This window comes from Neolamprologus brichardi, chromosome 5, assembly GCF_056152115.1.
Source record: "Neolamprologus brichardi isolate AB-2024 chromosome 5, ASM5615211v1, whole genome shotgun sequence".
Lineage (NCBI taxonomy): Eukaryota > Metazoa > Chordata > Actinopteri > Cichliformes > Cichlidae > Neolamprologus > Neolamprologus brichardi.
The window spans coordinates 11,718,192-11,850,507 of NC_142108.1; the positions used below are offsets into that span (position 1 = coordinate 11,718,192).

The following is a 132,316-nucleotide window of genomic DNA, read 5'->3' on the forward strand; positions in this document are numbered from 1 at the left end:
TTCATCACTACTAAGCACATTTTGTTATTGCTTTGAGGCAATAATTTCACAGTTCATTTGAATAGTTTTTGTCAGTCACAACTCTCACCTAGCTTAATAGCATTGCATTTGGGGCGATCGTGGCTCAAGAGTTGGGAGTTCGCCTTGTAATCGTAAGGTTGCCGGTTCGAGCCCCGGCTCGGACAGTCTCGGTCGTTGTGTCCTTGGGCAAGACACTTCACCCTACCGTCTACTGGTGTTGGCCAGAAGGGCCGATGGCGCGATATGGCAGCCTCGCTTCTGTCAGTCTGCCCCAGGGCAGCTGTGGCTACAACTGTGGCTTGCCTCCACCAGTGTGTGAATGTGAGAGTGAATGGGTGGATGACTGGACGTGTGAAGCGCTTTGGGGTCCCTAGGTGGGACTAGTAAAAGCGCTATACAAATACAGACCATTTACCATTAGTGTACTATACAGTGGTCTGTGCTTTGTCCTGAGTTCCTTGTCCTTTTCTTGATGCTTATAGTGTCATGAGTAATTTGTAACAGGAGGAGAGCAGCAGGAGCAAAAGGGAAGATTTATGAAACAGTGCAGGCCTGCAATGAGACACTGGCTCAGATTGTAGTTTTTCTCGATCGCTGTGGTGCTATTCTCACAGCAGAAAAGTCATTCTCGCTACTGTTATTGCAGTTTTCAAATCAGTAACACATTTCCGATTCTTGACATTCTTATGCACACTGCTACTGGTTCTACGCATACTTTACTATCGAAACAGTTTGTACTTTTGTCAGTTACAGCTGTAGATCACTAACTTTCCTGAATACAGTCCAGCATTGGGTTAGCATTTTCAATCAAATTACTTTGAGATTTTTCAAATATGTATGTACGAGCAAATACAGTAACACATTGTCAGAGGTTTACTTGAAACAGGTATAAGGTCAAGAAGGTCAGATGTGTTGTGCTTTCAGGGATGCTCTTCTGCATAGTTTGTTTGTAACAAGTGGTTGATTGAGTTACTGTCGCCCTTAAATCAGCTTTGAGGCTCTCTCGTCATTCTCCTCTAACCTCAACAAGGTATTTTCACCCAGATAACTGATGCTCACAGGATATTTTCTGTAAACCCTGGAGACCCAGCAGACCAGCACTTTCTGAAACACTACCAACAACAACCAACACACTTTCACTCACCTTTCTTCTTGATGCTCAGTTTCAACGTCATCAGGCTGTCTTGGCCATGTCTACTTGCCTAAAATACTTTGAATTACTGATCTGTGGTTGGCTGATTAGAGAGTTGCATTACAACAGGGCAGGCAAACAGGTGTACCTGTACACTTTATACTCAACATTAGGGCTACATTTTTACTATACTCTTTTCAAAGTCAGCAAGGTTTTGATAAAAGTTGGAAAAAGTTGGACTGGTAATCTGGCACACCGGCCATACAAGTGTTACGCTCTGAAGAGGGGATAAATCAATAAAGATGCTCAGACACTGCTTCTGACAATGCTTCTCTTTCAACAGTTTTCTGCAGCTTTATTGCGAATCATTTAGAAATACAAACATACAAAAGTATGAAACATCTTAACAACACAGCACATTCTCTGCTAGTTCTAAGATAACGTCTCAAGACAGTTTCCTTTCCTTTCCTCTTACTTAAAGGTGAGCCAGTGTCTTGTCTTTAGTACACATATGCTGGTCTTTACTGTGTTAGTCAGGTTGAGTTTATAAATTCTATCATGAAATCCATCACCTGATTTCACCCAGTTCAGCGTGCTTTTCATTTAGAAAATACAAGACAGAAGGTAGAAAGACACACAAGAAAGCTGCAAATGAAGATAGCTGCAGAAAAGGGCTGGCAGAGCATCTCAGAGGCATTTCAGAGGCTTCTGAATTTTACTGAAAGAAGATTTTAGCAAAATAAACAGTCATCATACCAGCACGGAGACACAAAAGAAGAAAAGACACATAAAGGTAAAAACTAATTTTCTGTTAGTTAATTCAGTTTAATTCAAATCATTTCCATTTCATTCGTATAGTGTCAAATCACTGTCACCTCACTGCACTTTATAGACAAGTGTTATTTACAGCATTCTTCCATCTTTCCTGTCTTATGCTGCTCTAAAAGCTAAAAGCCACTTAAATATATGAAACTAACCATGTTTTTGATACTGTAATTAAAATAGTTAACTTCATCAGGGCAAGAGCACTGAATTACAGACACTTAATTTTTTCCACTTTTGGAGGAGCATGAGCCTGGACATGGTGACATAGGCTACCACGTGGCTGTGAGGTGGCCATTTGTTTTCATGATGAACATTCTGTACCAGAAATATTTCAGTGTGAGAATTTGTTTTCAAACTCTATAAAAACTTCATCTGTCCTTTGAGTATTAGTCACTCTTCTGTTGGGCACATGACTAAAATCCTTAGTCTTCTGCATCAGGCACTCCTGCAGACATTCCCTCTTTTCTATTTTTCCAGGGCTGGACTGGTAATCTGCTATCCTAGGCATTTTCCTAGTATGCCAACGCATTTTTGGGCTGTACAAGCACCAACAGCAGCCCATTCATTCATTTTTATTACTGACACTTAGGAATGGGACTTGAGAACCGGTTCTTCTTTGTGCTGGTTTTCATCTGTGATTTGTGTTGTCGGTTTTGTTCATACCTAAATATTAAGAGAAAGTCGTGTGTGTCCTTATTGGGATAGAGATCTTGTTTTGGCATCTGGGGCTGTAGCCTCAGGTTTATGTTAATTAGTGAGACAGTGTGTTTCAAATCAATTTACAGAGTAACATGAAACTGTGCAATTAAGTAACATACTGCATTACTTTTAAGAAAATGGTTCTTTGTAATATGTGCAATGATTACTTTTTTCAGTACTGACCCCAAAACTGAGCACAACTAAGAGGGGAAATACCTCTAAGGTGCATAAACATTTGACCATGCAGCATGTAATTAATTTGCATGAATGTAATGTGGTGGTGAAGCCAATTGAATCACTAAGTGATATTGATAATCGGAATTGCTAAATTCTTATCAGTTCCCATCCCTACTGATACTAAATTCCTTAGTCAGATCTCTTAACACGACTGGCCCTTCCCCTCCCTTTGCTGTGCGCTCACGCAGTTTGTAGAAAAAGTTTAGTGTGGAAGTACTTGTGAAGGTGGAGCTGAAAAGCTGAGGGAAAACATTAAAAAGAAACTAATAATAGATACAGCGAAATATGTAAAATTAACTATGTTAGCTGTCAGTGCTGCTACAGTGGCTGTGCTGCTCAGTGCTGCTACTGCTGAACAGTAGTACTAGCAACAACTAGTAACAGCTAGTAACCAGGCCTCACAGTCACAGGAAGCTGCTGCTGCTGCTGCTGCTGCAGCAGCACCAGCTGTGGAGAAGTGAGGAAGAGACAAGGAAGATGTGATAAGTAAATAGATGGAGGGACATATTTAGGAAGGAAGAGAATCTGAAGCAAAGTGAATAGCTACTTTGACCATGAGCCACTGCTAATAGCTCAAGTGTAGCTTTTAATTATTGTCACATGGTGCAGTGCAACTAAGAAATAACCCTACAAACAACTGTACCAAGCAACCCGATTAAGACCTGCTTCAATATCTATATTTAAACCAAATGAAATGAAATATAAACATAATATGTGTATGCATCAGAGATATTTATGGTGGGATTATGGTGGGCCTCAAAAATGCAAGGGATGATTTTTTTTTTTGTCACAGTCCAGTTAAGTGATACTTGTGCGTAAGCGCTTGGCAAAGAAAAGCAGGGAAAAGAGCCATCACTGCTGCTGATTGCATGAGAGGAGTTGAGTTTATTTACACAGGCAATCATTTGACACTTTTGGCTGATTGCACAAGAGTTGAGATTTGATTGACTGTGATTAGCTAATATAATTATTCAGCAAGAGAGAAAATGGGTTTTCATTCCAAACTGACCCTCTTTAGTACCTCAGTATTATCACAGAAATTTGATATGAGCAAATAAAATGCAATTTATCAGCTAGACCCGCCTCAGACTCCTGGCGTTGCATCACTCAACATCTTCCTGCTTCGTGCAATAACTGCTTCCTCTTTGCACTTTGACGAGATGTGACATCTCACTGCAGATCACAGAGTGGGCTGCAAACTTGATTGGCTCCAGAAGGGCTGCTTGATGCTCAAGTCACTCTCAGTATTCACGGCTGCTGATTCACATGACTGATATGCAAACAAGGATGTTAGAACTTTGATAAATATCACAAAACTGAGTGAATACTCCTGTCTGTCTGAAAAGTTATGAAAGTGCCTTTGATAGCATCTTGTTTCAGTTCCAGATGATTTGCCGGACTGCTGCTAGAACTTTCTGTGATTGCTTCGTTCCACTAATTGTTGCAGAAAAAGACTGCATGCACCCAAAAACATATAGACAGAAGTTTGGATAAGGTCCATTGATAATAATGACTTGATTTCAATATATGAAAGTTCAGTATAGCACTTCAATGTTTCAACACCAAAAAAGCTGTTGTTTATTTGATTAGATTTACATTCATATTTCACACTCTTGCAGTCAGACTAATGACCGACAATCACATGGAGAGGACTCCACCAGGTGTTGTGAATCTGTTACTACAATATAAAATAGCATGACTGCATTATTATTAAGAGACGAGTAACACATTGTGACAGCCTGTTTAAAAGTTCTTGATTGTACATGCTGCTTCTTTGTTTTTATATGCCTATAAAGTGCATTATTGTAACTAAAAAAATGACACATTTCACTGATTGTGGTGTAGTAGAAAGGCACAGCATACTCCATTCTTTCTCCAGATAAGCCATGACATTGATGCTAAACTAAGAGACACAGGTCAGTGTCCCTAAGTGTATGTATTGTGTAATAAATATAAAATAGTCAAACCTAACTACAACTTAGTATATATTGTTTTTGGGCAGTGGATTTCTCCAAATTAGCCATCTTTGCAGGGACAGAAATTTGTTATTGATATACTGCAAACTAATCTGTGCTGCTAATATACACTGTAAAGCTGACAGCTAACAGTTCTTGATCTTACTCTGACTCAACAACTAGCAAAGGTTTGTCATTCTAAGAAACTTCCCCAGCTTTTCCAAAACTGTATAAAATGTCTAAATTACCTCAATAATTCTTTAGAGGGAAGGGATAACACACACGCACACACACACACACACACACACACACAGAGAGAGAGAGAGAGAGAAAGAGAGAGAGACACACACAGAAAAACACAATCTATCTGTTTACCAGGAGCCTGTTCACTGGATCATGACTACAACGAAAAACTCCATTACTCTGATGTACTTCCAGTTTAATTTTGTTGTGAAGGATCTGCAAAGATCTGTTACAAGCCAATAGTTTATGCACTGCTTTTGAGCAGAGAGGTGTTATTTAGAAATGTTTTTCAATGTTTACTTCGAAGGCCAAGGAACTTGAATGCTAAAGATGTGACAATGAATTTGAATTAATTTTCTGAAGCAGCTGAAACTCAGTAGGAGTTTAATTACATTCAAGACTTGATTTCGCGGTACTGAGTAGCACACATTTAATCAGCATTCTTAAATACAGCCATGGCACAAATAACCTTCATTTGTCCAAAGTCTGAGGCGCTTTCATAGTTTAGTAGTTATACATTTGCCTCCCATATGAAGGGGCTGTGCTCAAATCCTGGGTAGTATTATTTAGAATTTACATTTTATTATTAACTTCACTGGAACACTGCAATTCGTCAAACAAGAAAATTCAAGCTGCCAGACGTTCTGTCTAAATGTGCAAACATTAGTGTCTTGTACCTTTGGATGCTTGATGTGACTGGCTATGAAAATAATCTCTCTTAGAATACTTTGGCAACATATATGAGACAACAGCAACAAATACTCAATTGCTAGTTTATTAAAAAATAACATTTAATACATATTGATACAACACTGTACAGTATAATGTGTGCGCAGGGGAACAAAGATGTCCCAGAGAAGACTGTGAGTTGGGCTGCTGGTAAGTTGAGAAGATGTGCTGGAGTTTCGTTTTTTTTTTTTTTCTTTTTCATGCTGCATTCATCACATGTAGAGGGACAAATGATGCGAGACAAGGCCTCCTTAGCGACTGAGCTCTGACACACTCTGGGAAGACCACTCTTTCGTTAGGGTTCATCTTTTTGCACGATATGTGGATACAAGTTTCTTTTTTTGTATTTACTTCAGCTACAAGCAGAGACAAAATTCAATTTATCATAACTGTTTAATGCTTCTCAACTGCCCCCAGTTATGAATGCAGCATTAATCCTGAGAGGAGAAACTGATGGATCTGCTGTGAAGGGATCAATCACTGTGAAGAGGAAGGACTTTAATCCATGAAAAACCAATCATAACTCTTGAGTGGAGGGAGGCCACTCCAAAAACATTTAAATGATCACTACTGTGAATCAAAAATCCCTGAAAAACCACACAGTTTCTGCTAATACTGCCTGGCCCTGTCATAGTGTCAATTCCTGCATCATCCAGGACTAATGCAATAGTGCATGTCGTTAAAACAAACCAAAAAAGACATCACAAAATTCCTAAATGTAAAATGGGTCAGAAACAGCGGATTTTATACAGAATCTCACAAAATAGTGGTGCACTCTTCTGACAGATGTATCCTCCTTTTAATCAACATCATGAAACAAGAGTAACTTTCAGACATGCGCACAGTATCCTAATGCACTTTTTCTGTAGAAGTCAAACCTCACTAAAGTCAGACCTCATAATGTGCCACTTTGTGCACAAGTCTAAAATACATCCAGTCACATTACTGGATAGATAAAAACACAAGAATACCAAAGTGCATGCCTCTTGTGCTCTTTGACAAGTGTTCAGCTCAGCAGACATTCCTTTATGATGCCTTTTAGCTGCGTAATACAGAACAGGTAAGGACCTGTCTGAGCCTGTGTGAGAGGGTCAGGGGACGCTTCTTTCAGCAGCACCTTCATTGCAACACACAGAGAGACTCTTCTCCTGACAACAATGACAGAGAGAAATAACCCTAAAGTGTGCACATTGTTTGCACACACAGGAAAAACTGTGTTTGGACGACTCTCCATCTCTGCAGTGGAAGCAGTAAGTTATGTGAGCACAAAAGTTTGTGTTAAAATGACATGTGCCGTAAGTTTAACAGGCTGATAAGGCAAGCATGTCTGAACAGGGCTCATGTAAGATAGCAGCATGTAAGTATTTAATGTAACAGCACCTAATTTTTTTAAAAAAAAAAGAAAGTTAAGTTAGACAATAAGAAAATTGTTGGAGATAAATGTTAGATCAGACTCTTCCTTTTATATCAGCCACATCTCCAGTTTACAGGGCTTTTTGGCAACACTAAAATCTTTCTTTTAAAAAAATGCTACATTTAAAAATAAAAGTATTTTTTTTAAAACGGCAGTGTTTTAGCCATGTAATACACAGGTTTTATTTACCAAACCATCACTATTAGCTCTGTTTGTTAGCTAATAAAATTAAGATGATTTTATGCATACATTGCTCTTTAGTTTAAGTCATAAAGTGAGAGATTTTAAAACTAATGTGTGACTTGGAAGTGACCGGCTGCTCATAAGCTGTGACTGTGATTCTTGCAGATCTTGATGTGTCTCAGCTTCAAGATGTGGGTGGAAGACTTCTTCATGCTATTTATTTGACTAAAGAAAGGCTAGATATTACAGAAAGTCTAGCTAATAACGCAAATGGTGTCAAATATTTAACACTCAGTGACAAGTACAAAAAATGTGTTAAACAAACTAAACTGGCTAATATAAATTCTACTGATGGACTGAGGATTATTCCTAAGTTCTCCAGGATTTGCAGAATTCTTCGATCCTGAAATATTGGAAGAAACAACCCATCGTCCTAATGGCAGCAATTTGAGCTTTTTATAGAAAAGTTTCTTCAAGATTCACACAACAGATTGTATAGCAACACAGTTGCATCATTGCCCTGAGAAATATGTTCCCTCACGGCTATGGGTCTGAAGATGCCTTTTGATTTTGTCAGAGCGGCTGAAGCACTTGCCACACACAGGACAACTGTATGGCTTTTCTCCCGTGTGGATCCTCATGTGCACCTTCAAGTGAGCCATCTGTGTGAAGCCCTTTCCGCAAATCTGACAGCGGAACGGTTTTTCTCCCGTGTGGCTACGCTGGTGTTCTTGAAGTCTGCCTGAGGAGCTGCAGCATTTTCCGCATACTCCACAGCGGTAAGGTTTTTCCCGAGTGTGCACTTGTACATGCACGTGTAAGTGGCCAATGTGACTAAACGCCTCACCGCAAACTTTGCAACAGAAAGAAGACATGTGGCCTTGTAGGGGGGATTTCTGATGGGGACAGTCTACGGCGCTGGCTCCCTGGTTCCGCATGTGAGAAGCCTGTCCTCTGTTCGCTCCGTTTCCAGCACCCTTAGCACCAACCATCTGTCCGCCATTCTCCACCCCAATAATGTCAATGTTGTTCTCGTTTGAGCAGTTTGGATTGACCGGTGCAAGAGGCTGGGCGCCGTTGTTGGACGAAGTCGAGCCTCTGTGGCCAGCTCCGCTCTCTGCCTTCACATGCCTCGGGGGACCTCGAGATCCAGGATCCCTTTCCCTGTTTTCCACACCCTGATTCTGCGGGACGTTGGATGTGTGTGGGCCATCCTGGGGATATTCATTTCCAACACGAGGAGGAGAGAACATATTCTCCGGTGTGCTGCAAGAACCATGTCCCCGAAGTTGATCATCCGCTTGGTTGGCCCGCATATCTCTTTTGTCCTTGATCTGAATAGGAATGCGTTCTTCGTGCCCCATGCTGGGACTCCACTCGCGTCGCGGATGCTCACCATCCTCCTCGTCCAACAACGCCATGGACGGACGATCTGAAAAGACAATGGAAGGAAGCTGGTCAGACGAAACCACAACTTATTTCAATGCATTTTCCCCTGAAAACTAAAGCAAACCAGGCCTTTGTGGTGATTGCCCAACCCCACACCTACTTTTGAAACCTGAATTACAAAAGAGTGTGCCTGTAAATTACTTTGGGTCAACCTCTTTTGTTTTAAATTATTCTATATAGATAAAGTTAGGCCACATTTAGCCACTTCAATCTTAACTGCACGGATCCGGTGAAAGTCCCACTTTCTGTCAGTGCAAAAAATTGAAAAAAATATTCCCTGAGATATCTTCATATAAAAAAGGTGAAATTTCAACCTTATGTCTGTTTCTCTTCAACATAAAGTAATGCTGCTGTAGTAAATGAAAGAAATCTCTCAGCATGACTCTTAAATTGTAAGAGATGCATATGTAATATTACAGAAAGGTTTCAAGTAGCTTGTTGCCCCAACTATATTATAAAACAGAAGTTTAATTGTTAATTTATTTTTTTTTTTAATTGGTTGGTTGGTTAATTGGTTTGGGAAGTTTTATTGTAGACAAAGCTATAAAACCTTCAAAAACAGATGCAGGAAAAAGTCAGACATTTATGCTGTCCTTCACATTTTCCAAAGCCATTCATTAGGCCAAACTGGAGTCTTTGCCTGGTCCATTCTGGCACCCCAGGCCTTATGTTTAACACCCCTGACTTTAAAGTGATGTATTAAAAGAAATTACAGAGGATTTAACAGGAATTTGGTACTTTAGATTAATGTGTCACGCAAACAACAGTATCTATATTTTTAATAATTAAATGGCATCTCTGCCAGCACTTTGGAACCCGAGTGAATTATGGGTGTTTGTGAATGAGGGGTTTAAGACCGGGGTAAACAAACACTGCTGACACATCACTTGTGTGGTGGTTTGTTTGTTTTTCCTTCTCCAGCATGTCTGACTGTCAGATAATGTATGCGTCTGCAAAACAAATTCGTCAGTATACACACAAGGATCCAGATACAGCTCAGTGCTAGCCCGGGTATAGGCACTAGGCTAGTAGACTAGCAGGCTGGCTAACGAACAAAGGTTGCTATCGCGCTAGCCCCTACACAACAACAGCACCAGCAGCTAACATCAACTAGCTTGTCAGCGACCAAACTGGACTTGCTTGGAAGCGGGTCGAAATTATTCTGCTGCTGCTGCTCTTCATCATTGACGTTTCTGTTTCAGTTCCTCTGCCTACCAGTCCCCGCTTCCCCGCATACACTCGGCTAATAGTGCAGAAGAAGAAGCCACTGCACCGTTAGCTTAGAGGGGAGCTAACCTGGCCATATTTCAATCCCAGCGTCTCGCAGCCTGCGTCTCAGATGGTCGTTCTCCCGCTCCCTGATCGCTATCTCCTCCTGGTACTCCAAAATCGTGTCCTCGACAGATTTGTAAATCTCCTGCGCAGCAAGCATGAGACGCTCAGTCAAAAAGACGTTTAAAAATTGCAGTTTGGTCATTTTTGTTTTGGGCTGCACGGAGCTCCTGCCACCATCTAAAACGGACCAAAAAAAAAAAAAGATGCTCGACCCCGTCACGTGACCCCCAACTACTTTCTTCTGTCTTCTTACCCCCAGGGATGTTATTCTAATGATTTTTGTTTTTCGCTATTTTTCCTGTGCTTTGACCAGCAGTTTTGGGGTTGTTTCTCTCATTGTTGTTTCAGTCTTATTGTGCAGAATGTTTTCAATTTATTTTATTTGTTTCAAATTCATTGGGGTTTTTTTTTTATGTAATTCCAACACGTATCAGTTTCTGGTGATTTAAAATTTGCACTCAGGAGCCAGCAAGAATGAGAACACACAAAAATAAGGAATACAAATAATGCTGTGTTATTTATTTATTTATACAAAATGTCACGTGTACATAAGATTTGTTGCAAGAGTTGTTGAAGCTAGGGTGATCAGTGAGCATTTGAGATTGTTGATGGAGAAGCACAGAGTAAGTCATAAGGAGCTGCACTGTGCCTTTGTGGATGTAAAGAGAGAATATGATAGGGTGCCAAGAGAGGAACTGTGACACTGCAGGAGAAAGTTAGGAGTGGCAGAGAAGTATGTGAGGGTGGTGCAGGAAATGTATGAGGACACAGCGGTGAGATGTGGGGTAGGAGTGAAAGATGGGTTCAAGGTGGAGGTGGGATTGGGTCTGAGCACCTTTTTGTTTGCAGTGGTGATGGACAGGTTGACAGATGAGGTCAGACAGGAGTGTCTGTGGACTGTGATGTTTGCAGATAACACTGTCTATCTATCTGGAGGTATGCTCTGGAGAGAAAAGGAATGAGCAAGACAGGGTAGAAATGTGTGAAAGAGAAGGATGATGGGTATAGGGAAGCTGATAAGAGCAAAGGTAGTGAAAGTGGGTGAGTTTGGATACCTGGAGTCAACCATCCAAAACTTTGGACAGTGCACAAGAGAGGTGAAGAAGAAAATTTAAGCAGGGTGGAGTAACTGGAGACAAATGTCAGGAGAGATTTGTGACAGAAGCATAACAGCAGGAGTGAAAAGGAAGGTTTATAAGATGCTAGTTAGACCTGGTATGATATACGGCTGGAATACGGTGTCACTGACCAAAAGAGAGGAGGCCGATGTGTAGTTGGCAGAACTGAAGATGTTAGGATTTTCTTTGGGAGTGACCTGGATGAATGAGATTAGAAATAAGTACAACAGAGGGAAATCTGAGGTTGAACGCTTAGGAGACAACGTTAGAGAACAAGAATCCTGAAAACTCAGTGACTGGATTAAACACACACACACACACGCACACACACACACACACACACACACACACCTTCATACACCAAGCTGCTTTTTGCACAATGCTCAGTCTTTTGAACAACCCACTGTCATTGTTGCACTTTTCTATTGCACTGTTGTGTCTGCACTGTCTTGTGTCTGTATTGTTCTGTTCTGTCTGGTGTTTCACTGTGTTTAGTTTGGGGGGATTTTTGTTATTTTTGCACAATCACACTTTATGTAGTCCTGTGTTGATTGTCTGTTATATGTTATATGTAGCACCATGGTCTTGGAGGAACATTGTCTCACTACACCGCTGCACGTGGTTGAAATGACAGTAAGCCACTTGACTTGACTTGAAGACTGAGATATTTGAGTACGTGTAGAGGGGGGAAGGTGGATACACTGGACACAAGATGTTGAATATGCAGCTGCCACAGAGGAGGAAAAAAGGAAGCCCACAGAGGAGATTCATGGACGTAGTGAAGAAGGACACGGTTGGAGCTACAGAGGATGAGGCTGAGGCAGATGATCCGCAGTGGCGACCCCTAAAGGAAGCAGCCGAAAGAAGAACACGATTGTAACTAAATCCTCCTGACCAGCAGGTGGCGAAATTCCAACCACACGCTGAAAGAACCGGAAGTGACATGACATCAAACTTCTCCGTCTCCCACGTGTGAGAGCATTTCAGTCACATTGGTAGGTCTGCGGCACCATCATGAAACGACCAAGTAAGTAAATAACGCTGTTATAGTAATACTTAATTATAAATAAAGTAGAATAATTATACAGAGCTTTACTGGTCTGTTAATCACGCGGTTAACGAGCTAGCGGCTGTCATCGGTGGCCGGTAAACCTGTTCAGTCTGCTTTAGCTCGGCTTCCAGCTAACAACCACTAACTGTTTTATTCTTTTCTGTCGTCTTCAGAGTTAAAGAAGGCAAGCAAGCGGCTCTCATGTGCCAAACGTTATAAAATACAGAAGAAGGTAAGCGCCTTAACTTTGACACTAACTTCTAGCAGGACGTTTGAGTAAATTTTTCCTACAGGAGGCCCATGTGGATCAGACTCTACTTTAAAAAAAAACAACGGATTTTTGTGTCCCCATGTAACTGAGTTACCCAGTCTTGTCGTGTATTTAGGTCCGGGAGCACAACAGAAAGCTAAGGAAAGAGGCAAAGAAGAAAGGAGTGAGCAAACGAGTGAAGAAGGATATCGGAGTGCCCAACAGTGCTCCTTTCAAAGAGGAGATCCTCAGAGAGGCAGAACAGAGGAGGCTACAGGTTAGCAGTCAAATGGCTTTTCTTGCGCACATCATCACGGGAGCATGTTGAAGGTTAATGCACAGTCCTGATCTAACTATGAAAAAGTCTGTGCTTTGATCATCATGACATTCATGTGCAGTATGTCTCGTGTTGGTAAAGTGTAAGAGTCTTTCAATGAATCTGTCTCATAGATTGAGGAAGAAAAAGAAAAGAGGAAGCAAGCTAAAAAGGAGCAGCGAGCTGAGAAGAGGAAAAAGGAGAAGGAGGCTGCGAGTAAAGAAGCAGAACCCACGGCGAAGAAGGCTCGCAAGGTAAAAAGGCCATCGCTAAGATCTTATGTGTATTCAACTTTTAAGCTCTTCTCTGCTGACCTTGTCTTGTTTAAATAGGACGACAGTGGAACTCAGTCAGAGAAAAAGCCTGCCCCAGACAGGAGCTCAAAACACTTCCTTTGTGCTGAATTAAGCAAGGTAAAGCTACCTGCTCCCAGGTGTGGTCTTACCATGGAGAATAATAGCTCTTAACACTCAAAGGATCTCCTCTGTTTCAGGTAATCGATGCATCCGATGTAGTAATAGAAGTCCTCGACGCTCGTGATCCACTGGGGTGCAGGTGTCCACAGCTCGAAGAGGCTGTGCTGCAGAGAGGAGGAACCAAGAAATTACTTTTGGTTTTAAACAAAATAGGTAAATTGACTTGGGATCCTGCCCCATGTTTCACGTACAGTTTAAACCCTGACGAGTTTGCGTGAATTTCATTGGATTAAACTGGTTTTTGGCTTTGTTTGTTGCAGACCTGGTGCCAAAAGAGACCGTGGAAAGGTGGATCCAGTGTTTGCAGCAGGAGTTTCCTGTTGTGGCATTTAAAGCATCGACACAGCTGCGGGATGGAGTTGTGGTAGGTGGTGCATTTTACTCTCCACACTTTAAAAACATAATCTGAAGACTTTGCCATTCAGATTTTGCCACAGCAGCCGGTAGTTCCGTAAGTTTGATTTATTTAGTTAGTTATTTTTATGCTGGATGCGTGGCACAACCCCAAGTAGATTTGTGTCTCCGCCTGTGATTGAAAGAGTCAATTCAACTGTGAGATTTTGCAAAAATGATTTTCTTGCCATCACCCAACATCAGAACTAAAAAGCGAAAGGGAGACTGATCACATCTCATGTTTGGTCAAATACTGAACTGGTGACAGCTCCAACTTTCTGCTTTGAGGCAGGCAGAAGAGGTGACGTTCTCCTCATCCACCGTCTGTTTAGATCACAGATGCAGTTTATTCATTTTCACAAGTTGTCTGTCATAGCGGGCTGAAATAATGAGCGTGTTTTAAAACTGTTATTCAACAGTGGCTAGTGTGAGTTCTGTGGTTACTAAGAAATGTTAGAAATTAGTTTTTTTTTTTTAATGATGTGGAGGACTGAGAAGGTTGGACAGCTTCTTCTGTGCTGTTATAACTGGTTATAGCCTCCAAGAGTAGTAAACAAACCACATGATTAATTCAGCCTGTTCTACGCAGAGCTGAGATGTGTTTGTGGATCATTTTCTCTATGCATGCAGACACGAGGTATTCATTTTTACAAAAGAGCAATCCTCAGCCACTTTAACTGTTCATGATATCTCTGTTTCGCTCTTCATCAGAAAGCCAAAAAGCGCAGGATAGTGGCCTCTAATGAAGTGCTGGACAGATCCAGAGGAGCAGCCTGCTTTGGAAACTGTTGTCTTGCAGAGCTGCTCATAAGCTACGCTGATAAAACGCAGATTGAAGGTTCACTCCGAGTCGGCGTAGTCGGTAAGTTTTTCTTTTTCTTTTTTTCGCCATCAATGTCCTTGATGGATGCTGCATTCACTGTCTGTTGTTCAGGGTACTGAATCTTTTGCACACTTCCTTTTACCTTTAGGTTTTCCTAATGTTGGGAAGAGCAGCATCATCAACAGTATAAAGGGGTCCCTAGCATGCAATGTTGGCATCAAGAGAGGCACCACCAAGTAAGTGGCAATTTTTAAAAATCCAGTCTCTAAGTAGGACTCTTCTATATCACTGCTTGCAATTGTTCTGTTTAGTTTGCTTTAAAAGTTGTAATTTGAGTGAATATTGGTGGTGAATACATTTCTCTGACCCTCTCACTTGTTTTGCATCATCATTTTTTTTTTCCTCTCTACAATTCACCAGAATGATGCAAGAGGTGCACATCGCAAAGAATGTGAAGCTAATAGACAGCCCAGGAGTTGTGGCATCGCCATCCAACCCTCCGGCCTCGATGGCTCTGAGGAGCCTGCAGGTGGAGGAAGGCGGTGAGAGTGTGCTGGAGGCTGTCAGGAATCTGCTTAAGCAGTGTGATAAGACCCAGGTACGAAGAGTTTCTCTCACAGGAAGTGTTAACCATTACAAATTCGGCCGCTGCTGTAAATTACACTGTTTTAATAAATTAAGGTTATTTGTTCTGATTGTTCCAGATCATGCTTCAGTATAACATCCCAGACTTCAGAAATTCTCTGGAGTTTCTGACCCTTTTCGCCAAAAAGCGTGGTTATTTGCAGAAGGGCGGCGTTCCCAACACAGAGCAGGCGGCCACCACGTTTCTTGCAGATTGGACAGGGTGAGTGTGCACACTTTTATACTGTCTTGGGACGGTGTGCTGCTGCAGTGCATGACTGGAAATGAGGACAAAATGCAGTTCTGGAGTTCATCATGAAGACTTCTAATCCAACTCTGATCCAGATACTGTGCTGTACTGAGCTGTTAATATGCTGCTTGGCAAACTGCTTAGTGCTTTTGAATTAAAAAAAAATCCTGCTTCTCTGGCTTGATGTCTCCTCAGAGCCAAACTGAGCTACCACTGTAAGGCACCAGAAAACCACAGCCTTCCTGCCTACCTGTCTGATGCCGTGGTCACTGAGATGCAGAATGGCTGGAATCTAAACAAAATAAAAACGGGAAACAAGGAAACTCTGAAAGGTATTAATGTGAAATTTTGTGAAGGTTTTTTTTGGGGGGGTGGGGTGGGGGGTGGGGGTGTCATTGTGTAACGTAAGGCAAACACAGTACACTATTACAGAGGTAAACGGTTCCCGGCCACTTTATTAGATACACCTGGTTAGTTACTGGGTTAGATCCCCTGTTGCCTTCAGAAGTGCCTTAATTACTTGTGGCATAGATTCAGTGAAGTGCTGGAAATATTCCTCTGGTTTTGGTCGATACTGAAATCCCAAAAGATTTCAGAAGAAGCAGGTTTCAGATGATTTTTGAGCCTTGTGACATGGTGCGTTATACTGCTGGAAAAGGATGGACATTGTCAGCAACATTAAACATGATAAATAATAAGCAAATGATGCTCAAATGGTTTTAAGAGGTCCAAAATGTGAAATGGACCAATCCATCTGACACAACTATCATGCACATTTAGAGTCATAAAATCACCTTTCTTTCCCATCTGATGCTTGTTTTGAAATTCAGGGATTGGTTGATAGAAGTCTAGAAATAAAAGTTGAGTGCAGGAAGTAGTTAAGGTTAATATTAATGTTCTATTCGTGTGAGGTGTAAAGATTTGCAGTTTGGCCTTTTGAGGCCTCAAGTGGGCTTTTCAGCTCAGCACTTGTGAATGTATTACAGTGTATTCATTTTGAAAACATTTCCTTTTGCAGCTGTTAGATTTCCAAACCAGGCCAGCAGTATAGGCTTCACCTCTAAAGGGCCGACTTCAGGTTTGCTGAGTGTCGCCGACATCCCTGAAGGAAAGCCTGGAGCTGCAGCCACAGAAGAAGAAGCAGAGCAGAACGAAGAAAGCAGCGAGGTAATTACTGATGGGAAACCTGTCAGACAATAGAGCTGCTTAAAATGTTAATGATGGTCCACTCTTCTGGAAATGAGGACAAAAATGCAAGTCTTGAATTGTTCATGAAGACTTCTAATCCAACTCTGATCCTGATGACTGGAACCCTTTTTTTTCTCTTAATAAAACACTCTGTGTATTTTTGAGCTTGTTGAGTTTAAATAACTGAAACATCCGCTCTTCTTACAGACTGAAACCACGGAGGACTCGAATAAAATGGAGAAAGCTGAGAAAGCACAGAAAAAGACAATCAAAAGTAAATGTTTTGAAAAAGATTGCTTTCATTTCTTACTAGAATATGGTCCCATCAAGGCAGCTGCTTAACATCTCCTGCTTTCTCGTTGCAGAAAAAAAAGGAAACGTGCGTTTTCAGTCTGTCCCCATTGACATCAGCCTCTCAACAGCTATCACAGACGACGCCTATGACTTCAACACTGATTTTAAATGATTTAACCTTCACGGTGAGCGGGTGCCTGCAGCCTGGTGGACATTCAGACTTTGGATTCATCAGAATGCATGAAAATGATGATATACAGTCACTTGGGTGCCTTCACTTGTCCTGCTAATGGACTGATTTCAGAGTACAGCTGGGTTGAACCCAGCGTACTGTGGGATTAATCCGAAAGTTTTCAACTGATAAATCAGTCGGTTTGTTTTTCTTGGAATAACCACTGACCAAGAGATGGACTTTATTGCATAGCATGCATCTGTATATATCTGATTCTTTACAAGATCTTTGTAATATCTTGTATTGCAGTGTAAATAGACATCGTACTACCAAGGCAATAAACCTGAAAAGAAACAATCTGTTGCTTCCTGCTGTGTGGGTTTTTTTTTTTTTTTTTTTAGATCAACACATTTCAATATGAAAAACCTCTTTAATTCAGTTTTATTTATATATATCTCTACAGAGCCTACAGTAATACCAGAGAAAACCTGAACAGACAACACCCTATGAGCAAACATTTGGTGACGAAAGAAACTTTTCTAAACTCCCTTTTAACAGGATGAACCCTCCTCCAGAACCAGGTTCAGGGAGGGACATCCATCTGCCACAACCCACTGGGAAACATTTTAGCCTAATTTTAAAGGTATTAACTACAGTGTCTTTGTTTTGTTATTGTCCATCCCTATTAGGAAAATGAGAGCCAGCACATGTAGAGGTGACCAAAGATACCAGTATCTTCACTGTACACAACATAAAAGCAATGGTATGATTACAAAAGACTGGACTTTCCAAATATTTATCAACTTTCTGCAGATCCCTCAGACATATGTTTGAAAAGTGTAGCAATTTCTGATTCATAAATGGTGACTGCTATTTTTGGGAAATCAAATCAAATTCTGGATTTAAGCTTGATATTTGGCACACTGTCACAAAAGGTACCAAATTCTGAAGAAGATGCAATTGTAAAACATTTAGCAGATAGTGGACAAATAAAAAGAATCACAAGAGTTTAATAAACATGTAACCTTTATTTGATATACAAAAAAAGACATTTACACCAGTAAGGGGACTTTAAACAGGTAGTAGGAAAATGCTGATAATGAAGCACTAAAGTAGGAGATGTTTGTGCAAAGCTGTTCTGTTCCTGCAGAGGTGCAGTGAGCTTAGTGGTTTGTGTAAAAAAACAAAACAACACCAATGGTTTTTTTTTTGTTAAATATGAAAGTGGGACAGGTAGTGTTTATTATGGTAAAGTAACATGCACCATTAGTTTGACTGCAGTTAACCTGTAGAGGTTAAATTAATAATTAAATATAATCAAATTAGTTTTCCACAGGAAGTACTGCACTGAGGTACCGACATGAGGAATTTGCATGGCTAATGATTATAATTCAAACTAAGCTGATCAGAGAGAAGCAGGAATGAGCTGTGGCTGTGACTCACTCTAACGACAGCTCAGATAACTGAGTCATTTAATATCCACATTAAGTAAATAAATCCTTATTTAGCTGCTAAACACACCTACTTAAAAGCCATTTACTTTGACAAGGATGGTTTATGTTCTACCAGAAGGTCTTGGCAGACTAGCTCTGTGGCTTACAGCTGAGTGGGAGTAAAACAGTATTTTAAATGGTCTACTTTTAGTTTAACAAAATATTTCTAAAAAAATGCAATTCGAAGCTATCAACAATATACTCTGGATATAGAAAAAAAATGTCTGTTCATTGGAAGATGAGAATAGGCAGGTCCACATTCAGAGGACGATGGAACTCAAACACATGACATTTGCATAGTTCCTGAGATATGAAGGAGTTTTCCTGCTGCTACGAACCCGATCTGAAGGTTCAAGGAGCCCATTTTTCAGTCTAGCTGTCCCCCGTGTGTCTTCGCACAGGGTGAAATTTTCCTGTGGGGTCGGGAATGAACCACTTGTCCCACACATCAGTAAAGGAGGATCCTCGCCCCCAGGGCTTATAGTGTCCGTTCCAATGCAGGAGTTTGGCAGCTTTCACAAACTGGGAAGAATAGCGGCTTCCAGCACCTGTTACGCCTGAAAAATGAACAGAATTGTTTCTTTTATTTAGCATATTTAACACTGAAAGCACAAAATATAATCCATTATTGTATGAAGAGAAACATTTTTTCTCCAAAACAGGACCATCCTGTATGATCATCAAACATGTGATCTGAATACTTTTATCCTTCACAGAGTTTTTGCACAATTAAAAGTCACTTAATGACATCAAAAGGTTGCTGTAGGACTAGTCTGACACTGACAATTTGCCTCTTTGCAGAGACATTTGACCACACTGGCATGTATTAGTTAAAAGTGAAGACAAGGCTAGGAGGTGGCTGTTTTAAGTCAGTTACAGCAAAATACTCAGACTAATGAACAGCCTGCCATATATCTATCTGGATTGTTTTGGTGTGATTTCCACCATTTTAAATATATCAGATGTAGAAATCTCTGCTTTTTTCTTGAACATAATGGAAGTGTCTTATTATGTGGTGGTCAACATGGAAAAACAAAACTAAATTCGTGCTTTCTTCTGAAGAGCGAAACAGTTGATGGGTGAAGTCAGATAAAAGAGTAAAAGAATAGTTCTTACATTTAAGTCATTACGGCACCCTAAGCTCCACAAGGTGCCATTTAGATCCATTATATTCTAAAGAAGGCAGAGAAATCTACAACTTGGCACCATGAAAAAAATTACCTATTTAAATGATTTACCCCCAAGTAATTTACATAGTATTCATCTGGCCTTGCAGACCACATAAATAATTAGATTCTGAGGCTAAATGTGTCTTTAAAAGCTTGTCAAGCAGCCTGTGTCTTGTGGATGTATCTGATATCTCCACGTTGGACTTGTTCTTGAATCAGCAGCATTAACGTTGGTCAAAGTTCAACGCTGCAAGTGAACAAGAACACTGTTGTGATGTCATAGTTTTATGACATGGAAAAAATAAACCTGCTGATGTTCACTCAGGAAAAAAAATTTTTTAAAAAAGGTTTGGAGTTAGATTTGAGGGTTAGAACGTGAACGTGGTTAAGGTTAGGGTAACGAGCTATAGTTATGGTTATGGCGTTAAGGTTTTGTTTGTGGTGTTTCCACTTCACAAACTATGACATCAAAACAATGTGATTGTTGGAAAATCCATTTTTGGTTTGTTCATTTTTAAAATTAGAAATCAACCAGAACTTACCAAGGTGTCTCACGTGCCACATGGGGTCAATGCTAGAGTGGCGTTTGTAAAAAACAATGAGGAGTGGAGGAGTGGTAACGCTTTCTGCGAGGGTTTTAGCGTATAGATCCTCCCTGAGAAAAGGAAAACATCACGGCTTTAAAACAAACAAAGAGATTCACTGGATTAAATTTCGAGGTACATGTACAATGACAATAAAGGCCTATTCTATTCTAAATTCATGTTTTGTAACTAACAGTAGGATTTTTTTCCTTTGTTTAAAGTCCCTTCATTATTGCGCCAGTCTGAGTCACTTACTGTGTGTTGAGCTCCATCCAGTGCTCCAGCTGCTGGCTGATGTTTTGGTTCTTCCATTCAGTCAGGTTGGCAATGAAGACCCCGGGATTGAAAGAGCAAGTGGTGGCTCTCATCCCCAGCTTCTTAATAGCTTCTTTCTTGAAATCCAAGAAGCCAATGTAATTATTCTGTTAACAGAGATTTGTCATCTAATTAAGCATCACAGTGTATGATATTCTTAACTTTTTGTTTTACTCTGAAAAGCTCTTGTGGGTCATGCCCACCTGATTTCCCGCACCACGAACAATGCCTTTGGCAGATGCCGAGTCACAGTCATCAGAGAAGGCTGCGGCATGTCCCGGTTTGAGGTTGGTTTCATAGAGCTCCTGAATGTCACCTGAGAGACAACAAAAAAGAATTTACTGATCTTAACAAAAAAAAAAAAAAAAAAAAAGGGCCTCATTTCATAACCAAATCTCTTCATTTCTGGAGACTTCTCACCTTGTACGATGACATCATCATCCAAATAGATAGCTTTCTCTGCTTCGGGAATGTAAGCAGGAAGATAAAACCTGGCAAAAGTCAGCTGAAAAAAATACAGTTAAAACAAGTTTTAGCTAGTGGGGAAGGCATGCAAACAACATGTGTATGCCTGCAGTTGTCTTACTGGTTTTGCAGCCTCCGGGGTATGAGGATCCTTAGATATCTTCCCATTAAGTAACTCAGGCTTAAAAATTACTATCTTATATTTGACACTGTTTAGTCTAGTGTTACTCAGCCATGCTCTGTAAAATAAAGAAAAGGACAGGTCAAATATGACCAAGTTCACAAACTCCCGCCTTTCCGCACCTAACGAGAGAGACGTGCTGAAATATCTTACTTTAAGTGAGTGACGGTTTCATTCAAGGTCACAATGGTGAAGACAACATTGGCTTTGCTGTTCCTGTACACACTGTTCATGGCAGCAACAACAGCACCAAGTCTGTCCTCAGCAGCGGTGATGAGAACAGGAATCTCCTCACCCGTCCTTGCCGAATTCAAGTCTGGAGACAGTTCAGACTCAAAGGGAAGAATCACCCCTTCATCTGCACATAAAGGCACATTTAAAAATGCATTACACCAACTTTTTGTATGGCTTTACTTAAATTCACCTAACTGCTCCACGCAAGAGTGTGTGCCCCACACTACAGTGAAGACTCGAACACAGAGATAATGACCATACCTGGCTTTTCTGTGTGCAAAAAGTCACTGAGATTGAGGAGATTTCGCTGGACTATGATGAGGAAGGCAACAGCCAGCAGCACAAGAATGATCACGTTAACTGAAAGACACAGTAAGTATATAGTCCTCTCATTATTATTATTATTACTCTGCAAATTTTCTATTTCTGCTTTTCACACACTCTGCAGAACTAGTTACAGCCAAGGTGCAAATGATTCAAACTGACCTACCTCTCCTCAATCCCATAGTAATGATCTCATCCGTCCCTCCAGCACGTGAAAGGAAAAGAAAACAAACCAAATAATAAAAAGGTTAAAACATAAACATCAGAGGTGGCTTGAGCGCAGGATCATCTGGCAGTTAATGAGGACTGCTGCTGTACCGCTGCGTGGCAGAAACCTCATAAACACGAGAAACCACCCGCAAACTAGCGGACATTAGCGTCGGCTTTTAGTACGTTCAAACAAACAAACAAACAAAAGTCTTGCAATTTTTGCCGAGTTTTAAGAAGAATTCACTTTGAAGCCAAACTGCCAACTCAACATCAACAAATTCACCCCATCCACACGCCCTCGCGTAGTAAGAGGTGTCTCTGATGTGCCTGACTGAAAAACTACATCTTGTCGCGTTTTACTAACACAAACGTGTCATAAGCTACGATATATATATATATATATATATATATATATATATATATATATAAAACGAGTAAAATAATGGAGCCACATATTTTGACTGGCACTTGTGTGGCCAATCATATATTCCCACAAACACTAAACTCAAATTTGACTGTACCACGTACGGCTTCGTCCAATCCGTATGCGTTGTAGATCTTTGCGCTTGCGCGGTTTCCTCCGCTATAATTGGGTCCTTTTCGTTTACAGACGTATCCTTTTGAAACCGGAAATTCAGTTCCTTCGATTTGTTCTCGCTATTTCTTTCAAGCTTATGGTAGCTTATTTCATTTGGAAACATGCTGCCTATATTCAAGTCTATCCCCACGCATATGGTAAGCGGTAATTGGGTTATTTGATCAGAAACTGCACGGTCAGGCTCGCACGGACTTTCGTGCATGCTGTGCTATTGAGCTAAAGTTAACCTGTCTAACGGTAGCTGGCCGATGTGTCTGTGGCTACTCAGGTAACAGCTGTTATATGATTTATCCCCTAAACCTAAAATCGTGAAGAAGATCATTCTTCCTAATTAAGAAGATTTAAAAGATAGATTTACCATAGGACTCAGCAGCTATTAGTTGGTTATTGATATTGCAAATGCATTGTCTTACCTAAAGAAGCTTGATGTGTGTGCTCGGACCCATAAGACAAATTCATTACTACACTGCAACCTTCAGTCAGGAATTGAAGGGTCTTGGTGTTATATTCATCTGCACACTTTACACTGAAAAAAGCTGTTTTAATGACGGCATTGGTACTTGTTTCTGTTATTGCTTGTGTTGTGTTGTGTGTGTGTGTGTGTGTGTGTGTGTGGGGGGGGGGTTAAGTAGCATAGGAGGGCTTAAGCAATCATGGTGTACATCCTTTTCACGTATAATAATAAGACATTCATTGACACACACCCCTCCCTCCCCAAACAACTGTTTTCCAGGATTATAAAGGTCAGAAGCTGGCAGAACAGATTTTCCAGGGAATAATACTCATCTCAGCGGTAAGGAACCAAAATTTCACACATTTTTTTTTTTTTTTTTTTTAATTTTACTTGAAGTTAAATTTTAAGATATTTGTGTAATTGTTGCAGGGGATTGGATTTGTGTACGGTCTGATCATTGAACAGTTCGGGTGGACAGTGTACATTGTCTTGGCTGGTTTTGCTGTCTCCTGTGTGGTAAGTTTGCCATGATAGATACATTGTGCACCTATGATGTTTCTGTCCTTGCTCTCCTTTCAGCCTGAGAGGAAAACATGGCAGAATTAGACACATTGTTGTTTTCGCTTGTTTTTTCACACCTGTCCAGCCCTTTAACAACATCCATCATAACTTAATTTTGGGTTTGTTCTTTGCTTTAGTTGACCTTGCCTCCATGGCCTATGTACAGAAAGAATCCTCTGTCCTGGCAGCCGGCTTTACCAGAGAGCACTGCAGAGCCCAGCCAAAAACCTCAGGAAAGCACCAAAAAGAAGAAACACAAATAACTCGCAGGCACCCCGTATCTGCCTGTTAATACATCTTTTTATATTGGATGTTGTACTGAAGTCTTGCAATTCACATTTGAACCATTTAGTAAGAAACCTTTGTTACAGTGTTACCCAGCAATGAAACTTGTGTTTCACATAATAAACACCTGATACAGTCCATGTTTTTTTAAATTATGTTTATGTTTGGGAATGCTGAGAATGCACATGCAGTCATGTTTTATTGTGGTTTTCAACATAAAACAAGTATAAACAAGAAATACATTAAGGATTTATTAGAAATTGTTCACATGTTAATATCTACATCTAATTTACATTATTTTGGCTATAATATAAAATACAATTGAGCAGTAGGGGGAAGATTTAGTGTCCTCAACAGATGAAACCATTCTAGAAATTCTGGCTTGCATTATAAATAAGGTGATATTCCTCTACAGCAAATGGAAAGACAGAGCGTGCTTAAACATGACAGAAATATTTGCATAGGAATCTGGAAAATCCTTAGATGCTTTCACATTTTGTGTTTATACTGAAATTAAGTTTAAAAAAAAGAGAAAGAAATTAACTTAATTTACATGTGATTTACACAATAAGATTATATCTGTATGACAGTCCCATGACAAAACCTGCAGTCAGAAGTGAGATCTTACATGTTGTCCGGAAAAAAATATAACAGTCCCAAACAATCATGTTGGTAGTGGCAGGAAAAAAATGCCTTTGAGCAGTTTTCAATTGAGTCCATGTTTGAACATGAATGCTGGTGTATTTCTTGCAAAGACCATCTTGATGTGCGTCATCATTTAAGATTTGTGGCTCCACCTTAATTCGGGTTTTCCACACAGACGATTGTGAAAAACATGTAAGCTTTCATATATAGTGCTTTTTAAATCTTAAAGGCCATATCCTCAAAGAATTTCAGCTGCCTCACCATCACAGCATAGGCTTGGTACTTCTCATCTCCCATCAGGTTGCGAAGGCACAGCTAAAAAAAAAAAAAAGGAAGACAAGTGGGGTCAGTTTACTGTGAACTGGCATGTTTATCTGTGCATGATCATGAGTGGTGTTTTAATGGCAAATTTTTTAGCCTCAGATATTCTGAATGTACGAGGCCATGAAAAAGTATTCACCTCCTTCCTGATTTCTTAGTTTTTTCCATATTTGCCATACTTTCATGTTTAGCAACATCAAATTCCAATATCTGACAAAGATAATCCAAGTAAATGCAAAATATGGTTTTTGGATTATATTTTCATGTAGGAAAAAAGCTACCCAAACCTACTTGGCCTTGTGTGAAAAACCTAAAACTAATAACTAATTGTGCCACCCTTGACAGCAAGAACTGCTATCAAGTGAAAACTGACAATAAGTCTTTCACAAAACTGGAAGAATTTTGACCCACTCTTCTTTGCAGAATTATTTTAATTCAGCGACAGTGGAGGGTTTAAGGTCATGCCACAGGATCTCAAACAGATTTAAGTCCAGACTTTGACTAGGCCACTCCAAAATTTTCATTTGGGTTTTTTTGAGCTATATAGACCTGCTGGTATACTTGAGCTTCAGGGCACAAATGGATCACCACCCATTCTCCTTCAGGATTTTCTGGTAGAAAGCAGAATTAAAAATTATTAAATGTGAGATGAGCCTTTGTGGTCTTTTTATTCAGCAGTGGTTTTCTCTTTGGAGCTCTCCCATAAGCTTTGACGTGAACTGAGAGAAGTGAGGCCTGCACTTGTTTAGATGTTGTTCTTGATTTATTTAAAACCAAGAAGATTGGTATAATAATGTTTTTCTCCTCTCCACTACTATAGGGTTTATTAAACCTGGACTTATCCATGTAATTTTATCTTGATATTGGATGTGTTTTACCCACTTCTCTTTTAGCGTCATCCTCCTCCTCCATCACTTCCAGCACTTTGTCCAACAGCTTGACCCCCAGGCCCTTCACCACATCTGTTCTCAGACGTTCTATGGCTCTTCTTATTTTGGCCGGACCAGATGGGGAGCCTTCTGAAGTGACATACATATTTAACACAATGGAGTTTCATAAAGACTGACATATTGCAAAGGGTTTGAACAAAGCATCTAACCTATTTGACCGAGTGACAAGTTCTCCGCTTCCTCTCGAGCCTTCCCATGAAGCAACAGGGTATCCCTGTACTTCCTGTTCAGTTTAAACTCTGGCAGTGCGGTAGAGCCAAATCTGCCTCTGTCCCCCTCGCTTACACCATCTCCAACATCCATTCTCAAAGTCTGAGTCATCATATTAACTAAGTCGTGCATGTCGCTGGATTCAGTCTTTCTGCAGAGAGACCACAAAACATGGATTATAAACACACGTTTAAGAAAATTTAGGTTTTGGTTCAGTTTTATAATTCAGCTAAGTTGCACTCAATTCTACTGCCGTATGCTCTTACCTTTCCCTGCAGTCTCCTTCTGAACGCTCTGTGGAACTTGTGGATGAGCTGCATTCATCTTCATCTGATTTTTGCTCCAGCAGCTTATCCTGCTGATACAACACAGATCTGTGTTTCAGACTCAGTACTTAAGGATCAGATTAGCCTCACAATAGGCAGAATTTGCAGTGGGTCACCCTCAGTCAGGCCAGTGCCACAGTCAGTATGTAATGTAGCTTACAAATGAACAGTAAAGTCAATGCACTGTCACAGTGGGTGGCATGTCTGTACCTTACTATTGGACTCTGCAAAAGAGGCAGACACAGATCGAGTAAATGGGGCACTGTCGTGCTCAGCCTTGGTGGACGTGACATCATAAGATGCCCTACGTACAGCACTAACACCTGGGGAAGACAGAAAACTAATCAGAGACAGAAATGTAGAAACAAATATTAATTTCTGTAAATCCTTTTGTTTGTTTTGCAACAAAATGCTCCACTTTGAGTTTCGAGTATCGTACATGGTTGTCTGGCACTCTCTTGGGATTGCCTCAGTCTTCTTCTCTCTCTTGCAGAGAGAGGACGATCCTAAAAATAAAATTTGATAGAACAATATTGCATAAACTGTCAAACATGACAAGAATTAAAACAGAAATAACCTTTCTGCCCCCACAGACAGCGAGTATGTAATTGGATCTATTTGTTTGTCTGTCTGTCTATCTGTTGGTTAGCAGACTAGCATTCACAGTTCGAGGTGATTTCATTTTGGTGAAAATCAGTAAAAACTGTTACCCAAAATTTATTATAGATCATCTTCAAACTTTACAACAACATTCTAGGCCTTGGGATCAGCTAGATAGATCAGCTAAACATTTGACCTTGACTTTCATTGTAAACACACGTAAAGTAAAGATTGACCTTGAAGAAACCTTTCAAGAAATTATACTGAATAATGTAACATATGAAATGGAGCTGAACAAAATATTTTCTATTTTTTCCAATACGACGCCCTACATCGTCAAATGATGCCATAACAGGCTGACGTCATCATATTGTAATAAGAAAATAATAAAATATCAAAGTTTGAGTATAGACTTGGCCTTGCTCCTGTTTTGACACTGTTCTCTTTACTCTTGCTGACATTTGTTTCTAAGATGTAGAAGATTAAAAAATGCAGATATAGATAATCTGTTATCTTTCTCAAAAACGTTATGTCTTAGGCAAAGCAAATGTTCAGAAATTAAAAGCTGTGGTTTTAGGGGAATGCCCTCACCTGTGGTGCTGGTAAAAGTCCATCATTATGGGAGCTAACTGATTCTGAGGTCACAGTCACATCAGCTTTCTTGGTCTCAGAGTTCCTCCTGCTCCTCTTTTTCCCCTCCACTGCTACAGTATCAACAGGAAGCTGAGGTAAAGGTCTAAGAGCGGCCACCTTGGACTGAAAGGACAAAACAAGATGCAACAACTGCTTTAATTAGCCCAACTCACTCCTTTGTTACTGTCATGCATGCTGGCTGGCTAGCACTGCGATAGAAAGTGGTTAGGAACAGATCTTAACCAAAACAAATGCTAAATGAAATTTCCTCACTGGAGAGTCAGTGAAAGGTCAGTGAAAGAAGATCAGCAGCACATTCTTTTTTGTCTTGCCCTTCCTTTAAAATATCATTAGAACGATAATGATTTCAGCAACATCACTCCTGTATCAGTCTTTACCTTGTCCTGGTCCTCATGTTTCTGTCTTGTGTGCTTTCCTCTGTGCTGCTGTGATATAGATGGTTCTGATGATAGGTACAGAGGAGTTAGACATGTAGCAGCTCGATCTGGCTTACTGGCTTGTAAGGGAGATTCTTCCTTAACGGGTTCCTGAAAAAACACAAATACAATTGCATAAACACGAGGCAACGTGTACTATACTATATCTGCATTATTTAGCACTCACCAGTGGTGGAGGGAGTGGCTCTAACAGCTTTTCAGTAGATTCTAGGCTTTCCTACAGAGATACAATTGAACAAATAAAACAAACACTGAACACTTCAGATGAAAACATCAAAAGAAGGTACTTTAGGACACTTACTTGGATGTCTGAGGTAGGTAGGTGTGCTGGAGCATGCTTGAAAAGAGTCACAGTGTTGTTCTTATTGTCTGCATCTGCTTCTAGAACCTCGTTTTCTAGATTTGGGTCCCGTGGATCAGCTTTTTTAAGTAACTCCATGGTGTCATCCTTATCGTCCATATCTGAAATCTTTTTCTCCCCCGAGATAGATAACTTGTCCGCAGGGTTTGATTTGGCCTGCCGCTGAAAGTCAGACAAGTCACTGGCCACCCTCCCTTCGTCTTCTCTCGTGCTGCAAACACGTGATACAGACTTCAGAGGGGGCTTTAGTGGCGAAGGAGCGGGAGAGGGATCTGGTTTCCCTCTCACCTTGCTCTCTTTGCTCACATTATGCGTGAGAGGTTCATTAGCTGCCCAGTGATGTGACACGACAGGCTGGGGCTTCTGCACCTGTCTCTGTATCAGGTCATTGTCCTGCTGCACTGGGATATCAATATCAATGTTGCTAACAGTAAGCAGGGATGCTCTGAGAGCATCAGGTGAAGAGGGTTTGAATGGCGGAGGCGTCTGGATGGGAGTGCTGTCTACCACACCGTTCCGGCCTTTAAAGTGTTGTGATTTGTCGTCTTTCTGAGTTTAACAACAAAAAAAAAACAATCACAGAGGGTTCCTTGTTTATATGAACATCTTTAACTTAATCACAAAAAGTTTAATAGGAGTGTTCTTTCTTTGTTGCAGCTATATCCAAGTAGAAAACAAATACTTTCCACAAAGGGGTGCGTTTTTTTAATGAGCGCAGATGAGATGAAAATAAGAAAACTCAAAAGAAAGGATTGACTGAGTATCATTACCATTACACACTGATATGTGTAGGCTTCCATCAGTCTACCACTGTGTAAATAAAAATAATATAAGTCATAGGATTCATTTTATTACGGTAAATCAGTGTTAGTATTCATCCTTAACTTACCCGCTTTACCCTGGCACGAGGGTCAGGTTGTGGACTGGGAGCCAGCCTCTCAGGCTTTGGCTGACATGACATCACAGGTGACACACTGCTGGTCCTACAATCACTACTGCCACCAACAGGTCTTTTTCGTGACTTGGCAGTTTTTCTGGGGAAGTGAAAATCAAGACACATAATAAGCCTTTAAGAACAAACAGATCACTGCACAAAGAGAGGGGCAGAAATGATCAGGTTATAAAAACATACAAAGAAAATTTCAAAACACCATTTTTGATTTTTTTCATTAAAATGACTTAGAGGGAACTTACTCTTTTGTTGCCTCAAGGAACATGGCAATTTGTCGTTTTATGTAGGGCTGCCGGAGAATGAGTTTGACATCGGGCCTGTCTTCAGGTCTCTTAGACAGCATGCTTTTGATTAAATCTCCAAGCTGGGGCTCATACTTACTGGGCATCTGTGGAAGCTGTTTAGAAACCCAGAAGACAATTATCACCGTTCAGAATTAACCACATGTGACAAGTGTTAATTATTAAAAAACAAATCCAAATGGTTGAAGACACCTATCAGTCACACAGAAACCACAGTCTGGGCTTGTGAACAAGTGAGCTTAAGTGACAGTCACAAAATTACCCAAACGTTTTAGGCTCATTAAACTACATTGTGGTATAGATATTATTTTAATATAATATATTAAAATGGATTTATTCAGTAAGGAGTTTGCATGTTCTCCTCCATGTCTGTGTGGGTTCTCTTCAGATATTCCAGCTTCCTCCTGGAGTCCAAAGACATGCATGGGCTAGGTTAACAAGTGATTGTAAATTGACCATAGGTGTGAATGTGAGTGTAAACAGTTGTATGCCTCACTGTGTTAGCCCTGTGGCAGACTGGCGGGTGTTCCAGATCGTAACCCAGACAAAGATAGATGGATAGATACTGTAACTTACAATACTTTACCTAAAGAAAATACGAATAAAAAATTAATAATAATTTTTTTAAAAACATAAATATGTTAAAATATAAAGCTCACCTTTCCCTCTACAATACGATACACCAGTGAGTTCATGTCCTTGGCATTGAAGGCGTGTTTCAGTGTAGACATCTCATATACACAGCAGCCCAGGGCCCAGACATCTGACTAGAGACAGAAAAATCATAAAAAGATGTATGCATCATTATCATACAAAGTCTATGGGAGCATCATTCATGAGAGCGGACTTCATGACTTTGTACCTGGCATAATGTGACCTTTAAATTAAGTACTCAAAGCATAAGTACTTGTTAATATTACTACTTGCAGTTTCTTTCATTTATAAGCTGGATACCTCAGCTACATAACATTTTGCCCTAATATGGGCCAGTATTAGTGGATACATTCCTTGGTTATACTGCACAGTGTGCTAACATGTAATGAGCCAATAAAACACTACATGAGGGAAGCTAAAGTTACACATACAGTTTGGTGCCATAACCTATTTGGCAGAGCGCTAGCACTGTTTCACTTCTGTGGGAAAGAAACCTTTTAGTTCATTTCTTATGTGATCATCCTGGCACACTGTCCCTGTGCACTGTGCCAAAGCTTTCCTTCTGCGTTGAAACAGAAAACTTTTAATAGCTACGTAACATAGACATAGATTTATAGCTACATAAGTCTATGTCTTTGTCCTGCTTAGAGAACAACCCCTCTATGCACCAATAGCCTGGGAACAACAATCAAGGCAATCCTATTTATGCATGTGCTAATGTGCCCTTTAATGAAGCCCTGAGAGTTGCTGCCTCCTAGCTGATGTGTTTGACTCCATATACTACACATTTGTGTTTAATAAGTCATCCCAGTCCTTTACCCTGCTTATATAACTTCAAAGACAAGGAGTCATTTTAAACAGATATTTAAAATACCTTGTGGTTATAAGGTTTATTAGAGAAGAGTTCAGGACTCATGTAGTATGGGGTTCCTATGAGTGTGCTGGCCATATCATTCTGGTTCTCCAGTACTCGGGCAATGCCAAGGTCCCCCACTTTAATGATGTTGGTTTTCGTCAGGAAGATATTCTGCGTTTTAAGGTCCCGATGAAGAATGTTCCTCTCATGTAGGTACTGATATACAAAATAAGAGAAATAAGAGATTGATTGTCACTTCATGTGAATAAATGATGGAAAAAATGCATAAACTGATGCAGAACTCACCTGCAATGCCATGGCTATCTGGACAAACCACTCCACCACCTGCCTCTCGGGTAACAGCTCTCCTTTTTGTTGTTTAAGCCTGTGATAGAGGTCTCCACCTTCACAGAAACCCATCACAATGTACAGCTGGCAGTCATCTCCTTCCCAGGACTCCTTGTAAGTCACAATGTTGGGATGGCGCAGTTGAGACAGCAGCTGCGCCTCCTGCTCCGCAGCACGTCGTTCACGTTTGGAGGAGGTGGTCAAATTCAATCTCTTTATAACATACTACAAGAAACACAAACATGTGTGCTGAAAAACAAAAACTATGCAACTTTGAATAGATTTTACAAGTCTATGCCTTTGTTCTGTTTGGAGAGCAACTCCTCTATAGACTAGCAGCCTGGGATCACCTTTAATGAAGTACACTGGTCAATAGTTGTAATGAAAAAATACATTAAAAAACAAAATCTAAACTATACGAATGCATACAAGTTTATTAAAAGATGCATTGAAAATTTGTATTAAAAATGTTTACATTTGACTGTCTCTGATTCACCTAAGAAATGTATGGTCCTCTGGCTGGAGATATATAATGATTACTATAAAATTTTAGCTTCATTTATTAACTACTTTTCTATATATTTTTAAAAGGCCAGCCCACAATGGTAACGGGTAGCTCTGTCATCTCACTGCTAGAAGGTGCCATACTGCTGCTTGCCCTATGACATCTTGAATAATGCCCAGCTCCCACTGTGACATATGTGAAAAATAAATAGGATGGATAGATCAGCCACTTTCAGACCTTGTTCCTCACATTGAAATCTGAGGAAATGTTTGAATATGAATATCTCGGAAACTATTAAAGACATGCCTGAAAATTTCACTGGTATTTCATAACGGGTCTGTAATTACGGAAAAATTTATAAAAAAAAATGTATTGGCTAGTTAAAATATGAAAAAAAGAAATAAAAAGAAGATTCAAATAGTCCTGTAAACTTATTTACATACATATTTGAACACACAATAAAATAACTTTCTGAATGAGATATGGTTCTATTCCAAAATAATGCTGAGAGAATTAATTTTAACATGAAATTCTTGGTCTCAAAACGGCAGAAAATGCTAATTGCATCCATCTGTCACGCTGGATCGAGCAAATATGACAAGTTGTACCACAAACAAAACGAATATCAGAAAATAGTTTAATCCAAATAAAACAAAGTTCTGGAGTTACACATGGTACTCTAATTGTAACTGGCAAAGCATATCTCACAGAAATCATTACAAATATTCACGTACATACAAACTTTGGCCCACAAAAATCGTGTTGCAGGAGGGCCACGATGATTTCATATATGCTTCATCGTGAAAGAAAATAAATTGTGCAATGAAAAGCTGAGTTATAGGAGCAAAGAGTTCTGATTTATAAGTCAGTTATAAATGGACTACTTCACGTCTGTGAGACGCAATAATAGAGTACAGAAATATTATCATCACAGTGGTCAAGAAGCTTAAGCTGTTGTTTTAATGCCAAAGTTAGCAGAAACACTGGTTTTCAGTGGGTATAAAACCTTAACTCAGTCCGTGAGACTTTACAGGACTTATGCTAACTTTGTGCTAGCAGTACTTAGCAGGGTTTTAGGGTCTCTACGAAAACGTTTAGCATGTGGTTGAAAGGCGTGCTTATTTTAACATATCTGGGGTGTGTTTCCACTTACAACCGCTCTCTGTTTCTCACCTGTTTACGGTCTGTTTTGTGTTTCACCAAGTTCACCTCCCCATAGCTCCCTTTCCCAACGACCCTGATGAAAGTGTAATTATTCATCATTCCTCAAAACGCTTCATTACGAGGCCCGAAACGCCAAAGGTTTACAGGACCCGCTCCCGTCAAGCGTAACGGCTCTATTCAGTCCCACATCCTGCTGTGAATGCGACGCAAACAAATCTGCTGGGAGAAAAAACTTCCCCCTAGGTCAGCGCCAGCGACGAGATTTTGGAAACGCAGGAAATCAGCCGTGCTGGACAGTTTTTTCGTCACTAGGCAACTGGTCGCTCACTGCCGATGATGAGGTGAGAGGGGGGAAAGCAGCGCTCCGTTTGTGACACAGCGCCACCTAGTGCCTGGAGTCGCAACAAGAAGCAGCTTCACCGCAGAGACGCTTTGTATGCCTTTCAGGGGACAGTGGCACAACTGTTCATCTAAAGCACCTTAATTCACACTTCTACCCGTTACGAGAAGAATACAAAGCGTAAAAGCCACCGAGGACGTGTGACCTGTTTAATTACAAATGTAGATGTTTAAAAACTGAAATAAAAAATGAATGAATAAATAAAACGAATAAATACATAAAAATACAAATAAAATGAATAACGAAACAAAATACTATTTTTTTTAACAAAACTGGCATCAAATTAGAAGTCAAATAACATTTCTAAGATCTAAAAATAAATATTTATTATTTGTTTCTTGTTTCTTTGCATAATAGCAAAACGTTGTATGTTTAAAAAAAAAACGTATTGGGAGACGTTAGGGTTTTCCCTTGATGACGCCACTGGTAGCACACTGGACCACTGCATTGGATGTAACCTTTCTTTATTAAAATTACGAGTTATACATGTACTATTTCTGTTATAGCATGGAAATTATGAACCCTTTATAACAAGTCATATAATATTCTATTTTAATGTTTAAATCCCACATCCAACAATATAGGTCTAAGCTTTGTATCAGCGGAGAGAAAACTACATTTAAATGCAAATTTACACCTGACATCTGCAATGAGTGAGAACTTCAAGACACTTCAGATAATTTAAAACCAGTGGCTCTTTGTCAGGATGCAAGCTTAGATGGTGCTGAAGAGCAATTTAACAGCGTTTTACGATTCCATTGTCAAACATAAATGGATGGACTACTCACAAGGGTACACTCACAGGGTACAATGATTTAAAAAAGGTTCAAATAAACTGATACACAACATCCTGTGTGTTAGCACACGTGTTTCAGTTCCAAGAAGACCACTTTAAGCTTGCGATGATCTTGACCTGTTTGAGGTTATGTAATCCACTAGATGGAGCACTACACCTGTACAAGCTGACACTGCACAATTTCAGCTTAGAGGTGTCTGCACAGGACAGAGTGTATGCACATGGTACTGAAAAAAAATTGTATGGGTTTATTTATTTTTGGCTTCAGTTTTAAAAATTAGGTTTGTCACTGATTTTATTGTTTCATGAAACAACAGGCAGAAGAGTTGGAAGCAAATTATTACATTTTTTTTTTAACTTTTTTAAAGTTTTTACTTACTGTAAGCAACATGCCCAGTAAACTGGAGTAGAATACTTGACTAAATGTAAGTAACATTCCTACTAGTCCTATATGTGGTGCCATCCGATGGTGTTAGGGATTTTATGATTAACATCACTCTAGTTCAGTGGCTTTGATGGGGGTGGGGTATATTATATTTTAGGCGGGGTAGTGACACCCCATACCCCCTTTGAAACACGCTCCTGCTCATGTCTAGCACGACTCAAGACAGACAAAAAGTAAAAAAAAAAAAAAAGAGAAAAAAAAAAGCAATCCTTGTTTGATCAAACATAACGATTATTTTATTGCAACACTGTCGCACTTCTATGTGACAGCAGGCCAATAAAACCGGCTACACCGCTCAGCGTGTGCATGTCACAAGCATTTATCTAAATTTATTAGAGCTTATAATGCCTAACTAGCCTACACCTGGAAGTCTGTTAACCACAATACCTTGGCTGTTAACGTCATAAAAACCATGACACATCGTGTTTATTACAGCCACTGTCGAAACAGCACGTCGATACAGGTGTTCTCGCCCCCAAGCATTTTATTACAGGTGTGGGAGTCACGAGTGAGGGGAGGGAAAGAGGGAGGAGATAGCTACCGTCGGTGCGATAGAGCCGTTCACCTATGCGCCACACTACTAGAGCGGTGATTGGTCCGCTTCACTGTGTCCGTCCTTGCCCTGAGGTGACGTCAGGAGGAACCCTGCTGGTGGAGGTTGGCGCGTGCAGATTCAGCGCGAGCGCTCAGAGTAGGAGAGACAGCAGGCGGGCTCCAGGCAGAGACACTGGACCTTCGTGACAGCACATTTTCAGGTAGGAGGGAGACACTGCGTTAACTTTCATTTTGACTCCCACCCTCTCCGACAAAGAGCAGATAGGCGCTTGAGCGCGGTTTCTCGTCAGGGTTTGGACAGCTGCTCTCCCCCACTGAGCTCTCTGTGAGGTAAGCTGTCGTTAACGGGCACTTTGGCTGCATTTACCTCGCCTGTAAGGACTTTTCCGTTGAAGGAATGTGTTTATAACAGCTGAAGTGAGATTTAACGACTTTTAAAAATAACTCGTTTTCAGCGTTTTAGGCTGCTGAAGCATAAACAGCAGCCGGGGTCACGTTATATCCTCCCATTCACTCCGAGAGGACCTCGGTGTAACTAAAGCTGCTGTTTCGAAGATCAGATGCTGACATGGAATATACTAGAGACTGAAGTGATCGCTTTTTATCCTCTTCTTCTTTCACTGAAACCATATACAGGTAGATATCTATCTAAATGGCTCAAGTTTAACTTATGGTATGTCTACAAAAAGCGTTAGGCCAGAAGGATCCCTGTTATTAATCTGTAAATCAGAAATACTGTAATGATTTCATCAGTAAAAACACATCACACTGTACGTCTTCCCCGGGAAGTCCTTAAAGCAGTTTGAGTGTAACCCCATCTGTCTCTGTCGTTTATTTGCTTTCTGTTTCTCTGTGGCTTTCTTTGCACACCGTCTCTCACTTTCTTAACACTTCACACACCTCCTCACCTCTTCTACTAAGAAGTCCTCTTATCATTGATAAGCTGGCCTTAAGAGGAGATTTGGTGTGCGTCACTGACACCAGATGACCAATCAACACTGCTGTTAGAAAAATCTCAATGTGTTTGCCATGCAAGCAGATGGGTGCAGGTCGGTTGATTGATATGCAGGTATGGATGGGCTCCATGGCGTTCAGTTGACAGCTGCTTTCAGACTCTGGGAAACACAAACTGGCTCTTCTTTCTTCTTTTTCACTGTCTGTGTTTATGCTTCTAAATATGTTCCACTTGGCACCCTGTGAAAAAGAGCTTGCCCACATCTGCGGAGGTCTTTATCAAGTGTTTGACCTAATGAAACTTCTTGTTGTTGTATGAAATATGTGAATGGAGTTTGTTAGTTTGTTTTGACAGCAGCTGCTTTATCCCCCTGTGTCTTTCGTCCTTGTCAGTGTGCGCAACATTCTCAGAAACAAAAACACTAGTTTTCCAAAGAGATAATAAAGATATCAAGATAAATAACCAAACATGTTGGGGGTAAGATTATGAAATTTGATTCAAAAACACAGCCAGACTGATCTGAAGGTTTTAAAATCACTGAAAGATCATCTCTTTGCACTAGTGTAGTGGGCTTTCAGTGAACTCTGTCTGCATTCCTTGGACATGTCTTTGACCAGACTTTTTGTTCATACTTGGCAGCATATTTTCCCCTCAGTTTGCCATAGATGGTGTGGAGAAGTATGGAATAATAGTGATTAAGCTGAGCCAAAATCAGTTTTTATTCTTTAAAAAAAACAGAAGAATAATAAACAGAACCAATTTGGAGTTTATCAGCATCGTTATAGAGACACAAGCCAAATAAGTTATTTGCAGAGCTCTGTCTCCTTAAATGTTAATTTAACTTTTTCTACTTCCTCTTTTTTTCAGTCTTTTGCATTCATTTTGTGGTGTGTTCATGTGTGTCTTTGTGTGTCTGTGAGTGTGAGAGACGGTTTAGCAGGGCCGAACAGAGGTTTTTCGCACGTGCCATTTTGTCACATTTAACTGTCGTCGTGTGTGTGTGTTTGTGTGTGTGTTTCTTCTGTCTACTGCGCATCACAGGAATGGGAAACCAGTGAGTACAGCGACTCTCTCTAATTCTTCAACAGGGGGTGAATGCTGCATGTCACCTACTTCTCAGGGAATGTGACTATGATATTGTGCATTTTTCCAACCTCCAGCTTCTTCAGTCCTGTTGCTTATTTACTCAGCTGAGCAGCTTATCGTGTCCCACTGGCCAAAGTCATGCCATCCGTGGACGTTGAAGGGCTTTTTTTTTATTATCTGCTTTATGCTCATACAATACCATGCATGTATCTTTCCTCTACTCTCCCACATATTTAAGCTTTGGCCTTTTCTGCCCTTGCGTGTGTGAAACATGAACCTTAATCTGCTGTTTATAGCATTTGCCTGTTTTTTTTTTTAATTAAAAAAAAACAACAGACACCCTTGCTCATGTCTGACTGGATTAAACTCCAGTGGCTTGAAATGTGTTGTTTTGATATAAAAGTGCTGTGAAGGAGGTTTAGGTGCATGTTGGCATTTGCTGCGTAATGCTACCTTTAGAAAATGCAACCACTGGCAACAAAAGGTTGACGCATATATGGATTAAAAATGACTTTGATGTTCAATGTCACTTCTTCTCAGTGCATGAATTAACATGAATTTCCATATGAGCAAGGTGAGATGCTACAAACAAGCAGCATGCGAGAGATGTTTTCACTCTTCCTCTGGCTTCATGTTCTCAAAACAGTCTTTTGCTCTTATGCAGTTAGGGGGATTAAAAAATGCAAAGCCTTTCAGAACTGTGAAGAGTTTTATTTTCAGTGGTTTAATTCATTGTTTAGTCTCTTAATGGAAGTCATGTTTTACTGTAGCTTTTTATTATGCAATCCAACCATTTTGTATACAGAAAACGAACATCTTTACAATCAAGGGGTCATAACTGTGTAGTTGCATAGTTCTCATAAAATATATCTTTTATATATATTTAAATAAATAAATATTTCTTATATAATATTATACTGTTAAATGCCAGACTTTCAAAAAGCACGTGTACAAACGATCCATGTGAACCAAAAGCTCAGACTTCAGATTGCTCTTGGGTCTGTATGTTGTAAATAAAAGAGAGTTATCATCTCAACAGCTCAGACCTTCTGTTTGCAACAGGTAGTCAATCAGAAGAGTTTTGGCTTAAAGGTAGTGGAGCAATAACTTAGTGTTTTGGAATGCGGACAAACTGAGGGGCTGCACCAAATTCTACAATGCGATAGACAAGGATTATTTTGAATAGTGAATCATGCAAAGCTTCTGTGGTTGGGGCCAAGAAACAACTATGATGGTAGAAATGATTGCAACATATCAACTTTAAGTAATTGTTTTGGCAGTGCAGGTTCAAGGTCCTGACTTGAAGTTACTCCAGGTTATTTTTTAAGGAAAACATTAAAGTAAAAATTGCTAAATGAATCCACAGTTTCCACAGAAAGAGACAGGTGGTGAGCATATACATGGGAATTCAGTTAGTCTGCTCTTTTATTATTTGTTGATTCTTCACAGTAGTTACAGGACTACAGGCTGTGCAACATCAGATTTATCAGTAAAGTATTTACACATGGTTAACTGCACTTCCTTATACAACTATCCTCACTTTGCATGCTGGTTTTCATGTTTAATTTAGAGACACTTCCTTTTTACTTCATCTTCTCTAAATAGCACACCAAATGATGTGGTGTAGAATGACTCATATGTATTTAAATGTTAACGGTAAGCTTTGTTCCGACAGGCTCATTTGGTTGGTTTGTTCCTTAGATTATATCGGAAGTTGAACATGAACACATACAAAAATTAGCACTGAGAATTACTCTGTAGATTAAAATTAAACAGTTCTTCCTGTGCATATATGTGCACTTTATGTCTGAGCAGGCTATTTTTATATATTCAAGCTAAACGTAACACACCGCAGCCAGCCGTCAAAGTAACCAGAATGATTTCCAGCTTAGCTGCCACCTGCCATTAGACACTAAAGCAATTTAGACGCTCAGATACCATAGCAGCGCCTTTGGGTTTCCATGGCGACATGTATGAAGCCAACTTCTGGCATTAGTGAAGGTAACACGACTGCCGCTGCGCCTGTCTGTGCGCGTCTGTATGTGTGTGATCATGTGAAAACCCCTGGACACACGTGGGAAAAAAAAAAATCTTTGAATTCATGCTACTGTGCGTGTACACCAATCAGTGCCTGCAGCTAGAAGAGGCCATGACCATTTGTTCTGAGATAACTGCAGTGTTAAGCCTCGCCTTGTTTATATGGCTACAGTGCCTCTCGGCATTAAAATGAGCTGATTCTGAACTAATTGGAAGATGATTAACTGCGCTGTTATATTGCCTTTAGCAGAACAACACTGGCCCAGTCCAGAACAATATGTTATATCATCCCATATAGACAGACTGTGAAGTTGCCAGGCAGGCAGCAGGAACAGAGGAGGAGTGAGGCATGCTGATATGAACAGGGCTATTTTAGTCTTCGAGATCTTGAGGCACTTTCTAGGTTTAGATTATGATAGCTGTGACAGCAGGGTCCTCTGTGATCCCTCCCACTCTTCAAAGTGTGGTGAGGACAAACATCTGAAAGTTAACTTCTGGTGTGAAAAATGAAGTGAGAAGAAAACAGGAAGACACAAACATTGTTTCAATGAGAGCTGCATTTTATAACTTTTTAATGGTAGAAGGGTATTTATGGAGGGCTTAATACCTTGGCCGGGTATATGAGTGTGAGTCTAATTTTGTTTGACTTTATTTGAGTTCACCTAACTTGCCTGATGCTCAACTTTAAATAGATAAACACACGTTTCATAACCATAAACATCTGAGTTTCAGTTCTTCATAACAATGTGCTTCTTCAGAGGGGCTCATCTTAAAGTTGGACTTGTCAACACAGCTTTGCAGCTCTGTGAAAAAAACATTGCGTGAGGATGACAAATTTATATGTTATCTGGATCCATAATACAACCAGAGTTGTATGCAGCTCTGATACAACTGCAGTGGTAAGAAGTTAAGCATTTGAAGTTATGTACTTAGGACATACAGCAGCAACTGAACTGCTTCAGGTCACTCTTTGGTTTACTTATTAACCTGGCTGATACAGACTTGGCTTTTGGCCCTGTCTGCAATGAATTCCTCTTTTGCTGATTATAAATTTTATTGCACATGACTGCGCTGACGTAACTTCACAACATCTCTATGTAGTTGGAAGTGAACTTTATTGTTTGCCATTTTGAAGCTTTATAGTGCTACATATACTACATGTTAGAATACAACCACTTAAAAGGAATCACCAGCACACAAGCAACTGTGACCAGATATTTACCAGTGTTTTTGTGTAAATGACCAAATCTCTCCTGGCCCTGTGCTTAGAGTCCTATGCCATACAATGCTGAATGTGTAAAAACGCAACAGAAACATGCAGCTGTTGCTGTAACAAAGTGTTGCAATGGTTTGCCTGTAGTTGCAACAGATCCACTGGTAATTTAGAAAATCACTCAGTGTGGTTAGTTTTTGAAAGGCGCTGTAGAAAGTTCTGTCATCTCATTTGTATGAGACACAAACACACCATACAGTGGAGGACATTGAGGTGATGGTATACCTGCTGCTTGGTCTATGACTTTTTGTCATACTCGGTGTCAAAGAAGAGGGCCAGAGAAGGTGGCGGGCGTTGTGTGTAGCCATTTCCCTCGTTGCCAGGATAAAAAAATGGCAGGTATGATTCTTGTGAAGGAGTCGGTCTCATAACTCATCCAGTACCGTCACTCCTTGACCAATCAGTGGCATGGAGTCTGTTGACATCACAACTTGACTTGGCTCGTTTGGAAACCTGGTCTAGTAGGTACTAAAAAGTACTTGGTATAAGGTACTATCACCTAATGGAAAAACCTAAAAACCAAGTTGAGATGAGTCATGTGGATTCTAGTGGAAAAGTGGCTTAACAGACACCCACCTGGCTTATACACACCCTAATAAATCAGCTAAACAACTAATATATTCCCAACAGTGAAATAATGCTCACATAGTAATGTGACCTACATTTGGATATGAAATGTTTAATCCAACTGATAAGGGTAAAAATAGATTTGCAATAAAAAGCATAAGAGATGTGAGCCCTGAACTATCAGTGAAGTATTTATGGCAGTTAAATGCCGATATTTATGAATATTTTCTCCTTATCCCCCTTTTTCCTCACTAGCATTGTTTCTGAGCGTCACAACAAGAAGATGCCGCTGGATGAGGACTGTCATGCCTGGAAAAAGAAGACCACGGACATAAAGGAGAAGTATGACTTCAAAGACGTCCTGGGCACGTAAGTGTGTCTTTGCCACAGTGTTGAAATCCTTCGTGCTGTTGGTTTGCGAGATGTCTTTGTTGCACTCTAGAAGACATTGCAGAACCATGAAGTGCAAAAATGGTGTGCTCTTTAATGCCTGTCTATTCACTTGTCTCACATGGACAAACTCCAGAAATATATACTTGACACTAGATTTCATTTTTTAAAAACCATTATACATGTAATTACCTAGTAAGTGTTGCTGCTTGAAGAATGTATAAACCATAGTTGGTAAAGGGCACTCAGCCGTGAATGTATTGAATAGGCAAATGATGCACCCATACGCGGTGTTATGCAACCATCCGCCTAAAAGGGCTGCCTTTTGCAAGCCAACTTCATGCTGGGTGCTCTTGTGAATGTCAGGTTTTTAGTTTTGTGAAAATAAGTGTTCCACCTTTTGTTTCACCTGCCTTTTTCTCTTTGAAGTATTATATCTACTCAGACATGGACTTATTTTCAGAAGAATCATCTGATCAAAGTCCGTGAATTTAGCTAATGACCTCACAATTACTTGTTGTGTGTGACACTGATTTTTACTTGTATTTGTTTTTTTACCCAGCATCTAGTCTCCCACAGTTTGTCTTCACTTGTCAGGGTCAGTGGCTACATTTATCTGCTGCGTATATAGTCTATATGGTTATCAGCAGCTGAATAAATAAATGGATGTATGACAAACCATGTAACAGATGTTATTGTTCTCTCAGACTGATTTAAAAAAAAATGGGTCATCAAATATGCTTTGGAGGTTTTCAGTATACCTTGGCAATCTGCCCAAGTAAAGTCTATGTATGAGGAACACTGCCGTGTCACCGGTATCCTGTTGATCTACCTCTCTGGCACAGTGTCAACAAACCTGCCACAAAGCATTACAATGAGATGCTGATCAGCTGCTGCTTGTGTGCAAATGAATACAATGTTAGACCTCTTAAAGAAGTGTATTTCTTAGTCAGTACACAAGATAAACACACAGCCTCGTAAATTTAAACCTGTTTAATGTAGTGTCGACAAAAGGCCAAAATGATACTCCTGAGAAGGATCAGCATTAATACTGAAGTAATCTATTGATCTACTTCAATTATTCTTATTCTTATATTATAAGATTGTTAAGCCAAAGGACCTCTCAACAAATTATCACTATTTTATATTGCTGAACAGCCAAATGAGGAACACTTCATTCTCTATTCCCCTGTAATATACTGTTTAACTGGGAAACATGTTTTACGTAACAGTGATTCTGTGATTCTGTAAATGTGTGGCTCACTGTTTAAGAAATCAAGCATAAAGTCAAACTGCATAGCTGAGTGTCTTTGTTTATTCCAGCACATATGTCATTATATGAGACTAGTGACACATAAAAATATGTGACTTGGATTCTCACTTCTTAGTCTGTCACTGTGTTTTTACGTCTGTGTCGCTGGTGAGTGTGAAACACTACGAAGGAGGATTGGCTACTCTGAAAACTATTTAAGCTGTTTTTCATCAAACCACCAGTAGTCTTTGCCTACATTCAGTATTATCCGTACTTGCAGACAAGATTGCTATATCGCTGAAATATTTTTGGATGTAGTGTCCTACGTTCAGCTGGCTGCAGATTTGTGCTTGTCTCCTTATTAATGATCTGTTTGCTGTGTAATCTCTCAAAGTGTGTGCGTGCGTGTGTGCCTGTGTTATATGACTTAATATGTCTTAGTGTGATTCACTCGTGAATGTGACCTAGTTTGGTTTTTTTGTTCCCATAGAACAGAATGTTAAATTGATTTATACTTTCTTGCTTTTGTTATTTCATGGGACAACAAATGTGAAAGTGGCTTCTTTCATGAATAAATCATAGCATGAAATGTTTAAATCCTGCAAAACATAGCATATAAATCACAAACATTAAGTTTAGGATTTATTCACATGGGTGTGATTGTGATTATCACTTTATCTCAAATGGTTATGCTTGATTTTTGAATGGCAACCCCGCTGTTTGTCATTTATAGAAACTTGAATCATTCCTGACGTATCTTAAGCGCAGGTACACTATATGTGCTAGTGTGCAGGAATCCCACTGTTGTAGCTGCACACAGTACGCTAGTCAAATCTTGATGTGATTTGGCTTTTATAATAATACAATTTATCCTGACATCAAGACATCAAGTAAGTAAGTAAGTAAGTAAGTAAAATTTATTTATATACCGCTTTTCACAGATAAAAATCACAAAGTGCTTTACAACACAGGAAATGGAAATATAAAAAAATATATAACAGTAAATAAAACAATGTAAAACTATAAAAACAGCATACGAAGAAATTAATCAAATGCTTTTCTAAACAAAAATGTCTTTAGCTGTTTCTTAAAAGAATCAATGGAGTCCGTGCAGCGAAGAGACAGTGGGAGAGAATTCCACAACCGTGGTGCCACTGCCTGAAAGGCCTGATCACCACGAGTTTTAAAATGAGTGCGCGGTACCACCAGCAGTCTCTCATCTAATGACCTTAAAGCCCGAGAAGATGTATGTGGTTTCAGCAGGTCAGATAAATATTGAGGAGATTGACCATGTAGGGCCCTAAAGGTTAGAACTAAAATTTTAAAATGAAACCTAAAATTTACAGGCAACCAGTGAAGGGAGGCCAAGACTGGAGTGATATGCGATCTTCTCTTGGTGCCTGTTAAGAGACGTGCTGCAGCATTCTGCACAGTCTGAAGACGATTTAAGGCTGATTTGTTAAAACAAGTAAAAAGGCCAAGACTGTTTCTGCCTTCCAGAGGTCATGCTGGGGTTGAGATCGTCCTCCTGTCCAAATAGTCCCACTGTCTTTCCCACTATGAAATGTTTTCCCAAAATTACTGTAGCAATTTGGATCCCATTTTCCCCCTTTAAGCCTATACTGTTTTGTGCATGCATAGATACTTGTAACATTTAATCCCTAGAATAACTCCTGGTTATAAGCTCGTTAAGCATGGATGCCGAGTGTCATAAGACAGGATGTTTGTCCAAGGTGTCTTGCTTAAAGCGCGTTTTCCATACACCCACATCCTTGTTAGTTTTGGATTAAGTTCTGTGAACTTAGATGAAACCTAATACAAGGTGAAAGCTAGCTGGTTTTGTGAGTTTATAAAACCTCCCCTTGCTCCTTTTGTGTCACGAGTTGACATAAGTAGAAACATATTCAAAACCTAATCATAATATGAAGAATACATATATATATATATATATATATATAACCAGCTGAGCCTGGTTGACAGCCACATACATGAAAATCCTTTCAACCCTCTCATTGTCATCCCTCCAGTTCTCTACCTGCCCCCGGTTTGGGGCTGAGCTTGTTTATGGAGAGATCACCGGCTCAATGCATCACTCAGCTGTTTGCCACATTCATTTGCCTTTGCTGGATTGTTGTCTTGGTAACAACAAGAGACACTTTCCATAATGGACTCAAACAGTCACTATGGAAACAAAGTTTTTGATTCGCTATTAATAATCCACCACCGGGTTCATGTGTGAGCTTTGTGAATCGGATTAAAAAATTTTTTTTAATGGAAACACAGAAAATTTGACGCACTTCTATACCTTTCTCTACACACGTTTTGTGTTTGTTTGTTTTTTTTAGAACCTTCCTTGCTCATATTTTGACCATGATGGGGGCGGTCACTGATGTAAAACCATTAGTATTAGTCTTAAACATTAGTCATCAATTTACCTGTCCTGAATTTGCAAAAACATTCAATAAATGCAAAATAATCTGATGACTTGTTATTTATATATGTCACATTTATTTCCTTCAGGGGTCCTCAGTGACACAGTTATCCCGGCACTTTAGGATGCTTGGTCTGTTGCAGTATCAGTGCAGATACCTTGGCTTTAGGCTCATGCCAATACTGAATACTGATACAGCTCCAGTGTACATTAACAAGCTTTGTTTCTCACTGTGAGGTAAAGACTGGAAATCATTCTTTTATCTTTCAAACAGCGTCAGGCTCAAATTAAACTTTTTTTCAAACTTTACAAAGCAAATGTAACAGGTACATACAATGGTATAAATGTACTGAACTGCTTTTTATGATCAAAATAATACCAAACAATGGTACACACAAACAAATTGTACTTTTGAGGTTGATCAAAGTTTTTGTGCTTGCATTTTGCTGTCCTAAACGCTCTTGCTAGTGTCTCTCTTCTCTTTCTCTGCTTTCCATTTTACCCCTGTGTACCTCTCTGTACACACATGGAGTGTAGCTGGACAGAGAGACAGGTATAGATGAGTGTAATGAAGCTGATGGCTTACTAATGCTACTGCAAGTGCTATAAAATCTTCCTAACAAGTGTAAAATCTAATATAGCAACATCCAAAATGGTAACAGAGAAAGAGAGAGCAAAGCTGAAATGGAAAGCACACTTCTTTTATTGTGGCCAACTCACTTGACCATTGTTTGTTGGAAATCACTTAGTCAGTTACAAACTATAAAAAAAAAAAAAACAGAACTTGTGGCGTAGCATAGGGCTGGGCTATATCATACCGTTCACGGTAATACCGGTATAATGTTGGGCAACGATAAGAAAATGAAATATCGCGATAGAATATGGGTAAAACGCGCATGCGCAGTGCCTTTGTTTTCATACGCACATGGCGGAAAAAGCATGGCGGCGACGGAGAATTAGAAGGACGAAAGCGGATCGTTGAATGAAACAGATGAACCAGATTTGGTTTGTAAAAATGCTGCAACTTCAGTGGTGTGGAACAGGTTTAGCTTTCGTCCGTCAGATACACAACAAAGCAATATTTGTGGTAGCGCATGCTAGCGAGCCGTCGTGTTTTTTGGAAAATACGGCACACTAAAATCATCCTTTGATTTTTCTGAAAATCGACAGTGCCCATTATAATCCCGTGTGCCTTATGTATGAATTCTGGTTGTGTTTACTGACCTCAAAATTATTTTATGTGGTACACGGCGCTCGAAAATCTGTCAAATGTTTCAGTACGACTTTGCTAAGCTACGAACCCACACTGCTTAATTGATTGTCGGAGCATTACGGCTATCGTAGGCAGGAGCCTCGCGGAGTGATACATACTGTGCTTCAACATAATATTAACGTATTGTGTGTGTGTATAACCTCTTTTTAAGTTTTGTGGATATTATACATGGTTATGCTGAGGATATGTCGGCCAATTTCCACTGGAAATGCCTTTTGGTTAAACTGTCAGCAAGGAATTTGCATTTGCACTGTTAATTTTTTATATTATATAACTTTAATGCACTTAAAAAAAACACAGCTGCTTGTGAAAAGTGAAAATACATTGATGTATTTTTTTTTCACTAATAAAGTTGTGGAGTTGTAAAGTATTTTGTCTAGTGTCAGTTATATTGTCAGTTATATCGTTATCGCAAATTTTCAAATGTATATCGTGATAAATATTTTTGGTCATATCGCCCTGCTCTAGCGTAGCATGTGTGAAATACTCCGTGTCACTTCCCTGACCCATGTCTACTGGTGCACTTTTTTCTGATGAGTAACCTATTAAATATAGAAATCAATTAAATAAAGCGCTGTGCAAAACTCTTAAGTCACCCTTCTTAAAAATATATTGTTTAATATTTTGCTTGGAAAATAGGTGCAGTAATTTAAGGAAATGTGTATCAACATGCATGGAAATATGGTATATATAAGGTAAAACAGAGGTTATATAATTCTAATGAACTTGAAAATCAGTATTTGGCACGATCACCTCTACTCTTCAATACAGACTGACCTCTCTTAACCAAGCTTTCTGGTAATTTCTTTAAGCACTCTTCAGGAATAGTCCTTCAGGAATAGTCCTTCCATGTATGCTTTTACTACACTGGCAGTGTGTTTGAGAAATGGAAATGGCTGTTGTCAGTCAGATGGTATCCTGATGATACTGCATCTTGTCTCAAAATCTGGTGTTCCTTTTCTGAATTTATAATAATTTCACCAATTTTGACAAGATCTCCAACACCGCTGACTGAAATGCAGCCCCAAACCATGACAGAAGCTCAACTATGTTTTACAGATGGCTGTAGACTCTCCTGACCTCCTTTGTACATACTAACAATTAGAACTAAAACTTTTCACATTTGGATTCATCATTCCATCAGACCCTTTGGTCTAGTTAGTCTAGTTATTGTACAATTTGGCATACCTCAACATTTTCTTCCCGTTTTGCTATCTGTTTTGCTATCCTTAAAAAAAATGGCCTTTTGACAGCCACGTCCTTGCTAAGTTATCCGTTTTATGAAAACAACACTGGTTCATCTTTCGAGTTAGGAGCCTTTTTATATTATATGATTCATAGGTCAGTGTTAAGTGGCTTTGAAAATGGTCAGGTACAAGAATTGGACTGAAAATGAGTGAAAAAGCAGCCAGTCTCCAAAAAGAAACTTTTGCAAGCTATTGCCAAGACCACTTTCAAAATTACAAGAAAGTCTAGCTCCTTGGAAATAAAATAAAGAAATTAGGGGTAACTCAACCCTAGTGCACAGTACTCTAGGTCAGCCCCATAGTGTTGTGTTGTTACAAATGCCCCATCCAGCTGTCTGATCAGTATCTGATATAAGTGTTGTATCAGTGCATCAGTCCTATGAACCACATAACAGCTGCTTGCATTGGTTTGTACTGCTAATCCCCAGCTGCAGGCACATGTTTCAGTAATCAAAGCAGATGGGGATTAATAAAAAACAAGCAATGGTACTGCAATCAACTTAAATCCTCCCTTAAGTTAATACCCCCAACCTCTCTCTCTTTCTATTTGTCCTACCCAACTCAAAACTTGAATCTGGGCTGTCAGAAAGCCAACCTCATTTTTGGCTCCACATCTCTATCACCTGCTCTCTGTTTCCTGGTTTCAAACTGTGTTCAGTGTGGGATGGGGGATCCCAGTGTATCCTGCTGCCCTTTGATTTTCAGCTGAAATGAAAGCGTTCATTATGCAGGGTTGAGGACACACAGCTGAGCATAAGAGCACGCCACAGATCCTCTTCAGGGCTTCTGTTAATCACATATTGTGTATTACAGTTACGTTTCTAGTTAAAGATCTGGTAATATTAAAAGTAGCATTTGTCACAGTTACCTTGAATTCAATAAGGGTAGGTGTGCAAGACTTTGTGTGTATGCAGTCATGCATACATATTCAGATGTTTTTGACTGAGAAGTTTGAATTTCCTTGTCTCTCCTGGTACTTTCCTAACCTTTTATTTCAAATATTGACTTTCGCTGCTCTCTCTACAATATGTTGGTAAGCATTTGTCATGAGTCATGTCGCCCCGGGTGTACTGCTCATTGTCACAGGCCCTGTATTTGGAAAATAGGAAATATCTTATATATTGTATAATGTATTATTATAGAGCCTTTTCAACTTAATATAGAAAATATGAGTGAATCTGCTTTTAAGTGTCAGTAGTTATTTATTTGAAACTGTTTCTATGTTTCAAAGACTAGATGACCTATTACGTCATTTGAATCCCAGTGTCCTCCATTATTTCACTTTTTTCCCTTCTTTCTGTTGTTAAGATGTTGATCTTTTCGCTGTAGTGCCTGTAAACATCTCTTTGCAAGAAATGTTCCCACACTTAGCCACAGGCTTTGAGATTTCTTTACTGATGATAAACTGCACAAATGAACCATGCTGACTTTTTTGACATTTAAATGGCTGCACATGTTCTCATGCCGCGAGCAGTTAGGCGGAATTCTTGGTATTTTTAGCCTAGAATACATTGCAAAACACAGAGGAGATAAAGCAACAAGAGACTGGCTATAGGAGGAAGTGGACAGAAAAAGCAGGGGTGCATGGTGTAATCATCTAAAATCGTTAGGGCTGATGGATTGGCCCCTGCCTATCTTCGTCAGTCATGTTCTATGGTGACCCAGTGGCCCTCGTTGTTTGTAGGATCTGCTATTGGCTGCAATTGATTTGGTAAGAGTTGTGTTTTTGTACATGCGGGGGTGATGGAGAGGCACAGGGAGTAAAAGGATTCATCCCGACAACACTTGTTTTTCTTTTCTGCCCCGTTGTGTATGTTTATAGGCACATGCAGTATAATTATAATAATCAATAAAGCCTCTCTATTTCTGTTATCTCTTGTTGACCTTCAGGTCCCCCCATTTGACTTGGCAACTCTGAGAATGAAAGAGGATCCATTCATCACTTCTCTTCTCTTTTTACCAAGCAAAGAGCACAGATATTTTTATGTGTTAGACTCCAGAGTGAGCTTATATTGTTTAGTGTCTGTTAGATGGATGAGATACTAATCTTTTTAACTTCATCAGTGTGTATTTCTTTGATATGAAACTGTGTTGTTGATGAATCCAGCATTTCACTGAGAAACAAGATTTTTGTTGATTTGTTGTACAGAATCAACAGTTAGTGCTGGGACACAATCTGTTAGTGAAAAGAGGAACCGTTTGCTCCACTTGTTACCTCATACTCATGCCTCTGGGCTAAATTACATGGGTTTTAACACTGATTTGCCTCTCTGTCTAAGGGCTCTCTGCTCCTGAGTGGAAGGGTTCAATAACTCAGCACTAAATGTTCATTTGTCTGAGTGTGTTTATTTGGGCTCTTTTACGCACAGTTTCATTTGTGAATGACGATGGTTTGCATGACCAGAGATGAGGCTTTGACCATGCTGTAGCATTAAATGTTCTTACAGTAAATCATATTATTGTTTAGAGCAGGAAAGTCAAACTCATTTTACACCATGGGCCACATTCAGCCCACTTTGAGCTTAAGTGGGCTGATTCAGCCAAACTCCCCTTTCTGTCAGTGTAAAGATGTTTAACTACGCATTTAATCCCATTTATTATCAGAAAAAGAAGTGCAGTTTCAACAGTACAGCTCAGTTTTTCTATAAGGATAAAAATGCTGCTGTAGTAAATGACAAAAATCTGTCAGAACTCATAAATAAATGTATAAAACTACAGAAAAAATTTCTGTTAGCTTACTGCCAGTAGGAAAAGCTGTTTAAAACAAGCAAACAAAAATAAAAAAACGCATTGGAGTCTTTACTAGGTCAGTTATGGCCCCTGGGCCTTATGTTTGACAACTCTGATTTAGAGAGACCATGGTCTCTCTAATACACGTACTAACCTCTCTTATAGTATATAAATCTTATAGTAATTAAGGGACATGCCTTTGTCCGGATCTTGCACTCACCCGTTCAAAGTTTCATTGTCATTGAAATGACTGTTTTGATGACAGTCAGTTGCCATCTTCAAAGTGACTTTGGCCCAGCAAGGCAGTGATAAACGGCAACGAGGTAGAGTCAGACTGTGGTGGCCAGTTTGCAGCTGAATGGGATCAGATTACAGATGTGCATTGTGTTTGTGATTAAACTGCAAAAATCACAAATCAGTTGTGGTATGTTGCAAACCTGTTGCTACCTGCATACACAGGAATTCACATTAATTACTTAGAGTGCAGCCAGAACCTCAGAGATTTGAAATTAAAATTCAGAAATCCCTCCACAGTTAATGATACCGTGTCTTTGTAGTGCAGTGGTTCACACATGTGCCTAACATGGTCCCCGGTTTAAGACTGGGAGGAGACACAAATCCCTTGGGGGGATATGCAAATATGAAGAGCCATCTAGTGTGGCGGCACGTTGTAAATAAGGAAACAGCTGAAAGAAGTTTCTTCAGATGGTGACGTAGTGGCTGTAGGGGGCAGTTTAACTGCAAAATGTCAACTTTGCACAATCAATTGAGTCAGAATCGAGTCTCTTATTGGAAAGCGTGGAGTCAAATCAACTTGCAGCGTAGACAAGTTGCACTCATTGGTTCTTACTGAGTCAGGTTGCTTGCACCTGATTGGCGATCTGTATTTCTAAATTAGATGGCAGTTAGTTGAATTCTTTGCCAATTTGTCAGAGAGGGATTGAAGTGAGTCCAAGATGTACTGAAGTTGTTTGGAGGTTGCATCTCATTAGGTAACCCGTGCAGTCACTTTGCAAATGAAAGTGATTGCCCAGAAATTGAGTGTGTATTACATCCTCAACCACAGTTAGTTGCCACAAATATTGTGTTTACATAGTATTTCCATAATCTTGTAAAGTAATACAGTTCCTATACATAATTACTATATTTATATCGTCTGAATTTGGATGATGCTGCTGAATTCATATTGCTGCAATTCATTACTTCGTTGCTGTGTTATGCAATATTTTCAAGTAATAAGTGAGCAATCACCCCACACATCCCTATGCCAACATATTTATAGTCTAAAGTGTAGTGTGGAGGTTCAGACACACATGGAGTTTGAAGGAAAATAAGCACAGACTCACTTTTACTACAGCATTTGCGTGTGAAGTTGAATCAAACAAATTCAAAATGATGATTAACAAAGCCGTTCAGACAAAAGAAACAGCCACCTTTATGGAGCAGATGAATCTCACAGCATGAGAGCTGCCCCACTTCATCTATTTTTCATCTCTCTGTGCTTCTTTTTTTCTGTCTCTGTCCTAACTCTCCCATCTCTTCATTTACCACCATATTCATCCCATCATATTCCCGTAATAGTGCTTATTATAACGTCAGTTTTTAATCTTCACATAAACCCCAAAAGTATAAATTTTTCTGTAATGTTATCACCTCATAGCTAGCCTAAAAAGAAGACTGGTTTTCTTTATTTTTTTTAATTGAGTCTGAGCTTCAGAATAGATGATATTAAAAGGAAGAAGGTGGATGGGGCTTTGCTCCAGTACTGTAAAGCGTAGCATAAGACAATACATTACTGTGTCCTTGTAATAGTGTCTCTGGCTTATTCTGTCTTTTCGCTGCTCTTTCAGTTTCAAATTCCAAAAATAGTAATCAAGTGGGACTGATTTTTGCATTCTAAATATGCATTCATTAAGACACTCTAGCAGCCATAGCACAGATCAGTGGAGTTTAACCATTACTTGGAACAATGACAGTTTAGAACTATTTCCAACTCCAGCACAATCCTCAAAATCCATCCCTGCTTATGGCACCTTCAGCCCTTCAGCCCTGCCCTGACCTAATTCGAACAGAAGTCTGCAACTCAGCATGGCATAGCCTGCAGTTCCTGAATACACACACACACACGCACACACACACACACACACACACACACACACACACACACACACACACACACACACACACACACACACACACACACACACACACACACACACACACACACATACATATATGCCCACTGTCTGGCCCACTTAGGCAACTCCATCTGCTCACAGCAATATATCCCTCTAACAGCTTTTAGTACACTCGCAGGCTTGTCGTGTACATCTTCCCACAGTCCTTCTCCATTGTTATAATCCTTTATTGTCCGTATTTCTCACATTTCAAGCTGTCCACATATCAGCAAACTGGCTTGAAAAGACATTCCATGCGCTTATTATCTCCAGTCCAAGAAATCCTTAGGGATGCGTGTTCTTTGCTGTCTAACTTAATTATACTCCGCTATATGATTTGATTGGGGGATTTTGTTTTCATGTATGTGCTTCAAAGCAATTCCTGCCAGTAAGTGGAGTTTAAACAGTGGAAAGTTGGGTCTAATTTTATCTTAAATGGATACTAAAGCTCTGTTAGTAACAGAACTTAAGCCTCTAGATAGCAGTGAGCTATGTAAACATCCACCAAGAGTAACCATTTATGTCTATTTGTCCTTTTTCCGGCCAATTTATGGCAAATATTCATTCCCTTTTGTTTTTATTTTTGATCTCTTTCAACACGCAACTACTCTCTCTGTGTGTGTGTGTGGTTTTTTTGGGGTTTTTTTGCTGGGTATATTTTTTTACATTATTTAAGAGCTTCTTGTTACTTTGTCTTTTGTTGATGCCTGTCCAATGGCGTACTGCAAAGAGGTGCATGCTGGAAATTTAATTTGTCTACCAAAGAGAGTCAGAATCCATAAATAATCAAGCTATAAAACAAAATCAATGAGTGAAGACTTTAAAGGCCTTTAAACACAGGACACGTAAAATATTTAGTAATCAGACCACTATATTAAGCAACAAGAGTCCTTGTAGCTTAACATGCACATTGGTAGTGAATATACAATGATATGGAAATATTAACTTAATACTGTTTTACCTCAGATAAACAGCTAAATCACCTCTCTGAAATGATTTCTCTGGCTCCTCAGTTGTGGTCCCAACTATGCCAACAGGAGCTCAAACTGCCCCATTGACTTCCTGAAATATGTACGAAAGCATTCATGATACAGCTTCAGCTTCTGGAGCAAACCATAAAATTCTCCTTGCTGCTGCCTTTTCATGAGAATTGGATGAATCCTGAATCTCTGAAACAGCAGGACCAGCTTATCAATGCAAAATACCAACTTGATTTTTTTTACACTGCACTTTTTGAGGGTAAATCTTCCCTAAATGTATGTATATACTTAGCATTTCCATGTCAATTTTTTTTTAGAAATTTCTTGTTGCTTTTTTGCAACTTGCTCTGCATGCGATACCTTAAGTTATAGTTGAACATAATCTTTACTAGCAGGTAGATGTATATATGAGCATTCAGTATGTCAGGGCAAGGTTCAAGGTAATGGAAGCTTTTGGGGGATTGTTGTATGGCTCTCCCAAATACCTTTTTATGGGCTCTGGAGAACGGCAAAAATTCAAAGTTGGATTTTACAAAATTCAAAATACTGTGTGTGTGTGTGTGTGTGTGTGTGTGTGTGTGTGTGTGTGTGTTTATCATTTGTTTTGTCTTTTTCCATGGACACAGTGAACAGCTTCTGGCTTTCCCAAAAAATCCTTTAAGGACAACAAGATTTGTGAAGTCAAGCTACCTCATGAGGTGCATTTTTAGAGAGCTACCTGCTGTGGTGACCCCCCTTGTGGATAAGGTAGCCTCTAAAAGTAGCTTTTTCTTTTAAAATGGATACAACATTGAATGGTCAGCCAGTCTAAGTTTAACATTGATTTATTATTGGAGTAAGAAATATGCTCATATTTCTTAGTGCCAGTTAAAATCCAGGCAGCAGTGTTCTGAATTAACTGGAGTTGGTAAGGTGACCTCTTACTGCACTGGCCATAGTTCAGACTTGAAACCTTCAGTTATTTTGTGATGACAGTTTAAGAGTGTTTAATTTTGTTATTTATTGAGGAAATAGCAGATAACAAAACCAAGAATTTCTATCCTCAGAAACAACGTTAGCTGCAGAGGCTACGTCATGAGATGATTGGTCCAGATAGACTGTGTATCGTCAGAGTGGCTTAATTATTCTCAGTGAAGGACAGATTTTTTTCTGCTGAAAATTTTTTATGCTACAATGCTACATGCCAGCACTTGCGTACTTGTAGATTTAAAGCTGTATTAATTTACAAATAGTATTCCATATAAAAAGTCAGAAAATATCTTTTGTTGATAGTTCCTTGGTGTCTCATGAACAGATCAGATGGCTAAAAGTAAATTGTTAGTGTTTCCAATATTTAGATTTACAGTTACAGGAATATTTGGATAGTAACCTAGAGAGGACAGAGGAATCATGGGATTGCTGTCTGTCTGCTATCACCATTCAGAGACTGACAACAGTACAGACTTCAGGAGTAATGTTTGTCTTTTGGTGAATTGATGAGTTCACTCTAGCCAGTAGCTCCCCATGTTGCTCATAGCTCTAGATGTAGCAGTTTGGTTATGTAATATTACTTCACTGAACTGTAGTGTGGATTGTACTGAGGTATTACACTAAAAAACATAGTTTAGCCATGGTGCTGGTCTTTGGTGCACTTTGTCAATATCAGTAGGTCATATTTTAAACCATCCATGCATTCGCTTCCGCTTATCCTTTTCAGTGTCGCGGGTGCCTATCCCAGCTGTCATAGGCGAGAGGCGGGGTACACCCTGGACAGGCCGCCAGTCTGTCGCAGGGCTAACACATAGAGACAGACAACCATTCGCACTCACATTCACACCTATGGGGAATTTGGATTAATCAATTAACCTATCCCCACAAGCTGGACGTGGGAGGAAGCCGGAGTGCCCGGAGGGACACACGCAGACACGGGGAGAACATGCAAACTCCACAGAGAAAGACCCCGGCCTGATGGTGGAATTGAACTCAGGAATTGAACTCTTCTTGCTTTGTGGCAACAGTGCTGACCACCATGCCACCGTGTTGCCTTATTTTATTTAATGGTTTTTAAATGGTTTATTTAAATCATTTAAAAGTAAATAAATCTCTTTTTCATTTTACTTTTCACATTTGTGATACAGTATGTGTATACATCCTCACTCGGTATGCAATCACAGCAAGTCTTAGCCCCATAGGAAGGTTTAATGCTGCAGATGTGTAAACTAGGAGAACAGAATGCAAACATACTCATCGCAGCTCCACACCAATACAATGCTCTGCTAGTTTGTGTTCAATGCAGAGGGGTAATGGTGGGCTTTCAACGACAGAAAAGGTTTGGAGGATAATCTGGAAGCTTCTGAGGTTTATTTGATCTTCACTTACTGATTTTCACTTCCTTTTTTACTTGCTAGGCACACTACTGTGTTAGGTATAGTATAATATTGGAATATAGTATAGAAAAAACTTTCAGTTTGAGTTAAAATATGTCAAAAGTTAACCCATCGTATTGGATGGGTTAACCACTGCCTTTATGTGATTTGATGCCAGGGCTCTAATATGTGATGAGTTGGAAGTGAGAGATGTATTTTGATATTGTCATAACCTGCTGCATCAAGGCACCAGTGACAAAGGAGGCATGGTGTATAATTTTGAGATATTAGCCATGTGTAAATGGTCGTTTTGATCAGGTGATTCAAAACAATAGGCTGTAAACACAACATAGGCAACATTATTTACTCATGAGGTAGATGTGGTTAATGTAGGCTAAATTCTGGCAGTTTTTGTGTGATGTTGCTGACAGACGGACAAGTATTTTTCACTGTCTCAGATTTGTGTCTTTGCCTTGGTGGAGCAAAAAAAAAAAAAGGTAATTCAAGAATTTAAATGGGTCTCCCTTTAGGGTTAGATGACCACATTTTACTGATGTGTTGTGTCCGTGTGCTGTGTTGTTATATGTAAATCGAGAGTGATTGTGGTTAGATTGTGCTGTTCTTCATGTTTGGGAGGCCCACAGAGCAAAGATGGTCTTTTTATGTTTCAGGTCCAGTTTCACAGTTGGGTATCTCTCAGCTCTGGTTGGGCCAGATGGTCCTTCCCTATGTCTCTCTGACCTTTCCACAGTTACAGTTTTGTCATCTGTTTACATACCTTCTTGACCAACTTCTCAGCAGGACAGATGGCAGAATTGCTGTGAGTTTGAGAAATAAGAAATGTCCTTTTTCCATGGCAGATAGTCAGAGAAGATTAGTATTCTCAAAACGTCACTGCCACATAAGAAATACTTCCTTGTTGATTTTCTTTTTTTTAATGTTTGCTTTGCAGAGTTCATTTTAATTGGCATATGTGCTGTACATATCTGCATTATCACTGACACTTACTTTATACAGTACAACAGTAACAAAATAAAAAAGGTGTTGTGTTCAAAATAGAATAAACAGAGGGGTCTGCTGACATTTGACCGTTTACGATGAATAAAATTAATAATAATTAAAAAAAAACAACACAGCATCTTATTCAAATGTTTGGGTGGGGTGTAAAACCAACAGTGACGGAGTTTATGCAAATATTTAAACTGTGTGAGGCCTAAATGTGTATACGTCTTTTCTATATTTGACTATATGCAGTATATATATATTGAAACCACTGTGTAAAGTATTTACACAGTGTTTTTCTGAGAAATGCCCTACTGTTTGTATAATGGCAAGCTAGTCCTCATTAAGGGCTTAGCAGTTAATAGCTGTCCAGTCGTACCATGTCTGCATGCTTGTGTGTGCGTGAGGGGACTGAGTGTTTCCTGTTTCGGGACACAGTTCCCATGGTGCCGATTAGAACGTCCTGTTTGGAACGGGAACAGCTCTGTAAACACGTTTGTTTACCTTATAATTCAACTGAAACCTTGGTTAGGATTAACCTTCAGCAAACTCACCCGACACAGCCATCCTTTCTATATTCTTCATGTTTTTTTAGGCTGCACGGTGCCAGTTGCGGACACATCAAATAATACTCAGATAATTTACTGTAAAACAGTTGTATAACAACAGTACTTGAGGGTTGCTGCTACATTTGTTTGGCATCTCCTGTGTGGTGACAAGCATAGAAGGCAGTTGGCTGAACTTGTGTCTGCTTCTTCTGTTTTTATTAAACAGTGGCCGTCAAGGCTGCTGCTCAGTAAAAGTGTCACTTTAAAGGACCAACGCAGTGAAGGACTGTTTCCTGATATTCAGAAAATAGGGAAGTAATTTTGGGAACTACATAAAAACAATGACCAGTCTTATTTTGTGATGGGAAGTCAAGAACGTAAAAGGGTTTTTTTTTCTTGGGGGGGGGTGTTTATGGCAAAATGTGGTTAAATATAAATATCAAGTTATTTTAAACAATTCAAGTCAGGCAAATATACATCAGGATTATTTTACATGGCAAAATGGTTATACAGTTTTTATCTTGCGAAACAAATAAAATCCCCCCTTGAATATCTGTAGTCAAAGACCGTTTCTGTGAACCACTGTTTGACACTTCCCAAGAGCCCTTTTGGTTTGTCAGTGGAAGTATGGAGAATGTCAGCTAAATTCTCCAGATGCTGCAGAGGAATTTGCAGCAGTGACAACCTCCTCCACAGAGCTGGATTTCTGCCAAAGCTAAAGGCATTCCTGAACAAGTTTTAGTTTCTTGTTGACACATGACCACAAAGCCTCACTCACAGTTAGTCTTATCAAGATCTGGGTTCAGGGTTCTTTGAGTTTTTGTAGTTAACACCACCAGAGACCTGCATGAGGGTCACTGCATAAAGTTTGTGGAAGGACCCGTTGTAAAACATATATATCTAAGCTCAACTACTGTTCATTTGTTGTCTTTACGAATTTTGCTTCATAACTAAAAAAAGGTAATTGTAAGCCCTCCGTCTGCATATTCAATTTCTTTAAATGTAAGCAGGAAGCAAGCAGTTTCTCTGTAGTTATTTTGTAATGAAGCCATTGCCAGTGTTATTCAGCGTGCACCACTGCCTGTCATGTCCAACTTGAAATATCACAATGTCATGCATGGCAGCGTGTATTTCAATAGTAGTAGCAAAGTGGGAACCCAATTTTTGAGTTTGTTACACTGATCATTATTTCACTACAAAAGTAATTTCCTAAAGCAAAAAACACAAACAACTCTTATAAATACTGCAAGAAATGCAAACAGGAACACAAACGCTGAGCCAAAATAGGACTGCAGGCGACATCTATCACTGCTCAGTGCTCTCGACCTTTGCCAACACAGTGTCCCTTTATGGAAAATCCTGATATAACTCAGGACCCATAAATTACATTAGGCAAAATCAGCCTTCTTTCAAAAATTTATTTATTTTATTTAAAATTAAAATTTGAATTATGAATGTACATGTGTTTCGCAGGATTCTTTTTTTCTAGGATTACTTTACAGAGAATAGAGAGTTGCTTGTTTTTCAGGTGTCGCTGGTATGAAAACAAGTCTTCATGTTTGGCAGTAATAATGAATCTGTAAATCTCTAGACTGAATGCATGTCCTTCATTTCTGTCTACACAAACAACTGCCTGGAACCAGAGCGATAACAACCGATTTCACTTTTGATCTGAGTTTTTCCGTACCATTGGTTTTAAGAAAACAGGGACATGTTTGAACATGGTATTGGCAGCTAATACTGAAATGATCATAGATTTTTTTTTTTAAGAAAACAAAAAACAAACATTGTTCACTGTCAGTGTCTGTTGTAGTGTGAATTACTGCTTCATCGCAAGACATCATTGTGAGTTATTTCAAGCTATGTAAACTTTCCTGTAAAACTACACATCATTTACTAGAATTCAGATTTTCTTCAGGTGAGATATAAAAAAATCAGATTTTTATGTTTGTTGTGTAATGGCTTGCCTGACACTCCTACCTGAAGAATATTGGATAAAATCATTATTTTTGTTGTTCTAAACATTTTCACTCTTATTATAATGGTTTACTTGCTGTTTAGCGCTGTGTTGTGTTCAAATGGACTTTATAAATAAACTGACTGAGAGTGATGACCTCGTGCAATAAGACTTTTGGAAGAACCACCATTGCAAAAATGACCTATAATAGACCCATTCCTGTAATATATCTATATATCTATATTATTGCTAATATATATTTTTGTAATATATCTATATTATGGCTAAAGCAGTTTCTGGATGGATGCAAACTGCATTTCGTTGCCTGCACTTGTGACATGTGCAATAACAATAAAGTTGAATTCTATTCTATTCTAAAAATTCATAAAAACCAGTGAAAATGATCCAGTGAATTCAAGCATGAGAGTATCAAAAGCTTTGAAATTAATAAATTTGCCTGTGTTACACATTACTGTAAGAAATGTATTCACTTCAAAATGCTCAGATTCATCCAACACTTAGTAGAAAACCAAATATATACCCGACACTACCCACTTCATCATCCCAACAGTCTATCCTATGTGTTGTAAACACAGCATAAGGTCATGGGTATGGGATGCACAGATATTAAGCTTTAGGGCTAATTACCAGGATTATTATGTGCCATAGTGGTCTTTCCATCTGTTTTTTCCCCTAAAAAGGCTCTGTAATTTAGGTGTATGGAAAAATATGAAAAATTAAAAATCAGGAAGACCCTAGTTTTTTCATGGAAGCCCTTCTTTTTATTTATTGTGGTATGTGAAGTACAGCTTAATATATGGTAGATTGATTAGTAGGCTAAACAAATCAGTAATCAGAAGACCTTCTGCTGCAGGGAGAGTGTTATGTCATTTTAATGTTACCAATGTTTTTTCCTTTAGTTTTGCTTATTTATTTATTTTATTTTATTAAAATCATCACAGTTTGAAACAGTAAGTTACATTACACATGAAGAAACCAAAATGTTGCATTGAAGCTACCGTGACCTTGTCTCTGTTGTATTGCGGTGTCAAAGCCTATCATTGTGGCTCAGGAGTTATAGCTATTGAACAGCACTAGAGCTGAGTCAGAACTCTTCGGGCTGTGGTCAAAATGTTCGAGGTCCACCTCCACTCTGAAATGGGTCATGGGAAAGTGCTATTATTCTTTTGCTACTCTGACTTCAGATGCTTTACTTGTTTTGATTTTCCTCAATAGAGAAACCAAGAGAATAAAAAAGAAAAAAGTGTAAAAGGCTGTCAGATTTGTCATTGCAGTACTTCAGCTAGTCAGAGCCTGGGTTCTTTACGTAAATAATGGTAAAAGGCAAAATTCAATTCAAATTCAATTCAAAATGTATTTGTATAGCACATTTAAAAACAACGGAGTTGACCAAAGTGCTTCACAATCGGTTAAAACAAGAGAAAACAATAGAGAAACAAATATAGACAGGGGTGCACATAAGTGGTCCGCAGGTGCACATTCGCTGTCAAAATAAAAGACGCGCACCAGATAAGAAGTTGCGTACATAGGATTTTCTGGAGGAGGACAGACATTTGTTTAGAACTCTTAAAGATGTCGAAGAATCAAGCTCCTTTAAGCAATTACTTTGGTGTTCCTCCACCTCCAAAGAAATGTCCGAAGGAGTCCTAACTGCAAAAGAAGCGCGTATTCTCGGAAAAGTGGTTGCAGGAGGTGAGCTGGCTTCAAACAAATGATGAACGCACAGAGATGTGGTGCAGAATATACCGTGAAAATCCCACTCTAGCGGACAAAAACAGTGCCTTTTATATGTACGCAAACGTGCGTTGCAACTTCTTATCTGGTGCGCGTCTTTTATTTTGACAGCGAATGCGCACCTGCGGACCACTTATGTGCACCCCTGAATATAGATAAATTAGAAACAAATACAGATAAATAAGAAGACAGTGAATTTTATAACATAACAGTAAGTTTTATGAAGCCTGCAATACATCCAAAAGGGGGGAAATGAGTTCTGAGGCTATTTTTTCCCCATTTACTGTTCATATGGACTTTCACATACACCATTATTCAATCTGTGACAATGTAAACTGTAGCATACAACTGATATACAGCATTACATGAGTCAGACTTAAAATCTTTTGGCCAATATCAACATTTGTCACTGAGATAAACCTCGATATTTAATACTGGTGCTTCCAACTCATCCCACCAGGTTGTAGTCTTTCCAAAACTTGACTCAGCACGCCAAAGACTTCGGGGGGCGGCTGATATTAAAAATAAACACAATCTGGCATCAGCAGGCTAAAATTTATATTAGCTTTTAGATGCTGGTAGCCAAGAATTACAAAAGTTAGACCAGTTTAACATCAGAGCTGGAATTTCTTATTTTCTGTAGAGTGTCAGCGACGCATGTGAAGAGCTGAAGCCCCTGGGATAAATAAACTCAGGTCTAACAGACTTGTGTGTTTGTGTTTCAGGGGGGCTTTCTCTGAGGTGGTCTTGGCTGAGGAGAAGAGGACTCAGAAATTGGTGGCTGTCAAGTGTATCCCCAAGAAGGCCTTAGAGGGCAAGGAAAACAGCATTGAGAATGAGATAGCAGTACTGCACAAGTAAGTGGACTTCTGTGTTTTGGTGAGTTGGCATTAATAGGCCCTATATGTCTTCATTTAAAGAAGACATATTTTGAATGGATTTGCTTGAAAACACGAGAGAGATCAGAAATTATTTATACATAGAAGATTAAATTGTTATTGTAAAAATCTGTATTTTGAATCACTGCACATTACGTTAGGAAGTGTCTGTGTTTGTGACGATGAGAGCAAATAACAAAAGATGTGGGTAAGAAGGTAGGCTGTGGCATTTAAATGTGCCAAAGTTTGGCAAAAAAAAACAAAATTAAAAAGAAATCACCCACTCCATTACACCACCACACACCTGAACCGCTGATCCAAGGTGGGAAGGATCCGTGTGAGCCTGTGTGAATTATAGCCTCAGTTTCCTCTTCTTAGCTGACACGATTAGCTTCTGTAGCCTGTTAAAGAGTCGTTTTACACCTAATTACTCTAAAAATAGTTTTTATTTCTACTGATTTGGAGTTTCTCAGGTAGAAACAAGGATTGGGGTTCATATGAGGTGTTCAAGTTAATTATTGTATATGATGCAACTATTAATGTAATTGACATTATCTTTTGAGATCATGCTATGTTTCATGCCATCACACAAAATGAAGATTGACAATGATTTAAACCCTTGATTTTCAGCTTCTCCTGGCAGCAAACACATATTGAGTCATTTGCCCAAGTGGTTTTCTTTCTACCTGAGAAACAGGCATAATGTTGAATATATTAAAGCAAGTGGCAGTTTCACTCTTTGCAGTTGTGAAGTTTTTCAAATGTACCTTTCTTTAGATGCAGGGAATTACAGGCCACAGTGAAAATGGCTGATCTACTTTGGGTCCCTAGTTATTTTTAGCGCTCTTGTTGCCTGGGTTACAGGAGACGAGGTGACGTGAGGACGGAGGAATGAGCATGTTGGGGTTTAGTTAACAGTCCAATTTTGACAAATGAGGTAAACTGAAGTAAACTTGGATTGCAGATCAGGCCTTGCTCTTTGTGAAGTTTGCATAGACTCGTAAAGTGGTTTCATGAATCATTGTAACACCTCATCCAAGTACACAGGTTGGGAACGGGGTCTGAATACGGGGGGAATATTTAAACTGTTTATAAAATATACGTTTCATGAAGCTGTACTAATATGTAGCATCTGGACAGATGCATGCCGTTGTAATACTTGCAGAAGTTTGGCACACTTGCTAAAATGAGCAAGACCTTTACTAAAAACACTTCTGGATGGCAGCATCCAGAAAATGAATATCTGAATCAGGAAATTCACTCCCAACTCCACCTTTTTTTTCCTTTTCCCCCAAATTCAGGCATGCATTTTTTATTTTTATTTTTTGATATACGTGATCATGTAACGCTTGAGGGGCTTTACAGGGGCTTCATAAAATGTTTCTTAAGAAAAGAGGCATATTTGCTGTCCAGTTTTTTAATTCTTAAATCACCCAACTCCACAGTTTTTGTCCAGTCACCCTACTGAAACTAAAGTGAAAAATAAAAATCGGGCCTCGAATACACCATTTCATATTATTTAGGATTAGTGGGCCCTTTACAGATGTTACCTGTGACATTTGCACTAGGGTGGGATGCTCCATACTAAAACTTCAATGCTGTGTTGAGCTTATGAAGTGCAGATCTTCTGAAACACAGTGCAGTTCAAAACACCCACATAATGTGATCACACCTAATTCAAGTTTTGGTGCGTTCGCCCTCAGTTGATTGTTAGTATCAACTGAGGGCGATACCACACCAGGTGTCACCGCAAACCTCCAGAAAGTTTGAAAGTCAGCAGCAGCTGGACCGAGACCAGGAGCAGGAGTGGCAGCAGTAACCACAGCTCAGGACTCAGCAGAGATTGTAGATTGACAGCTGGGTTAGTGAAACTCATGGCACCCACAGTGCAACTGCTGATGGCACTGTAGAGGTCACTGATGATGGCATGAATAAGGTGTTGTTTATCCACACCTTTAGAGCTTGGCAAAAAATACCCGTGTATACCCACAGTAGGTGTGAAAAGATTTTTGCCACGTCTAGGGAGGTTACAAAGTTACAAAAAAGTTACAAAAAAAGAAGCCAACTCATCCGCAAAACAGCTGAAAAACTAATATTTGTGAATAAACATATTTACATAGACGTTGTTAATTTTTCATTGGCATAATTAGCTACATTCGTTCCACTGTAAATGAAACATCTTCTATAAAGATTACTGAGGCCTACACTCTTCACCAGGGGTGGCGGGACCCCAGCCCTCAAGGGCCGGTGTCCTGCAGGATTTAAATGTGTCCTTGATCCAACACAGCTGATTCTAATAGCTAAATTACCTCCTCGACATGTCTTGAAGTTCTCCGGAGGCCTGGTGAAGAACTAATCATTTGATTCAGGTGTGTTGACCCAGGGTGATATCTAAAACCTGCTGGACACCGGCCCTTGAGGCCTGGAGTTCCCCACCTCTACATCTACACCCTACCTACAAAGTAGGTGACATTGAAATTGTTGTCACAATAAACAAACATTTTATAAATTGGTTTGTTTACATTTCACTGAATTTCAAAACAACGGAAACAACCACATTTACATAAACTTAAAAGGGAGGAAATAGTATTTGCTTACAGTCACAGCTTTGTCGTTTAAGGTTCTTACAGGTTTTTCTCGTTTTGTTGTATGGGCATTTCTTCAAAACATGTTTAACATAATTACACAATAATAACACATAATTATTGATAGAGTGGTAGAAGTGTGCAACACTTTTCTCTATGGTAATTTAGAGAAGAAGAGCATTGTCAACCTGTGACAATAGCAAAACTGGCCAGTAGGTGTCACTGTAGGGATGAGTGTCTCGAAACAGTTGACACAATTGCTTTGAATGTTTGCACAAAGCCTCGCTTTACCCATTGTTAATGTGCACTTTGCTTGGAGAAGTCAGAGTATCCGTGACTTTGATTGCAAAGACCACAGGAAGATTTTCTACTATGCTGTAGTCCATAAGCTCAGGCCCACAATATGTGGCAGTGTTTCTTGATCCTGTTTATGAAAAAATTAGGTTTATTTCAAGTTTATTTGTTTCCAAAGTTTGTGTGGAAGTGTGAACCTTTTTCAGGTTCACTTTTTTTTTTCTAGGTTTTCCGTTTTATGTATAATAATGTTATTCATTAAGTTTAATCATAATGAGGTTTTTTTTTTTTTTTTTTGGCTTGAACCACTTTTGCTATCTTTTGTTGCTCCCTCCTAATTTTTTTTTTTTTAAAGTGTTGCTGGCAAAAAATTAAATGAGCTTTTTTTTAAAAAACTGTTTGATATATTTCTGCATTATTTTCAACTAAATATAGGGTTTAAATCATTTTTAAATTATTGCATTCAGTTTTTATTTTTCAAAGTGTACTTATGTCCCTATTGCCAGTCTTGGCAGCCGGGGGTCAGTCCGCCAGGGCCTCCGCTCCTGGCCGCCACCCGGCACACAATGCACCCGACCCCTATGGCGCCTCCTGCGGGTGGTGGGCCTGCGGGAGGATGGGCCCATGTCTCCTCTTCGGGCTGTGCCCGGCCGGGCCCCATGGACTAAGGCCCGGCCACCAGACGCTCGCCCTCGGGCACCCTCCCCGGGCCTGGCTCCAGGGTGGGGCCCCGGTAACCCTATCCCGGGCAGGGTAAACTGTTCCCTCGGTGTTTTTTTCATAAGGGTCTTCTGAATCGCTCTTTGTCTGGTCCCTCACCCAGGACCAATTTGCCATGGGAGACCCTACCAGGGGGCAAAAGCCCCCAGACAACATAGCCCCTGGGATCCCTGGGACACACAAACCCCTCCACCACGATAAGGTTGCGATTCACGGAGGAGGACCGGTGCAGACGCTGCACCGGTCCGTCGTGGTGAAGAGGGAGCTGAGTGTAAAAGCGAAGCTCTCAATTTACCGGTCGATCTACGTCCCTACCCTCACCTATGGCCACGAGCTGTGGGTAGTGACCGAAAGGACGAGATCGCGGATACAAGCGGCGGAAATGAACTTCCTCCGAAGGGTGGCTGGCCTCTCCCTTAGAGATAGGGTGAGAAGTTCGGCCATCCGGGAGGGGCTCAGAGTAGAGCCGCTGCTGCTCCACATCGAACGGAGCCAGCTGAGGTGGTTTGGGCATCTGACAAGGATGCCCCCTGGGCGCCTCCTGGGTGAGGTGTTCCAGGCATGTCCCACCGGGAGGAGGCCCCGAGGCAGACCCAGGACACGCTGGAGAGATTATATCTCTCGGCTGGCCTGGGAACGCCTTGGTGTTCCCCCAGACGAGCTGGAGGAGGTGGCTGGGGAGAGGGAGGTCTGGGCCTCTTTGCTTAGGCTGCTGCCCCCGCGACCCGGCCCCGGATAAAGCGGATGAAGATGGATGGATGGATGGATGGTGTACTTATGTTTTTAGAAACAGTGCTGTAGGTTATAAAATCACCTAAATAAAATTACCACTGTTTAACTAAAGCAGGCAAACAAGAATACAAAACTGATTATATACATAACCAGTGAAAAGCAAGTCTCACCATTGTGTTACACCCATAAGAGACTCTTTCTCTCCACATTTTACTCTCTGCCTTAATAAATACTTTAAAAACACAGTGAAACAACACTGAAACAGAGTAAACCTGCTGTTTGTTTATGACCGAGGGACACAGCTGTCGCATTAAATTGTTTTTTAAATAGTCAGCTGCCACGTTATGTGGCCAATCGGTGTCTGCCTTCACTCCCTGTGAGGCCAGACCCAAACCCGTCATCCTCTATGGCTTTTGTTATTTCTCCCACTGTAAATTTATTGGTGTGTATTTAATGCTTGACACGTCTTACTATGAACTGTATAAAAGAGGTCAGTGTATTGAATATATGATCACCAAGCTAGTGTAGAAATACGTCTTTCTTGTTTCGCTTTTCTATTTTGTCTTGCTAATAAATGTTACACGGGCTGTTCGTCTTTCCCCCGTTCTATCTAGACCAAACATTTACTGAAGCACAGACATTTGCAAATACAGTGACTAATTGTACTCTTCGAGTCACTTGTAGCTGTGCCAGTCGGAGGAATTTCTGTGAAGTCGTCCTCTTACTTCTGGAAATCTGGAAAGGGTTGCAGCAAAGCCTGAATATCATACCATAAGCATGTCTTTGGTTCCATCTCATTTAACACTGGACTGGACAGATAAGAAGACTACACATGTTTGTGTCAGACCACAAGCTTGTATCTGACACCTTTACTACAAAGTGAATTCACGAGATGAGGCATGCAGTGGGTGATGTGACTGCATATTCTGCTCAGTGTCACACAGGGAACTTTGTTGCCAGTAGAGTAGCTGCTTCCAACGCAGAAAAGTTGTGGAAGATTTTAAAGGGATTATACAGTTCTGAAAATTAGAAGTTATTTAAAATGTTTTATTTGCATGCACATGAACTGAAGTAACTGCATTCAAATTCTCAGCTATAACTTAACTCTAAAGCAGCGTGTAAGGCAAAAACACGATGGGTAACAGATTAACAGTTCTGTTTTGGTGGGTTGTTTCTTTTCATTTGACTAATTGAATCTCTTCTGATCTGAAAAAACATGTTTACAGTTTCTCTGGAAACACTTTAAAATTTTTATAAGAGTTTTATAAGAACCATTCTTTCGTTTGTGGTTGGCCCACTCAGTGCTCTGGAAGAATACAATAAAATACAAAAGGTGTGAACAGAAAAATTTTTTTTTTTAACTTTAAAGTCTAAGACAGCAAAATCCAAGGTGGGTTAAATAAATCAATAAACGATCAGCAGCATTTAAAAATCATTAGAATTTCCTGTTTTCTTACTTTCACTCAAGTGTCAATTTTGCTTCTTGCTCACTGCAAAGTTGGCAGCTCTGTTCTCTAATTTGCTGACTTTCTGTGATCCAAGCTGACAGGGGTCAGCAGAGGACCGAACCTTAAATAGACACTTCAGCTTTCTGACAGTCACAATGACCCGTGTCCACCCGTAGGTTCATCGTCCACACGAGCACAGAATGTGTCCTACATGTTGCAGACCTTATGTAATCGTGTGTGTGAAACTGTATGTGAGTCTCCACATGTCCGTTTCTTGCTCCACACAGAGCTAAGCTGCTGAATGAAGGTGGATAAGACTCATTGCTGTAATCCAGCGTGAGCACAGGATGACACATACATAGTTACCTTGGGTACATCTCAGACACATGGCTTTGTGTTGTCTTTGTCTTCCTGCCTTCAACTCGGTAACCTTCAAACACACACCTTAGACCAGGCACTGAGGTAACAAACACTCAGAGTGCATGATGAGGGAAAGGAAAAATCAGAAAAGAATTAAAGCTGAAGTAAAAGGTTGCACTATGGGGCAATATTTTTATGAGTTGGTTCCTGTACCAGGACAAAAACCTCTTCTTGAGATACAGTACTGTGAAAAAAGATTGAGGAAACCAATCCACGACTGATAGTGATCCACTGTGTGTTTTTCTTTCCAGGTATGCTTTTACTGCATTGTCAGTGTGTTTGGGACCATTGTAAGGTTGAACAATGAAGTCGTTACCAATCAGATGGTCTCCAGATGATATTGCATGTTCAGTCAAAATCTCCAAACCATGAGAGAACCTCCACTGTATTTTGAACATGGCTTTTGATGCTCTCTCTTGTACCTCTTTTCTGACATCCATAAATACTGACAACAGTTTCAAGAAAATGTTTCACATTTGGATTCTTCACACTATCAGACTTTTGCATTTTCATTTAAGTTCTTGTGTAATCTAGCGTATGTCAGCCTTTGCTACTTGATTCTCTTCCCCCCAAAAATGTCTTCTTAACAGCCACCCTTCCACTGAGACCATTTCTGATGAGGCTTCAGTGAACAGTAGATGGAAAGACCAGCTAAATCTCTCAGGTCGTGGGTCAGGTCTTTGTTTTTTCCTTTTTTCTTGAGGACAAGACTGTCAGACACTATTGGTCTATTTTAGATTGTTGGTGTCTTTTTTGTTTTTCTTTTTATGCCTGCCATTTCTTCTTGTGTCCTTCACTTCTTACATTTTTCTTGATATTTTTTTAAGGCCACACTGCCTATCTAACAGTGTTATGTATGTATTTTATTTTTAGATTAAGTTGTCTCTAAGTAATTTTAGAACCTGGTAGGGACATACAGTAGACATTTTTTTAAAAATGTTATCACTTAAACCTCAGGATAGAAAGAGCGTGCATTTTCTTTTGTACATGACTGTAGATGGATGTGTTAGTAAATCACGTTTAAAAAACTGGCAGAAAGTTTGGTTACAGTTATTTATTGACAGTAGCATTTGTATGAGACACCTATTGCAGGTGTGCTAACATCACACGTTGGTTAGACAGAGGTACAAGAGTAATCTTAATCTGATGAGTCCATCTTGCATCTGTATCTGCAGACATGGGACAGCAGAACAGTGGAAGCTCTGTTTAAACTGCTAAAATGCAATTAGTGTCCCACAAAAAACATGACAGAAAATTATTATTTTGCTCTCTGCAAACAGCTGTTATCGATAAAGAGTGGATAAAGATCACATGTAAAACCAGTTTTTTGCAAGTACTGCTTGAAGAACAGAATTAACAACTGAACTTCTCGCCATTTTTTTCCTTTTTTTCCTCTCTTCACAGGATCAAACACGCCAACATTGTGTCTCTGGAAGACATATTTGAGAGTAAATCACACCTCTACCTTGTCATGCAACTGTGAGTATTCACATATGTGTGGGACTTTGTGATTTGTCTTTGCATGCCTACTTGTGTTCTCTCCCACACACGGCTTGTCACATGCCATGAATTGCACCCTGCAACACATTCACACAGGCATGCTTACACACACACACACACACACACACACACACACACACACACACACACACACACGAAAATTCTGTAGTACTCTACTCGTGAGCAACATTGGGGAGTTTGCCCTCATACTAGTTGCCAGTCAGTGTCCCACCCACCTCAACTAGTGAAATGTCAGAGTGAGAGAGGAAAAACAAAGGCAAGATGAGGATTAGAAAAATTATTATTAATTTATTAATGACTGTAAAATTAGGGAAATGAAAAACAGCAGCAAAGAGGGAAGATGCACATTTGTCAGGGGAGGGAGTTTGAATTCCCTCATAATATTTTTGTGACCTTGAAATCCAGACGTTTGAACTCATTCGTGGTTGTTCACTCTTTCATGTTGTGCTGCATCACTATCCTGTTCAGTTTTATTTTACCTCTGCCAACTGGTGTCAAACAGAGGCTGCACATATATGTGAAAATGTACGCAGGAATAGGAATGTATCATGGAGGGAATTGAATATGTGGGTAAAGTGAAACGGGGACACTGGCTGAATGAGTTCAGCAACCCAGCTTTCCATGCATGGCTTGTCCAAACATCCATATCATCTTCTCTTTTCTTGCTTTAGCTCGTTGTAAGATGTTAAATTTCCTGTGCAGGTATTCATAATGTACTCGAAATTCCTATGATAGAGTCACGTTGCCATCTAGTGGCAAAATATGAAGCAGACATTGTCAGACTGACTGACTGTTTATAATTTTAGACTGAAAGCATTTTTTCCCATGTGGTTGGTAAGAAAGTAACTTTATCTGAAGTAGTGGTTTATAACTAACTATAAAAGATTTTTATTTGCTGGAGTTAGCAGGGATTATCTTTTTATATCTCGCATCTACACTTTAAAATTTCCATGCTTCCCTTCTATTTTTAGTCCCCCTCTCACTGTTCTTTTCTTCTTTCTTATCCACATTGAAAATACAGAGTGTCTGGTGGGGAACTCTTTGATCGTATCATAGAGAAGGGCTTCTACACAGAGAAAGATGCCAGTAAGCTCATTCAGCAGATCCTGGATGCTGTCAAATACCTCCACGACATGGGCATTGTGCACCGTGACCTCAAGGTGAACCAGGGATCAGAACTATGTTTGAAAAGATTGACTTTGTGTGGCAAATGGTAGTGAATTTGAGTTTATTCTTGTAAGTTGTTGTCTCTCTTTTTTTGGTTTTTCACTACAACATATGGTTTCATTTTAATCAATTTTTTTGTGCTATGGGGGTTTATCTTCTGTGTTTTGATACCTAATGGTGCTGTGTATTTTAAACTGAACCTTTGAGGATCTTTAGCATTAAAAAAACATGCGCACGCACGCACACACACACACACACACACACACACACACACACACACACACACACACACACACACACATTCCTTTAAAGGAATTTGCAAAAACGTTCTTCCCCCCAGACTAAATACATGTCTGTTATCCCCCCTTACTGTATGGCTTTGCTGATCATTAACAAAAGTAGAATTTAGTGTCGCTTATCTTTTCCAGTCTATACAAACATTCAATCTTTAGTAAAGAATTAGTTATTAATTGTGTGTCCAGTGATGTTGGATTTCAGTTTGCAAGACTTTTTATGGGTTTTTTATGATGCATTTTATTTACGCTCTGTTCTGTTGTCCCTCCATCCAAAGCCAGAGAATCTGCTGTATTACAGCATGGATGAAGACTCCAAAATCATGATCAGTGACTTTGGTCTGTCAAAAATTGAGGGCTCTGGCAGTGTGATGTCAACAGCCTGTGGAACTCCTGGATATGTCGGTAAAGGAGTCAAATACTAGAAATCTGTTTATAAAAAAACAACTTTAGGCATGTACACCACCTTTTTCTCAGATCTCAGCTTTAAAACAGTTTAATGGCTCAGAGATGGTGTACTGTGTATGAAAAAGTGAGACACAAAGCATGCTAAACATGTATCAGACACTATGAAGGCTAAGTCTTGTTATATTGTGCCTTAATAGCTATGACCTTGTGTTTCCTCAGCCCCTGAAGTTTTGGCTCAGAAGCCCTACAGTAAAGCAGTGGACTGCTGGTCTATTGGTGTCATAGCATATATTCTGTGAGTAGACGTTTTACATGTATCTTTATACAAGATGAATCACATCTGCAGAGATACAATATTTTAACAGTCAGGTTTTGATAAGGATTAATCAGAATGCAGCATGTTTTGGATTCAGCATCAGCAGTGTTAATTTTAACATTCAACTAACAAGCAAAGGATTCATGGTTGGATCCCAGGAATAGACACTAATCCCTTGGTGGTTGCATCAGAAAGGGCACCCAGCATTAAAATCAGCCAAATCAAAACAAGCAGAGCTACTAAATAAAGGAGTGATTAAGGCTTTAGCATCATAGAAAAGCCAAAGCGTGTCTATAAAAAGGAAGTGTCAGCCTGTGCTGTCTCTGTGTTTCAGGTTGTGTGGTTATCCTCCATTCTATGACGAGAATGATGCCAAACTGTTTGAACAGATCCTGAAAGCAGAATATGAGTTTGATTCTCCGTACTGGGACGATATCTCTGATTCAGGTACAGTACAGACATGAGACCTCTCACAAAGAGCTTTTTGGAACTGATACCTTTCAGGCTGATCACACTGGAAACTGTGATTAAAGAAGGAACACACCCTTTTAACAAAGTTTCCCAAATCACCAGAGGATCATGTTCTGGGTGTGTATTGTGGAAACCATCAAATTAATTCATTCTTTTTCTTTGAGGTCAGAAACATCCTCCTCTTTAAATCAAATCTGATAGTTCTTTCTGGATTACACAGAAAGAGATGAGCCACTAGAAATTTAGTAGAAATTTACATCCTTTTTCTTATATTGTTACAGTCTCAGCCAGTGCTTGTCTGCATTTGTTATTTGGGATTGTACTCCAGAGTGCTCACATGTCCTGGAGAAACTTCAAAAACTTTATTTGATACAGTTTCTAGTCATTAAATCACACCTGGAAATTACATTAGATATTGCATTCCACAAGTGACAGGAAGAACATGGTAATTATTTTGTGTCTGCACACGTACCTGCTGATTTAAATGTTTTACTACAAGTATCTTTGCCAGATTCATAAAATATTACCTTGTGAATGAGTGGCATTCATCCAATAGTGAATATTGTGAACGGCGGTTTTGCACACCGATGTTGAATACTTCTTTCTGCAAAACACAGACCCTCACAGTGAGCAGAAAAATCTCCCACCTACCTGACACTCCATTTGACACAGAGTGCCAGACGGAGACTTGATCTTTTTGTTCCTTCCAAGCCTAAAGTTTACCCTGCAGGCATTTAACTCGCAAGATCAGGCAACGATCAAATGTAAAAAAAAGAAAAAAGAATTCCTAGTTTTGACTCTTGGCGTCAAGTTAAAAACACTGAAGTATTATTGCATTGATAAGCTTAATCCAGTTTTAGACTGATAGTACAGTATGGTTATTAATCATTCATTAAACATCAGTTTTATGCAGTTGATAATGTTTAAAAATTTTTTTTTTTTACCTTTTCAGCTAAAGATTTTATAGTACATCTGATGGAGAAAGATCCCAGCATACGTTACACTTGTGAGCAGGCTCTGCAGCACCCTTGGTATGGCTCCTTGTACACATAATTTTTCCAAAGAAGAATAATGTTATTTTGTTAGTTCAAATCTTCAATAATTCCACTTAAATGTTGTAAATATTGTAAGTGTTTGGACTGCATGTCGGTTAACTAGGTGTGACCATATCTGCAGAACAATTCCTATCCGTATTCCTATCCGTTATGCACACAAATAAAACACACTCGCACTGAAAGCCATTTCCTCTGTCAGGATTGCTGGGGATACTGCGCTGGACAAGAACATTCACGAGTCTGTCAGTGCGCAGATTAAGAAGAATTTTGCTAAGAGCAAGTGGAAGGTAAGTCAGACTCCCAGTTCTACTTAGATGTTGCATTGTTCTTTTCATTTTTAGCATTAAAGGAGAGGACAGAGATTAAAACTGGTCTGGTTTGCTATATTTTAACTTAACTGTACCGGGCAATTAGAAAATGTAATTAGGGTTAGGGATTTCAGCTACAATGACTTGATCCTCGGAGGGTTGAATTGCCATCCAGATCCTAATTTGTCCAAAATTGGCAAGTAGATTCTCCTCCTTTCTTGAAGTTTCATTATTGTTTTTCCTCTGCAGCAAGCGTTCAATGCCACAGCAGTGGTTCGTCACATGAGACGTCTCCAGCTCGGCACGGGACAAGAAGGAGCCAACCCAGCTCATCTGCTGATGCCGGGGGAAGATGCAGGTGGCTCCTCTTTGGCTGTGTGTAACATACTTCACCGTTTTTAATGTCAGGTAGATTCATTACTCATATTGTCTGCTTTATCTCTCCCAGAGGCTTGCTGTGAGGGAGGGTGCTCCCAGAACGTCGACAGCGGAGTAGATGCTCTGTCCAACTGTCCAACATACCGCTGCCACCCGACCAGCAGGGTGTGATCCATACTTGCTCCACCTACTTATCTAATTGATCCCAAGTCACTTTCCAATTTAAACTCCCTCAGTGGCACCAGAGGCGCTGTCTCCCCACTTATCTGGTTGCTGGACTACTGAGTCATTCCAACCTCTCGTCTGCAGGGGGAGCAAGTCAGCCCAGCCTGAAGAGGAAAGTCATAAACCCGGTTGAAAGTGGAGGAGGTGGAAGAATTGATGATAACGATGATGATGCACCACAGCGGGTGATTTTTGGGATGAGTTTAAAAGGAGGAGAGGATACCAAGGAAGTGGGGGAAGGCAAACTTTTCCATCATCGTTCCTGGGGGGGATTGTTTTTGCAGAAGCAGAACAGAGCTTGTTGGACACTGTTTTTAATTGTTGAGGTTTTTGTTTTTTGAATTCAGTTCGTCTCATTGTTTGTTTTTATTGTTTTGTATATTTGTGTGTTCCTTCCTACTGTTAGACTTTGAAGTACAAATCCAGAAACAATATCTGCATGATCAGGAGAGAATTTCCCAATGCATGCTTTCCTATTTCTAAAAACATACACTGTTTCAGTAATGCAGCATCGCAGTACGAAACAAATGACGCAGTGCCAGAACGACTGAGCATTTCTGGCATTTTTTTTGCAGCATTTGAAACAAAAACTGAGTCAAATCTTGTAATATTACAGAGCTGCATTCTGTGTCTTTAAGTCATGCTTTTAGACAATCAGCAACAGAATAGTTTATGCAATGAAAACTCCATTTATTTACTATGTAGCCTTTCTCGTGGTGATACAGTGTTTCCATGCAGTGGTTAGGCTCTCTGAGAGGGAAAAGCTTCTCCATTTATCTTTTGTTCACATTTGTTTTTCAACCTTCAACCTCTTTAACCGCGTGCACACAGGGATTTCTCTTTGTCTAAGGTGCCTTTAGGATATACACTATGATGGGTCTATTGGTGAGAGTTGTTGCAACAGAACCTCTTTCTGGAACTTCATATTTTGTACATGTTATACTTTGAGCTTTAAGATGTAGTTTCACGGTTAATTACTGTAATTTTTGACTGAATGCCTGAAGACAAAATGTAAGCTAATGATATTTTTCATTAATTGTTAATGAAAATAACATTAAACTCCTTACAATACGACAAGGTAAATCAACAACAAGGGACAGCTTTGACACTGGTGTTTACAAAGACCCACTTTACACCCTTCAGTGCATCTTATGTAAGAATAAAAAGTAAATATTTCACATTTATTACATTCAGTTCCCTTTAAAAACCTACATGGACAAACAGAGTTTTATTGGTCCTTTTACTGGCTTTTATAATGAATCTTAGTATGTAAATGCTGGAGAATCTATAAATGTTCTCCAGCATTTAGTGTGTTCATATTGGTTGCTGCAGATGTTAAGGTGTTTTGTGTGCATTTAATTGGATATTCTGTACTTTTGCTCTGGGACCTGTTACAGTGGGTCCTGTCCTGAGCTCAGCGCTGTCAAAAGCAGTAAAAGCGATGATCTCTGCCCTCACTGCTCTCTGTCATTGACTTTCAGCTGATCATTCTTGCTCATGTAATTTAGTGCTGGTTACATATGTTTGCATGATGTGGTTTGAAAATTGTGACTGTTTCTTAAATTGTACAGCCACCATGAGATGAATGCAGATAAAAGGAAGATGTTTCTTTTTATTTGATAATTGTTTAATCCAAATCCTGTCATGCAAATGAGTAAAGAGCAAAGAAAAAAAATAGTACTAACATTTCAACAGGTTCAAACGAGTTTAGTGTGCTACTTCATAAAATTATTTTTGAAATTTTCTGCATATATTTGGGTAAGCATTGTACTGTATTTAGATGGTAAAAAAGGCAAATTTTTTTTCCAGGAATTTGTTGTTGTTTTTTTTGCGTGAGTTGTTTGTATGTCATGAAGCAGAGGAAAGCACACAGACGTGCAGACAGACTAATTTTGGAGCAGTCAATATTAAAACTGATCCCGTGCTAATGAAAACAGCACTAATTTGAGTCGTTGTTGGCCGTGTCTCCTTTAGACAGCTACAACACAATAAATAATAAAAGAAATGGATTTAAAATGTTCCTTCAAATCCTCCATGTAAATATTCTTTTCTCTTAGCTGCTCCTTTTAGGGGACACCACAGCAGATCATGTTGCTCTATCTCACCCCGTCACTTGCATAACCCTTTGCATGTCCTTCTCCATTAGATTAAAAACTTAATACCCATAGAAAACATATTGCAGGAAAAAAAAATCTAGTGATGACGAATAAGAAGATGGTTTGTTGTATTTAACATGCAAAAAAATACTAACAGAAGTCCTTGAAAGTTCTAATTTGATTCTCTGCTGAGGCAAGAAATTGAAATGTGCGAGGAAATTAAAGATTTTTACATCCGAGGGTAATAAAACACATGATGGGGAAATATAACCACATCAGATTATCTGCTCAGTCAGCCGTGTTTGTAGGAAAACTGCCGGAATGATATCGGGAACATGTAGGGAAAGGATGTGCTAATGACCTCACAGTTGGTTTCATACGTTGCTACTGCTCTTGACAAATTTAATTTATATATTTTACACTGCGCCAGTCTAAAGGAGCGAGACAGTCTTTCTCCTCTAACAGCTTGTAGAGAATGACCAGTGTGTGGTGACAGTTTGTTCTGAGTGTTTGTACCATAATTATGTTGCCTTTTAATAAATGCTGTTTTGGGCTGCACCTACTGTATACACAGATGCAATGCATCATGGGTTGTTGAAAAGTGACTATTGCTTAGTGTGAAAGCCAGTGATTTGTAAGGGAAGCATACATTAAAATTCTTGTCTATGCATTATGGAAATGAGTTTGTTTGTCTGGGGGAAAAAATACATGTTGAATGCTACATTTATGCTTAATATGTAGAGTTAAAAGTGTGCTGGGAAGTGGAATTTTTCTGGAATAAAATGATTTCATCTAAGGTTAAATGACAACCTCAGCACATGTTTTATATCATTAGTTATGACTAATGCACTGACTTAAGATTTAATGCATTTACATATTCGATTTAAAAGGAGTTAGCTCGATTAAACACAAAACCTTAAAATCGACAAATTGAATTTTTTCATTAGTCTGATTTTTAGCTTATTTTTTTAATTCAGCAGGATTGTTGGTTGTTACTTTGTGTAAGTTTACTACTAAATAACCAGTTATATGTTTCAGTTACAGTACACAGCTGGGGAGGATGTGAAAGTAATTTTAACTTCATTAGGCTAAAGGCAAACTCCTGCTAGTGTTAATTACCACAACAGGTTTTTGTCTTGTTGTGAATGCACAGCACTGTGCAAAAGTCTTGAGCCCCTAATAATTTCTTTATTTTATGCTAGCAATATAATAGGAATGTGTGCAGTGATTTACTGAAAGGTTCACACATACATGGGAGTACAGTATATAGGACAAAAACAGTTTGAAAGTCAATATTTGCTGTGACCACCTTTACTCTGAAACACATTCTGAGCACCCTTAAGTCAACTTTCTTTAAGTAGTCTTCAGAAATAGTTATCCGGGCTTCCTGAAGGGCATTCAAAGCTCTTCTTCAGATGTTGGTTGCATTTTCTTCCCACGCTGCTTCAATTGTCATGCTGAAAAATGAACCCACTGCCAGTCAGATGCTTTCCAGATGGTATTATATGATGGATCAAAATCTGATGTTGCTTTTCTTCATTGATAATTCCATCAGTTTTGACAAGATCTCCAACACTACTGGCTGTCAAACCGTGAAAGAACCTCCATCTTGTTACACATTATGTTATCACTTCATTAGAGAATTTGAAGAGTCACAGTGGTGTGGTGGTTAGCACTGTTGCCTCAGGAAGGTGCCATCTGGCTGGGGCCTTTTCTGTGTGGAGTTTACATATTTGTCCTGTGCACATGTGGGTCTCCCCCCAATCCAAATGATGGATGGCACTCCATAAGACCTGTTGCCACTAATTTTCAGTCCAGTTCTTGTGTAATCTGGCATACCGCAGCCTTTTTTCCCCGTTTCCTTTCCTTAAGAATGGCTTCTTGGCAGCCACCCTTCCACTGAGACCATTTTCTGATGACGCGTCAATGAACAGTAGTTGGCTCAACTGAAAGGACCATATGCGTCTCTCAGGTCCTGTGTCTGGTCTTTTCTTATTTCTTAAAGATGTGACTTTTTAAATTTCCCAGACACAGTATAAATGCACAAACAGTAAGCCCTCATTCTGCCCTTTGATATTTTTCTTTTCTAAGTCTTAGAGTTGTTTCAAAATCTGTCTTGTTCTTTGTCTTGAACGGCAAATCTGCAAAACAATAACACTACAATGGAAGTGCTACTTTACATTTCAGTGGTGAAATTCAGCAACAGTTGATCTCATGAAACAGTTCTGTGACTTGAGAGGTTCCTCATGAATGTTAATTTAACAGTCTGCTACTTGAAGCCTCTCTCATCCTCTCCAAGGAATGCTGGGTAACTGCGGCTTGCGGATTGGCCGCCAGAGCGATGCACTGGGGGGAGAGCGGAGAGTGAGAAAGAATCTGGTGGTCGACCTCATTCAGGAGACAGTAGACGAGTAAAAATTATGTGGTCAAACCATGAACACGGGAATGATTAAAAAATAATGGGAGATAAATTTCACTGATCACAAGGTAGAAAGTGCTGAAAGAAGCAGTTTATTTATTTTTAGATGTGGAAGACTGAGGGAAAGTGAAACCTGACACGACAAACTTGTAAAACTAAGGCGAGGATGCGCATCTTCATACTGGGGTTCAATTCCCATTAAAACAGAAAAACCAAAGCATCAGCATCCTGGTGAGGATTGTGCATAGTCCACATCCTCCTCACAGCACATGCCGTTGCCCATGCTTGTAAGGAATGTGAAACGCAGACTTGATGCAGTTAAGAGCCAAAAGAGAGCAACACTGCTATGACAGACTTGGTCTCATCATTTTCACGTTGATTTATCTGCTGATGTTGAAAGCTGCAAAGATTTATGTGTCGCGAACAGGGCCCAAATCAGACCTTAAAAAAACGCTCCACCCAAACAGTGTCACAGCACTGTGAAGACGTGGTGCTCTAAGGTAAATAACTATGTCAGCATGCTCGAAATTTCTAAATAAGCCATTAGCATGTTGCCGTTGAGAGGTGGATATATAACCTTGTTAGCACAAATACAAAGTATACAACTCAGGCAAAAGGTGATCCATTCTGTAGCCAAACCAATCATTCAAGGTGACTTACCGCCACTGGCATTAAGTTACCCTCCAATAACTATGAAGATAACTGATAAGATACTGTAGGTCACTGGAAATGAAAGACGAGCTACAACTCTGTGAGTTTATGCCTTCTGGGGGAAAGCGGTTCTCAGATCAAATGCCTCTTTATTAAGCTTAATTACTCAAGGTTTTACCTTCCTGCGTTGACTAAAGGTTTGAAATTAAATGTGTTGTGTGCAAAGGGAAAAAAAAGCACCCGCACACAGGCCTCACGTCTGTCAGCAGGAACCTATTGTGCTAATATCTGTCAATGCTCTCAGATTTGTACGACCGTTACATCCATGCTGTCCATCAACACATGTGATGTCACAAGTATGACAAGTTTTTACTGGTTTGAACTGTTCGCTCTTTTCCCACCCTTTTCCCTGAAAAGAAAACCATTCGAATAAATACTTGTCACATTAATTCCTGAGGCCATTCGGGAAAACTAAACGAGAGGATTGAAAACTGCGATAAATAAAGAGGAAAGTAGGTGCATGGATTCAAAAGGGTGCTGAAAACTTTCCTCTGTGGTTTTTAATCCATATTGACATGATAGCATCACATAGTTGCACACCCTAAAGGTGCTATATTAGGTTTACATCGGGTGCATGTGGTGGACTCATTGTCATGTTCAAGAAACCAGTTTGAGATTATCTTTTTTACATTGTATGTTATCCTGCTGGAAGCAAACATCAGAATTCTGTTAATGTCCATCACTATGTGACCACAAGTGATGGACATTGTCAGCAGCAATAGTAAGGAAGGCTGAGGCTTTTAGATGCAGTTGGTACTGACGGGCTCAAAGTGAATATGGTGTGGTCTTCTGCTGCTGTAACCCATCTGCTTCAAGGTTCAAAGTGTGGTGTGTTCAGAGATGCTTTTCTGCATAACTTGGTTGTTATTTGAGTTACTTTTGCCTTCCTATCAGCTCAAAGCAGTATTTTTAATCAAAACTGCTGCTCACTCGATATTTCCACTTTTTCCAGATCATCCTCAGTCAAAAACGGAAAAGGTTTTGTGGGAAAATTCCAGTACATCAGACTTGCCTGCCTGACAGTAACAACCACACCACAGTCAAAGTCACTTAAATCACCTTTCTTCACAGTTCTAACGCTCGGTTTGAACTTCAACAAGATGTCATGTCTACAAGCCTGAATGCATTTAGTTTCTGCTGAATATGTAAGTGCTGAATATCTGCCTGCAATAGCATTTGCGCATGCATAATAGCAAATACCAATTATTCTGCTCTATTTTAATTCATACTTTCCCAAACTATTTTTGAGTCTCTGTTCCAAAATATATTTCTTTGGTTCTTTTTGGACCCACTACTGAAGTCTCAGAAAAAATCTGGGAAAATTTAGGCTGAAAATGACAAAGTGAAAACGTAATTGCCTTCGTGGAGGTCACAATTATTTAAGTGATATTCCATTCCCAGTCAAATATGCTGGTGATTTTTATTTGAAACACTTGTATGATCTCACCAAGCCCAACAAGCAGTTTAAAGCAGCATGCTGAAGGAATAATGAGAAAATATTTGCAAAGTTTTACAGAATCTCAAAATTATTTTTAGAGATTCTGCACGCACTCACACACACACACTCACACACACACACACTCACACACACACTCACACATTAGGAAGACCAACAAATGCAGTGAGCAAGCAGTGGCTTGACAAACAAATAGCTGTGTGGATGGCTTTAGATACCAAATAAACACAGAAACAAACACACACACACACACATTCACTTTCCGCCCTTTTCAGTTAATCGCTGACATGTTTTATTCACTCTCAGTTGTGCATTTGTCTTGGATGCAGCTTCAGATAACCCCCAGTGTCCTTAGCCAAATATTTTCTTTGGAAAAACAGACAAATAACATTAACGTGCACAGATTTTCCAGTTGCATGTCTCTTCAGTTCTGCCTTGCATTGTTTTAGTTGTAAAACCAAGTTGTTTGAATTTGAACAATCCCTGAGGTGCTGGAGCACGGTGGAAGGCTCGAGACTAAACTATGCAGTGAGCTCACCCTCCTCTTCATGCCCTGGAGATGAGTGACATATAGTTTGTGAACAATTCACTCACTGTGGATGAGTCATTTTAGCAGAAATGAGTGGGAATGGATGAAAAGGGCTTTCTTAGGAGTCTCATATTTAATAGTAGTAGCCAATAAAGCTGAATTCCAAGACAATATTGATGTGCGACGTGTGACGACTTCTCTGAAAAACATTGGCTGTATCCTGAGACCTTCTTGAAGCACTTACACGGTGAACTGTAGGCCCTGAAGCCGAAGAACCACAGTTTATGAAAAGCTGCAGCCCCTCAAGTCCTGCATGACTCTGCAAACCACAGTTGGTAATAATAAACAGGATGGAAAGAAGGATGAAAAACGAGAGATGGAGAGCATCTGGCAGAAAGAGAAGAGCCACTAATTTTCCACTTTTGGGAAAATTCAGTCTGCAATTAGGGTCCAATATCGCCAGAAACTTGACATCCATGTTACTTACATTAGCAATGCGGGCCCAGACTCTGGCCATGAGGCGACGGTAGACGAAAAGGAAAGCCTTTGTCAGGAGGAAAACACAAGCAGTGCAGGAGAGATGAGGTATAAAATCATTAGAGAGGTTTTTTCTACAGGTTTTGCACATCTATAAAGGACGTTGACAGAGTTTGTGGAGACAGTGGATCAACATGGACATCAGACGGGATCCGGAGAGGAATTCTGAGTTGCCTGAGGTCACAGTGGGTGTTAACTCTGTGAAATCAGTGTCTGTGTGAATAAAATTTTCAGATAACCCACTTTTACTCATTCATTCAGGTCATTAGCACAAAATTGTGCTTACGTTAAAGAGCAGCCAGTGAAAAGCCTGCAGAAATGAGAGCAGACTGAGAGCTCCGTTGGTTTTAAACACACTGCGGTCCGTGTTCACTACGCGTTCTTTCTCAAGAAAACCGGCTTGAGCAGACACAAAGGACATTCTCAGCCCATTACACAAAACCATGCACACGTGCAAAATTTAAATAAATAATTTACTGCTATATTGAGATTATTGTGTTGAAATCTGGGGCAACGCAAGACCTCTCTACAAAAATATGCACAATTCAAAAAAGAGCAATAAGGATAATACATAATGTTTGGTATCATGAACACAAAAATACCTTTTTGAAAAAATCTGTCATAAAATTCATGGATTTGGTCCAATTTAAGTTAAAATTTATTTTGTCTGCTGATTCACATTATGTGTATATACATGTGCTGTTGTATAGAATAAGAATATCATTGTGTAGGTGATATAACAGAGTATTTATCTCGGGGCAGCACTGGATAAGCCACTGCTTCTTTCCTGCTACCTCTCGAACACCTTCTCTTTGTGTTGTACAGACCATTTTTATTTGTGTTTTCCATTTTCTGTTTGTTTTATTGAAATTGTAATTGTTCTAAAAGAAAGAAAGAAAAAGAAAATGACTGCTTGTGCATTCACAGACTGCAGGTCTGAAAAGCTTTTTCACAGCGACCAGTTTAAGTTCTGGTGATATGTTCAGGCTTATTTTACAGGATAAGTGTGTGCAGAAGGTGCAAGCAGTGCTGTTGATTGCACTAATATTAAATCTGCTCTGACACGCTTAATGACTCGTGCCAATATTTTTTTTAAATTGCTTTAAAAAAATAGCATTCACAGCTGTGTTTTGTTTGTGCCGTGTATAAACTGGGTTCGGATAAACATTATAACTGGGATTTAGAAATTAAGTCAAGATAGGAAAGATAGAAAGTCTAGGCTTGAGTTACCAAGTATGGGAAAAAGAAAAGAAAGGCTCTTGAAATGTTTGCTCTCTCTTAAACACAATGGAAATCATGACCTGGTTGCTCAAAATCCACAAACCTTCTTCTGCAGAGTGACACGCTTGGTGGGTATAGTTCGGTGGCAGGGAAAAAAGCTCCTTCTATGGCAAATACAACCTCAAAAAGGAAAAAGATATATATAATTACATGGTGCAGGTCAAAGGTAAACATTTGTCACTGTGGGGTAAGCTGTCCCTTTAAGCTCTGCAAAAAATCTGATCCACTGATTTCTAAAGCTGTAACATCCAGCCTACAATTACTCATTCCTGCAATCAAGTGGAAGGATCCATCACTCTTGCATAGAAAAAACAAAACAAAGCAAGAAAACAGTCGACCCACATCACAATACTGAATCAGCTTCAAATCCTCAACAATCGCTCACAAAAAAAAAACACGAAAAAAAAAACTGTAAACATCCGGAGTGGAAAATATGGCAACGTTAAAGCAAACTCCCCCAACTATTAGATAGAAAAACAGAATAGCATTACTAACAACAAACACATGAACTTGAATTCCTCCTGTTTGCCTTATGGACCCAGTCAGCCCCCCAGACAAAGAAAGGAATCAGTACATACAAGTGCACCCAGAAAGAAAGGAGGTAAAAGTGGTAAGAGGAGAAGAAGCTAAGTGAGGGAAAAAACAGTTATCAGTGAAGGTTAAAGCAGCAGCTTACCTTCAGCCAACTGGTAGAGGAAAAAGAAAGAAAGAAATACAAAGAGTTGGAAAAGAAAATACCTTCAAAGAAGATAAACTGTTTGTGCCCCTGAAGCGATTTCCGAAATAAAGATGTGTGGTTTAGTCAGTAAATGCAAACATGAGAAATTATTTCCCCGAGTGAGCAAAATCCACATACTCAAATGTGAGGCAGAGCCCATTCATGTGCCATAACTGGGCCAAGGAATTTAATCTGGTGTTATGGCCATTATTGTAGGCTTAAAGTGAAAAAAATAATGAGCTCACTATTTTTAGATTGCCAAGACATTTGTGCTGCAAATTGCCCTCAACCTCGCCTGTATATCAAGATTGATCTTAAAGCTCACAGCTAAAGCTAAAAGCATAGTATTGTGATTTAAGCTCGTCTCTAGGTGCAGACAAATGCATCAGTCATTTTTATTGAAACAGACGTGGACACATGGACAGACAGCAATGAAAAATCGCCCCCCTCTTTGCCGAAAGTACAGCTGGTTAAGTGTAAGGAGATGTTGAGGAAATGTTTGTAGATGTTATTGTGGTGGCAATGAAAGACTGAGAGACAGAGCTGTGTCTCAGTGTTTAGCCTTTCTAACAGTATTATCATAGATTTGGATCAGTCAGTTAGACCACTGTAGTCCTTAACCTCTTGTGGCAGGATGAATGTTATCCTTTGGTTCAACCCACTTTCAGCCTGGCGCATTAGGGGGCGCTAGTATAAATAGTGGCCATGTGAGCCTACCTGGATCGCTTACCTGTGATCTCCTCTTTGGTCACCTGACTTCCCCTTGGTGTTGCAGAGATCATTCTGAAGCCTCCATCGCGGCTGGTCATAGCTGTGGAAGCCTCCTGAGCCCCTGCTCGTGTTTCATGACGCGGGGTTACTCGGAAGTGTGGGCCTTGGTTTTACGCAACGCCACACTAACTGAAGTGCTGCTGCTTTGCTTTGCTTGGCTTTTACCGTCTGTTCCCGTTGTGAAGTTTCTTTTCCTGCTGCTGTCCGCTTTTTAACGTGGACGTCGGCGTAGACAGCGGCCATATGCACGCCGGTTATGGGAGTCAGCTGGCGTACATATTGATGAGCGTATGATTAATTTATAGTCGGGCAGACGGCTAGTTGTTTTCTGTTTTGATTTGTAGTTTGGATTTTTGTTACACCACTGGTGGGAGGCCCTTTTTATAGCTGCAGATCACCAGTGTGGTCCTGCAGTAGGGTTATCCCCCAGCGCTACATTAATTTTGTTATCTATTACAATTTTCTTTGTTTCTTTGTTTCTTTTATTCAGATGCGGAGTGCCGACGTGGAGGAGACCAGGGTGCCTTGGTGGTGGGATCCCTTGAGTGTACACACCTGCCTTGTTTAGTTTATTAGTGTGAGTGTGTGATTTTTGTGTTGCACTTGTGTCTTGGTGTGTTTTCTTTTGTTTGAGTTTGTGCGTGGCATCCCTGCCCCTCCACTGGTAAGCCTCAGCGCTGAATATATTTTGTAAGCATATTTTGTACGTGGATTTTTATGATTGTGTTTTTATACGGTGTTTTAGATAATTGTTAATAAATTGTCAATTTGTTTTAACATTGAACCTCGTCTCTGTACTGAGTATAACAAACCTAACTGCCTTCGTGGTGATTAGTGTTACTGATTATTCTCTGGGTGAAATTCCCAGAGTGGCGTTGTCTTTTAAAATTGTGAAGAGTATTTACTTTATTCTCACCTCGTGCTGCCACACTCTTAAGCCCCAACGCCCCCTGATACGGGGGCAAAAAGCAGGAGATCAGGTAGGCTTGGGGCTTAAGAGGTTAAAAAGAGTACAGACATTCATACTACAGAGAGGATGGCTATTACCTAAAAAATTGATATAACCACCATAATATCACCTGTTGGTTTGTGGATGCCTCAATTATTTTAATCTATGTCAAATATTTATTTATTTATTTTTGTTTTTTGGAAGCAGAAGTAATATGCTAATGCTTGTTAACTTGGTTAATTCACAGTCACAGAGGCCTAGAGACCAGTCGTCGACTCCCTGGCAACCTCCAGTCTTCTAGGAAAAATATATATTCCACAGCCAGTTGGTGAGTGGTTGCTGCCTGTCGCCTGGTGCAACAAAGAGGGTACTGTACCAGAAAAACCTGATTGAAATTGTTTTGGTTGCTAGCAGATTGATGCTGCCATCCACAGTTTGCATGAAAAATGCCAACATGTCTGCAAGCACTTGTCACGTACTCTCTGAGCTGTAGAGAAACTTGTGAAAGCTCAATGCAAACTGGAAGCAAAGAACGTTTGCCTCCCTAGAGAATGTTTGCAGACGACTCAGCATCCTCTGTGCAAACTACAGGTGACTGGTGATCAAGGCTTTTGCAAGGAGGTATTTATTGCAACCAGTTTTAACAGCTGCCAGTAATCTCTGACAACAACTTTCCAACTAGTTGGGTCAGTAACCAAAGGTTCCCAGATAGCCACAAATCAAGCTTCACGCCTGTGTCTAAAGGGTCTAAGCAGGAAGCATCCATATACTCTATTAGACTAGAAACATAGCACTTACAGCCATTTATGTTGGCTTCCGCCTGTCATTCAAGGTGGGTATACCTAGAGATAGATATATAGATAGAGATATAGAGATAGAGATATAGAGATAGAGATATAGAGAGAGATATAGAGAGATATATAGATAGATATATATATATAGAGATATATATATATATATATATCGATCTCACCTATATATATATATATATATATATATATAGATAGATAGATATATATATCGATCTCACCTATACACACACATATATATATATATATATAGATAGATAGATATATATATCGATCTCACCTATACACACACATATATATATATATATATATATAGATAGATAGATATATATATCGATCTCACCTATACACACACATATATATATATATATATATATATAGATAGATAGATAGATAGATAGATAGATATATATATCGATCTCACCTATACACAGGGAGTTTTAGAAAGGAAAAATTTTAAACATAAACTAAATATAATCATTTCTGTTTAAAAGGTTGGCATTTTAACACAGGAGTCTGTATTGTTTTCTGAGCCAGCCTCAAGTGGCCATTTGAAGAACTGCAGGTTATGACACTTTTGACACTTGGGGGTGTGCTTCATTTTTCAGCTGTGCATATCTTCTAAAAGCTTAGAAATCTCCCAATCTAGTTGCACAGTCAGGTAAAAAAAAAATTACCTGAATTATTTTGTATTTAAAAAACAAAAACAAAAATCAGCGTTACTCCCATAAACCTAGCGTGCTAATCTTCTAAACAATGTTTGCAATTTCTAAACGATTAGCACATAAGCATTGTTGCTGTGAATAAGTGAATAACTGTGCTGTTTCTCACTCTCTGTCAGAAAACCACTTTTTAACTTCAAACAGCTCCTTATTCTGGTGCAAAGATGTCAGACAACAAACACGTGAGCAAATGTTTATGTGGTCAATACTTGAGCCTATCCCAGCTGCAAAAGGGTGAAAGGCAGGGTACACCCTGGACAGGTCGCCAGTTAACCCAACCCCATTACCTGCATGTCTTTGGAGAAAAAGCCAGAGGACCTAACCACTGCACTACCAACCTCAAGAGATTACAGCACTCACAGAATCACAAAAAATGTTTTAAGCCACTTTGCCTTGTTTTAATAAAGTTAATTTGAAACACAAAGCTCTGGGTTTCTTTGCTCTAAAGGAAAAACTGCATATCCAAGGGCCAACCCAGATAATTATCTACAGAAACAACAAAGTCAGTGTTAGGTTCTGAGGCTCAGAGTTAAAAGTTCTCTGCAGGACTTCTTTATGTGAAGCAGTAACAGACAGGGCGAAAGACTAAGTGTAAATGCTTGAGAAAATCTGAACTGCAAGGTGGGGAAAACAAAGAATAAAATGCAATAACCAATCAGAAAATATACAAAAAAAACAAATAAAAAAATAAAACCAGAGAAAAATAACAGCATTTAAAATGGAAAATAGGGCCAGATAAACAAGCCATGTCCACAGATAGCCAGGTCCTGTCGAGGTGGACCACCACTGTGCAAACGCATTGCCTGACATCTGTTTTGCAGCTTGGTTGTGCACGGTGGTTTATGTTGAGAAAGCGGTGTGTGTATATCATCTTTGGCTCAGATCCATGGGATCTTGACAGTTGGCTGCAGGCAAGGTTGTCAGATGCAATGGTTTCACTAGGAGAAGAAAGAGTCAACAAAGCAAAGATGAGGAGTGTGGATCTAGTCTCTTTCTTTGCTCAAGAGGCCACGTAATGCTTGAGAAGAAAAGCGTCATGGTCTGGTTTACTGCAGAACAACGGAACTGCAAGAGACTTCCTGAAATGTGTCAGTTTTTCGTTTCTCCTCTGGATACACAAAGAGAGGGGAAGCCCCCCGCCCCATTCCCCCCGTTTTATGCGACAGCAGCATGTGGAAGAAATTTGGTTCAGCTCTCTTGGAAATTTTGTTGAAAATTTCATCTGCCAAGACGATTTCGCATTGTATAAATGTTCATTGTGAAAGTTCACCAGATCCAAGGTGGACAAAAGGTTGAGAGCAATGGGTCAACACAGGGTTGATTTATTTTTAGGATTGATGTTTCTTTTGGGGTCTGTGAGAACTTTTGATTTATTAGCAGCGAATCACACTAAATATGTTGTGTATGCCAGAAAGCATTTATCATTTTTGACTGGAAAACACAGAAAGCAGGAAACATTACGAAATGAAATCATTACCACTCTGCAACACAGCTCTTTCAGTAGTGGCTTTGTTCTGCTGTTTGGCTACATTTATTAGAAAGTATCAGCGTTGCAGATGAAAAGAACTTAGGAACATTAAACTCAGTTGGACTTCTGAATGCAGTCATGTCAGGAAACAAAGACAAAGAAGCATGACTGCCTTAAACTGTTACATGAAACCTTTTTCTTCTGCTGCTGATTGGACAGATCTGGAAACAGATCCAGAGACCAACACTGCAACGCTGACTTTTTGCAAAGTTACAGTACTGTGCAAAAGCTGTGAGTCAAGCCTCATTTCTTTATATTTTCTTGTCATTTTTAATTTAATTCAGGTTTCCTGTAGGTGTTTTTCTTTGGACATTGGCTTCTTTTTCACTCATTATCAACTCAGTCTTTGTACCTGACCATGTTATGTTTTTTTTTATTCAGAACTGGTGGAATTATAAATGCAGAAAAGTACCATCACATTTTCATCCATCATGCAATAGCATCTGTAAGGCATCTGATTTGCAACAGCTTGATTTTTTCGGCATGACAATGATCACAAATACACTGCTAATGAAGTAAAAGCAAAAAGCAAAAAAATTAAAAATTAAAAATAAAAAAACACAGGGAAACTCTATCAGTCAAGGATTGGCCTCCACAGAGCCCCATTCAGTTTTTGGCAATGTGTTGAAAAGAGGAAAATGATGAAGCATAAAGATCTGATTGACAAATGAAAGAAAAACCTCTGACAACTGCAACTTTCTGTAAAAATTAATTTATTCCAAAAAGCTACAGTCACTATTACAAAAGCTATTGTATCGGCGAGGCAAGCCAGGTGTTTACATTGTAGAGAGAGCAACATCATATCAAAAGCAAATACAGAATGTATAACAAAAGCAACCTTTTTTTTCTGACACAGAAAAAGCCAATCCCGTACCATGCCAGGCTCACTGGCTGGAATTAATGGGTGCTCAGCACCCTGTTATATACGAAAATGACACCTTGATTCAGTACAAATCACAGATTAATGTGAACTTGGAAAAATGCACTCTTGAGGGAAACCCCCCCACAAACAAATACTGAATTTAAAAATATTTTTCACACCTTATTCTTTGGTATATTTGTTGCTACTCGTAAAGAGAACTAGATCAATATGCAGGCCTGTAACCACTTACCCCACACATGCTTATTTTAGCTCACTAGCTTGCACAGCCAGTAATTGTGAGCATCTGAAGTCAATCTAATGCCATGCACTTACAAACTTCTGAGTTAATAAAAGGTTATTTGTACCTCAGCACTCGCAGGAAACGTAGGATCATTTAAAACAATACATGCCACACTGTCACATATCCTCTCAAAAGTCAACGTTTGATTTGAAGAATTTTGTCAGCAAAACCAAGAAAAAAAAAACAAATTCTAAAATGTATACAATGCTTGTGTCCAGCACAGAAACAAGAAATATCAGATTTAGATATTTCATTTCCAATGTTTGAACATCATCTCCCTGTTGTTTGGGCATTCAAAAGCTTTGAACTATGAGCTTTGTAGTAGTTGTTTGTGCGATCACTTGAAATAAACTGAAACAGTACACACTGGTATAAGTTGTGGGTAGATTAGGTGACAGTACAGTCGTGCAGAGAAACAATGATGTCACTGGCACAGATCAACTGAACCACAAACTAAAGAGTGAGGCACTAAACTTTGTTGCATGAGCAAAGCAGAGGAATCAATCTGCGGGTTAAAATGAATGCTTCTTTGGAAATAAGGCGAATCTTGTGGAAGACATGAAGAATACAGTGGCTTTCGTGCTTATTCAGAGTTCTTAGATCTTTCTGTCACCTCGCCCAACATTTCACTTGCTATTGTTTCAGTTTGATCTGCCACTAATGCTTCACAGAGAGCACTTCTCCGTCAGTTAACAGGAAGAAGCTCTAATTTTTTAGCTTTTTGGAGAGGGCCTTTTTAATTGGCTGGTTCTTTTGGTCCTGGGTCGTGTCCTGATCGGGGTGACTTTGCGGCTTCTTCGATTCGTAAATCTGTTTGAAGCTGAGGGTTTGCTGCTCTTTTGTTGTTTCTCGTTGAGCCTGGCGTAGCAGACGTTTCATGGTCTTCACCTTTTCTCTCAGGTGGCCGTTGGCTTTCTCCAAGGAACGCACTTTCTGGGAGAGGGTCCTCACCCTCTCTTCCTCCTCAAACAGAGCCTTCTGCACGGTGGAGCACAGCAACTGCGAGGAGAAGGAAAACAGAGCCAAATACGTTTGTATTACCTGAAAAAGCACGGGATGTCTTACACTAGGTAAACGTGAAAGGTTACAGTTAACCTCTCATTGAAGGCCAGTGTTAGCCTTATTCTGCAGGCTTTCCCACAAATTTTCATCCTGCGCTGCAACTTGAGTGAAATCATAGTTGGCACTTTATCCCACAATGAATCACGCTAAATGCTAGAGTCAAGTCAAATCTCTCTGTGATACATTTAAGATGTAACACCTACTAGATCTGTTGCTCTTGATGCCAGAATCTAATGAGAGATGTGTTTTTAGTGCCAACAGCTCATAGGTCTTCCAGTGTTTTAGCTTTTGTATAAACAGCAGAGAATTTCTCGCTGTGTAACTGTGGCAGTGAACTGTTTTAAGCATTATCGTGTAGCACAAGTCCCGCTCTTTATGTAATACTGTGGGCATCGGTGCAGCTCTATAGCAACTAGGGAAAAATTGTTACACAACATACTTTTCCCATTTCAGTGAGACACCACTGTGAGATGGAACCTGTGACAGACATCCAAAGGCCTGGACCATTCCTGGGTGAAAAAACGAGCTCCAGATGCCTCAGAATGCATGCCTGTCTGCTTGAGTGTGGATTTCCGTAGCAGATCCTAATGCTTCCACACGGGCCAGCATGAAACACTGATGTAAATTCTCCTTCATCAGATAACAACCACTCATGGTTTTTCAGGAAATGTTAAAAATGTGCTGCCGGCTGCCTGCCCACATCGCTGCTTAGTACATTACTTCTCGTTATATTAGCTGTGGGTTTTGCCCATGTGCTCTTCCATATGTCCCAGAGTGAATTCTGTGGAAATATTAAACTTTACAATGCAAAGAATGAAGTTTAGGAGCTAAAAGAAATGTTTTATGAAGCATAAAGTGTAAAGTGGCACATCTATGTTTTTGTGCACACGTTCAGTTAGAGGTGGACCAAAAGCAAACCTGCTGAACCTAGAACGGCGCCATGGATGGATTAGATGATAGCAGCTAGTGTGAAAAATTCATAAGTGTAATTCATCTTCAACATACTTTGTATTAAACTGTTAAAGTCTGTTGGGAAATGAACTTGGAGAGACATGAAATTCAAATTTGTATAATCAGGATTTGGGAGATATGGTTTTTCGGTTAGATCTCCTGTATGACACATGGTGTCAAACTACAGTTGTTAGGATTTATAAGAACGACGGGAAAAAAAAACTTTCAGCTTCTGCAATATTTTTCTATTTGATTGCCATCAAGTGAAAAACTGATAAAATTAAGATGATTTAATTACAATTGTTAATTATATGTTTGTTTTTAATGTCTATTTAGATTTAATGTAAGGAACAAAATTTGTGTGTGTTGTTTTTCTTTGTACACCGACTCCTCCTACACAATAAAGAGCTGAGCAACCAAACTTGGCACACAGGTACATCTTAGGCCCCCAAAGGACTGCTATCAATTTCAGAGATTGTCATGTCATCAGGTTGCCTGGCAGACACATACCAGTGTGCTAAAATCAACTGTTTTTGTCTTTGCGTACGTACATCACCTCAAAAAAGCATCATATCATTTTACCTTCACGCCTAACAGCACAAACCGGCCAAACATACTGTAGCTTGGGCATGTCGTAGTGCATTAAATATATTCTGATGTTTAAACCCCAGAATGGCTCAAGCTCCACATGCAACACTGTTAAAATGATCTTGCCTGCCTCTTCTGTGAACCACACTTTTCTTCTTTCTTTCTGCATTTTTTCTAAAGTTTCTCTAAAATGCATCCAACCAGCACAGACAATATCCAGGACTTCTAATGTGTCTGATCTAAATCTGTTTTAACCTAATTACTGAAGCAGTGTAGGATGATCTTGGCACAGAGCTTTGAATGTCCTTCATTAAACCTGGAGATCTATTCCTGAAGACTACTTAAAGAAATGACAAGAAAGCTTGATGAGAGAGTTCAGGCTGTGTGGAAGAATAAAGGTGCTCATAATAAATACTGACTTTCAAGCGTGTTAAAGTTTTTGGTGTGTATATTGTATTTTTTTCTTTCAGATGTCTCAATAAATCACTTCTCTATGTCACATATTCCTAAGAAAATATAAACAAATGAGAGGCAGCTTGAGACTTTTGCCCAGTTGGACCGTATGCAACCTGAAGCTGCGGTCTTCCTACATTGTGTGATTAGTGTTGGCTCTGTGTCCTATCACTGGGTCAAGACTGTTTTTGGCCCGTTAACACTAATATTTCACCATCAGTGTGAGAAACATAAAACTGTGGGAAAATCCCTGCTTCTTAAAATAATGTTTATGTTACTAATAACGTTTAGTGTTAAATCACAACATGACGTCACCCCATCTGATTTACTCCAGTTGACACTGGACTATAAGATGCAGGACATATTATCCAGTCTGATTTGACTTCAGGTCAACTGTCCAAACAACGGTCGCTGAGTAGCACTAAAAGCAAAGTCTGTTTTTATTTTCCTAGAAGGAAATTTAATCACCAGAGTGATATAACAAAGCGGCACCGATATTAAGACGTCACTCTGTAATTATAATCACAAGCCGGATCAAAAGAAAAAAAAAAGTTTTCCATTAATGGAAATACAAAACTATGTTTTCTTTTCTTTTCTTTTTTTTTTTAACCCATGGCAGATTCTTTCTTTTATGAGTAGTCAGCAAATGAAAACCAGACAGGAGTGAACTGATCTTAACCGGGAGGGGGGGCTTATGCCAAAAGGTTTAAATTCATTAAAGGAGATAAAAGAGCGGTGAGCGGCTGGAAACCCTTTCAAAACTGACTCAGTCGAGGTTTAGGAGCAGCACGTGTAGACACAAACATGCTTTAATCATTTCAGCAGTGACAGCAGGGACGTGAAGCGGAGACTGAGCTGGTTCATTAAGGTCATGTTATAATCTCATGTGCATCATTAGAAGCATTACAAGAGTAAGAGTGTGGCACTGCTACACCACCGATCTGCAATCATGAGCTTTATTTTGTAGAAAATTGCCACTTACTTTGAAAATATTTTAATTATGTTTGTTCTACTTTGTGTAGCGACTTTATTCAGGATTTTTTGTATGTTTTTGTCCTTTAAACAATTTTTATCTAGCCCAGTGGTTCTCGAGCCACTGCAGGGATGGCACGTTTGCTGATGCTATTACGCTAACCTTCATTTAAGTAAAGTTCAACTGCTGGATGCAGGCTGTAAATTGTGGGGTGTGAGGAACCAACCTTTGTCAGCCCCTGAAATGAGGCGTGCCAGAAAAAAGTTTGAGCACCGCTGATCTAGCCAAACCTAAAGAAACGTGCTTCTGGTTTCCCATGCTGTAAGAACACATTAAGGTCCTTTGAACAGGATGTCAAACTGAATACTTTTCACATTTACCACAATGCTTGTGGCTATCATGTCCTATAGTATACTTTTTTGCCTGAAGTACTACGTGGGAAGCCACCAGAACTTGCAGCAGCTAAATAAGAAAAACACTCCCCTTCTCACTAACTGGATTTAAACAGATGACTTCAAGAGAGTCAAACATCAAGTCTCTCTTGGTGGGTCTGAGTATCTGCATACCCGGCTGTCCTCCTGAGCCTCCCACTCCGGGGTAAAGGTGTGAACTTGAGTTCCAGGCGTGCAGTTGGAAAACTGGAAGAGGCTAGCAAACATGCGGTGATTCTCTGCGGTGTCGGTAAAGATGGGGTCCTGAAAGTTCACTCCGTGGGGGACGATGTTGTAATTCTCATCCATCCTGCACGACAGAAAGTGGAAAGAGTCTGTTGATACAGCGACGAGCAAGAGTGAAATGTGGGCTTTCAGTAAAAAAACAAAACAAAACTCAAATATGTGGAAACAAACAGATGCACGCAGACAGAAGAATAGATTGTGTAACATTTAATTATCACCAGAAGTCCACTCAAAGCAAATAAATAGATTTGTGCAAAAATCGCTATAAGCATTTTGCACAAGTCCACTCACTCAATGTTTGTTTGTTGTCTGAGAATTTAGGCATTTAGTATTTGTATGATTTTCATATATACAATTTCTTTATCTGGGGAAAAAAAAGAAACACATCTCTAGAGAATTGTTAACAGGCCTTGCTCTATTTTTATGCAAATTCAAGCATTATGCGGATAACTCAAACCAGCAAATTACAAGCCAAAGGCTTTTACAAAGCATGTTTCATATCTTCAGGAAGTCTTGAAGCAGTGGGTTTCCATACATCTGGATTCCATCTCATATCCCTCAAGGGACATGAAAAGTTTGGCTGTCTCTATAGGAAGCTGTGTGGGTGTGTGTTGTATATGTGGGTATCTGTGTGTATGTTGAAAGAGCGAGAAGAAAGCTGATGTTTTGCTTCAACAGAAGATGTCAAAGGTGAGATGTAATCACAGTCACTGTGAGGTCTGAAGAAATGAAAATCCTTTTTCTTTTTTCTTTTTCACACAGTTTCGGTTTAGTACATGATCGAGAGTGCAAAAGCAGCATGCATACTTCAAAAACCTTACTTTGAGTAAAAGTAAGTATAGCTTTCTCCTCCTTCAAGGCTCAGTGTTAGGTTACCTCATTTATAACGTAAAAGTTACAAATCCTGAAAAAAATGAACTATAAGCTAAGGTTTTTGCATTGAGCATATGGCTAAAGCAGAACACTCAATCTGTCTCATTTAAAGGTCCCGAGGGAGGTCTTCAGTTGCAGTTTTCTCCATGCTCAGCTCTGTCCAGGGAGCTTATACTCATGATTGATTGGAAAGACTATTTTAGTCAGAGACTATGCTTTTGGGGCTTTTACAACAGGAAATGAACATCCACTGGAGACTGTGATGAGAAGTTTTCAGTTTGGACTTGATACTACAGTGTCTGGGACTTGATGTTGTACTCCACTAAAACTAAACTGATCTGTTTCAGGTTCAGGAAACAGGAGGTGCCTCGACCTCGCACATAGCAGAACATGCAAACACAATTTGTTTAAGCCATATGTCATCTCCCATCTAAACCATTTGATTTAATACTCTCTGAATATTTGGTTGCTGTGGTGTCAAACACCACACGAAACTGAGACTAAAACCTATTTCTTCTTTTTTTAGGGTGCTAAAAGAATCGTTGGAAAATAAATCAATTTGCTATGTTTGCAATCACCAGGAAACTTAGTTGGATTGTTTAAATATGTAAATATGAAGCTACTAACAGCATAACAGCATATGGCTTCGAATAAGCATCCTCTCACTCACCAAGCCTGTGCTTTCCAGAATAAGTAAAGGGTGTTCTTCTCCCCCACTTTCGCCAAGTGCATGCTCACAGAGGATTTTTGGATCTTTCTATTAATGCTTTATGTCTTGCTTAGTCACACACTTCCTTTGACTTTAGGAAATGCTGCTCCTGGCCAGCCAATTAACTCCCAGATTGCATCACCCCCTGTTAAACTGTAAGGTGAAATTTTCAGGCTTTGTTCTGATCTCTGCAATTTTTTTTTACATGAAGTTACGAGTCTTGCCACACACTGTCATTTGATATGTTGTTATGACAGTGTAATAACTGTTCCCATCCCAGTAATTACTTGGGTTCTTGAGCTATTTTTTTTTTTTTTTTAAAAACATCTGTTAAAAGCAGTACACTGGCAGTCTTTCAATCCTAGATGCCCTGAAGTTAAAGGAAAATGTGGGTAAACATATTTGGGGGTTTTCCTCCATTATATCTTTGGTAAACATTGACAAAGACCACTGTATTGCTTTACTGAAGTAATCATGGCTTTTTAATTATCTTCAGGTCTCCACTTAAACACAACTCTGTTGCAACTTGCTCTAGGAAGTTTCCGATAGCGGTCGCCTGCCCCGATTACAGGGATAACATCCGGATGGTTTTCACCATCGCAACAGGGGGACGGCAAAGCTGTCCCTGAAGGTGTGATTAACTCAGGCTGGTAAAACAAATCATATGAAAGTCTTTTTGCTATCACCACTCACAGCAAAACACTATCACACATGTGCACGTAATTCTGCATATATGAGGTGTAACATGTGCTATAAAACATTATTGTTGTTGGCTCTGCCACATACCCTCATGTGGGACAGACAAACTTTAAACTTGAGGAATGCATTTTTAGTGCCCCTCTCTGAATATCCTGTCTCTTCATCTGTAAGGCGTGTCAGCACACGCTCCTTTTGTCAGGTGACACACTGGTGCACATATGGAGGACAAAAGGTGGTCGTATTGACCGCTGGTGTGCTCATAACTCTTCAAAAATTCTTTGTAGTTTACCTTCAAGCTCTTGGAAATGTCTGGCTCTGTAATTACACTAGCTGGAAAGCAACAGACGTTTCCTGAGCAACAGTGTTGTTTCTGTCCAACACAGACATTTAGGAATTAACCTGTTGCATACTTTTCTTTTCTTGTCTTTTTTTTTTTTAAATCTGGAAATTGGTTGGTTATTCGGCACATTAACTGAATTTGGGATGGTGTCACAGACAGATAATGACTGAAAGAGAATATGCTGTATGGGGGACAGGTGCCAGTTATCTGCCTTTGAGTGAACTTTGAGTGCAAATTCACTAAATCTGTCAACAATACTTTGTTTCCATGACAGATCTCAGCACAGGCCTGATGAGGTGCTGGTTTTCATTGGAAAGAGTGCTACGTGCCATCTGTGGATTTTGCATTATTCATAGAGAATAAATCACATCTGCACTTAATGAGGATGAAGAAAACTTAAACCTGCTAGTTATTTTTCATCATATAAAGCAATGACATGGCTATTGACTAAACCTTTTGTTCTTCTATTCTTTAAATATTTAACTGTCTCTTGTGTCAAAGAGGACCTAAGAAAAAGATGGACAGGTAGCCAACTTAGTCAGGTAATCATCTTCTGATTCTGATGTAATGCAGTCAAATGCACATTTTGAGGTGCAGGTCTCCTACAGGTCTTTTTGACCTGTAGGAGATCATCTGTCAGGGACAAAGCACACACTGCATATTTGAGTGTAAACATATAAAATCCTTAAACGCTGTCTCCCTTTGTCTATATTTCCACATTGAATATATAGGATGTGTGAAATTAAATGCAACATTTGAGCTAAGAATCTTGTACAGGAGGACCCGATTCCTAGTGTACCGTTTACAGTCTTCTTACCAAATTAAACCAGGCGCTTGCAACTTAGGTGAGCATGGTGTTAAAGTCTTAGGAGTGAAGCTTAACTGAGACTGGCATCAAATCAGACTACAGCTGTCTGTTATCACGCGTGATTAATGCCATACCAACTTTATTCATCTGTGAGTTCACCTTAGGAAGAAGTAGTAGTTGTTGTCTTTGGTGACGCTGTAGGAGAAGCAGGGGAAGTAACCGAGGCCGGTGACATTAAACCTGGAACCCGCAGGAACCTCCAGCATGCTGCCCCACGCCTGATCGCACAGGAGCTCAATCTCGGCGGAGAAGAGCAGGTCAGTGTCGTGCTGCCACGGCAGATAGTTATACACGCTGTACGACTCCTTGTGCAGCGCCAGCACCTTGGCAAACACTATGATCTCCGCCAGCTCGGCACGGCACGCTTCCGTCTGCGGTCTCCAGTCATGGGGTAGCTGACACCCCCAGCTCCCCTCGGGACGGACGGCTGCAAAAATAAACGCCAAAATAATCCACATGTTGTGACAACGAGGAGACAACCGTGAGTCAGGGAGGCGCACCAAGGCGCGCAGTGCTGGTGATGGATGAAATCACTGAGGGAAAAGAAGAAGAAAAAAAAGCTGCAGGGATTTCGCTACAGGCGCATACTTCCACCAATGCACAATTAATATTTAGTTTTGAGTAAGTTACTTAGGAAAAAAAATGTTTTGAGCAACAAATTAATCCTGTGTATCCTTCACCGTGGTCCTACTACTGCTTCCAGCCACAATTCGTTGCAAGTGGACCAGCCCATTCACCTCAGCATCCCCCTGTAAAAACGCTGCCTCTCACCTTTAGGATGGCAGCAGGAGGAGCAAAGACAAAAAAGGTGCTCTTTCAGTTTCAAACCTACATTTTCCTGTGAAAACACAATAAAGGCTCGACCTTCAGTGCTGGTAAACTCGGGTATTTAAAGCAGCAAACCCATCGTGAAATCCCAGCAAACAATAGAAGATTACGGGTTTTAATTGAAACTCACTAAAGAAAGAATAGTGGCGCCCTCTAGTGACTATCCGCAAGATAGCAGAGGTAGAACTAGAAAAGAGTTGATAACCTATACCAGTTGCATGTCAAGTGGCAAATATCCAGCATCCATCTATCCATTAATCGTGGGGACCGCAGCCTAAGAAGGAAAGCCCAGACCTCCCACCCACTCCAGCTCATCCGGGGAAACACTGAGGCCGAGAGTCCTGGGAGGCCTCCCTCCCACTAGGACATGGAGGGAACACCTCGCCTAGGAGGCATTCAAGTAAGACGAACGTTCCACCACAGCTGGCTCCATGCGATGTGGAGGAGTAGTGGCTCAGATCTGAGTTCCTCTCATTTACATGAATTATGTGGATAGTTTTATAAATGTCGATGATTTTACACAAACGAACCCAGTGTGGTCACAGAAATCTTTAGATGGAGTCATAATTGCTCTGAAAGATCTCTCTCAATCTGACGCATTGCTGTGCGAAGTGTAATTCATTTACAACTGTTAAAGTTGTATAATGAGAATTCCCAGTTTTGGGAGTATTTCCTATTTTCATTTTATACAACAGCAGCTTCCAAATGAGTTCTGCACAAATCCTGTAAAATAAGGAAAAAACAACTGCTTTAACATAAATAGAAACTGATTCAGTCAGAGTAAATTTGTTTTTCTTTTATAACCTTTCACACACTATTGAAGAATTGCAGATTTGAACATTAGGTTTTAAAGGTCCATGACGTAATGACCTTCTACCACAATAGCTTCGTACAGAGTCAGTTAGACTGAGTCACTCCTCAAACAAAGCTACTACTTTTTTCTCCTTTGGATAACTTTTATGAAGTGTTTGAGAATATTTTATAACTCTTAAACCTTTCCGATTATAGCTCTGATGTGCTCCTTCGCACAGTTCTTACTTCCCTGTTGCTCTGTGCAAATCCATCAAATTCTTGTTGTCCCTGTGGGATTACTGCTGGGGATGGTGGTGGGCGTGGGTATTTCTCAGGTAACAAACACAAAGTAGCAGCACCTGAAAGGGGGCACAGTATTCCAGCGTATGACAGTCTGCAAGAAGACATGGCGGTAAAGCTGCTGATTGTGATGCTCACGGTCAACTACATCTGTGACGGAGGTGAAATGTTTTTATGATAGGACAGAATATTTACATCTAGAGGAAATTCGGTGTTAAATTAATGTATCTGCCTCACCTGTTTGTGTGGCAGCACTGTTGAGAAAATCAACAGCGTCTGACTTTTTGCAAAAAACAAGAGAGGAGGAACCATCAAGGTGTTTCCCTGGAGGCTGCAGCAGCACCGAACTCAGTGAGGCTGAAGAGCTGATAGACGTGAACGCAGGAAATGTAAGTAAGGAGGAAAGTGCCACAGATTTACGCCCACACTTGTAGCTTATGTTTACTTTGATTTTAACAACTGCTTTTCTGATAGTAGACAATACAGACTATTTTGGAACTCTTAGCACGAAATGAGTGAAACATCTTCACGTGCTAAAATGTTATTGTTAGAAAATGAGCTGAATAACCAGCACATTTGAGATAAGGGAGTTTAAGGGAGATAAGGGAATTTATGCTGAGACATTCTGTACTAGTTACTGATGCATTTCCTTTTCATTGTTTCGTTTTAAACTGCATGTAGAGTGTATGTCATCTACAGATCTTTCACGCCACAATCCTCTCTGCAGTCCTCAAAAAACAAAATCAAACAGACAAAAAAACCTCCAAAACAAGTGTAAATGTCAGTAGCTGCAGACACTGTGAAGAGAAATATTTTAGGTAAAAGTAGGCCATGTCCCCATTTGGCCAGATGGACTTGAGATTCTATCCACACGAAAATAAACCTAAAGAACAAAGACAATGCCCAGAAACTGGACTCCTAAGTCGAGAAGCACTCCTCTGTTTAACCGGCATAATGTGTAACTTAGTCAAGCAAGTCACTGAGACATGTATCATTACCGTGTTCCTACATACCAGGCCTGGAATCTGAAGACACCGCGAAGCCCATTAACACTGACTTTGTTACTTAGTGCATTTGCTACACGTATCAGATAACCAGCGTGAAAGCCAGCAGAGAGGTGGAATGTGATTAAGTGGGCTGTCTGTCATGTTGTACACTTGGGTATTTGTTGTGTTGCTTTGCATAAATCTAACCCATACAGCATTATTATTATTAACAGAGACCTCTGCTAGAGAGAGCTCATGAATATAACAACTCATTTACAGGAGGAGAGTTCCAGCCTGCGGTATAATGGAGATGCTTCCCAGAAGGACATAAACTATGTAAGCTGTAATTACTTGAAGTTGAATTCTGCATTTATTATCCTATTAAAAAGAGCAAATTTTTTTACAATTCACAAGAGGTTTGTGAGTAGAGCCTGGCTGAAATACTGTTGTCCTGTAGCAGAGCCCTGGGAAGGAAACTGTGGTGGATGAAGGATCTGGGATGTAGCGAAGAGAGAGCAGAGAGCACAAGATGACCGTGTTGTTATTGGACAAAAGGAAGCTTGGGTTTGATTGATGATGTTTGATTACACCGACAAAAAAATATACAAAAATGATTGCAGCAGAATATTATCAGTAGTCTTTAATGAAATACAGCATAGAGGCATGACATATTTGACTAATTTTGCATGTTATACCAGATACAGATATGTGTGCACTATTGAAAGTCAAGTCTTCAAACCAATAATCATCTTTTACGCCACCTTTGTGTTGTGTTTCTCAGCGCACGTAATTTTTCAGTGTTGTTTTATTCCCTCATAAACTGAGATCTACAACTGTGGTCAGAAGTTTACATATACTCATCATGGGCTTAAATGTTATGGTTATTTGGTGCTTTTAATGTATTCTTTAAATTCTTTTATTCTTATTCTTTTGTTTTCAAAGTGGAATAATTGTAAAGGTGTAGTTGAAGAATGTGGAGGGAGCAGTCAACCTGATTTGCAAAATCAAATAAAGCGTGCACATATTAAGCAGCAGCTTTAGTTTACCTCAGTTTTAAAAAATAACACACTGACACACTGCAAAGTTTTAGGTTTTGAAATAAAGAAGAGAGCTTCTTTTCACATTGAACAAAGGATCCACAAAAGAAGTTTTAGGGGTTTAAATGTACTTAATGAACTGATTCTGATGCCTGGCACTAGAAATGACTAATCCCAAGACTGAAAGTCAAACATCTGCTGTGCACCAACCAACCACCCTCAGTGAGATGGCTGGGCTTAGGCTGGGCTGTTTGGCTTAGGAAGGAGTAAATCTGGAGTCCAATTAATGGAACAAGACCTCAGGTGTGGTATACAGACACTTTCTATTTAGAAAATCTGTCTATAAATGAGAGCTGATTTACTACTGTGGCTACCTTTGACAAAACTGGGACCCAGTTAAGATGATTCAACTGCAACACAAGACATATTATTCTCTAAGGTAAAAAAAAAGAAAAAGAAGAAGGTAGGGTTGGCTAAGTATCAGTACTGGAGCTCAGGAGAGCTGCTCTTACAAGAAATAGAGTAGATGTAGAGATACATACACCTGAGTACCGAATGGACTCAGGTGCAGACCAAGGTTTCCTTTCAAAAGATAAGTCAGTAGGTTTGTTTTTTTTTTGTTTTTTGTTTTACAGAAAATGTGTGATATATACAAAGTGCAGGGCTCCAGGAATCTGTGGGGGAAGAAAGGGAGAAGTCCACATATGAATGCTCCTTCGCTGTTTCTCCACACTCCTCGTCAGACACTCATACTTTTTGTCCCACACGCACTACGCCACTCAGCCGCTCTCAGACAATCCAGGACAGGAAACAGGAACAGTTCCAGGGGATTCTATATACAGGAGAAAATGGTCAGAAACAAGTTAGCGCTTTGCACAGAATAAACAGGTTTTGCCTGCGCTGCACTAAAACAGGTTACGCAATGATCCGGCGATGAGAAGCACAGAATTGTCATCTTAAATAGTGGCCAGGAAATCAGGCAGATCATCGGTAGGTGTGTAATCAGGCCAGGTGCGTGGGCCAGAGGCGGGAGCTCTGCCCAGGCAGACAAAAGACAGAGGAGAGGGAGAGAGAGCACAACAATGACAAGACCACACACATTTCTATATCGTTTTGTGTTTCAAAATAGGTGTGCCCTCTGGTGGACAACCTGTGGAACAGCAAAACAGCTAATACAGTCCTTATCAAAAGACCATTTGAAAAATGGCAGAACTGTTGTCCATTTTTGTAAACTTCTCTTCCCATCCATCCCCAAAGGTTATCAATTGGATCAGGGGAAGACACAGGATTCAAAAGAATGATGCTATTCTCCTGGAAAAAGTCCCTTGTCCTGTGGGCATTGTGTATTGTAGCGTTGTCTTGTTGAAAAACCCAGTCGTTACCGCACAGACAAGGGCTCTCAGCCATGAGGGATGCTCTCTGCAACATCTGGACATGGCCAACGGCCGTTTGACGCTCCAGCACCTCCTGAAGCTCCGTTGTTCCACTGAAGGAAAAAGCACCCCAGACCATTATGGTGCCCCCTCCACTGTGGCGCGTAATAAATATCTCAGGTGGGATCTACTGGTCATGCCAGTAAACGTTGGAAAACATCAAGGTTACATTTTTTCTCATCAGAGATTAAAACTTTCTTCCACCTTTCAATGTCCCATGTTTGGTGCTCTCTTGCAAAATCCAAACTGTCAATTCTGTGGCATTGAGGGTTGGGAGATCAGATATACATCCCCCCCCCCTCAAATTCAAAATATGTTCTTAGCCTCAAGACATTATTTTGAATATATTTTAGATATATTTTAGAGTTGAAATATTGATAATTTCTAAATACATCAAATAGTAACATATAAGTGAATGTGCAGAACACAAACAAAATTTAATGATAATAAACACATCATTTATCATTAAAGGTAGACAGTAACCCACAGGCCTCATAGTATTACTGCACAGTAAATATGATATGAACTAATTATAGATGCAAAGCAATACATTTTTAGTTGGTCTCCTCCCAACACTCATGATTTATTGCAGTTGAGCACACAAAGCCTGTCGCACCAAACCCCTACAGTGATCATTAGGGTCAGTCTAGAAACAATTCCAAAAAAATTGTTGTGTAAAATTAAAATAATGATCTGCAAGGCTCATAAACCCGTGTTTGATTAGGAATGGAAAATGGAAAACACATTAAATATTTAAAATGAGAAAGTGTGGCGTTTTAAAGTTCGGGTTCAGGCGAGCTGATGACAGAATAATAATCAGTCTTGGGTTTGCGCACGGGTTTGTCCAGATTATTTGATACTACGTAGAGGAGATGATTAATTATTCAATTTATTTACTTTTTTTTTTTACACAACATTATTTTGAAATTAGTCTATAATTTTTTCTTTCTAGCAACACCCTATTTTCCTGCCTTTCCTGGAAAGTCACTTGAAATGTAATGCTGCCATGAAATTGAAAATGAAGTTATATTTTTTATGAAACAGTAAAATTTATTCTTCTAAATTCTAATATTAGTATTATTTTCTGTGTTCTAATGTGAATAAAATATGGATGTATAGTGTTTGTGCATGTAATATAAATAATGAGTCAGAATCCGCTTTACAAATATTTTGTATGATAGGAGTAAGTTAAGTAAATTTATGGATTTTACATTGAGTGACCCATACAGCAATAGTACTTACACAATACATTATTGTAAACAAACCACGGCGGACACGTCCACATTTTTATGCTCTTCGGCATATACTTTTAGTTGTTATCACTTCACACAGCTGCAGCTTTCAAGCTCGCAACTGAACGCTTCATCAACAAAAACTGACACAGGCAGCACACAACTGTTTGTGACCTTCACATTTGAAGCAAAGTCTAGCAGTTTGCAAACATCTTACTTGGGTTTCTCGATATGTCAAACGTGAACTTTTTTTCTATCGTACTTTGGGTGGGACAACATTTTAGACTGAAGATCTAAAGGAGCCTAGTTCGATCCTAGGTTTCGGCAAAGCTATTTTGGTCACCATCTAGGGCTTGGTTTGTTGGTAGGACTTCATTATACGGCCTACAACTACGTGGATCATTGCCATCAAATGAGAAAACAAACACAGATGGTGCAGCTTACAAACGTCCATCAAGTGGAGGTGGAATTTGAAGAAGGTCCTCCTCCACAAGCTCCCAGCCCTCACCCATTATACCATTGACTTAACTAGGGCTTGGTAGGTTGGGTGATCACACGTCATAATACAGCCTAGCCATGTTTCCCTAGAATCAAATCCTTCCCTTGGCTCTTGTCTGAAATGACGATTTAATAATATCTAACTGCAAATCCTCACCTAAAGTAAAATGAGAGGATATGAGATCACGTTTTTACAGAAAAGAAAGACAATATGTGGCCCAGAGGACAAACAGGAGACTCTTGTTGCCTGGGTAGCTCAGATGGAAGAGCATCAGGCTTTTAATCTGAGGGTCCAGGGTTCAAGTCCCTGTCCAGGTGTCTCCTTTGGATCCTTGCCCTTCCATGGATTTACCTAACAAACTCAGTTGTTCTTGATAGTTCTGTGACCTCATTGTCATTTTTAGCAAAGTCCATAGAGTGCAGGTGGGATGACGATGTGGAATTTGTGGATATCAGGGACAGAGCCCTCTTTCAGATAATCCCAGCGTACAAGCTCTGTAAAGAATCTTTCCCTGCCCCTCGGTCCATTTCACCGCCAGTTGGTTCTCAGCTCAGCTCCTTTGCAAAACCTGGTGTCTAAGACATGCCAATCTCACCAAATCCGCCTTGGGTTTCTCGACACGTTACACTTTCACTTTTTTTCTGTCTTACTTTGGGTGTGACAACATTAAAGAGAGCAACGTGCATAACAGTTCACTGTTAAATCCAAAGCTTAAAAGTTCACTTCACATTGATCTACTGTCTCACAAGATCAGCTGTAGTGCAGTTTGGCCAGCTGTAGACCTGACTGGTCATTAGAATGCAATTTTTGAGCACTTTGCTTTGCAAAACGTGCCGAAATAGCTCAGCTGGGAGAGCGTTAGACTGAAGATCTAAAGGACCCTAGTTCGATCCTGGGTTTCGGCAAAGCTCTTTTGGTCACCATCTAGGGCTTGGTAGGTTTGTTGGTAGGACTTCATTATACGGCCTACAACTACGTGGATCATTGCCATCAAATGAGAAAACAAACACAGATGGTGCAGCTTACAAACGTCCATCAAGTGGAGGTGGAATTTGAAGAAGGTCCTCCTCCACAAGCTCCCAGCCCTCACCCATTATACCATTGACTTACCTAGGGCTTGGTAGGTTGGGTGATCACACGTCATAATACAGTCTAGCCATGTTTCCCTACAATCAAATCCTTCCCTTGGCTCTTGTCTGAAATGACGATTTAATAATATCTAACTGCAAATCCTCACCTACAGTAAAATGAGACGAAAACATATAACGTTTTTACAGAAAAGAAAGACAATATGTGGCCCAGAGGACAAACAGGAGACTCTTGTTACCTGGGTAGCTCAGATGGAAGAGCATCAGACTTTTAATCTGAGGGTCCAGGGTTCAAGTCCCTGTCCAGGTGTCTCCTTTGTATCCTTGCCCTTCCATGGATTTACCTAACAAGCTCAGTTGTTCTTGATAGTTCTGTGACCTCATTGTCATCTTTAGCAAAGTCCATAGACTGCAGGTGGGATGACGATGTGGGATTTGTGGATATCAGGAACACAGGCCTCTTTCAGATAATCCCAGCGTACAAGCTCAGTAAAGAATCTTTCCCTGCCCCTCGGTCCAACTCACCGCCAGTTGGTTCTCAGCTCAGCTCCTTTGCGAAACCTGGTGTCTAAGACATGCCAATGTCACCAAATCAGCCTTGGGTTTCTCGACACGTTACACTTTCACTTTTTTTCTGTCTTACTTTGGGCTGGACAACATTAAAGAGAGCAACGTGCATAACAGTTCAATGTTAAATCCAAAGCTTAAAATTTCACTTCACATTGATCTACTGTCTCAGAAGATCAGCTGTAGTGCAGTTTGGCCAGCTGTAGACCTGACTGGTCATTAGAATGCAATTTTTGAGCACTTTGCTTTGCAAAACGTGCCGAAATAGCTCAGCTGGGAGAGCGTTAGACTGAAGATCTAAAGGACCCTAGTTCGATCCTGGGTTTCGGCAAAGCTCTTTTGGTCACCATCTAGGGCTTGGTAGGTTTGTTGGTAGGACTTCATTATACGGCCTACAACTACGTGGATCATTGCCATCAAATGAGAAAACAAACACAGATGGTGCAGCTTACAAACATCCATCAAGTGGAGGTGGAATTTGAAGAAGGTCCTCCTCCACAAGCTCCCACCCCTCACCCATTATACCATTGACTTACCTAGGGCTTGGTAGGTTGGGTGATCACACGTCATAATACAGCCTAGCCATGTTTCCCTAGAATCAAATCCTTCCCTTGGCTCTTGTCTGAAATGACGATTTAATAATATCTAACTGCAAATCCTCACCTACAGTAAAATGAGAGGAAAACATATAATGTTTTTACAGAAAAAATAAGACAATATGTGGCCCAGAGGACAAACATGTGACTCTTGTTGCCTGGGTAGCTCAGATGGAAGAGCATCAGACTTTTAATCTGAGGGTCCAGGGTTCAAGTCCCTGTCCAGGTGTCTCCTTTGGATCCTTGCCCTTCCATGGATTTTTTTTTTTTTTCCATATTTTTATTGAGAGACAAGTGTACATTAGTTTACAGTGACAATACAATCTGTTCCCCTCACATATTTTTTAGTTTTTCTTACATGAACAGATACGATAATATACACACACACACACACACAGGCACACCCACACACACGCTTAAATAAAATTAAAACAAACAAACAAACAAAACAAAACCTAAGAAGAAACCCAAAACAAACACAAACAACAAACCCCAAAACACACACACAAAAAAAAAAAAAACAAAACAAAAAAACAAAACAAAACAAAACAAAAAAAAAAAAAAAAAAGGGGGGGGGGGGGGGGGACATATGATATTAATCAGCTGGTAGAGCGTTTAATGACTTGCAATAGTTTACGAAGGGGCCCCAGATACGATAAAATTCTCTGTATTTGCCCTTCGCCACAAGGCCTATCTTTTGCAATTTAAGAAATGACATCACATCTCTAAACCAAAAAGAAACTGAAGGTGGCTTTGAAGATTTCCAAAGGAGTAAGATGCAACGTCTAGCCAAAAGTGATGTAAAGGCTAATATTTTGAAGTGTGTAGGGTCGGTTAGACCAGTGTTGACTGGAAGCCCAAAAACAGCTAGAAAAGGGTCCATGCAGATTTGGGTCCCAAGAGCCTTGGAAAGAATAACTGAATACTGACTCCAGAAGCCATGGAGTCTTGGGCACAGAAAGAACATATGGCCTAGGTCACATGGGGTGGCATGACATCTCTCACACTGATCCATTACTTGTGGGTAAATCTCAGACAGACGAGACTTTGAATAGTAAACCCTGTACAACACCTTGAACTGGATAAGTTGTAACCTGGCACAGGACGTACTATAACGGACATTGGATACTGCTTTCTCCCATTGCTGATCCGAAAATATTACGCCTAACTCCCGCTCCCAAGCCCCCCTAATTTTAGCAACTGAATGGACATTTAAATCCATAAGTCGTTTATATATTAAAGATATAATTGACTTCTTATTGGGTTTAAGGGATAAGAATTCCTCCCACGGTTGGACATTTGGAAGAAGAGGGTAGGAGGGGAAGAGAGCAGAAGTACAATGCCGTGCCTGAAAATAACGGAATAGATTGGCAGCTGGAAGATTTGTTTCTGAACACAGGTCTAAAAAAGTTAAGAAAGTGCCATCTTTATAGAGATCCTTAAACGTGTTAATACCATGACGCTTCCACTGTACATAGGTACCATCAATGAGGCCAGGAGTAAACAGATGGTTCTGTGTGATGGGCATGCGTACTGATGCAGAGATGTACTTAAAATGACTCCTGAATTGTGACCAGATCCTTAGACTAGACTGTACCACGGGATTTTGGGTGAAATGAGAAGGCTTAAGTGGTAGTGGAGAGAACAATAAAGCTTCTAAGGATGAGGAAGTGCACGACAGGTGCTCCAGTTTGCACCACAGCAGTTCTTGAGATTCAAGCCAATGGGTCAATTTGTGAATATGAGAGGACCAATAGTAAAATAAAAAGTTAGGCAAGGCAAGACCACCATCAAATGTCAGTCTCTGTAATAATGATTTCCTCACCCTGGGATGTTTCCCTCCCCACAAAAACGATGTAACTAGCTGGTCTAACTTTTTGAAAAAAGCTTTAGGTAAAAATATAGGAATATTCTGAAACAGAAATAACAATCGAGGCAAAATGTTTATCTTTACAGCATTGATCCGACCAATTAGGGACAAAGGTAGCGATTTCCATCTCTGAAAATCTGATTGAATTTGAGTCATTAAAGGGGAGAAATTGGAAGAGTATAGAGAAGACAAAGTACGAGTCACGATAACTCCCAAATATTTAAAGCCGGCAGGGCTAAGTCTAAAAGGAATGTCAGATTGCTTAAGTGTAAGACTTAAAGAATTTATGGGGAAACATTCACTCTTAAGAAGATTTATTTTGTAACCTGACAAAGAGCCGAACTTGTTTAATAGAGACACAATCGATGGTATGCTAGATAAGGGATCAGAAACATAAAGAAGCAGGTCATCTGCATATAAAGACAATTTTACGTCAAGGCCTGACCGGGAAATACCATGAAAATGAGGAAGGGCCTTCAAAGCTATAGATAGGGGTTCAATTACAATAGCAAAAAGTAGGGGGGACAGGGGGCAACCCTGTCTCGTACCGTGTGACAATGAGAAGTAGCCAGAGGAAACACCATTTGTATAGACACTGGCTTGGGGTGCCTTGTACAACAGTCGAATCCATGAAATGAATCTGTCCCTGAAACCAAATTTTTGTAAGACCGCAAAGAGAAAGCTCCACTCCACACGATCGAAAGCTTTCTCAGCGTCAAGTGAGATAACTACTTCTGGATTAGTGGCCGAGTGTTGGGAAAGAATGACATTCAAAAGCGTGCGGACATTAAAGAACAGCTGGCGGCCTTTAATAAAGCCATTCTGTTCATCTGAAATAATAGTAGGAAGAACCTTTTCAAGGCGAATTGCTAAAATTTTTGCCAAGACTTTAACATCCACATTCAGCAGTGAAATAGGCCTATATGAGGTGCAAGACGTAGGATCCTTACCCTTCTTTAAGAGAACAGTAATTAGTGCTTGAGACAATGTAGGGGGCAATAGACCACATTCAAAAGATTCATTATACACTGAAAGAAGTAGTGGGGCTAACTTGTCTATAAATGTTTTTAAAAATTCAACTGAAAACCCATCAGGTCCTGGTGCCTTACTATTGTGCATGGTCTTGATTGCATGCACAATTTCATCCAACCTAAAAGGGGCATCTAATTGTTCAGCTATAACAGGATCGACAGTGGGCATTGTAAGACCGTTAAAAAAAGAATCCACCTCAGAGGCGTCAGCAGCAGATTCAGATTCATATAGGGAGGAATAATACCTCTTAAACACCTCATTTACTTCCTTTGGATCAGAGACCAAGTTGCCTGCCGCATCTTTAATTTGAGAAATTAATCGAGAAGAGGCCTGACGTTTTAACTGATGGGCCAAAAGCCTTCTGGGCTTATCACCATGTTCGTAATAAGTCGCACGCGCACGAAGTAAAAGACGTTCAGCATCTGCCGTAGAAAGTAAATCAAATTCGGTCTGCAAGTCAAGTCGTCTTTTATGCAAATCAGGAGTGGGATTGGCAACAACCTGTCTATCTATGTCACAAATTTGTGCAGTCAAAGTTTGAAGTTTGGCTTTGTGGTTTTTAGTGGAATGGGCAGAGAAAGAAATTATTTGCCCACGCACATATGCCTTAAGAGATTCCCAAAGCAATGACCTTGTAACAGTATCGCTGTCGTTAAACACCATACATTCATCAATTGCGGATTTGATAAAGGTAACAAATCCCTCATCTGAAAGCAACAAAGAGTTAAATCTCCAGGGTGAGGAAAAAGGGGACTGGGCTATGAGCTTGATGTCAACGCTAAGTGGTGCGTGATCGGAAATGACAATTGGATGATATGTAGATGACAGTACTTTTGGAATAAGGGAACCGTCCACAAAAAAATAATCAATCCGCGAAAAGGACTGATGTACCTGAGAAAAGAAAGAGTACGCTCTGGTAGTAGGGTTAGAAAACCTCCAGGGATCTACAAAACCATTCTGAAACATAAACTCTAAAATAGACTTGGACATAGAGGATTGGGTCAGGGTCCGAGGATTCGAGCGATCTAAGGCAGGATCAATAACACAGTTTAAGTCACCACCCAATATCAAAAGATGAGTATCAAGGGAAGGGAGACTACTCAAAAGTGCATCTGTAAAACCTGGATTATCAAAATTCGGCGCATACACATTGACTAAGAGGACGGGTACATTGTACATGGTGCCTACAACAACCAAATATCTCCCGTTTTTGTCAGCTTTAATCTCAGAGGCTGTAAACTGTACCCTTCTGTTTATTAAGATCGCCACCCCCCTGGCTTTTGAATTAAACATTGAATGGAAAGTATGTCCCACCCATGGGCACCTGAGCCTAAGATGATCCCTATTTCGCAAATGGGTCTCTTGCAAAAACATTACATCACTCTTTAAACGTTTAAGATGCGAGAATATTTTAGATCGTTTAATTGGGCTATTCATACCTTTGACATTCCAAGTTAAAAATCTAATACCACTATTGCCTAAGGACTGACCTGAAGTGCTGATCATTGCAGAAAGATAAAAGAGAAAATACTTATTTCTTCACCCCCCAAAAAAGAACAAGTGGGAAAAACACACTCACACAAACACACAAAGCAAACCCACAACAACAGAAATACAGCTTCAGAATAAAAATAATAATAATACGTCAAACACACCCTCCCGCCTCCCCCCTGCACAGCAAAAGCCCCCATCCCCAAACGATGGAGACGGCAGTGCACGCTCCCACCCGGAGCAATCTGAACAAAAACGCTCCCGACTACGAAACGAACCGTATCAAACCAAAGCTCCAACAGAGTCATTTCTCAATAGATTAAAAGGCACAAATAAAAATAAAAACAACACAATTATATTTTACTATTAGACAGGTAAAACAAAACAAGTGTTTGGCAGAGTAACAAACTTAGCTTACCACAATGATGTTTGGATTAGCATCATTCGCTATTTCAAACAAACAAACATTGTCCCGCTATATTTTTATCGCGTGGTTATAGTCTTAATATATTCCTTGGCCTCATCTGGCGAGACGAAGTCGCGCTGCACTCCTTGATAAGTGATCCGTAGCCTTGCTGGATAGAGGATCCCAAATCGGACTCCCTGGATGCTGCGAAGCTGGCGACGGACCTCATTGAAAGCCGCACGGGCCCGTGCTGTCTTAGCGGTGTGGTCGGGGAACACAGAAATGGTCATATTATTTATCTGTACCCTCTGCAGCTCCCTGGCCTTCTGGAGAATCCTAGCGCAGTCCGCGTAATAGTGCAGCTTCACAACCATAGCGCGGGGACGTTCACCGGTGTTAGGTTTGGGGGCCAAAGTTCGGTGGGCTCTGTCTACAAGCGGCTCCTTCCCAAGCTGAAATGCCTCCATCAACAGCACGGACACATCTGTAGCAGACAGGACGTTCTCCTCTGGCACACCAACAATGCGGATATTATTGCGGCGAGACCTGGACTCCAAATCCTCGCATTTATTCTCCAATTTGGCAAACTCCTTTGACATCGCATCCACTTTGGCTTGGAGGTGAACAATATCATCCGTGCATGTGGAGAGAGACTGTTCCATCTCCGTAACTGTGCTTCTGAGGCCAGCGAATTCCTGCCGCATGGTAGTTATATCTGAGGAAAGGTCCGTTTTTAGTTGCTGTATGTCGGACCTGATAGACGTGGGATTCTCCGCAAACGCTGCCGTCAGTTCCTTTTTAAACAGTGCTGAAATTTCTTCACGAAGTTCAGAGAGGAGTTCAGCCTTCGTGAACTTTTCCGTATCGACGAGCGGCGTATCGGGCGACCCAGGTAGTGGCGAAGTTTTAACACGAGGCGGGGATGCAGTGTTAGCAGCAGGCCGCAAGTTCGGCTGAGAGGTGCTTGCGCTCTTATTAACCTTACGCGACATTCTAAACACAAAAAGCAAAAACAGTCTTGTCTCGGAACTATACAAAAAAAAAAAACCCGTCAAAATGTGCCTGGAAATGCTAGATAATAACTAGACTCTGAAGGAGCTGCGCTCGGTGCGACCTACGCCATAGTCACATAAACCGGAAGTACCGCCCTTCCATGGATTTACCTAACAAGCTCAGTTGTTCTTGATAGTTCTGTGACCTCATTGTCATCTTTAGCAAAGTCCATAGACCGCAGGTGGGATGACGATGTGGGATTTGTGGATATCAGGAACACAGGCCTCTTTCAGATAATCCCAGCGTACAAGCTCTGTAAAGAATCTTTCCCTGCCCCTCGGTCCAACTCACCGCCAGTTGGTTCTCAGCTCAGCTCCTTTGCGAAACCTGGTGTCTAAGACATGCCAATGTCACCAAATCCGCCTTGGGTTTCTCGACACGTTACACTTTCACTTTTTTTCTGTCTTACTTTGGGCTGGACAACATTAAAGAGAGCAACGTGCATAACAGTTCACTGTTAAATCCAAAGCTTAAAATTTCACTTCACATTGATCTACTGTCTCACAAGATCAGCTGTAGTGCAGTTTGGCCAGCTGTAGACCTGACTGGTCATTAGAATGCAATTTTTGAGCACTTTGCTTTGCAAAACGTGCCGAAATAGCTCAGCTGGGAGAGCGTTAGACTGAAGATCTAAAGGACCCTAGTTCGATCCTGGGTTTCGGCAAAGCTCTTTTGGTCACCATCTAGGGCTTGGTAGGTTTGTTGGTAGGACTTCATTATACGGCCTACAACTACGTGGATCATTGCCATCAAATGAGAAAACAAACACAGATGGTGCAGCTTACAAACGTCCATCAAGTGGAGGTGGAATTTGAAGAAGGTCCTCCTCCACAAGCTCCCACCCCTCACCCATTATACCATTGACTTACCTAGGGCTTGGTAGGTTGGGTGATCACACGTCATAATACAGCCTAGCCATGTTTCCCTACAATCAAATCCTTCCCTTGGCTCTTGTCTGAAATGACGATTTAATAATATCTAACTGCAAATCCTCACCAGTACCTACAGTAAAATGAGAGGATAAGACATCACGTTTTTACAGAAAAGAAAGACAATATGTGGCCCAGAGGACAAACATGTGACTCTTGTTGCCTGGGTACCTCAGATGGAAGAGCATCAGACTTTTAATCTGAGGGTCCAGGGTTCAAGTCCCTGTCCAGGTGTCTCCTTTGGATCCTTGCCCTTCCATGGATTTACCTAACAAACTCAGTTGTTCTTGATAGTTCTGTGACCTCATTGTCATCTTTAGCAAAGTCCATAGAGTGCAGGTGAGATGACGATGTGGAATTTGTGGATATCAGGGACAGAGCCCTCTTTCAGATAATCCCAGCGTACAAGCTCTGTAAAGAATCTTTCCCTGCCCCTCGGTCCATTTCACCGCCAGTTGGTTCTCAGCTCAGCTCCTTTACAAAACCTGCTGTCTAAGACATGCCAATCTCACCGAATCCGCCTTGGGTTTCTCGACACGTTACACTTTCACTTTTTTTCTGTCTTACTTTGGGTGCGACAACATTAAAGAGAGCAACGTGCATAACAGTTCACTGTTAAATCCGAAGCTTAAAAGTTCACTTCACATTGATCTACTGTCTCAGAAGATCAGCTGTAGTGCAGTTTGGCCAGCTGTAGACCTGACTGGTCATTAGAATGCAATTTTTGGGCACTTTGCTTTGCAAAACGTGCCGAAATAGCTCAGCTGGGAGAGCGTTAGACTGAAGATCTAAAGGACCCTAGTTCGATCCTGGGTTTCGGCAAAGCTATTTTGGTCACCATCTAGGGCTTGGTAGGTTTGTTGGTAGGACTTCATTATACGGCCTACAACTACGTGGATCATTGCCATCAAATGAGAAAACAAACACAGATGGTGCAGCTTACAAACGTCCATCAAGTGGAGGTGGAATTTGAAGAAGGTCCTCCTCCACAAGCTCCCAGGCCTCACCCATTATACCATTGACTTACCTAGGGCTTGGTAGGTTGGGTGATCACACGTCATAATACAGCCTAGCCATGTTTCCCTACAATCAAATCCTTCCCTTGGCTCTTGTCTGAAATGACGATTTAATAATATCTAACTGCAAATCCTCACCTACAGTAAAATGAGAGGATACGAGATCAAGTTTTTACAGAAAAGAAAGACAATATGTGGCCCAGAGGACAAACAGGAGACTCTTGTTGCCTGGGTAGCTCAGATGGAAGAGCATCAGACTTTTAATCTGAGGGTCCAGGATTCAAGTCCCTGTCCAGGTGTCTCCTTTGGATCCTTGCCCTTCCATGGATTTACCTAACAAGCTCAGTTGTTCTTGATAGTTCTGTGACCTCATTGTCATCTTTAGCAAAGTCCATAGAGTGCAGGTGGGATGACGATGTGGGATTTGTGGATATCAGGAACACAGGCCTCTTTCAGATAATCCCAGCGTACAAGCTCTGTAAAGAATCTTTCCCTGCCCCTGGGTCCAACTCACCGCCAGTTGGTTCTCAGCTCAGCTCCTTTGCGAAACCTGGTGTCTAAGACATGCCAATGTCACCAAATCCGCCTTGGGTTTCTCGACACGTTACACATTCACTTTTTTTCTGTCTTACTTTGGGCTGGACAACATTTAAGAGAGCAACGTGCATAACAGTTCACTGTTAAATCCAAAGCTTAAAAGTTCACTTCACATTGATCTACTGTCTCAGAAGATCAGCTGTAGTGCAGTTTGGCCAGCTGTAGACCTGACTGGTCATTAGAATGCAATTTTTGAGCACTTTTCTTTGCAAAACGTGCCGAAATAGCTCAGCTGGGAGAGCGTTAGACTGAAGATCTAAAGGACCCTAGTTCGATCCTGGGTTTCGGCAAAGCTGTTTTGGTCACCATCTAGGGCTTGGTAGGTTTGTTGGTAGGACTTCATTATACGGCCTACAACTACGTGGATCATTGCCATCAAATGAGAAAACAAACACAGATGGTGCAGCTTGCAAACGTCCATCAAGTGGAGGTGGAATTTGAAGAAGGTCCTCCTCCACAAGCTCCCAGGCCTTACCCATTATACCATTGACTTACCTAGGGCTTGGTAGGTTGGGTGATCACATGTCATAATACAGCCTAACCATGTTTCCCTAGAATCAACTCCTTCCCTTGGCTCTTTTCTGAAATGACGATTTAATAATATCTAACTGCAAATCCTCACCTACAGTAAAATGAGAGGATAACATATAACGTTTTTACAGAAAAGAAAGACAATATGTGGCCCAGAGGACACACATGTGACTCTTGTTACCTGGGTAGCTCAGATGGAAGAGCATCAGACTTTTACTCTGAGGGTCCAGGGTTCAAGTCCCTGTCCAGGTGTCTCCTTTGGATCCTTGCCCTTCCATGGATTTACCTAACAAGCCCAGTTGTTCTTGATAGTTCTGTGACCTCATTGTCATCTTTAGCAAAGTCCATAGACTGCAGGTGGGATGACGATGTGGGATTTGTGGATATCAGGAACACAGCCCTCTTTCAGATAATCCCAGCGTACAAGCTCTGTAAAGAATCTTTCCCTGCCCCTCGGTCCATTTCACCGCCAGTTGGTTCTCAGCTCAGCTCCTTTGCAAAACCTGCTGTCTAAGACATGCCAATCTCACCAAATCCGCCTTGGGTTTCTCGACACGTTACACTTTCACTTTTTTTCTGTCTTACTTTGGGCTGGACAACATTTAAGAGAGCAAAGTTCATCACAGTTCACTATTAAATCCAAAGCTTAAAAGTTCACTTCACGTTGATCTACTGTCTCAGAAGATCAGCTGTAGTGCATTTTGGCCAGCTGTAGACCTGACTGGTCATTAGAATGCAATTTTTGAGCACTTTCCTTTGCAAAACGTGCCGAAATAGCTCAGCTGGGAGAGCGTTAGACTGAAGATCTAAAGGACCCTAGTTCGATCCTGGGTTTCGGCAAATCTCCTTTCGTCACAATCTAGGGCTTGGTAGGTTTGTTCGTAGGACTTCATTATATGGCCTACAACTACGTGGATCATTGCCATCAAATGAAAAAACGAACACAGATGGTGCAGCTTGCACACGTCCATCAAGTGGAGGTTGAATTTGAAGAAGGTCCTCCTCCACAAGCTCTTAGGCCTCACCCATTATACCACTGACTTACCTAAGGCTTAGTAGGTTGGGTGATCACACGTCATAATACAGCCTAGCCATGTTTCCCCTAGAATCAACTCCTTCCCTTGGCTCTTGTCTGAAATGACGATTTAATAATATCTAACTGCAAATCCTCACCAGTACCTACAGTAAAAAGAGAGGATAAGACATCACGCTTTTACAGAAAAGAAAGACAATATGTGGCCCAGAGGACAAACATGTGTCTCTTGTTGCCTGGGTACCTCAGATGGAAGAGCATCAGACTTTTAATCTGAGGGTCCAGGGTTCAAGTCCCTGTCCAGGTGTCTCCTTTGGATCCTTGCCCTTCCATGGATTTACCTAACACGCTCAGTTGTTCTTGATAGTTCTGTGACCTCATTTTCATCCTTTGCAAAGTCCATAGACTGCAGGTGGGATGACGATGTGGGATTTGTGGATATCAGGGACAGAGGCCTCTTTCAGATTATCCCACCGTACAAGCTCTATAAAGAATCTTATAGCAAGTATAAGCAAGTTACTTTGAAAAAGTGATTTATTATAGTTACTGGTTACTTCTTCAAAAATGTAATTGAGTGGTAACTGAATTACAACATTCTAAAAGTGATTAATTAGTTGAAATGTAACTATTGTGTTACTTTAAAAAATTTTTTAACCCTCTGGGGTCCGGGGTTTAATTGGCCATTTTTAACTACTTTTGATGTTTCCTCTACATTTCACCTTTAAAAACTATTTACTTTGCCTTGCTTGGTATCATCCTTTTCAGCACAACCTCATGTGTCTGAATTTACAGTTATGTTTTCATTTTGACATACTGTATTAAGACAATTGATCTAAAATCAGACAAAAAACATAAAAACCAAATAGAAAAAGTTGTATTTTTTATTGTAACAACCACAAACATGTTTTTTGAATCATATTTAATAACTTTAAATGCAAATATAAATTGTCAATTTTAAAATCATATGCACAAGTTTTGCAAACAACAAAGTTATTTGCATGTATTTACCTTTTACCCCTTTTTAATAACAATTTCAAACTATTTACATAACAATCAGCTGTTCTGCATTAAATAAGATGCCACACAAATTATTTGTGCCACTCCAAATATTTCTGTCCACTATAAAGGAGAACATCACAGGACTGATACCTGCAGGTCTGACAGCAGCAGGTGCATCACTCCTGTTTTCTACCTGGACACAGCAGTCGCCTCATTGTTCTGACACACAACACAAAACTATCCACAAGACTACACACTAGCCACACAAGACAACACATTAACTACACACTCCAAACATGCTAAACATCACAATCTCAAAACTCGCTCGCTCTCTTTTTCTGCTGTCTTTATTTCTTTCTTTCTCTCTCTCTCTCTCTCACCATGACTCCTAAAACTTCCCCCTGTTCCTAAACAACCAAATGTCATGTTGCCATATCATTTTTGATTGGTCGACATGGTGCATTTTTCCACCATCACAAAAGGCTGGGGATTTTTGTGTGTGGGGTTTTTTTGGGGGGGGTTTTTTTGGTCATAAGCAGAGAGTGCTCACTAGCGCTCTCCTTAAACAGTAAACGTGACGAAACTATTGACAAAAAACGTAGCCTATATATTGTTTATCATAACTCTGGTTTAAGTGTCTGTGAAGGTTCTCAGTCATCCAGGTCATCGTAGTCAAAGGAGCTTGCAAAGAAAAGCGTCTGGACTTCTTTAAGTTACTTGAAGACGTTTCACCTCTCATCCGAGAAGCTTCTTCAGTTCTAAGGTCAAATGGTGGAGAGTCCCAGATATAAACCTAGTGGGAGTGTCCCCCCACAGAGGGACAAAAGGACCCCCTGATGATCCTCTAATCGCCTGAGCCAAGGTGTGGAACTGGGTGTGGGTCCTAATCAGCCAGAGTTTCGGGTGAGTTCATTGTGAAACCTGGCCCCACCTTATCATGAGAATTCCTGAGGTCAGATGGCCCAGGATGTGAGTGGGCGTTAAGGCGTCTGGGAAGGGATCTCAAAACTGGATTATAGATGGCAGAGAGTTGGTGTCGTAAACCACCGCCTCTGTTCAAACTCTGGTTTAACTTGGCCTATCAACACAATTTAAAAACTGGTATATATCACCTTGTTGCTTTGTCATCTTAAAGTGGTCATGTGATTGGCTTACCACGACTACTTTATTTGTCCTAAGTCAAACAGCAGCACTCATGCGATTGTTTTGCCCACTTAGCTCCAGTTTTTGTGCCAAAAAGTGATCATCGGGCAGAAAGTGATTTTTGTCCGCAGGAGCGCGCAGCTGCATAAAGCTGTAGTGCCCAGATTACTTACAGCTACTCCCGTGCAACTGATATAAGGTGCGGTAAGGTGAACACAGATTCAACCGTCTGTTGAAAATAGTAACGTGACCACACCACATTTTATTGTTAGTAACGGTAACGGCGTTGCAGCGATAGAAATAGTAATTAGTTAGATTACTCGTTACTGAAAAAAGTAACACCGTTAGTAACGCAGTTACTTGTAATGCCATTATTCCCATCACTGCTCATGAATGTATTATTTTTTTCATTCTTCAGGTTTAGATTTTTCCAACTTAGTAAAACTTGCCCAGTCTTCCAGGAAAACTGCAGCCAATTATCAAACCTTGAATACAGGAGAAAAGTAGATTCCGTGCTTATTACCAAATTCCCTGGTCTACTACTACATGTACTACAAGATTATAGGGCTCCAGTTCCAGGGGCTATGAGGTCATTGTATAACCAATGTGAGAGCACAACTCTGGCAAAAAGTTAAGTAGATTTTCAACTGGTGTTTGCCTTCAAAAGGGTCATCCTATGTCTCTGATCCTGCTTCTGATTTTTGTGGACATGATCTCAAGGCGTAGCCAGGCTGAGGATGGTCTGCTTTAGAAGTAGCATCCCTGCTTTTTGTGGATGCTGTGATTCATTTGGGTTTATCAGCGCATGACTTTCAGCATGCGCTGAAGTAGTTTGCAGCCAATTGTGAAATGGACGGCATGAGATTTAGTACATCCAAATTGGATGCCATGGTTCTCTGTCAGAAAATAGTGGAATACTCCCACTGGATTAGGGGAGAGAGGCTGCCTTAAGCTAGAGGGTTCAAGTATCTTGGAATCTTATTACTGAGTGATGAGACGGAGTGCAAGTTGGACTGGTGGATTGGTGCAGTGTTTGGACATCTGGTTAGAGTCCTTCAAGGGGTAAATGAAAAGTATAGGTAGGGAAAAGGACATCAGAAGTACCCTGCTCAGGCTTCTGCCTGTGTAGAAGCTCTCACTTTGGTTATACAATGACCTCATAGCCCCTGGACCTGGAACCCTGTAGTCTTATTGTACATTATACATATAAAATCTGGATCTGTGATTACTTTTTCATTTAATTTGAGATGTGACAATGATTGGAGCTGGGCCGAATGGTGTTACAGCCTGTAAAACAGATTATTTTCCTGGAATACTGAATAGCACCACAATGGGGCACCTTATTCCTTCTGCTGTGTTAAGGTTGAGTTGAGAGCCAAACACACACCTTTGTTCTAAGGACTTAATGACTGATCATGTGTGGTACAGGACTTCAGTAAATAATAATAATAATAATAATAATAATAATAATAATAATAATAATAATAATAATGGATTGCATATATATAGCGCTTTTTGGGACCCCTCAAAGCGCTTTACAATTCCACTATTCATTCACTCTCACATTCATACACTGGTGAAGGCAAGCTACAGTTATAGCCACAGCTGCCCTGGGGCAGACTCACAGAAGCGAGGCTGCCATATTGCGGCATCGGCCCCTCTGGCCATCACCAGTAAACATTAAGCAGTTCAATTTTTATTTTGTTTGAGTTAAATTAAATTCTAAGCCAGTGCATGTGAAATGAGAATTGGTGAAATGAATGACTTTAACAAAAATGATTGTGTTGTCAGTATAATGATTCTGTTGATCTGGGGAGTTGCTGTTCTAATTGAAATTGGCATCACGATTGTGGGATTTAACCAAGGAAAATGTGAGGCAAGCTGTTTATCAGAAGCTCTAATATCAACCACTCTCGCATGCATTTTCTCCTTTTATATCCCAGTCATAATAATGCTTAGTATCTATTTGAAGATTTTTCTTGTTGCACAAAAACAAGTAAACAGCATCCAGAATACAACATGTCAGAACACACAGTCTGGAGCAACTGCCAGTAAGATGGAGAAAAAGGCCACCAAGACTCTAGCTATTGTTATAGGAGTTTTTCTCTTATGTTGGACTCCTTACTTTCTTTGTATTATCTTTCAGCCTATAACATATAATGAAACACCAATTGCAGTTATTGAAACACTTAACTGGCTTACATTGTCAAATTCAATGCTAAATCCATTAATTTATGCTTTCTTTTATAGCTGGTTCAGGTCAGCTTTTACAACAATTATTTCTGGAAAAATATTTCAAAGTGATTGACTTGTTGTTTTGAAAAGCTCAAAAGCATTTTAATTGGTGCACATTCATGAAATTTGAAATGATAAAGACTACTAACAATGACACAAGCAGAAGACTAAAAGAAAATGCTTCTATGTATTTTTAATGTCTGTTCCGAATGATACATATTCTGCAACTCTTTTAAACATCATGTTTAATTAGGGAAACACTAATGGAAGGTGAACAGATTCAATGATACTATTCTGCTGAAGTGATCAGTTTTTGCGTCTTACAGTATGTGATTTAAATAAGTAAGTTGATAATGTATTCATGGAAATTTGAATTAAAATGTTTAAAAAGCATATCTAAGGAAAATCACAAGGCAGACTAACACACAGAGACAGACAACCGTTTGCACACACATTCACACCTATGGGCAATTTAGATTCACCAATTCACGTAACCTGTCAGGGTGTTGGGTGTTTTGAGCCAGCATTGTGATATAGTGCTGGCGAAGCGTTGCTGACGTCGACTGAGAAAATTGTCAGGCGGTGGAAGGAATACTTCGAGGACCTCCTTAATCCCACTGACGCGTCTTCCGAGGAGGAAGCAGAGTCTGGGGATGAGGGGAATGGCCCGCCAATTTCCGGGGGCGAGGTCACTGAGGCAGTTAAACAACTCCTTGGTGGCAGAGCCCCTGGTGTTGATGAGGACCGCCCCGAGTTCCTGAAGGCTCTGGACGTTGTAGGGCTGTCCTGGTTGACACGCCTCTGCAATGTTGCGTGGAGATCAGGGGCAGTACCCGTGGATTGGCAGACCGGGGTGGTGGTCCCCATCTTCAAGAAGGGGGACCGGAGGGTGTGTTCCAAATACAGGGGGATCACACTCCTCAGCCTCCCCGGGAAAGTCTATGCCAGGGTGCTGGAAAGGAGAGTTCGTCCGCTAGTCGAACCTCGGATGCAGGAGGAACAATGCGGTTTTCGTCCTGGTCGCGGAACACTGGACCAGCTCTTTATCCTCTCGAGGATACTTGAGGGTGCATGGGAGTTTGCCCAACCAGTCTACATGTGTTTTGTGGACTTGGAGAAGGCATTCGACCGTGTCCCTCGGGGTGTCCTGTGGGAGGTGTTGCGGGATTATGGGGTGTCTGGCCCATTGCTACGGGCCATTCGATCCCTATATAACCGTTGCAAGAGCTTGGTTCGCATTGCCGGCAATAAGTCGGACTCGTTCCCGGTGGGTGATGGGCTCCGCCAGGGCTGCCCTTTGTCACCGGTTCTGTTCATAATTTTTATGGACAGGATTTCTAGGCGCAGCCAAGTGGCGGAGGGCTTTCGCTTTGGTGGCCTCAGAATCTCATCTCTGATCTTTGCGGATGATGTGGTTCTGTTGGCTTCATCGGGTGAGGGCCTCCAGATTGCACTGGAGCGGTTCGCAGCCGAGTGTGAAGCAGCGGGAATGAGGATCAGCACCTCCAAATCTGAGGCCATGGTTCTCAGCCGGAAAAGGGTGGAGTGCCCACTCCGGGTCGGGGATGAGTTCCTGCCCCAAGTGGAGGAGTTCAAGTATCTCGGGGTCTTGTTCGCAAGTGATGGGAGAAGGGAGCCGGAGATCGACAGACGGATTGGGGCTGCAGCTGCAGTAATGCAGACGCTGCACCGGTCCGTCGTGGTGAAGAGGGAGCTGAGTGTAAAAGCGAAGCTCTCAATTTACCGGTCGATCTACGTCCCTACCCTCACCTATGGCCACGAGCTGTGGGTAGTGACCGAAAGGACGAGATCGCGGATACAAGCGGCGGAAATGAGCTTCCTCCGAAGGGTGGCTGGCCTCTCCCTTAGAGATAGGGTGAGAAGTTCGGCCATCCGGGAGGGGCTCAGAGTAGAGCCGCTGCTGCTCCACATCGAAAGGAGCCAGCTGAGGTGGTTTGGGCATCTGACAAGGATGCCCCCTGGGCGCCTCCTGGGTGAGGTGTTCCAGGCATGTCCCACCGGGAGGAGGCCCCGGGGCAGACCCAGGACACGCTGGAGAGATTATATATCTCGGCTGGCCTGGGAACGCCTTGGTGTTCCCCCGGACGAGCTGGAGGAGGTGGCTGGGGAGAGGGAGGTCTGGGCCTCTTTGCTTAGGCTGCTGCCCCCGTGACCCGGCCCCGGATAAAGCGGATGAAGATGGATGGATGGATGGATGGATGGATCTAAGGAAAATGGTTGAATAATGACAATACCTATAAATTCTTTAAGTAGCATATCAGTTACTGGGTCTGTATAGGCAAACAGCATCAATCCTATGAAATATAAAATAAATAAACATAAAAAGACCTATTCTGCTATATAAATATATATAAAAGAATTACTCTCTCGCCCCTTTGGGTGGTCTGTCTCTTTCAAGCCTGGGTCCTCTACCAGGGGTCTGGGAGCTTGAGGGTCTTGAGCAGCATCTTTCCTGTTTCTAGGACTGCACTCTTCTGGACACAGATGCTGTTAGAGTGAATTGTTAAATGTTTGTCATTTTTATGTTTACCATTTGTACATTGTTTTAACTCTGATGAAAGAAATTCCACTGTCCTTTCCCCCAGATTCTCGAGGTTCTAGGTGGGGGGCTGTAGTCTTTTATTACAGACACATCCTTGTGCTTTTTGATGTAAGCTTCCTGCGTTTACAACCCTTTGGTCAGCAGGAGGTCTCACACACACACACTCTCACATAACACACACACACACACACACACACATTCTTACAGAAGTTCACACATATACATACAATGCCTTGTCTTAGAACCAAGTGGGCGTTGCTTTGCTATGACGTGTTTTGTGTGAACTGTCTCTCAATAAAAAGGCAGCAGGAGGAGGTCAGAGTCGGGGTCATTTTTGTGGTGGACACAGACGAGGCCTCTCTTGCGCAAATAATCGATCGATCGACTGTCTTGCTTTCTTCATGATGAATACGTCTCTAGAATTAGCGGGGCTTGTGGAAACACAGACCCAACAGATGCCCTTCCTAGAGACACTTCTGAGTTTGGTGACCACTCGGGGACCACTGTTGCCTTCACCGTTGACGTCCACATCTTTATTCAACTAACCATTTTCTTCCATTTATCCTATCCTGTCGCCTAGCGGGCGATCGTGGCTCAAGAGTTGGGAGTTCGCCTTGTAATCGGAAGGTTGCCGGTTTGAGCCCCAGCTCGGACAGTCTCGGTCGTTGTGTCCTTGGGCAAGACACTTCACCTACCGCCTACTGGTGATGGCCGGAAGGGCCGATGGCGCGATATGGCAGCCTCGCTTCTGTCAGTCTGCCCCAGGGCAGCTGTGGCTACAACTGTAGCTTGCCTCCACCAGTGTGTGAATGGGTGGATGACTGGGTGTGTAAAGCGCTTTGGGGTCCCTAGAGGGGACTAGTAAAAGCGCTATATAAATACAGGCCATTTACCAATTATTTAGGATTGAGAAGGAGCTGAAGTTTCATTAGTCATTTCTAGTCTTTAAATGTTATACAATATTTATTTATACAATATTTAAATATTTTAATGTTAACCATCTACCTTTATCTACTAGAAATATTATCAAATCTAAATAGGGATGTTGTCTGATTTAGTAAATCCTATTTATGAATTATAAGAAAAATGTAAATGTTTTTGAAAAATTTCAGACTTCTTTAAATTACATAAATCTTGGCTGCATTGAGCTTGTTTTCAGTGTTCAAGGAAGAAATGCAAAGGACATTAAACAAGTGATTATCACTGAGATACAATCTGCATCTGGATTTGTTATTCTTCAATTCTTGATTGCTCTCCACATATAAAATCTAAATCTAAAGCTAATCAACATCTTCTGAGCATATCTCTATATCTCTTATATGTGGAAAGACCACTTTTAGAGAAGAGTAACAATTTAGTAGTATTGCTGAATAGAGGTGCTCTCCTGGCAGTAAATCAAAAGTCCAACAAACTGTCTGTGATTCAGTGCTCTGGCCCTGACTAAGGCAACTCTTTTACCTACATCAACAACATAGCTAATTTTTAGAACTGATTTATACAACTCCTGGTGTATAATCAGTGTTGAGAGTAACATGTTCCAAAGTAATGTGGTTTTAAGTGTCATTAAACTGTAATTATAATAACACTTTTCTGTAACGTTCTATCCACTCTCTTCCACCTATCAGGGTTACTGGAGCCTACCCCAGCTGTAATAGAGTGAGAAGCAGGGTACACCCTGCATGGGTCACCAGCCTGAGGCAAGACTAACACACAGAGACAGACAACCGTTTGCACACACATTCACACCTATGGGCAATTTAGATTCACCAATTCACGTAACCTGTCAGGGTGTTGGGTGTTTTGAGCCAGCATTGTGAGTTTATTGTTTTTTTGTAACTTTTCTATTATAAAGATGGTTTAATTTCACAACTGTGGGTACACACCTCGCACTGGCCACCTGGCCGTCACATAAACTCAATAACTGCATGTCCTTGAACTGTGGGAGGAAACCAGAGCACCCAGAGAGAACCCATGCAGACACAGGGAGAACATGCAATCTCCACACAGAAAGACCCTGGCCAAGTGGTGGAGTGGAGCTCGGGGACTTCTTGCTGTAAGGCAACAGTGCTAACCACCATGACAACATGCTGTTCAAACAAGTTATTGGTTACAGACTGTAACCAACAACTTGATTTCCAAGTTATTTGTACACCTGGCGGGTAGAAAGAAAAAGTCAAACATTTTTGCTTTTTTTCCTCCAAATTTGGATTGCAATCAGGCAATTTCAGTTAATTCAGCAGAAGGAGCTACAATTTTTGATGAGTGGAGATATGGGGTAATATTTATATTAGGTAAAAGAAGTAGCGGGTCATGGTAAAGTAAAAAGTGTGTTTAGGACAGAAGTCATAACATTGGCTTTTTATTTTCATTGCTAACACAAAGCTTACACATAACCCACAGTGACCCACAGCTGTGTGTACATCAACCCCAGTGCAGGAGCCAGAAACTGGGTCATCAGTAGGTAACAAAAGCACTAATGGACAGTCACGCTTGTAGTGTTGTACGTTTCATTCTTCCTTTTCCTACAATAGAATCATTGTGGCAGTTGGTTTGAAATTTCTTTGGAGTGTCTTTCAACTCAGAATTTTTTCCTTGTCAAATGTGGATATCCTTCTGTTGTAACCCCTGCTTATCAATGCATGAAGTTAACTGTATCACAGAAATCACAGTTATCATCCTGAGAAATAATAAGTAATAAGTATAATAAGTATTAAACTTCAAACTTTGAAGGACCCAGGTGTGGACACAGACGAACGAGGCAAAATGTTTACTGAACTCAAAGTGAGCCTTTATTAGGGCCGGTAAACAGTAAAGCAAAAATAACCAAACATAAACTATGGCAATAACCTAAACAAAGTGCCTAAACTGGGAAACAACTAAAGACTAAGACAAACTAAGACTCTGACTTGAACTGTAACTATGAACTATGAACACGACATGAAAAAGCAAAGAACAGAATTCTGGACTGGTACATGAAAGACTATGAAAACATGACAGGAGCAGATTACTATGAACATGACCAGAACAGAGACTGAAAAACTATGAATCATGACGTGTCGCTAGAGTGACAGGAATGATAACAGACGACGCAGCACAGATAGGGAACCTAGCTTCTATCGGATATTTATATAGAGATCCTCCAGCTTCAAACTGTATTACCCTTCAAGGACCTGCAGTTCAAAAAAGCGCCCCTCCGACAGTCAAACCCATCTGTTTTCTGACTGGATTGTTAAATTTGTGATTGACATGATATTGACCAATCAGCTGAAAGGAAGAAAAATAGGGTCAAAATTCATACTTGTAACTTGAAACTTGAGTGCAGAGTTTCACATGTATTTTTTGGCTAAGTCAAAACACAAATCTTTTTTTTACGCACACACAAATTCTTTTTACACATACAAATCTTTTTTACACAAACACAAATTCTTTTTACACATACAAATCTTTTTTACACACACACAAATTATTTTTACACATACAAAACAGATTTACAAGTACAAAATATTTATGACCACAATTTGAGCCCATACCATTAGACCAGTCTGCATCAAATTTGATTTGATTTCTCCCGGGATTTATTTAGTAATGCCAATTCAAGTTCCATCATCTGCCACTTGCCCTATGGTAGCGGGCAGGCTGGAGTCTACCATAGGGCAAGAGGCGGGGTACACTCACAAAGACACACATCCATCCACATCGACACCACACTCTGAACGGCAGACACTTACAGTGGGGCAAAAAGGTATTTAGTCAGCCACCGATTGTGCAAGTTCCCCCACTTAAAATGATGACAGAGGTCAGTAATTTGCACCAGAGGTACACTTCAACTGTGAGAGACAGAATGTGAAAAAAAAATCCATGAATTCACATGGTAGGATTTGTAAAGAATTTATTCGTAAATCAGGGTGGAAAATAAGTATTTGGTCACCTCAAACAAGGAAAATCCCTGGCTCTCACAGACCTGTAACGTCTTCTGTAAGAAGCTTTTCTGTCCCCCACTCGTTACCTGTATGAATGGCACCTGTTTGACCTCATCATCTGTATAAAAGACACCTGTCCACAGCCTCAACCAGTCAGACTCCAAACTCCGCCATGGCCAAGACCAAAGAGCTTTCGAAGGACACCAGGAAAAGAATTGTAGACCTGCACCAGACTGGGAAGAGTGAATCTACAATAGGCAAGCAGCTTGGTGTGAAAAAATCAACTGTGGGAGCAATCATCAGAAAATGGAAGACATACAAGACCACTGATAATCTCCCTCGATCTGGGGCTCCACGCAAGATCTCATCCCGTGGGGTCAAAATGATCATGAGAACGGTGAGCAAAGATCCCAGAACCACACGGGGGGACCTGGTGAATGACCTGCAGAGAGCTGGGACCAAAGTAACAAAGGTCACCATCAGTAACACACTACAACGGCAGGGAATCAAATGCCGCAGTGCCAGACGTGTTCCGCTGCTGAAGCCAGTGCATGTCCAGGCCCGTCTGAAGTTTGCCAGAGAGCACATGGATGATACAGCAGAGGATTGGGAGAATGTCATGTGGTCAGATGAAACCAAAGTAGAACTTTTTGGTATAAACTCAACTCGTCGTGTTTGGAGGAAGAAGAATACTGAGTTGCATCCCAAGAACACCATACCTACTGTGAAGCATGGGGGTGGAAACATCATGCTATGGGGCTGTTTTTCTGTCAAGGGGACAGGACGACTGATCCGTGTTAAGGACAGAATGAATGGGGCCAAGTATCGTGAGATTTTGAGCCAAAACCTCCTTCCATCAGTGAGAACTTTGAAGATGAAACGAGGCTGGGTCTTCCAACATGACAATGATCCAAAACACACCGCCCGGGCAACAAAGGAGTGGCTCCGTAAGAAGCATTTGAAAGTCCTGGAGTGGCCTAGCCAGTCTCCAGACCTCAACCCCATAGAAAATCTGTGGCGGGAGTTGAAAGTCCGTGTTGCTCGGCGACAGCCCCAAAACATCACTGCTCTTGAGAAGATCTGCATGGAGGAATGGGCCAAAATACCAGCTACTGTGTGTGCAAACCTGGTAAAGACCTATAGTAAACTTTTGACCTCTGTTATTGCCAACAAAGGTTATGTTACAAAGTATTGAGTTGTATTTTTGTTATTGACCAAATACTTATTTTCCACCCTGATTTACGAATAAATTCGTTACAAATCCTACCATGTGAATTCATGGATTTTTTTTTCACATTCTGTCTCTCACAGTTGAAGTGTACCTCTGGTGCAAATTACTGACCTCTGTCATCATTTTAAGTGGGGGAACTTGCACAATCGGTGGCTGACTAAATACTTTTTTGCCCCACTGTAGATGCCCCCCTTAGTCTGCAACAAACTCAGGATGTAGCCAGATTGGCGACGGATTATCAGCCAGGGGTGTAGGAAGACCTGCCTGCTCTCCCCCCCGCTTGGCAGTGTTAGGGGTGGCCTGTTGGGTGCATGTGTTGGTATAGTGAATATGACGTGTGAAAACTAGAAAGCTTTAGAAATTGAGAAGAAAAAAGCAACATATTACAATTCAGTTTTATTTATATAGTGCGAAATCAAAACAAAAGTTGCCTCAAGCACTTTATATTGTAGGGTCAAGACTAGGGATGTTACTGGCAACTAATTTCTTAATCAACTACATGAGGAAAAACAATTAGACTAACCAACTAGTATAAAACTAAGAAACAATGACAACAAATATATCATGGTCCTGGGTGTTCAACCCAGTTTTGGGGTTTTTTTGTTGTTATGAACTTATGCTGTAGCTCTATATTACTGTTTCTAGAGCTTCCGTTACACTAGTCTCTGAGTCTTCTTTATTCGTATTTTAAATTCTATATTTATTGTTGCTCTTGTTTGTTCCCTTCACATCCATGCTGTCCTAGTCTCCTCTCTGTGTCTGCCAGTCTACCCTCTCATGTACCCATGTCAGTCTGTTTCTTCCCATTCCCAGTGTCAACCCCATGTGTCTTAGTCCTGGCCTCTGTGTTTGTTACTTACTGTTTTATTGTGATAGTGTCATGCTTTATGTGTATTATGTTTAGAATTGCTTCCCCCTTCTTGTCAGTCAGATTAGTGTCAGCTATATTCCCACCTGTGTTGTGTTCTCCCTCATGGTTGTGTTGTGCCTCGCAGAATGTTTTACTCATTGACACAAAGTGACAGAAAAACATGACCACATAATGGACCCAGTGGACTCAAATTTTTTTTCTGAGGAAATATTTGCTCTTTGGGATTATTGCCAGAGCTTAATCCATGCTATAGACCTGTACTGGAGTCACCTGCAGGGTGTTGTCTTTGATAGTTTCCTTTCCTTCACAACCTGTGTGTTTCCCAACACTATTTTGTTAGCACCCAGCTAAGAACAAAAATATGTTTTGAACTGTTTGGCATGGGCACCCGAATTAAAGACTTGGAATTCCTGGCCTCTTGGTTGTCTCGCAATCTGACAGCTCTCTACAGCTCTCAGTCACCTACAGCAGATGTGTCCTTCCATGTCTCCATTACAGCAGACCTGCTCCTCTTTGCCTTTGCAGCCAGTTCACTCCTCACAAGCCTATTTTCAGGTTGGATTGTGTGCTGAAAAAGATGAACTTGCCCCTGCCTCAGCCTTCTCCTAGAAATTGAAACAGAGGGTTTGATTTCCACCTCTGTGAATTCTAAGACTGTCAACATTCCAGAGAAGTGTTCCAGAAAACCAAAAAACAGATATCTGTCCTCCAAGCTCTGAGATTGTGAGACTTACTGCTCCTATCCTGGTTTGCCCTCAGACTGAGTCGTAGGTCTCAGTGCACTCTCCACTGCAAAAATATGCAGCCTTCTGCATCAGCTGGGTACTGAGCCGAAACGTCCCAGCCGTCCTACTCCGCAGCATCTGCTCCTGCGCTATCTCCACCAGAGGTTTCCACACCATCTGCTCCATCTCTGATAGACTTCTCCGCACCGTCTGCTAATAGGTTCATCAGTGTAGCGTGTAGCTGGCCTCCTGCCAAGCCTCCCAAGGGTCCCCATCTCTGCTGCTGCTGTTGGCAACCTCCAGTCCTGTCACCCTAGAGTCTCCACCACTCTCGCCCAGGGTCTGCGTCACCGCTGTCAACCCAGGGTCTGCACCACCGTTGCTGGCCTCTAGTCCTGTTGCCTGAAAGTCTTTGTCCTTACCAAAACTGGCCATTGGTGGTCACTTTTTAAGTTAGATTTGAGAAAATGTAATGGTTTAATGGAAAAAATAAAGCCATCCAATTTTATCAGAAAGTTCCCTTCTGCCCCTTGTATCGGCAATCTCATTCTAATAGTGTTAACAAAAATGTGAGGCCTAGATTAACAGATTTGTGGTGTTTCTCAACAATGATGCATCATCTGGCGGCAGATGGCTGCATAACATTTAGGACACAATAGTTTGCCAGCCCCCTGTG

General features: G+C 40.4%; 9 protein-coding genes and 14 non-coding genes across 31 annotated transcripts; 19 read left to right on the forward strand and 4 right to left on the reverse strand.

The window, feature by feature from the left end:
- Window positions 1–5,871: 5,871 nt before the first annotated feature.
- Window positions 5,872–10,417, reverse strand: LOC102776452 (uncharacterized). Its single transcript, XM_006784436.3, has 2 exons — window positions 10,184–10,417; window positions 5,872–8,870 (listed from the first exon to the last, which is right to left on the reverse strand). The coding sequence occupies exons 1-2, from the start codon at window positions 10,362–10,364 to the stop codon at window positions 7,951–7,953; spliced, it is 1,101 nt and encodes a 366-aa protein (XP_006784499.1). The 5' UTR covers window positions 10,365–10,417; the 3' UTR covers window positions 5,872–7,950.
- A 1,821-nt stretch (window positions 10,418–12,238) lies between these two features.
- gnl3 (G protein nucleolar 3) lies at window positions 12,239–17,526 on the forward strand. The gene is made up of 15 exons (XM_006784435.3): window positions 12,239–12,367; window positions 12,565–12,623; window positions 12,778–12,918; window positions 13,092–13,211; window positions 13,290–13,370; window positions 13,451–13,586; window positions 13,694–13,797; window positions 14,538–14,688; window positions 14,798–14,885; window positions 15,070–15,247; window positions 15,354–15,496; window positions 15,719–15,855; window positions 16,542–16,690; window positions 16,919–16,985; window positions 17,077–17,526. The coding sequence occupies exons 1-15, from the start codon at window positions 12,355–12,357 to the stop codon at window positions 17,175–17,177; spliced, it is 1,668 nt and encodes a 555-aa protein (XP_006784498.2). The 5' UTR covers window positions 12,239–12,354; the 3' UTR covers window positions 17,178–17,526.
- LOC118453763 (small nucleolar RNA SNORA47) lies at window positions 14,310–14,442 on the forward strand. The gene has a single exon (XR_004843446.1). It is a non-coding gene; the product is annotated as a small nucleolar RNA SNORA47 (small nucleolar RNA).
- A 659-nt stretch (window positions 17,527–18,185) lies between the features above and the next one.
- Window positions 18,186–22,449, reverse strand: glt8d1 (glycosyltransferase 8 domain containing 1). Its single transcript, XM_006784433.3, has 9 exons — window positions 22,109–22,449; window positions 21,880–21,978; window positions 21,538–21,742; window positions 21,325–21,442; window positions 21,159–21,243; window positions 20,942–21,054; window positions 20,679–20,845; window positions 20,382–20,494; window positions 18,186–19,227 (listed from the first exon to the last, which is right to left on the reverse strand). Exons 1-9 carry the CDS (start codon window positions 22,122–22,124, stop codon window positions 19,043–19,045), a joined length of 1,101 nt encoding a protein of 366 aa, XP_006784496.2. The 5' UTR covers window positions 22,125–22,449; the 3' UTR covers window positions 18,186–19,042.
- Window positions 22,450–22,730: 281 nt separating this feature from the next.
- Window positions 22,731–24,202, forward strand: spcs1 (signal peptidase complex subunit 1). The gene is made up of 4 exons (XM_006784432.3): window positions 22,731–22,887; window positions 23,484–23,543; window positions 23,634–23,720; window positions 23,903–24,202. Exons 1-4 carry the CDS (start codon window positions 22,852–22,854, stop codon window positions 24,026–24,028), a joined length of 309 nt encoding a protein of 102 aa, XP_006784495.2. The 5' UTR covers window positions 22,731–22,851; the 3' UTR covers window positions 24,029–24,202.
- An 85-nt stretch (window positions 24,203–24,287) lies between these two features.
- On the reverse strand, window positions 24,288–33,653 carry nek4 (NIMA-related kinase 4). 5 transcript variants are annotated; one of them, XM_087840656.1, is made up of 17 exons: window positions 33,345–33,653; window positions 31,625–31,891; window positions 31,337–31,534; window positions 30,468–30,575; window positions 29,749–29,903; window positions 29,444–29,588; window positions 28,495–29,103; window positions 28,360–28,410; window positions 28,134–28,283; window positions 27,694–27,858; window positions 26,942–27,008; window positions 26,713–26,825; window positions 26,443–26,531; window positions 26,116–26,327; window positions 25,899–26,035; window positions 24,957–25,010; window positions 24,288–24,847 (listed from the first exon to the last, which is right to left on the reverse strand). In XM_087840656.1, exons 1-17 carry the CDS (start codon window positions 33,432–33,434, stop codon window positions 24,611–24,613), a joined length of 2,847 nt encoding a protein of 948 aa, XP_087696782.1. In that variant the 5' UTR covers window positions 33,435–33,653; the 3' UTR covers window positions 24,288–24,610. The 5 variants fall into 5 exon arrangements, with proteins under 5 accessions (XP_087696782.1, XP_087696783.1, XP_006784492.2 ...); XM_087840657.1 differs by having other exon boundaries at window positions 25,899–26,032; window positions 26,443–26,534; XM_006784429.2 differs by having other exon boundaries at window positions 26,443–26,534.
- Window positions 33,654–35,622: 1,969 nt separating this feature from the next.
- On the forward strand, window positions 35,623–77,654 carry camk1b (calcium/calmodulin-dependent protein kinase Ib). Of its 4 annotated transcripts, none has more exons than XM_006784426.3 (12): window positions 35,623–35,731; window positions 41,705–41,818; window positions 62,262–62,393; window positions 70,018–70,092; window positions 71,156–71,294; window positions 71,873–71,999; window positions 72,222–72,297; window positions 72,653–72,765; window positions 73,742–73,820; window positions 74,044–74,131; window positions 74,402–74,510; window positions 74,601–77,654. In XM_006784426.3, the coding sequence occupies exons 2-12, from the start codon at window positions 41,733–41,735 to the stop codon at window positions 74,699–74,701; spliced, it is 1,125 nt and encodes a 374-aa protein (XP_006784489.1). In that variant the 5' UTR covers window positions 35,623–35,731; window positions 41,705–41,732; the 3' UTR covers window positions 74,702–77,654. The 4 variants fall into 4 exon arrangements, with proteins under 4 accessions (XP_006784489.1, XP_006784490.1, XP_087696787.1 ...); XM_006784427.2 differs by lacking the exon at window positions 35,623–35,731 and adding an exon at window positions 35,738–35,861; XM_087840661.1 differs by lacking the exon at window positions 35,623–35,731 and adding an exon at window positions 37,260–37,540.
- A 12,364-nt stretch (window positions 77,655–90,018) lies between these two features.
- On the reverse strand, window positions 90,019–99,511 carry ccdc3b (coiled-coil domain containing 3b). The gene is made up of 3 exons (XM_006784422.3): window positions 98,737–99,511; window positions 95,038–95,212; window positions 90,019–91,443 (listed from the first exon to the last, which is right to left on the reverse strand). Exons 1-3 carry the CDS (start codon window positions 99,093–99,095, stop codon window positions 91,150–91,152), a joined length of 828 nt encoding a protein of 275 aa, XP_006784485.2. The 5' UTR covers window positions 99,096–99,511; the 3' UTR covers window positions 90,019–91,149.
- Window positions 99,512–100,645: 1,134 nt separating this feature from the next.
- Window positions 100,646–102,557, forward strand: LOC148102727 (uncharacterized). Of its 2 annotated transcripts, none has more exons than XM_087841288.1 (4): window positions 100,646–100,718; window positions 100,810–100,946; window positions 101,823–101,879; window positions 102,001–102,557. In XM_087841288.1, the coding sequence occupies exons 1-4, from the start codon at window positions 100,664–100,666 to the stop codon at window positions 102,046–102,048; spliced, it is 297 nt and encodes a 98-aa protein (XP_087697414.1). In that variant the 5' UTR covers window positions 100,646–100,663; the 3' UTR covers window positions 102,049–102,557. The 2 variants fall into 2 exon arrangements, with proteins under 2 accessions (XP_087697414.1, XP_087697415.1); XM_087841289.1 differs by having other exon boundaries at window positions 102,004–102,557.
- A 3,431-nt stretch (window positions 102,558–105,988) lies between these two features.
- trnak-uuu (transfer RNA lysine (anticodon UUU)) lies at window positions 105,989–106,061 on the forward strand. The gene has a single exon. It is a non-coding gene; the product is annotated as a tRNA-Lys (tRNA).
- Window positions 106,062–106,576: 515 nt separating this feature from the next.
- Window positions 106,577–106,649, forward strand: trnaf-gaa (transfer RNA phenylalanine (anticodon GAA)). The gene has a single exon. It is a non-coding gene; the product is annotated as a tRNA-Phe (tRNA).
- Window positions 106,650–107,069: 420 nt separating this feature from the next.
- On the forward strand, window positions 107,070–107,142 carry trnak-uuu (transfer RNA lysine (anticodon UUU)). The gene has a single exon. It is a non-coding gene; the product is annotated as a tRNA-Lys (tRNA).
- A 515-nt stretch (window positions 107,143–107,657) lies between these two features.
- On the forward strand, window positions 107,658–107,730 carry trnaf-gaa (transfer RNA phenylalanine (anticodon GAA)). Its single transcript has one exon. It is a non-coding gene; the product is annotated as a tRNA-Phe (tRNA).
- Window positions 107,731–108,151: 421 nt separating this feature from the next.
- trnak-uuu (transfer RNA lysine (anticodon UUU)) lies at window positions 108,152–108,224 on the forward strand. The gene has a single exon. It is a non-coding gene; the product is annotated as a tRNA-Lys (tRNA).
- Window positions 108,225–114,438: 6,214 nt separating this feature from the next.
- trnaf-gaa (transfer RNA phenylalanine (anticodon GAA)) lies at window positions 114,439–114,511 on the forward strand. The gene has a single exon. It is a non-coding gene; the product is annotated as a tRNA-Phe (tRNA).
- Window positions 114,512–114,937: 426 nt separating this feature from the next.
- Window positions 114,938–115,010, forward strand: trnak-uuu (transfer RNA lysine (anticodon UUU)). Its single transcript has one exon. It is a non-coding gene; the product is annotated as a tRNA-Lys (tRNA).
- Window positions 115,011–115,525: 515 nt separating this feature from the next.
- Window positions 115,526–115,598, forward strand: trnaf-gaa (transfer RNA phenylalanine (anticodon GAA)). Its single transcript has one exon. It is a non-coding gene; the product is annotated as a tRNA-Phe (tRNA).
- A 420-nt stretch (window positions 115,599–116,018) lies between these two features.
- Window positions 116,019–116,091, forward strand: trnak-uuu (transfer RNA lysine (anticodon UUU)). The gene has a single exon. It is a non-coding gene; the product is annotated as a tRNA-Lys (tRNA).
- A 515-nt stretch (window positions 116,092–116,606) lies between these two features.
- On the forward strand, window positions 116,607–116,679 carry trnaf-gaa (transfer RNA phenylalanine (anticodon GAA)). Its single transcript has one exon. It is a non-coding gene; the product is annotated as a tRNA-Phe (tRNA).
- A 420-nt stretch (window positions 116,680–117,099) lies between these two features.
- On the forward strand, window positions 117,100–117,172 carry trnak-uuu (transfer RNA lysine (anticodon UUU)). The gene has a single exon. It is a non-coding gene; the product is annotated as a tRNA-Lys (tRNA).
- A 515-nt stretch (window positions 117,173–117,687) lies between these two features.
- trnaf-gaa (transfer RNA phenylalanine (anticodon GAA)) lies at window positions 117,688–117,760 on the forward strand. Its single transcript has one exon. It is a non-coding gene; the product is annotated as a tRNA-Phe (tRNA).
- A 427-nt stretch (window positions 117,761–118,187) lies between these two features.
- On the forward strand, window positions 118,188–118,260 carry trnak-uuu (transfer RNA lysine (anticodon UUU)). The gene has a single exon. It is a non-coding gene; the product is annotated as a tRNA-Lys (tRNA).
- Window positions 118,261–121,890: 3,630 nt separating this feature from the next.
- Window positions 121,891–122,403, forward strand: LOC148102740 (trace amine-associated receptor 1-like). Its single transcript, XM_087841290.1, has one exon. It carries the CDS (start codon window positions 121,891–121,893, stop codon window positions 122,401–122,403), a length of 513 nt encoding a protein of 170 aa, XP_087697416.1.
- Window positions 122,404–132,316: the final 9,913 nt, after the last annotated feature.

Coding starts and splice junctions, on each gene's coding strand:
- camk1b (XM_087840660.1), top strand. CDS start 41,655: ATGCCGATATTTATGAATATTTTCTCCTTATCCCCCTTTTTCCTCACT. Junction 62,394..70,017: donor GAGATAGCAGTACTGCACAA/GTAAGTGGACTT, acceptor CTCTCTTCACAG/GATCAAACACGCCAACATTG. Junction 70,093..71,155: donor CTCTACCTTGTCATGCAACT/GTGAGTATTCAC, acceptor TTGAAAATACAG/AGTGTCTGGTGGGGAACTCT.
- LOC102776452 (XM_006784436.3), bottom strand. CDS start 10,364: ATGACCAAACTGCAATTTTTAAACGTCTTTTTGACTGAGCGTCTCATG. Junction 8,871..10,183: donor TGGGATTGAAATATGGCCAG/GTTAGCTCCCCT, acceptor TTGTCTTTTCAG/ATCGTCCGTCCATGGCGTTG.
- ccdc3b (XM_006784422.3), bottom strand. CDS start 99,095: ATGTGGATTATTTTGGCGTTTATTTTTGCAGCCGTCCGTCCCGAGGGG. Junction 95,213..98,736: donor AACTACTACTTCTTCCTAAG/GTGAACTCACAG, acceptor TCTGTCGTGCAG/GATGGATGAGAATTACAACA. Junction 91,444..95,037: donor AGGCTCAGGAGGACAGCCGG/GTATGCAGATAC, acceptor TTCTCCTCGCAG/TTGCTGTGCTCCACCGTGCA.
- nek4 (XM_006784429.2), bottom strand. CDS start 33,434: ATGATGAATAATTACACTTTCATCAGGGTCGTTGGGAAAGGGAGCTAT. Junction 31,535..31,624: donor AGATAGCCATGGCATTGCAG/GTGAGTTCTGCA, acceptor TTTGTATATCAG/TACCTACATGAGAGGAACAT. Junction 30,576..31,336: donor ATAAACCTTATAACCACAAG/GTATTTTAAATA, acceptor TTCTGTCTCTAG/TCAGATGTCTGGGCCCTGGG.
- LOC148102740 (XM_087841290.1), top strand. CDS start 121,891: ATGATTCTGTTGATCTGGGGAGTTGCTGTTCTAATTGAAATTGGCATC.
- gnl3 (XM_006784435.3), top strand. Junction 13,371..13,450: donor TTTGTGCTGAATTAAGCAAG/GTAAAGCTACCT, acceptor CCTCTGTTTCAG/GTAATCGATGCATCCGATGT. Junction 14,886..15,069: donor ATCAAGAGAGGCACCACCAA/GTAAGTGGCAAT, acceptor ACAATTCACCAG/AATGATGCAAGAGGTGCACA.
- LOC148102727 (XM_087841288.1), top strand. CDS start 100,664: ATGGCGGTAAAGCTGCTGATTGTGATGCTCACGGTCAACTACATCTGT. Junction 100,719..100,809: donor CAACTACATCTGTGACGGAG/GTGAAATGTTTT, acceptor TTTGTGTGGCAG/CACTGTTGAGAAAATCAACA. Junction 101,880..102,000: donor CCCAGAAGGACATAAACTAT/GTAAGCTGTAAT, acceptor GTTGTCCTGTAG/CAGAGCCCTGGGAAGGAAAC.
- glt8d1 (XM_006784433.3), bottom strand. Junction 20,846..20,941: donor TTCGTGGTGCGGGAAATCAG/GTGGGCATGACC, acceptor CTCTGTTAACAG/AATAATTACATTGGCTTCTT. Junction 20,495..20,678: donor TGGATGGAGCTCAACACACA/GTAAGTGACTCA, acceptor TCCTTTTCTCAG/GGAGGATCTATACGCTAAAA.
- spcs1 (XM_006784432.3), top strand. CDS start 22,852: ATGCTGCCTATATTCAAGTCTATCCCCACGCATATG. Junction 22,888..23,483: donor AGTCTATCCCCACGCATATG/GTAAGCGGTAAT, acceptor ACTGTTTTCCAG/GATTATAAAGGTCAGAAGCT. Junction 23,721..23,902: donor GTTTTGCTGTCTCCTGTGTG/GTAAGTTTGCCA, acceptor TCTTTGCTTTAG/TTGACCTTGCCTCCATGGCC.